This window comes from Cyprinodon tularosa, unplaced genomic scaffold (genome assembly GCF_016077235.1).
Source record: "Cyprinodon tularosa strain WSP-4 unplaced genomic scaffold, ASM1607723v1 ctg28, whole genome shotgun sequence".
Classification (NCBI taxonomy): Eukaryota; Metazoa; Chordata; class Actinopteri; order Cyprinodontiformes; family Cyprinodontidae; genus Cyprinodon; species Cyprinodon tularosa.
Genome location: NW_024038985.1, coordinates 412,769 through 556,947, shown reverse-complemented (window position 1 = coordinate 556,947; position 144,179 = coordinate 412,769). Strand labels below are relative to the sequence as shown.

Genomic DNA, 144,179 nt, shown 5'->3' with positions numbered 1-144,179 from the left:
TTTATTCTCGTAATATAAAGACTTTATTCTCGTAATATAACGACTTTATTCTTGTAATATTACATCTTTATTCTCAAAGTAAAAAAACATTCTAGCCTGTCCCTAATACTCCGTCGTAGTTTAAAACCATTTATACAACAAATAAAATGTGACAAAACCCTTTCACTGCCAAGTAAAAGCTTCCTTTTCAGCTTCTATTGTAGCACCACCTGTTATAAAATTCATGGGTAATTGTCTTTTTAGTTTGTTATTGGTTTGATGATCAGAATATATTAAGGTGTGACAAAAACAAAAGCTGAATTAGAAGGAATCTGTCAGTAGTTTTAATGCAGTCTGTTGTTTATCTGTTTCCGTCATGTTCCAGAGGATGAACCCTTCATCTGCACAGAGAACACAGGTATGACCTCTGGAAACAGAACCGAGCCTCATTTCTGTCTATTTAAAGCCGATATTGTGTGCCAGTACTCTCACAGCAGCTCTGCTTTATTTGCTTGTTTACACCTCGGCTCAGCGTGGGCGCACACCATGATTTAAAAGTGAAATGGTAACCAGGGGAAACTGGAAACAGCAGTGACCAGCGGGCATTAACAATGGCAGCAGTAAAACTAACAATGAGCGCGTAAAGGCAGCTGGAGGATGCAGACAGAGACAAAGACAGCGTAGCAGACAGTGGAAAGAAGCCTTTTTAACGGAGAAGCAGAGTTAGATATAGGATATTTCAGCCCTGTCACATGAACAATGTGAGGATTCCAGCCTTCTGGCCTGAACGGCACCCTGAAGCTGTAAACTTATGGGTATCTGCTCTGATTTATACCTCCAGGACCTGTGTGGGGGAATTCTGTGCTTCAGTCCACTAAAGATCCATCAATTCTAGAGATTTAAATATGTGACATCCTCAGAATAAGGTTCTCTGTGTTATCTATGAGGAAATGAGTTTAATGTCCTTAGGACAGCATTACATTACACAAAAAGAATGTGGTGATAGTGAGGTAGTCGGCACATTTCACAGTCTTTAGGCAAAACTATTAACTTTGATTAGATTTTAATGAAGTCCCCACCACAGTTACATTCCAGGCTGAGACAGATTTAAACAAAGATTTAGACCATCATCGGGGGGGTGCTTTTCACAGACTTATACAACTTTTATTGTCATTTTGTATGCACAGAGTGTATACAAAACGAAATTCTGTTAAGTACAGCTTTTCAGACAGTAAATGAACATTTCAATTTCATAAAGTGCAGCAGTGATCAAATGTAAACGGTGTGGGAGAAAAAAAAACATGGTGCAAAAAATGCATTGATGTGGAAGTTCAGAGCATTAGTATCATGTCATATTAATCTGCCTGGCTGTGTGTTTCCTGGACGGGGCTTCCTTTCATGCTACTTTCACACCGGACGCAGCAAGAGCAGCAAAATCTCGTCTGCTGCTTCCTTTCTGCTGCTTGTACAAGTTAGTTCTGACGCGCGGCTGAAGCAGCTTTGCTGCTCTGGCTGCACGGTGCAAAAGTGTGTCTGACGCGCGTTGGGCGGAGCTTCACTATCCTTTCTTTGCTTGCAGCTATATTTGCTGTGATCAGTGGGAATAAAGTAGTTTTAATATGTTTTTAAGTGAGAAAATACACCTGAAAACGTAATCATCGCAGTCAGTTCATCCAGATTATCATCCTGCCTTCCAATATTATTTCTGTCGGAGCCGCTCAGACCCCCACATACCAGCGGTGCGCTGTAAGTAGGAATCCCTTTGCCGTTGCCGTTCACATTTCCAAATATATAAAACTTGTATGTGATCTCCTGTTTGAGCTGCATTCATACAGCTTAAGTGTCCCGGATGTACAGTAGAGGACGCAATGATGTCACAAGCCAGCATTCTCTGTGTTTACGGAAGTAAACATGGATATAGTGCTGGAGCGCATCTAGCGATCTTTCCCAACCTTAAAACCTCAATCTTTTCAAGATGGTTAAACATAAATACTGCTTTCTGCATCATCGTCCGCCATGGTGTTTGTTTTTCTTGCCGCTTCTGCATAGCAAGAAGCAGAATAGTGACCTTTGTTGGGTATTAATGGCGTTCAGTTCGGATGAATCTGATCTGGCCGCTCAGACACAGGTCGCATTTAAAAAGATCAGATTCGTGACAGATTCAGGACCACATAGCCAAGTGGCCTGGGTCACATTGGAAAAAATTGGATCTGTGTTGTTCAGACTGCCATGAAAAGATCAGAAACTGGTCGCATCTGGGCAAAAAAATCTGATTTGGGTCACTTCAGGCTGCAGTGTGAACGTAGCCAAAGTCAACAAGGTGAAGCCTGGATCACAACAGAACTCAAAGGCTTTAAAAAACAGAAGTAGAATAAAAGATAGAATACATATAGATGTAAAATTGGTTAGTGAAATGATGTCTAATTAACTAAATGAGCTGCAGCTGTGGGGCAAAAGCCCTGGAAAACAGATACAAACTGAACTTGCAACTGAATAAAAATGGGAACAAAATGGAAAGAAAGCAAATTTTAGGCGAACAAACAAACCCAAAGTCTTTTTTTTTATTATTAACAATTGACCTGTTATTTGCAAAAGAGCAGACCAATTTCTCATATGGATGGAAGAGCTGTTCTCTAATTGTTAATTATGCTCAAAGCGGCCTCATGTGTTTGTGGAAATCAAACACATGAGGCCGCTTCAACAAATTTAGTCAGAGTCGAGATTTCTGCTGCATGTTAATTAGTTTGATTAGTAACAGTTTGTTTACAAAATGTTGCAGAAAATCCTCCATAAACTCTGAAAGGAAATCCCCCTGTGGGTCACAGCCCACTGCTGGGTGAGTAATTGTTTAGTGAACATGCAGCACCTGACTGTTGGGTGCTCTGCAGGAGGTGCATTGTCTTCACAGCACTGCAAGACTGCATCCACTCAGATGTAGGAGAAGATACGTGGGGGATATTTTTTCTTTGGTTCAAACCAAATTGACCATCTGGCTTCCAAGAAGCCACAGTGTGTGTGGAAGTGAGCCTTTTGACCCATGCAGTTAATAGTTGTGGCCCTGCGGGGCCAAATCATTTTTTTAAATGTGGGTCAAGGACTTCATGGGACACTGTGTCCAGACTCCTGATACAGACATATGACAAATAAAAGTTTACACCCACACAAGTGGGATTCCATGGAGAGATTGTCAACATTTAAAATCATAAGCCCCATTAATAAACCGATCCGTTCAGACCGAGCTCGGATCAGTTAACCGTGCCGAGCTTGTCTGCTCCTTAGCAACTCAAAGATAAGACAAACTCATAATAGATTACAGGAGGAAAAAAATGGACATTACACCACTAACCATTGGGGGGAAATGTGTGGAGAGGGTAGCTGACTTCCGTTTCCTGGGGGTCTACATTGAACAGGGCCTCACATGCAGTGATGGGCAGTAGCGCCGCTACATGTAGCGAAGCTATTAGTTTAACTACATTTTCCAGTAGCTTGACCGTAGCGTCGCTGCTTCATTTATCAAGTAACTTTCCTGTAGCGACGTTATTGTTTTGATCAAGTAGCGACGTAGCGTCCACAAACGCTACAAAATCCAGGGCAAAACTAAGAAATGAAACCAAGTTTTCTATTTCTAAACAACAATCAGCCACAAGCTACTGTAAATAGCAGTTTCAGCTGATGCTCTTATAAGTGGCGTAGTAGCACAGGCACACTCAGTAGGGTTAAACAAGCGCACCCTTTCCGAGGCTATCGTTCTATTGGCTGGAAAGGTTGCTAGGCAACGATCCAACTGCAGTCTGAGAGAGCAAAACAAATCCGTAAGCAGAGCCTACGGATTTGCGAGCGTAACAGAGCGCGGTTTGTGCGCGAAGAGAAGGAGGCAAGCGAGAGGAGAACATATCTGTGCAAGAAGGATTAAATCTGAGAGAAGAAACAAAGAGAGAAGAGAAAATATTTGAGAGAGAGCGCATGTTTTAAGTGTGAGCATTATAAGTTTTGAGAGCAAGAAGATGAAATTCTTTTCTCAAATTGAAATGATGTGCTCTTGCATTATGGCAGGATAATTCTCCCATATCTATGTGCCACTAAGATACTCTAATTAGAGAGCAGTAGTGAAACTTCCATATTGTATTTTCATGGCCTAGTTTACCTGACAGGATGTTTACATAAATCTGTTTTTAGGCTGTGCACAGATAAGATTTTTTATGGAGGAACAGCTCTACCGTATATAAAATAAATACATAAATAAATAAATGCTCAATAAATAAATAAATAAGCATTCAATTAATTGCCTCCAAAAATACAATGAACAAATATGTAGGTAGAAATTAAATTAAATGGTGAGACATATATATATGTATCTCTTAATTAGCTTCTTTATTTTTTCACCTTCTTTTGTAAACAGTTTTGTTTGTTACTTGAATCAACTGTTTAATTGAGGTCTTTTGTAGGGTTTTGTTTTCCCTAGAGATGTCCATTGAATGCAAACTCATAGCCATGTCTCGGTGTGTAGAACACTACACAGTACCTTTAATTTGGTTCTAATAACAGCAGATTGTTTACTAGTTTGTCTACTAGTAATTACTTTAGTTTTTATTTTAATATGCTGATCATAAAGCCATGTTTACACTGTGATATGTCATTGGCTGATCTTTAATAAATATTTTAACTAGTGTGTCAGACTCATTTTGAATTGACATTAGGTTGGTACAACGTTAAGTAGCTTCTGATGTAGTTAAGCTACTTTTAACACATTAGTGTAACTTAGCTTGCTATAATTCTTTAGGTGGTAGCTTTTGTGTAGTGAAGCTTAATTTATTGTTGAGTAGCTGATAGCTTAGCTCACTACACTGGACAAGTAGCTTGCCCAACACTGCTCACATGGAACATCAACACCTTGCAGCTGACAAAAAAGGCCCAGCAAAGACTGTACTTCCTGAGGGTTCTCAGGAAGAACAACATCAAGGAGAAACTGCTGGTGTCCTTCTTAGAGAGCATACTGACTTACTGTACCTGCTTATGGTATAACAGCAGCACTGCGGCTCAAAGGAAAGCTCTCCAAAGGGTTGTGAATACAGCCCAAAAAATCTATGGCTGCCCTCTCCCCTCACTGGAGGACTTGCACAGTGTCTAAAAAAGGCACAACACATCACAAAGGACACTTCTCATCCCGGACATTCTCTGTTTACACTTGTTAGGGTTGTTAAGTTTCCCCAACTTTAACCTATAAAGAATGAAACAAAGACAGTGTAAGATTTTTCCTGACCGAGCTTTGCAAAGGGAAAATACACAGAGCTTTGGGATCACTCTGTGCATCTTCGTCTTGCTCTACGCTTGCAGGCTTATTTATTGAACAGTCAACACATTACAACAGCAGGTGTTAGTTTCGATTACGCAATCTCTTAGACATAGCATGAACGTTTAAGATAGGGAACATGTCTGATTTCAGTATATGCTTTTAAAAAAGGTGTCGGGGGTCATGAAAGTTTAACTTCTGTGTTTCTTAAATGAAAAACAGGAAAGCATTCTTGCAAAACATTTGACCGTCTTATGACCTGCTTACACTATTTCCACTGATGAGAGTAACATAGCAAAACAAATGATTAAAAGCAATATAAAAGATATCAATGAGTAAAATGATAAAAACAACAGAAATCATAATAACTCCAACAACACTGTTGCCTTCAGGCAGACGATACAGAGCAATAAGAACAAGAACCAACCGTCTTAGAGAGAGTTTGTACCCGACAGCAATAACAAAACTAAATGCAACCAAAAATAACCATTAATCATCATGGATGATGTGTGTGAGAATGTGCTATTCTTAGTTGTTTTGTATCAGTTATTTGTTATGTATTTCTTACATTGTGTGTAAATTGTGGGACAGTGATTTTTGTTTTGTTTTTAAGCATATGCACTGATTGATGGCACTTTTTAAAATTTCGTTGTTCTTGTGACAATGACAATAAAGATATTATCTTATCTTCTTTAAAACCTTTTACACATCACGTTAGCACGCTTCCTCGCCTCCTAATCTATGGACGATCTATGGTACTACTGATCTCTAGGATTGAAGGAGGGAATGGAGCACTCCAACATGGCGCCGCCCGTAACATTCAGGAAGTTATGTTTGGTTATGATTGTGATATTTCGTTGTTTGTGGAAAGTCTGGCAGAGAAGGCAGCCTTTGGTGAATATACTTGACAGAGTCGGCTTGTGGGAAGGCGATACGACAAATGATAGTGTAATCAGGGCTTACAGACGCAGGAAACGACAACGGACGTTCATGTTCATCGCACTGTTAAGCAGAATCATCACTGGAAATTGTGTGGCACGGTAGGGAAGCTAGGATTTTTATGAATGTCGCGATGACGCGGTCTGCTCATGCACTCTTTCTTATCAGAGAAAAGAGTCACAACTGAACCAAGCCGAGCCCAACTGATAATAATAATAATAATAATAATAAATCCAATTTGTACCGCACTTTTCATTAATAAAAATCTCAAAGTGCTACACAGTGCAAATAAAATCAAAGATAAAAATCAACATCATAAAAATCATGTGGAGGCAGAATAGGCTTGCTTAAATAAAAAAGTCTTCAAGCCTCTTTTAAAATCATTCAGTGGTTGTGGAGCTCTCAGATGATCTGGGAGAGAGTTCCAGAGACGGGGGGCAGCGACAGCGAAGGCCCGATCTCCCATGGACCTTAATCTGGAGCGAGGAAGGTGAAGGAAGTTGCAGTCTTGTGATCGAAGAGATCTGGTGGAGGAATGTGGAGTGAGAAGGTCCTTCAGATAATCCGGTGAGGATCCGTTTAAACACTGATGGGTGATGAGCGCGATTTTGTATTGAATTCTGCAGGTGATGGGAAGCCAGTGAAGGTCATGCAGAATAGGTGTTATATGGGCATAATGTGTAATGTAATAATGTAATAATATGATAAACAAGTAGTAGTTTAGTGCTGTGCTCACACCGCTCTCAGTACAGTTTCAAAATGGTAGCATTAATGCTTTTTTTCATGCATGTTGTAATATCAAAACAGTTTTTCTATATGTATCAAAACTGTAGAAATACAGCCCAATTTGCATAACTTCATGGGATGAGTAAATTATCTTGAATGCAGTTCCTGCGTAAGTCTGACGTCCTATGAAAAAACTTTTTTAAGTCTCTTCTGTCTAGAATCTTGTCCATTCATCGTTATCTACCAACTAATTTGTTCAGTTTTTGTTCTACAGATATATAGCCTAAATAATACCATCCATCTTCTCCCACTTAGTCCTTGTCAGGGTCTCAGTGAGGCAGGTGCCTGTCTCAGGGAGTCTATGGGCAAGAGGCGGGGTACTCCCTGGAAAGGTCGCCAGTGTGTCTCAGGGCAACACAACGACACACAACCATGCACACACACTCACACCCAAAGACAATGTTGGGAAGCCGATTAATCTAACAGTCATGTTTTTGTGCTGTGAGGGGAAAACAGAGTACCTGGAGAGAACCCATGCATGCATAGGGAGAACATGCAGAAAGACCCCAAGCCAGGAATCTAACCCAGAACCATCTTGCTGCAAGGCAGCAGTGCTACCTACTGTCCCACCATGCATCCCTGAATAATACCATGAAATAAAAAAAATGAAGGTCAGTCACATACTGTCATAAGATATGTGTTTTGACATGAATGGGTCCATGTTATGTCCCCTGGTTGGGTCTAGGAGGTATAAGGGACCAACATAAATTTGGACCGAGAATGAAGGAGCCAAAAAGGCATTTAAATAAGGTATATTGTGCCATTTCTTTTAAATAAATGATGGTAAGGACTGACGGGAGCGCTCAATCTAAAACCCAAAATGTACAAACCTACAAAATAACCTTCCTAACAAGCATACAAACCTGTCCCCTACAAAAACCATCTGAGCAGGTATACCTGGCAGCAAATTAACAGACCATTAGATGCTACAACAACCACAGAGCGACAAATGGCCCAGAGGCTCTGAAGTACAGCTTCACAGGCCTTAAATAGTGTGCAGGTGATCTTGACTGGGCTGAGACTCAGGAAGCAGCATCCAGTCTTAAAGGCAGAGCCTAAAACAGAGCAAGGTGCTACTTGGGTGCAAAAACAAAATTACATTCATCTTGGGATCTAACAGTCCAGTAAGTGCAGAGTGTTGCTTTTTTGACAACCCCTGACCCACAGGGAGCCATCCACTTTTTTTTCTACTTCCAGGTTCCTTCACACTTTGCTGAAGGTCATGACCTGAAGGGTCTAAGAGAACCACACGAACATCCCAAAGCATACACCCTTTCCTTTACAGCAGAGTAAAACACTGAATTCCCCCTGCTTCACTGTAAAATGTTATGGCCCACTCTAAGGGGGGAATGTGTGGACCAGAAAGAAAGTTTGAAGCCACTATGCATAATGTAAATAGAAAACATAGAGGTTTACATCATTTTCTTGTCTTCCAAAAGTGACATTTTTCCTCCAATAACTGTTCATCATAAGGATATTCATTGCTTAAAGTCATAGAGAAATTATATTTAAATTTCAAATTATTCTGGCTTAGACACCTCCTGTCTTAAAATCAGTTTTTTGTTTCATTATCTTATCCAGGCCAGTTAGTTATACATCAGCTTGCACACCTAAATTTGGCCAATCATATATCAATGGTCATCTTTCAATCAAATCTAATCATCACATTTTTTCGGTCATAGCATCTTGATTCATATGTCGCAGCTAATATACGCAACGATTGAAATCAGAAATCAGAATCATTTCCTTTCCCATTGAGTTTCGTCCCAGTGTTCACGGGGATGGACGTCTGTGTCTTCGGCAGGCGTAGAGCTAACAGAACTGGCGGCGTTGCGAGGCAAGGGCTCAAACATGTACGGCTGGAAGCCTTCTACCAAACCAAGCTTCTGCCGCCCTGGCGTCCTCCTCCACGCCCGCTTACCTCCTCTAAATAACGGCCGCTTCCCTGCTACTTTAAGTAATGAGGAGCTGTTGTTCATCTGCCATGTTTTTTTGAACTGTCTAAGTATGCAGACCTTTTCCTGGGTGCAGGGAGCGGGAACTCATGCTGCACCCAGAAACCTTGCAGTAATGTCAATTATAGATCAGGACTGCCCAAATTTAATAAAATTTGGGCACAGTTTCAGAGGTTAAGCATGCAACTGTGCAGAAGCTTTAGTTCTCAACATGGCTGTGATAGGTACTGTATGAGTCCCAGCCTGGTGACCTTTGATGCATGTCTTCCTCTAGCCTGGGTGCCATTCCAAACTTAGTCCCGCCCACAACGTTTGAGGTCGGGAAGTTCGGTCTGGCATTGCTCAATAGTAGCGCGAGTATGCTAGCCCAATATCTGGCGGGCCAATCAAATTGTCAGGGCGGGCTTTATATGATGATGGACAGATGATCAACAGTAACGTAATCAACCATGTGACCAAAGCGCGCTTGGGTGACAACAACAATGGCTGCCGCTGGAGAGTTGAGGTGAGTAGATTCTGCTATTGGGTCTTTTCTACAAGATATCGACAGCAAATTAATTTTAAAAGAGGAACAGAGAAACGCGATCAAGGCTCATCTTCTTATTCTAGGCGTGCAACTGCAAGATTTTTGTTGACAACAACTATGCGTAGCTTAACATACGTCACGCACTCCGTTGCTCTTATTGGTCGTAGGTCTATCCAATTGAGTGCAGAGGCATTTTTTTTCCTGGTTCGTTCGAAACACGCCCCATAATCACAGCTCTATGGAGCAGCATCAGACTCATTCTGACTAGAATTGATTAGGACTACGTCAGGCTAGTCTTCCTCCTCTCTTTTGTCCCATTTCCTATCTGTCTACTTTCAAAAAATAAAAAATAGATAAAGAAAACTAGAGCCTAAAAAAAAATATTTTAAATGTTTTTATTTTATTATTTATTATTTGAAATATTTTATTTCATTTGTTTTATTTTCCCCTAAAATTTTTACCTATGCCATGTAACCTCATTTTGCAGAATGCTAGTGTTTTCCACATGAACAAATGTAAGGTATGCTCTCTTAAAGGAAAAGTCCGGTCAGCAAAGAATAATAAATGGATCATTATCTTTACTTAAACTGATACGTTTGCAGTGATTTAATGAATGTAGTGTTATTCAGTAAAAAATAAATAAAAACAATATTTTTCGGCGTGATCACTGAGTCCGGGAGCGGCCATCTTTAATAGCGCGTTGTGACAAACACCAGATACAGCACTGGGACTTGATCAACAGCCGATACCGCACTGTGACGTCACAAACCAGTAGGTGGCAGTAGTGTTCTTTGACAAACATGGATGCCTCCAGTAAAGCACATTCACATGAATATTAGTCTTAATTAAAATCACTTATCATTTATTGAACATTATGTAATAATTTTATATTTAAAGTACTTTCAGAAACTTTTCCTTTAAGTTGAGAGATTTTAAGTCTGAAGCATCATTTTTGGGAATTCTCAGGAATACTGAATCAACTGCAGAATCAGGTCACTTCTGAGTTTCAGGGTGGAAGGTTTGAAGGGCATCAGTCTGTTCCACTTCTGATGACATTAAACTAATGTTTTTTACTGTCTGAATCTCTGTGCCGTTTGAGGAATGTGAATAGAGCTTCTCCACACTGGAAAAAATCTAAATCTACATAAGTAATTTTTTCTTAAAATTAGTGAATTTTTCTTGGATTGATGAGGCAAAAGAGACATTTTGCCAATGGAACAAGACAATTTACACTTAAAATAAGAAAACATAATTGCATTGTCTTATTTCAAGTGCATATTATCTAATTACCTTATTTTAAGAGGAAAAATACTCATTCCATTGGCAAACTATCTAATTTACCTACTCAAATTAAAGGTAAATACAGTTAATTTAAGACATTTTTACTTATTTCTAGATCTTTTTTCCAGTGGACAAATGCTTTTCAAAGTACCAACTGCTTTCTTGCATCATTGCTCAACACTGTGTCAGTTTTTAACACACAAACCTACGGAAAAAGTACATTTTATTACAAAGTCTCAGTTGTTTTTACTCTGAGAGCAGAACATTGTGACAAATAACCAACCAAATCAGATGGAATTTGACTCACCAGGGATTTAATCTGTCTGCTCAAAGGTGAAACTTTGATAAACAGAAGAGGGTTCCTCAGTGAGGAAGAGAAGGACACAACATGGTGCTACTCATCAAATAAATTGTTTATTTGATTGAGATCTAGATGATTTTACTGTAAAAGTAGATGTTTGTTGATCTGGAGCGTGCCAGGGTGGTGAGAACACAGCAGTGGCCCTAAATAAAGCAGATGGTTTGGCTTATCAACCTGAGAAGGGTTATGTTGGAGCAATTTATTCTTTATTTCTTTATCCATTTGAACTGTGTTCATTTGTTCCTTAATTTATATTTTTTTGTATTTTTACAGGGTTTTTTTTGCAGGTTAATAATTGTTGATTCTATATATCTTTGTTTTATTATTTTTCTTTCTTTTTTTTTTGTTCTGTTGTAAGACAGGAATTAATGTGGATCAGTCCTCTTCCTATAGGTGTGGGGGCCTGGGAAAGGACCAGCAGGCATTTTGGGGCCTATGGTTTTTACCAGAGCAAGAGCGGTGGCAGAAAGAACAAAGCAGATGTTGAACTCTGTAATTACTGGCTGAAATGGGAAAATAAATCATCCAGAACAATTTTACAAGTTTGGACATTGAACCTTCTTTTGCCTGCATAATGAAACCCCAGTGCCTTAGAAGGGGCTTAATGGAACTTTTCTTTGGATGTTCGGCTTGGCAAATAATCGCCACTACAGGTTGTTAGATTATTTTCAGTCAGCAGAGAAAAACTTAATCTCACGTTAGAAACATCCAAGAATATTTCCTTTGCTGCAGAAGTCTCAGCAAATCATCTCCAAGATGAGAAATATTCCCAATGGGTCAAAACAAGAAAGAGAAAATAGTAGAGGTGTCAGAAATATTCTAAACGTGTAATAAAATTAACATCTTACTGTTAGTATATAACAACTATTAGGTTGACTATTCATGTGGTTCTTGGTACCTGGTTCAATCCCCACAACCTGCACTCTGGGTCCCTGAGCAAGACCCTTAACCCCTGATTGCTTCCCAGACCAGCCCGCTGCTCCATAAGGGGAAGGGTTAAATGCAGAGGTGAAATTTTCCAATGTGAGATCAATAAAGTTCAGTTATTATTATGGTTCCATTTGCGTTATGATTCTGCATCTGCTTTAGGATTCGGGTTAAGATGTTTTACAAGGCAGCCATTTTATACAGTTTACCTATTTAAAACATAGTTCTAAGTGAAACCCTGTTTATCCCTGTTGAGAGAAATATGAGCTGTGCTGCTGCCATCAACACCTTTGTTTCTAGATGTTGGAGATCAGCCTGTTTTTCAGTGTAGTCCTGTTTCTCTGACTGTGACTAACTGGATGTGCTCTCTTCATCCTCTGAAATTTGGAGCTGGCTCGGAGCTCGTCTGCCTGACTGTGTTTTTCCTGGACGCATGTGGAGCTGGTTGACAGTTGCCTTTTGTATCTATGCTTCTTTTTCTATGTCTGCTTCTGTCTCCTTGAACCCCAGTCGGCCTCAGCAGATGGCCGCTCACACTGAGTCTGTTTCTGCTTGAGGTTTCTTCCTGTTCAAAGGGATTTTTTCCTCTCCACTGTCGCTACAAGCATGCTTAGTGTGAGGGATTGCTGAAGAGTCAATGAGTCGATGCAATCAGCTGGTTTTCCTTAGATAGAAAACTTTGAACCAATCTGACTGGATGATCTGGTGAACTGTAAAGCGCCTTGAGATGACGTGTTGTGAATTGGCGCTATAGAAATAAACTGAATTGAATTTTGTTCTCACATCATCATTTGATTAGAAAAACTATTTGTATAATATATACTAGCATAACTAAGTAATTTGGTGTTTTCTTAAATAAAGGTTTTTCCTTTAATGGTTTTTGGCATCTCTAATGGGAAATTCAAACGATTTTCACCATAACAGACACACAATATATTATATCCATGCAATATCAACATCATAATCTGAATTACTAGTGATTATTAGACTTATTTATTTTATCTGAACTCAAAAGAATGAATCTGTTGCATAGAACTAATAGCTATTTTCATGCATTCAGAGTCATTTCTAAGCTGGCACTAGTTGAAACCTGAAATTCTGACTTTTTTTTTTGTCAAAGAAATGCTTTGAGGTTCTGAATGCACTTGGCAGTGCTCGGCCTCCTCCAAAATGCTGTTTGATGGTTCAAGTGATAGTAAAGGCTCATGCCAAGCCAGTCTACTACACTGTCTGCTTTTTGTGGTTGTTATAGAAACCCACCGGCCCGTGTGTGATCAGCTCTGCAGAGTGGGGGGAAGTTCTGCCGGGGTTACTCCCAAAGAGCCACGCTGAAATAAATATGAATTCTCTTTCTTTTTCCTTCAAACTCTGCAGGCCATGAAGCTCTCACTCTCAGATTTCCTCACTGCTAATGCTCTCATTTAAAAAGAGTCTGTAATCATGCTCCTGTCCCATTAAATATGCATGTTTAATTTGTCTCGGAGTTCATATTTCAGGAGGTGAAGGAGTTGCTGTCAAGGGACTTAATTTACTAATGAGGAGGAGAGAGATCTGAGATGTAACACCGAAGGAGCTAAAAATCTTCTTCCTTTGGAATCTGTTATGATTTTGAAGCATTTAGTTTAAAATGCATCCATTTCACATTTCTCCCAAACAGTCCACACAGGAAAATACAAAAAAAAGGCAAGTAACAGGAAGAGGGAGGATCCTGCAGCATTGATTAGAGTTGAAGAGCTCCAGCAGAAAGTAGAATAAAATATGGTTATATAGATAACTGAGTCATCAAGGTCGTATTACTTTTTTTTTTTATGAAAACGAACTTCACGGACGGTTTCGTCGTTGGATTGCCATCGAACTTCTGGCCAGAGAAAAACCCGTAATATGTAGCCAACATTTGGAAGAAGAATGTTTTCAAGATGACTTGGATAATAGCGCGTTGTGACAAACACCAGATACAGCACTGGGACTTGATCAACAGCCGATACCGCACCGTGACGTCACAAACCAGTAGGTGGCAGTAATGTTCTTTGACAAACATGGATGCCTCCAGTAAAGAACATGCATATGAAAAGTATTTTGAATTAAAAACATTGAAAAGTATATAATAATTTCATATTTAAAGGACACTTAGAAGTTTGTATTCTGAATGCGATTGGACATTTCCTTTAAAATATGTTCTGAACAAGTTTTAAACAAACTGGGTGTTCAGATACTTTCATACCTCTACTGGAAACTGTTCAAACTTTCAGAAGATTTGATCACATTTTATAACTTTACAAACATCTTTATATCCTACTGGGATTTAAGGTGACTGGACTTTAACTGGTCCATTCCAGTATAAATATTCTTTTATTTAAATCCACTGTAGCTCTCACTGTACAGCAGAGGTGGGCAATTCCAGTTCCTGAGGTCCGGTATCCTGCAACCTTTAGATATGCCTTTGGTTCTACACATCTGAATCAAGTAATTAGATGATTGAGAGGACTCTGGAGGAACTGACAGCATACTAAGGAGATAATTCAGCCATTTGATCCAGGTGTGTTGGACCAAGGATGGATGTAAAAGTTGCAGGATACTGGCCCCCAGGAACTGGAATTGCCCACCCCTGCTGTACAGGGTCCTTGTCTTCCTGGGAGGTGAACATCCACCCCAATCTCAAGCCTCTTCTGTGGTGCAGCTTTTTGCAGCAGCAGTTTATCTGCAGCAGAGAGGAAGCGGTTAGATAAGCTCATTAGGAATGTCAGTTCTGTCCTAGTTTACCCTCTTGACCCAGTGCAGGTGGTGGGAGACGGACGAATTCTCCTAAAAATAACATCACTCATGGACGAAATCTCCCACCCCATGTATGAAGCTGTTACAGAGCTCCATCAGTTACCAACTGCTGCATCTGGGTTGCGAAAACGACAGCATGTTTTACTATAGAAATGATGTGTTCAGGGTTATGCAGACTATTGCTTTGCAAAAATCTAATTCTGGTCGCACCTGATAAAATCAGCTCTTCCTCAGACTTACTGCCTTTTCTTCATGGCTAAATGCAAACTAAGAGCAGGACATCTTATGGATTTATTTTCCTTACTGGGTGGATTTATTAAGAGCATGGCCGTCCTGCAGCTCCTCCAGAGTTACCAAGGGCCTTTTAGGTTAGATGGGCCTCTATGTCTTGGTAGCTGTGCAGTTGGTCCAATTTTTCTCACTTTTCACGATGGTCAAAACAGAGCAATTGGGGGCGTGCTTTGGTGGTAAAGGTTAGCGCACACAACACATGTATGGAGGCCTTATTCCTCAACGCGGGCGACCCGGGTTTGAATCCTGCATGTCTCCCCTCTCTCATACCCCCTTTCCCGTAAGTCTAATGTCCAAAATAAGCCACTAGTGCTGTAAAAACTCCCAAAAAAACCAATAGGAAGTATTTAAATCAGGAGAGATATTGCTTTAAACTTCTCTCTGACCTTTCTGTTTTGGTCCATGGGCTTCATTATGCTGCTTTTTCTCTAATGTTCTCTAACAAACTTCTGATGCCAGAAACAAGCAATAAAACAGCCATATTTTATAAACCAGTGATAGGAGGAACATCAGTTACAGAGCTACAGCAGCTGGTTGTCTGATCCCCAAAACAACAAGTATCTGTTAAAAAAGATGATGCAAGAAGGAGGTAAACCTCTGAACAAAGACTCTTTGGGAGATTGAAAATAAAAATAAATAGGTCAGAAATCTGGAACAAAAACTTCAATGTGGGAAAACTGAACAGAAAAGAAAAAGTAAATAAGACTCTGAGTCATCTAAAAGGTTTCCGATGTCCGTTGCTGGATCAGCTTTTTATTTTCAGAACCCAGCCCCCCCCCTCCATCTTTCCCTCCTCTTAATCGCGCCGTCCCACATGGAGGCTTTCAACATCTGCTTTACTCTTTCATATCTACTCTCTCTGATAGAATGGTCCAGGCTCACTCAACCGGAGAAGCCCCATTTAGCCTCCCCGGCAGCGGCTGGAGTCCTTCTCAGGCTGGGAGGGAAGGTGTGCACAGATAAGAGGTCTTTATCTGGGCCCAGAGGGAGGCAAGTTAAGTTTAAGGTGAAGGTTTGACATGGAGGCCCGTCTCCTCGCTTCAGCTGCGCTCCCCTCCTTCCCTCCTCCTTTCTCTACATCCTGATGTGAGGCTCAGGCTCAGTCCCTGATCACCATATCCCTGGGCTCCTTCATGACGGCCCCCACTGCTCAGGCTTTAATGAGATAGATGAAAGGGGGGGCCTCCTCCTCCTCCTCCTGTGCTGGTGCCAGCCAATTCACTTTACTCCTCTTCCTTGCCTACTCCCGCTCACCCTGGCCCTGCAGCACTACCTCATCCAAGCTTTCCAGCTCGGGTGGAGGAAGCTCTGCTGTAATAAATTGGAACTGAAGCTGGTTCCTATTTTAAATTTTTCAGGTATTATTCCCTCAGATCTTTTGTGCTCGGATCTCTTTATGTCTCACGCTCTGCTACCTTTTAATAATAAACCCCATGAAATACATTCTAACCTAAATCTTTTCTTTTTGTTAACACCATCCAATGTGCAAGTCAGAGCCCATTACTGGAGCTTGTTTCCCTTGTTTTCATGTCGATTCAACAGATATCTCTGTTTTTTTCAGTAGATAAAAGCCGACTGATAATAAAAAAATATGTTTATTTCGTTCTACTCTTAACAAAGGAAAGAAATCATGTCTTATGTGATCTGGAAAGTCTGTTGATCAAAATAAGCGAAGAAATGGGCCATGGCCAGTTGCTCCTACCTTTTATTCTTACATGCTTTTTGTCTGATCTGCTATAAAGATTATTTTTTGGCACAGACTCAGTTTTTAGCCAACCTTCACAAAATGTTATTCTAAAACTTAATCCTATCAGTCTTAATATATTCTGAATATTCGTGCATCTATTGATTTACATCCATTCAGCCTTACAAGGTCAATGTGAGTCAATCTGCCTCAGTCTCCATATACAGACACACCCACTGTGGAGATTAGCTTTTGTGTAACAGTGGTGTTTTTTGATTCTGGGTGGAAGCTAGAGTGACCTGAAGAGAATCTACAGAGAAAATGCAAACAGCTAGCAGAGAGACCCCGATGCAGGGATTTCAACCGACGACCATTTTGCTGCAAGGCAACTTTCAAAAGGAGGTGAGGTGGCTTTGGGATGTGTTTTGGATGCCTCCTGGTCGCCTTCCTCGGGAGGACACGCTGTAGGGTCTCCGAGCTGGCCTGGTGTCGCCTCGGGGAGCAGCTGGAGGAGGTGTGAGTGGATCAGGAAGTCTGAGCATCTTAGACTGCTGTCTCCACAACCCGGCCCCAGATAAGTGGAAGGATGGATGGATGGAAGCTTTCCAAAAATCCATCTCCATACAGGCCAAGGTTTTATAAAACACTTCCTCACTGGAGCTTCTAGATGTTCTAAAGTTTAAACCATCTGGTTTGAACTATCTCACCTAGAATTTCCAGGAAGAATCTTAGGAACCAAGGAGCCTACTCCATTTATGAAAAGGAAACATCTGGAGCGGCGTCACTCGTTACGTCACCACCTGAGAGGCGCTCAACCACTACAAAAGCTGCTGCACAGCTGTACAGAATTTAAAACTGCACATGCAGAAGAGCCAAGTTTTAGGGTAGGATGATGTAAAAACCAAGCTGTTCCCCACAATAAACAATATGTTTGAGGATGTCGAAGCCTAAGAACACTGACCAGTTATCAAGCATGGTTGCGGTAGTATCATGATGGGGGGAATGTTCACAGCTGCATGGCAAAAGTGTATGAAATAAGGAGAGAGGAAGGACTGCTTCCAAAATGATAATTTCAGAAAAAAAAAGAAAAAAGAGACGTAACCTCGATGTTAAAATTGGAGTGTGATTCAGAAAACACAAACTAGTTTCACCAAAAATAGAAAGCAAGGTAGAATTCCACTTCAGGTAAGCCCTGATTTCAACGATTATAATTATAACTGTAACTAAAAGCTCTCTGCTGTAAAGAAAACAACCTAAATAAAAGTGTAGTAAATCTGCCAGGAGGAGCATTCAAGTATCCAGACATAGAGATACAAAGCATGGCAGTGATCTCAAAAACAGACCTTATAGAGAGAACTTATAGAAAGAGAATAAGAGAAAAGTCTTTAATGAAGAGACCTTTGTGGTTTCACACAAATAAAAAGTCAACAGCAGCTTTTATTGGTCCCTGCTGCCATCTAGTGGCAATCTTTTGTACTGCAAAAGTTGTTGGACCTTTTGAGCTCACGTTTAGGATCCTTTTAGCTTTATTGGATATATTCAGGGGCGGATTTAGGAAATTTTTGGGGTCTAGGCAAAGACAAAAACTGAGAAGACATCAAATAAGAGACCCATTCTACAGATAGAGAAATGTTAGTAGAATAGACATCCATTATCTGTTCTAGGTTGTGTCCCTCTCTTCTTGTCCCTTTTCTTCTTGTTTTCCTCTCTATGTTTTGTACTCAGCTGACTTTTCATGCTGTCTCTAAAGGAATGAAAGATTTTTTCCAAGCACTAAGCTCACTTAGCTGATTGCTCCTTCCTGTGTTTCCAAAAAGGCCAGAGTAAATAACCCAGTCCTTCTTTTCACTGTAGACAAGCCATGATCTGCTTCTCTGTTCTCCATTTTTCATTTGGATGAAATAATAGCTGCATGAATCATGACAGCAGACAAGATAGAGGAGAGCAGGAGGCGGGGTTACCAATCTACTCGCTCTGGAGAGCAGAGTTCACTGCTTTTAGATGTCGCCAAAGTAACAGAAAAAAAGTCACTAGATTTGACGCTTTTTGTTATTAAAATGCTAGAGGGGTCTGAAATTCTCTAAATATAGCGACTAAAGCGCTAAGTTGGCAACACTGCTCTTTGCATCGTTTGTTTTCAAATGGTTTGCTGCTGTCTGTTTGGACCTTTCTGAACATGTGCAGCAAATGGACTGATCCAATATGGTGGACACTGAAGGTGGGGGGGCTGAGACACACTTAATATTTTAGCAAAAGGATAATGTGCAAAAATAAGGAATAGTTGTATTAACTAAACATGTAAACAGTTTTTTTGGAGCCCCCAGGAACTTGGGGCCCTAGGCAACTGCCTAGTATTGCCTAATAGTAAATCTGTCCCTTGATATATTGAATACATATACCAGGGATTTAGGAAAAAAAATGTATACCATGAAAAAAAAAACCTCCAATATCACATTGCTAATACTTTACTTTTTATTTTAATTTAGTTGTGGGATATGATGCCTGTTGGTAAATTAGATTTCGTACTAAAACCAACTTTCATAGGAGTGTTTTATTCAGCAGAGCTTTTTCATATAAAGCAAATACTCACAGCAGCGCCTGAGCAAATAATCAAGTTTTAAATAAATAGGATTTAATTCAGACAGCATTTATCAGCGAAATAGTTCTCCAAACTCTCAGAATCTTTGAAATTAATTGAAAATTCTTTAGAAAGACAAGAAAACTGCAAAGTAGGGATTGATTTTTTTTTTTTTACTTAATATCATAATAAAATTGATTTGATTCAGTTTAGAAAAACTTTATGTACAGCAGCCTGAAATCACATTCAAGTAGCAGAGCGACTAAATGGTCCATAATGGATTCCGTCCAGTCTTGGTGATCTGCTCTGGTTAGAGGAGGCTCACATAGGCTTGGACTTGTCTTCATTGTTCATATATTTCTGATAAACCACCCTCAGCGTGGTGAACAGGTTTCCCATGAACAGCACCATGTAGGAGCAGCCGCACATCAAGACCTGGATGGCAGAACAAAGAAAAACACATGCAGGAAATGATGAATGAGACTGACTGACCATGAGAGCATTAGACCAGGGTTTAATGAAAAGTTTGAAAATCTTGTTATATAAAAAAAAAGAAACTTTATGTAAAGGTTCTTGGTGTTGTGATTCAGACCTCTTCATAGCAGTGGGTACGCCTAAACTAAAAAGGGAAAGCAAAAGGCTTGTTGGAAATTACCTCATTAGTGGAGTGTGCATTTGTTCTGAGCCTATAGTTTAAAGATGCAGGCGTTTCGGGTATTTCTCTAACTGCTCTATCCGACAACAGAGTTTGGTTTGAGGTCTGAACTTTTACTCTGTCATTCTAACACGCAAATATTCTTTCATCTAAACCAGGGGTCAGCATCCTTCTTTAGGCCGAGGGCTGCTTCATGGGTACGGGGTCATCGGAAAGGCTACCAATACTAACCTATGAACTGGAGGGATCAGTGCTCACCTTAACTTCATAGATAGGAAGGAAGGAAGGAAGGAAGGAAGGAAGGAAGGAAGGAAGGAAGGAAGGAAGGAAGGAAGGAAGGAAGGAAGGAAGGAAGGAAGGAAGGAAGGAAGGAAGGAAGGATTCCATGGTAGCTTTGGCTGCATGGTTCGATCAGTTTTCATGTTATATCCCACAACATGATGCTGCCACCACCATGTATCCTTTATTTATTTATTTTTTTACTAATTTAAGCAGAGCACCAACTTCAAGCGGTTTGACCCCCATGTAGCAAACTACAAACAGCCCCTCCAATGGCTTCTAAGAATGTAGTGTTAAATGAGGAAGCTATGTCCCCTTGAAGGCAGTTGGGACTTCCCCTCCGGTTCTTTTCCTGGGAGTTATTTACTAACCTCCGCATATCCATCAGGAAACCTTCCATTGAAGTAATTTTGGGAAGGGGCGAAAATACTGGTTAGTTGATTGGCCTATGTTGGTGATAGACGGGCCAAATAAACCAATCAGATCAACCAAGCATATGACGTACTAACAGAGCGACGACGAAGAGGAGCCAATTGATAGATCAAACTCTTGCCGAAACCAGTCGGGAGAAGAGCAAAAACATCTTTTCCTCTGAGAAAAGCCTCCAGAGCAGTGTTTTGCTCTTCTTTCAGTGAAGAAATACTCTGTAATTCCGATAAAACTTGCTCGATAGCCACGCTAACGCTAGTTTCATCGGCTGAAGCCGCCATGTTCTTTAGACTGAACTGTCGCGCTTCTCGTTGCGTCACACCTTAACCCGCCTCAAAGCCAACGCTGATTGGACGTTCGTTTGGTGAACGGCTCCAAATTTTCTTCAACGGAGAGTCTCCAGACTGATCTGCGAGTGAAAGCTTGAAAGCTCGCGACATCAGGATGGTCTCACAAGGCTATTTACTACTCTTAACTCAAACTGGGTAAAACCATGTAAAGGAAGGCCTTCTACTCTCTCTAATCTGGCTAACAAAAGTAACAATACACACAATGTATAAAAGAATAAACCTAACAGTAGCAATATCCTATAGGGATGCACAATATAATCGGCCCCCTATCGGTATCGGCCTTAAAACTGAATATCGGACATCGGCCACCCCCTCGATATTTAACCCGATATTTGATCAGCTTCTGAGTTTCTAAAGTCTAAAAAAAAAAAAAAAAAATACTACTTCTTCTTCTTCCTCAAAAACTTCTTTTTTACAGACTTAAAAACTTCTAAAAACGAGGGAAAAAATATTGATACATTAAAATATCCCAATATCTTCATATGCTGATATATTGCCATTTAAAAACACCATATCAATCTCTTTTACTGATGAAATATTGCTATATGTCATCGTTATGCTACGAAATCCCCCGAAAATTCACGAAATTTTGCCATATTTTTATATGTTGATATATTGACGCGGTATCGATCTATTTTACTAACAAAATCTCACAAGAATTTGCAAAATATCACGAGAGTTTGTAACAGAACGATGAAATTTCACAAGATTTTGAAAGTAAAATAGATCGATACCGCGTTTTTAAAAATCAATTTGATATCAGCATATGAAAATATCTTTGAGTATATTATTTTTCAAAGTGTCAGAAATGGATAACAAAACTGCTATTTTCAATGACTACTTATTTTTGTCATGCTTTAACATCAGTATCAATATCGGTTATCGGCTACATGAGTTTTAAAATATCGGCATATCGGATATCGGCCAAAATCCCAATATCGTGCATCCCTAATATCCTAGGTATGTGAATTCTTTTGCAAAGCTGAATTATCCAACCGTCTTGTTGGAATTTATCCATAATGCTGAGATGAAAACCAAAGTTTTTAGAGAAAACTAACCTGCCACTCTTTACACTCCGGCAGCTGGAACATCCTGAACAGCGTCATGCTGTTGTACAGCTGCCAAAACTGTATCCAAGTAAAGAAAAATTAAAATAAAAAAATACAAGCAAAAGAAAACACATCAATTTGATTTACTCAGTCGGCTCCATTGATGAGCATCTTTTTCTTTGTATTTAGAGAGACAAGATGAATCAATGATCTACAGACGCTGCTTTAAAAAAAAAACAAAAAAAAACGGGTAACATACATGACCGAAGAACAAGAAGGGAAGGAGGAAGGTAAGGCCTCTCCACATCCAGGACTGGAAGCCCTCTGAACAGAGAGAAGATATTCACTGAGCTGACATTAAAGAAGCTTCCTGCTCTGATGAAATGTGGGTTCAAACATTTCGCAACCAAAATTTGCCAAGATAGGAAGACGGTTCCAACAAAAGAGAAAACAACATGCTTTAAACTTGTGCTGCCCAATTTTCAGCACTGTTTCAGTCAGTATTCCCCGTTTGCCCTGATCTTAGAGCTCCTCTGTGTTGAATAAATGGATGCACTATATAAAAATTCAGGCAGATATGTATTAATAAATAGAAATACTGTGCTTACAACTGATAACCATTTACTGATATTGCATAAACATTTTCTTACCCTTCTGACACAAAAAACTGGCCACAAACACACACACATTTGGCCATATTGGCCCAATTTTACTTAAAAATAAATAGACCGAATCTAGGAGGAAATTTTGTAACCTGACTCCGCCAGATGGATTTGCTCCGCATATCCATCTGGAAACCTTCCGTTTAAGTAATTTTGGGAAGGGGCGAAAATACTGGTTAGCTGATTGGCCTATGTTGGTGATAGACGGGCCAAATAAACCAATCAGATCAACGAAGCATATGACGTACTAACAGAGCGACGACGAAGAGGAGCCAATTGATAGATCAAACTCTTGCTGAAACCAGTCGGGAGAAGAGCAAAAACATCTTTTCCTCTGAGAAAAGCCTCCAGAGCAGTGTTTTGCTTTTCTTTCAGTGAAGAAATACAGTATAATTCTGATAAAAGTTGCTCGATAGCCACGCTAACACTAGTTTCATCGGCTGAGGCCGCCATGTTCTTTAGACTGAACTGTCGCGCTTCTCGTTGCGTCACACCTCAACCCGCCTCAAAGCCAACGCTGATTGGACGTTCGTTTGGTGAATGGCTCCAAATTTTCTTTAACGGAGAGTCTCCAGACTGATTAGCGAGTGAAATCTTGAAAGCTCGCGAGATCAGGATGGTCTCACGAGGCTACAATATTGAAGCGTGGTCTGCGCTATGTTATTCCACGCAAGAGGAACTAACTGTGGGTCTAGATACGGCCGAGGCGAAGCATATGACATACTAACAGAGCGACGACGAAAACACAACCACAAGCCAGGCTACTCTTGCTACTGCAGGTAAAGGCTCGTTAGCTCAGAAAAGCCTCCAGAGCAGTGTTTTGCTCTTCTTTCAGTGAAGAAATACTCTGTAATTCCGATAAAACTTGCCCGATAGCCACGCTAACGCTAGTTTCGTCGGCTGAAGCCGCCATGTTCTTTAGACTGAACTGTCGCGCTTCTCGTTGCGTCACACCTCAACCCGCCTCAAAGCCAACGCTGATTGGACGTTCGTTTGGTGAACGGCTCCAAATTTTCTTTAACGGAAAGTAGCCAGACTGATCTGCGAGTGAAACCTTGGAAGCTCGCGAGATCAGGATGGTCTCACGAAGCTAGAAATTTTGATGCTGCCTTCCAGAATATTAATCTGCAACAGATACAAAGAAATGCAGTTCAACATCCTACAAAATGTTTACATATCACCTAATATATACCGCAAGTATACTCCAGGTGCTTCTCCAAATTGTCCTAAATGTAACTTAACTAAAGAGACTAGATATCACTGTATTAGGGAGAACATTCTGGCAGGCAGTATGCAGTGAAATCAGTTCGGTGATAGGATGGACAACCCCACTTAAGGCCAATTTATGCTTCTGATGCATAGCCTCTCCAATCGTCAAATGTGTCTCTCAAAAAAATCCCGACTACGCATCAGACGGTTGCAAACCCGCCAGACCTCAAGTGGAAGTGCGCAGATAAAAAGCAGCTGTGATTGGTCCTTGGTATGCCCTTCCGGCTGCCGGGGTGCGCCATTTTTAAAAACCAAGAAACAACTGCAATGGAGGACTATGACGAAAGGTTGGTCGGTTTTTTGCCAACTCCTTTAACAGAACCTGTTCGTCTTCAATGTCTAGCAACTCTAGATCCATCTCTGTGACCGTAATATCTTGCAGAAGCGCCATTGTTGTTTTGGAAGAGAAACACTCCAGCCGGCGCTGCAGAAGTTCTCGTGAGTTCTCGAATAGGCCCCGCCTTGCGCTTTGGCCGGAAACTGCTGTGCGTCCCTAGAGATTCCAGACCGCCCATAGATCACATGCCCATAACATCAGTCAATACTGACTTTAAGCTATTGTGTTTCCTTCCAATTTAAAACCACATTACTAAACAAAACTCCTTTTCCGAGAGTCAGCTGGTATTTATTTATTTATTTATTGTATTTATTTATTTATTGTTGTCGGCTGGTATTTTCTCACCGACTGTTAGGTCCATAGTATGTCTTTCTCCCAGCGCTCTGAGTCTGTAAAGGCAGCCGCTCTGGTAGTAATACTGCAGGAACTGGACAAAACCTACAAACAAAAACAAAAAAAGATTAACAAGACATTAAAACAAAGGGAAAAAAACAGGCTTTTTACAAGAACTTTATCTCTTTTCAGTTTTCCGACTACATTGGTAAAACAATCTAGAAATAAGTAAAAATTTCTTAAATTAAGTGTTTTTACCCTTGATTTGAGTAGGTAAATGAGGTAGTTTGCCAATGGAATGAGTATTTTTACTCTTAAAATAAGATAATTATATATTATGCACTTGAAATAAGACAAACCAATTTTGTTTTCTTATTATAAGTCTAAATTATCTCGTTCCATTGGCAAAATGTCTCTTTTACCCCTTCAATCCAAGAACAAATTCACTTATTTAAAGAATTTTTTTTTCCAGTGTTTGCTTAACAAGGCAAGTATTACATGAATTCAACAATGAAATGGGAGAAAAATAAAAGCAAGTCCAGAGAAAAACATGGAGACATGGAGCGACCAGGGATTTCAGGAATAAAGCCTGCAGGACGGCGAGGGAGAGCTGGGACCTTATGATAACCTGACTGTCGTGGAAACAGGGAATCACAATAAGAAATAGACAATTTCTCTGGAGGTTTGGACCTGATGTGGTAGGCTGTGGCTAAGGGACCCTTGTGCACTGCAAAAAATGGAAATCTAAATGAGTTCTTTTTTCTTAAAGTAAGTGCAAGGAGGAAAGAGAGATACTTTGCTAATGGAACAAGACAACTTACATTTAAAATAACAAAAAAAAAATAATTGCAATGTCTTATTTCAAGTGCATATTATCTTATTTTATTAGTTAAAAAACCATTCTATTGGCAAATCAAATATGCTTAAATTAAGGGTAAATACACTTAACAATAAATATATTGCTTATTGTTTATTCCTAATGCACCTTTTCCTCCTTGTTTGCACCCTCTTTGACTTATATGCCAATATGTGACAAGTGAATTTCTCCGCTGTGAGAGCAACAAAGCTCATCTAATCTAATCTAATCTTAATCTAAAATTTTTTACTTATTTCTAGATAACTTTTGCAGCTGCATAGATGTTCATCCTGATCGCTGCTGCTTGACTTATAAAATGTGTTATTAAGAGGCTTGAATAGGGATAATGTCGCAGAACTAGGCTCTAGTGATGGATGTTTTTTTTTTTAGATAGGGGCGTAGTTGATTGTTTAATACCTACACATAACTGTTTGTGTCTCTGCTCTGCTAGCATTAAGGCTGATTGCTGCCGCTGACCTGCTTTCAGAGTGAGTTTCCTGGTCAGTAGAGCCCAACTTAAAGGTGGTAAAATTAAAAACACTCAGAGAATCTTCAAGCTTTAGCTGGCTGTCCAATAGAGCGCTAGCTTGCCAGACACAAAAGTCTTTTATTATACATAATCTCCAGAGGTGTTCTGTGGGGAACTTGGATAGTCAGAACATCCTTCCTACGGCTCGAGTCACACCATGAATGGGCTCCAAAGCAGAGTCAATGTGATTTAGACTCTTCAGTGTCCTTTCAGCTTCATTCTCCACCAAACCATATGTTTTAAAAGTTTTATGGTTATGATGTATTGCCGGTATTTCCAATGTACAGAGTTGCCACCGTCTGAGGTACTGCAACAAGGCGGCGCCCTTCACAAAAAATGATAAAACAAAGCTTTTTTTCTTTAAGATTTTTCACATTTGAAATATAATTATTGATAATAGTAGGACAAATATTCGTGAATTAAATTAGTTTGGTTGAACGTTTCATTTCCACTTTAAGCACATTTACAGCCTTCTGGCAGTTTGTTCCAGATAAATGGAGCATAAGATAGTTATCGGGCTCCTCTCCTGTGGAACCAACTACCAGTTTTAGTCCGTGAGGCAGACACCCTGTCTACTTTTAAGGCTAGGCTTAAAATGTTCCTTTTTGATAAACCTTGAGTGGCTCAGGTTATCCTGAGCTATCTCTATAGTCATGCTGCTATAGGCTTAGACTGCTGGAGGACATAGGGACCCCTTTTTCATCATTCTGCTTCATTCTATCTCTATTCTCCCACTCTGCAGAATCTGTTAGTTCAATCTCTAACGTTCTGCTCTCTCTGCTTTTTCTCATAGTAGCTTCATCTGGTCTGTTCCTGTTTGGCTGTGACTCCATCCTGGAGAGAAATATCAGCTGTGCTGCTGCCATCAACACCTTTGTTTCTAGATGTTGGAGATCGGCCTGTTTTTTCAGTGTAGTCCTGTTTCTCTGACTGTGACTAAATGGATGTGCTCTCTTCATTCTCTAACATGGGAGCTGGCTCGGAGCTCGTCTGTCTGTCTACCGTTGCTTTTGTCTCTCTGCTTCTGTCTCCTTGAACCCCAGTTCAAGGAGACAGAAGGAGAGGTTTCTTCCTGTTAAAAGGGAGTTTTTCCTCTCCACTGTCGCTACAAACATGCTTAGTGTGAGGGATTGTATTTGAGTCAATGAGTCAATGCAATCAACTGGTTTTCCTTAGATCTGGTTGAATTGTAAAATGCCTTGAGATGACGTGTGTTGTGAAATAAACTGAATAAAACTGAATAAAAAAAAAAAGCTAAATATTCATCTACATTTGAGGTTGCAATGTGTAATTTATGATGTCTAAAGCTAGATGCATCTAAATAACCTGCTCAGCCCAATGAGCCTTTTTCTTAACCCTTAATGTAGTGTGGAACTGGCATGGAAAGGATTTCTTACTTTGATAGAGATTGTATGAAAGAAACTGGTTCCTAAACATCTGGTAGAGGGCGCCATCAGGCCTGCGAACAAAGATCACATCAGGTGAGACCAACACAGACAGTACAGGTCAGTGAGTTTAGTTCATTTCATTACAAACTGCTCTGGATGAGTAGGAGTAAGGAAAGAGGTTTTACCAAGTGAGCATGACTCCAGATAAGAAGGTTGACACATAGTGATGGAAAACCCACCAACCTTTGATCCTGAAACAGGAAACTGGCATCAAAGGATGTTGGGCTCTGAGATATAACCCTAATATATGAACAGAGCTGGTTTTTATTCCATGATTATTTCTGTTTTTATCACATGACAACAATAAATGTTGATATTAGGGATGCACGATATTGGGATTTTGGCCGATATCCGATATGCCGATATTTTAAAACTCATGTAGCCGATAACCGATATCGATACTGATGTTAAAGCTGGACAAAAATAAGTAGTCATTGAAAATAGCAGTTTTGTTATCCATTTCTGACACTTTGAAAAATAATATACTCACATATATTTTCATATGCTGATATCAAATAGATTTTTAAAAACGCGGTATCGATCTATTTTACTTTCAAAATCTCGTGAAATTTCATCGTTTTGTTACAAACTCTCTTGATATTTTGCAAATTCTTGTGAGATTTTGTTAGTAAAATAGATCGATACCGCGTCAATATATCAACATATAAAAATATGGCAACATTTCGTGAATTTTCGGGGGATTTCGTAGCATAACCATGACATATAGCAATATTTCATTAGTAAAAGAGATTGATATGGTGTTTTTAAATGGCAATATATCAGCATATGAAGATATTGTGATATTTTAATGTATCAATATTTTTTCCCTCGTTTTTAGAAGTTTTTAAGTCTGTAAAAAAGAAGTTTTTGAGGAAGAAGAAGAAGTAGTATTTTTTTTTTTTTTTTTAGACTTTAGAAACTCAGAAGCTGATCAAATATCGGGTTAAATATCGAGGGGGTGGCCGATGTCCGATATTCAGTTTTAAGGCCGATACTGATAGGGGGCCGATTATATCGTGCATCCCTAGTTGATATGTTATTTTAATCACACGTTTCATAAAGGTTGAGTTTTCGCCAAAGTGGTTACAGACCTGGAGCCATTGCTGATGAGGATACTCTCCCGGATGGTGAGTGTGCAGTAATACCACACCAGCAGGAAGTTGAACAGAGCGTCCAGGACTCTGGGATGAGAGCAAAAATTATGAAAGAGGTGATCCACTGTCACAATGATCAAACACACGGTGAAACCTCCTGATGCTTTAGCCAGTGAATTCCCACAGACTCAGGCCGTTTCTCAATAAGTGTACTTGTGCGTTCTCATGTACTCGTGAAACGTCATCAGCCTCAACCCAAGTACTGCTCCAACTCACAAGAATAAGAAGTCCGAGAACAGATAAAGTCCCCGGATGTTGTTCTCGCCCCTCCCTCTTTACCCAGCATGCATCAGAGCAGACTTGTATGTTCTCCTGATTGACAGCTGTCCCAGCATGCACTGCGGCAGCAGCAGCTTCCAGGGGAGCGCTCACAGAGCTCAGAGTATGAAAGGAAAAGTTCGATCAGCAAGGAATTATAAATTTAATGAATTTAGCATTAATCAGTAAAAAAATTAAAAATTTTCTTTTTTTAATCGCAATCACTGAGTCTGGGAGCGGCCATTTTTGTAACACCTCACTCCTGACATCTCCCGGCAGTGAGGTCACGGTGCGCTAAGCCTACACTGCAAAAACAATCTAGAAATAAGTCAGACATTTCTCAGATGATGTGTATTTACCGTTAATTTGAGTATGTAAATAAGATGATTTTCCAAATGGAATAAGATTTTTTACTCTTAAAATAAGATTGAAATAAAACAATACAATTGTTCTTTTTTAATTTAAATGTAATTTGTCTTGTTCTATTGGCAAAGTGTCTCACTTTCCTCCTCAATTTAAGATGAAATGCTCTTATTCTAAGAGAAAATGACTTATTTAGATTTACATTTTGTTGCAGTTTAGCGCCAAAATCAATGGGAACTACTAGACACATCTGCAATCAACAACAATTATTGAAGATTTCCAGAGGACTTCACCATTGAAATTCACCAGAGCTATAGTGAAACTGACAATGCCCACGTGCATGGCACATTCAAACTAAAATTACTCTTAAACACTTATCATTTATTGAACAGTATACCGTATAATAATTTCATAATTAAAGTACTTTCAGAAGTTTAAATTCTGAATATTAGACTTTTAAGTTAAAAGTTCTCTTTTTGTTGCCGCTGTTTTATAAAACTGCGTTTTAAGATAATTTAAGGTGAGAACATTTTACACTGGAAAAAATTCAATTCTAGATAAGCCATTTTTTCTTAAAATAAGTGCATTTGTTCTTGGATTGAGGAGGTAAAAGAGACATTTTGCCAATAGAACAAGACAATTTACACTTAAAATAAGAAAATACAGTTGCATCGTCTCATTCCGAGTACATATTATCTAATTATCTTCTGTTAAGAGTAAAAACTCTCATTCCATTGGCAAACTATCTCATTTACTTGCTCAAATTAAGGGTAAATACACTTTATTTAAGAAGTGTTTACTTATTTGTAGATCATTTTTCCAGTGCTGATTTAGTGCGTAATTTTAAAATAGTTCCGAAGTTGTGAGGACCGCGGCAATCAGCGGTGCTACCAGGCTAACAGCAGCCAGGGCTAACGTTAGCCGGCCTGCAGCAGCCCTCTCTCTGCATAGCCGTGTGTTAAGTACCGCTGGCTCTGATGGAGGTTTTTTTTTTGTTTTATTCTGCAAAATATTCATTTAATTTGTGTTTATCTGACTGTGTTAGTTATTATTCCCCCAATAAATGAAAAAAGTAAGAATTTATCATCATATAGAGTCTGTTAACAGGAGGTGAAATGCAGCTCCAGACAAGCAGAGCATGTGGTGATGTCATCAGTACGTTTCTGTTCCAATTGACCCATATCTATGCTCCCTTCAGAGAATTTAACAAGATAATTAATGCTATCCCTAAAAAGATAATTCAACTTGTAAAAAGTCACTTGAGTTACTGTAAATTTACGAAAACTCTACCCACTCTCATATTGGAAGGAATTAACCTAACAGACAGAAGATGTACGGTAACAATAGACACATACGCCAGTGCTTTCAAAGAAAAAACTTTATCACACCTAGAGGTAAATATTATTTGCGTACCCATATTGATAGCATAAAATGGAGAAGAGCCTGGCTCTTACCTCATAAATACTGTATTTCTAACAAAGCCAAAGAAATACATTTTAAAATCTTACATAATATATAACCTGTAAACTGTATTATTGCTAAATTTATGGACATAAGTGACTCATGTACGTTTTGTAAAAGAACTTCAGAAACGACTTTGCATTTATTTTTTAGTTGTGAGGAATCCAAAGAATTTTGGAGTGACATTGAATCTTTTCTTTTCCATTCAACTAAAATTGTATGCAAACTAACTCTCAAAGATGTTATCTGCTATTACAATAACTCTGAACATCGTGACTTTGAACATATGCTTAATTTTATTATTATATATGCAACATTTTTCATTCACAAACAAAAATGTGCAAACTTGATTCCTAACATTACTCCCTTTCTCTTAGAGTTGAACTCTCTGATTGCATCCCTTAAACTGATTAAAAATAAAAAGAACATGTCTCTTGATAACTATAGAAAATACTTCCCTGAAACCTCTTACTGATATTTAATAACTTTTTTTTGTTGTTTTTTATTTATTTATTTTTTTTATTATTTAACACTTGTCATTTATATTTTATTGACTTTATTGACTGTTACAAATTATTTTTTCTTTTAATGTTTTTTTTTTTTTCTTGTCCAGTTCAATTATTGTGTAACTGTTGTGCAAGTCGTTATATCTCCCCCTCTGATGTGCTGTCCTTTAATACAAAACCTGTTTGTTTTGTACATTTGTTCAATAAAGTAAAAAAAAAAAAGACCCATATTTATGCTGCGTGCTCCTGTTCTCCACACTTTCCTGTGTTCTTCTCAAGAACATACTTGGCGAGGACACGAGTCCGTACTCACGCTCTTGGATTCGATCAAACCTCTGATTAACTTCAACCAACGTCAACCAGGTGGGAAGAAATTATTACCTGTAGCTGAACAAAAAGCGACATGTGAAGGAAAACATGAAGAGGATGACGGTCAGGACCAGTTTAAACTTCTCATATTCATCTTTATATGCAAACCTGATGGAGGAGAAAGAGAGGATTGGATAAACGGCTCTGAAGCTTTAGCTCTGTCGCAGTCAAAAAAAAGAAAAGTGGACTTACTTGGCCTGCTTGTTCAGGAGGGTGACATTAATGTTGCCCAAAACAAGCGTGAGGTACAACCTAAACAGGAAGGAAGTAAGAACTGGTCAAAGAGGAGAGCAGCGCAGCGCTGAACTAAATAAAACAACTTCGTACCCATTTTTCCTTGGCAGAAATGCTTCCATCTCAAAGAAAACATTTGTTTTATCTTTGATGGACTCTTCCATTTCAGCAATCGACTCGATCTCTTTCGGGCTCAGCGTTGACGTCAGGGGGGTCTTTTTGCATCTGATTTAGAACATAGTTGACACATGAAAAACAAAAAACAAAGCAAACCGAACAGGAGGTGCAGTTTCCTGCCAACACCGACCCCTTTAGTGACAAAGTGAGCTCTCCCAGTCTCTTCCTCTGCCGTGCTATAGCACTGGAGCAGCTGTTTTGCAGTTTGCTCACTTCTTCAAGCTTCTGTTTATAAAGGCGATGAGTGTCCTGCAGGAAAAAAAGGGATTAGAGAGATGACACGTTGACACGTTTTTTGTGGACTTTTATGGACCTTTCTGCCTCGGGCGCCATAGACCTCCATTATTTGAATGTCAGCAGACAGCAAGAAGCCTCCCAGATCTCCAGATGCGTTTGAGATATCAAAAAAGTACTCCAGAGTGTTGTTCAGCATGGGGGTGAGTAGAAAATGAAGGCTAAACATGTTTTGGGTGTACTATTCCTTTAACAGATTCTCTGCGGCTGACCCATCCAGCACAGTAACACCATGGTCACTGACCCAACATTTGGTCACTTTGGCAGAGTGGCTTCATACCCAGTCTGGAAAATGAAATCACCCTATAAATAAAGCTTGTCAGCAGAAGGAAACAGAGGAGAACTCTAAAGTGTCCTGGTAGATGACTGGACTTAAGAGACCCAGTGGACCAGAACCAAGCGATGACTTCCATCTCCAAATCTTTACTGACTGCAGAAACTTGACTGGACTTTAAGCAATGTTGATTCTGGGTCTCTTCACTCCTCACCCATTTCCAAATCAAATGCAAACTTTACTTTTATTCGAACTTGGACTTTGTCCACTGAGCAACAGCATATCTTGCAAAATTCTGAATAAAACAGTATTTTTGTTATTGCTACAGATGGAACAGTGGTCATAGTCCCCTTTATACGAACACATGCTTTGATTGCTCAACAGTCCTCATCTTGTCCGACCACACTTTTTCCTTCCACAAATTTTTCAATGATGAGTCTTGAATGCATCACTATATAAAAGCCATCTTCTTTAACGAGAACTTTTTAGGGTTTATCCTTTCTGTAAAGAGTGCTAAAGAGTTCTGATTCTGTTGGAGATTTTTTCCTGTTAAAAGGGAGTTTTTACTCTCCACTGTTGCTACAACCATGCTTACTGTGAGGGATTGCTGAAGAATCAATGAGTCAAGAAGAGAGGGACAAAACCTAGAACAAATAATTTATGTCTATTCTATGAACATTTCTCTATCTGTATAATGGGTCTGTTTTATGTGTTGTCTTCTCAATTAAGGGGCCCCCTGCCTGTCTTTGCCTAGGGCCCCAAATTTCCTAAATCTGCCCCTGATGTCAATTACAACCAGCTAAAGAGCTGTAAAGTAAGCAGTCTTCTTTTATTGTTTCATTAATGTTTTTCTTAAATTTGACCCGTTGTTATTTCAGTTTCCATTAACTGCAAAGCAGTGTAATCCAAATTAGTTTAAATTAATAGTTAAATTAATTAACAAACAGTTAATAGCAAATCTGCTATTTATTTCTGTAGAAATTCTGAACCAAAAATTAACACAATAAGTTTAAATCACTGTAAATAAGAAGCTATGTCAAACCTCTCCGTTTAGTATTATTCTGAAATATTTTCTACCAGTTACTCAATTGTGGTGCATTCCGGGCAATGTTGGTAAAATACATTTATACTCAATTTTTTCGTATAAACAGCTATCTTTATTTTTGTATTTATTAACTATAGATTTTGTTTTTCTTTCATTTTATCTGGAGCTCGTGAGGGTGGATCCACCAGCCTCTCACCGTTAGCTTATCCAGGCGTTAAGTTCTAACAGTTTAACTAAACGCAGCAGCTAAACTAACCTGGATTTGCTCATAATCTTTCTCCAAGTCGTCCCATTCCCGAAGACACTCGGATAAATCATTTGGACTGAACAACATTTCTGCTCCGAGGCTGCAGAACCTCTAGGAATGGTGAAATAAACGAGCGTCAGCGCTGAGCAACAGTTCATCACAGCCTCATCTACATATGAACGTCACTTCCTTCAGACCCCTTCAGATTAAAAGTCTCAGTTTAAAGATAATCGTTATAAAACGCAAAGTTTAGAAAATTAGCTTTTTAGAATACGCATAACGGCTTCAACAATGGTTAAAATCTTCTGTATTAGCTTAATAACATATTTTTTCTGTTTTTTTAGGGGCCTAATGGGATTTTAATTTGTATGAGTATATCCGGTATGCCGTAACTTCTGTTCTTCTACTAATTTTAAGGAACTCTTCTTTTCTTATTCGTCCAATCAAATCGCCGTCTCGTGATGTTGCGTCTGTATAGTTCTCATCCTCCATAAGAACTATACGTCCGCGCGTCCACCATATTTTGAGAGGCAAGATCGCCTCGAAGTACTAAAGTGGGCATTTACAGCATTTACATTTACAGTACAGGCCTTTTAGGCAAGGCAAATGTATTTGTATAGCACAATTCAGTACAAAGACGATGCAAAGTGCTTTACATGATTAAAATATAGGAAAATAAAAGAGAATCAAAGCAAGTAGGAAAAAAAATAAATTAAATTAAAAATGTAGAAACAAAAAAGAACATTAAAGCGAGTGAACTGCAAGGGGTACATGAAAATATTTGATTTATTATATAGTAAAATAAAATAGGGCTGTGATCTGTTTTGCTTTGTCAGGACCCAGGTGCAGAATTAAACGAGCTTTTATCAACCAAAAATGAAGTTTTTCTTATATGTTTTATTTCCCCTTCAGCTGTGACACACACCAAACCGAGGCAGAGGAACATCCTGGAAGTAATGAACAGCCTAGTTTCAGCTGATCTTCTCACTGAGCTCATCAAAGCAAACCTGGTTAGTTGATAAAAACATAATAAAGTCAGTCTGACTGTAATTTTTGTTCTGTAATTATTGCCCAATTCATCAAGTTGAAATCTGATTATAAGTGAGCTCCAGTTTTATAAATACAGGGTTAAAATATGATTTTATTTTGTATTTATTTTTATTCCTACCAACTCCCAGGCAATATATTTATGTTTATTTTTTATTTGAGACTGAAAGTATTTAATGCCTAATAATCAAGTGCCCAAATTTAAAGATTAAGTAAAGCATTTTTTATTTTATAATTAGTAATTGTACGTTCCACTTTTAGACAATCATCAATACTTTAGACTCAGAGAGGGGCTCATGGTAAGACAAAATGATTTTTAAGAAATTAGGGAATATATATATATATATATATATATATATATATATATATATATATACATATATGGATCTCTAAAATCTTTTTTTTTTGAAAGAACAAACAATTCTGATCACAAAAAGAGAAATGATATGTAAAATCTTATGCATCGTAATATTAATTGAGTTGTATTTAGATTTGTCTTTGACTACTTAGAAAATGTTATTAAGGCGAAAATAGTTTGATTCAAAATCTTTATCATGTAAAAGGCTTTAAATTGCTACCATTTTGAAGCAATAAAATTGATAGTAATAATAATGATGATGTAAACTTGTTAGGTTTGTGTCTAAAATGTTCATAATAAATGACGGAATGAAGTTGAAAGTGTTTGTACAAGGTGATAAAAATGTAATAAATTATGATGTCATAGACTTCTTCATAAATTTGCAGAGTTACTTTTTAAAGCAAATGACCAAGAAATTTGCAAAGGTGAAAATACATTTGGCAGATCACAATCTGTTGCATCTTTTCATCAAAACCGGGCTTTTGATAGATCTGTGTGTTTTCTCCCCATGAGGTGTCGCTCCCAGTCACTCAGCTGCTGAAGAAATCCAGTGTTGGGCCTCATGGTGGATTTACATTTTATCATGTGTCTCCAGGCTTTCTGTAAAAAGCAGATAAAAAAAATCATCCTCCATAGATGTTGATTTCCAAAGATTAAACAATATAGCACTTAAAACAAGGAAATTGTTTGGGTTAAAACACCTTTGAGAAGATTTTTCTTTTTTTTAGACTAAGTCCTATTTCATTATATGACCCAATTCAGCTACGTTTATTTATATAGTGGCATAATTACAGATTTAGTCTTGATTTGCTTTTATAAAAAGTAAATAAATAAAATGTTTTATACAAAAAAAAAACTATAGTCTATGCAGACTAATGATGCAAACATGTTCAAAGTAAATACATTTTAATTTTTAACCTAGTGGTTAAACAATGCAGTGAAGCACATCCAGCAGATTGTATTGAGTTGTTGTCTTCAGGTAAATCTCAATCATTACTAGTTCTCTCTGCTGGAGAAACTCCTGGGTTGTAGAAAATCTTTTACTATTAATTTAATGGGGAAATGTTAAAAATCAAACGGAAGGGTAAAAATAGAGGCAAATATTGCAAATTAGATGCTGATACCCCATTTGATCTACAGCATGTGAGGCTATATGATTTAATCTCTCAAGAAATATAAAAATGCAATTGTATTTGCAAAGAGTAGTTTCTTTTTTTATTTTATTGATGTATGGAATAAATACTGACAGGTATGAACAGGATTCTATGTTCTGTGCTCAACAGCTGCCGTTTTGTCTCTACACCTCAAAGTGTTGTCCCAATTATGCATAGATGACCAAGAATAGATAAAAATGAAACACTCGCAGGATTTTCTAACTATGTGTTTAACAAGTGTGTTGGGACAGTTTGGAAAAAACGAAATAAATCAGTTGTACATTAATGGGCTGATAGATCCCAGGGCTACAAATAACACGATAATGTTAAACTATACAGAGAAGTGACGGTTGAAAAGGGAAAATGCCTTGACTCTGGATTGCAAGGCCCCAGTGGGGGCACAAGTGCTCTAAAATAAATAAATAAATAAATAAATAAATAAAACTAGCTATTTTACAGTTGTGCTCTAAATATTTCTTTCATTAATTCCTCTTTATTCCAGCCAATCAAACATTTATTTTAATAATAAATGAGTGTTGAGAATGCAAAAAATGCAACAGAAATTAATTTGAAACTAGTCACTATTGTTATTTTGATTAAGCAAAGTTAGTTGTGTCCTGCAACCATTTTTCTTTCTTTTTTTTTTTTTTGTTATGTTCATTGAGGTTTGATGCTGGTGAAGATTCTCAGTCATCCAGGTCATAGTCATTTAAAAAAAAGTTAAAAACAATCCGCTGGACTTTGTTTTCCAAGTTCAAAGAAATTTCGCTTCCCATCCAGGAAGCTTTTTCACATTTTAAATTGAAAAAGCTTCCTGCATGGGAAGCTAAACATCTCCAGTGATTTGTTTTTTAACTTTTTTGGATTGAGGTTTAATGACTTTCACTTTCCTCCAGTGTGTATTTGAAATGGTGCATGAGGAAGGCGATGGCCACAGCGCTGCACCGACTCCTGCCCTGCCTGGAAACTATCAGGACACGACATCCTGCATCTATATGAGAACCTGAACAAGAAAGACAGAAACAGGGAGTCGTGTTACCTGCCAATCAAGCTCTGATCAAATTTTGAATATTAAATCAGAAATTCACTAAATATCTTTCAAAATGTGAAAACGGTTGGCTAAAAATTTCAAGACAGGAACTAAAAACTAACAAACTATGATAAAACTTCAACATTAGGGACCACAAACATTGAAATGTGCAAATGCTGTAATATCAGGACTAATTAGAATAGAATAGAATGGAATAGAATAGAAAATGCCTTTATTGTCCCACCATGCGAAAATTGTGATGTTTACAGTAGCAAAAAGATTACAGAAAAAATTGTCACATAAATTAGAAAAATGTATAAGAATAACATAATAGTGAAAATTTAAAAGATAAACAATAAAATACAGACTGTAAAGTGTTTTAACAATATATAGAACAACATGCAAACAAACAATATATAACAGATCTAAGTTTGAAATCTAAAGTTAGCACACAGCTTCAGTCGCTTCAGCTAGTAACCACTGATCAGGCCCGAAATCTAGGTGTAGTGCTGGATTCAGACTTGAACCTCCAAAAGCATTTAAAGACAATTACAAGGTCGGCTTTCTATCACCTGAAGAACGTTTCCAGGATTAAAGGACTAATGTCTCAGCATGATCTGGAAAAACTAATCCATGCGTTTATTTTTAGTCAAATTGATTATTGAAAGCCCTTTGGGAAACTCCTCCAACTCCCATTGTCATTGTGACACAGCGCACACAAGTGAACACTGCACACCATGAAATTGCATTTATGCCTCACCCGTGCAAGGGGGCAGCCCTCAATGGCGCCCCAAGGGAGCAGTGTGGCAGGACGGTACCATGCTCAGGGTACCTCAGTCATGGAGGAGGATGGGGGAGAGCGCTGGTTAATTACTCCCCCCACCAACCTGGCGGGTCGGGAGTCGAACCGGTAACCTTTGGGATCCAAGTCTGACACCCTAACCGCTCACCCACGACTGCCTCCAACGGTGTCTTCACAGGTCTGCCTAAAAAGTGGATCAGACAGCTGCAGCTGATCCAGAACGCTGCTGCCCGTGTCCTCACTAAGACTAAAAAAGTAGAGCACATCACCCTGGTTCTAAAGTCCTCACACTGGCTCCCTGTATCTCAGAGAATAGACTTTAAAATACTTCTGTTAGTGTATACATCTCTGAATGGCTTAGCACCTAAATACATCACAGACTTGCTATCAGTGTATCAACCCTCCAGACCACTCAGGTCTTCTGGCTCCAGCCTGCTCTGCATACCTAGAACCAGAACTAAACATGGAGAAGCAGCATTTAGTTCCTATGCTCCACTTATCTGGAACTTCCAGAAAACTGTAAAAGTGCGGAAAGCCTGAGTTCCTTTAAATCAAGACTAAAAACACATTTGTTTAGGATTGCCTTCGACTGTTCTAGTTAAACAGTTCAACTAAAACATATTTTCTTTAGTCCAACTGTTTTTAATATTCTTTTTTGTTTCTGCATTTTTTATTTTTTTTTTTTTTCCTACTTGCTTTGATTCTGTTTTGTCTTCCTGTATTTTAATCATGTAAAGCCATTTGCATTGTCTTTGTACTGATTTGTGCTATACAAATAAATTTGCCTTGCCTTGCCTTGCCTAACAAAAACTTACTCCAGGGGGCAGAATGTAACCACGACTGTTTAGCTCTAGCAGTGGAAAAAAATAAAATCTCAACAAGTAATTTTTTTCTTAAAATAAGTGCATTTTTTCTTGAATTGAGGAGGTAAGAGTGAAACACAAATGACAATTTACATTTGAAATAAGTAAAAAAAAAATTACATTGTCTTATTTCAAGTGCATATTATCTAATTATCCTATTTTAAGAGTAGAAATACTCATTCCATTGTCAGATCATCTTATTTTCCTACTCAATTTAGGGGTAAATACACTCAATTTGAGAAATGTTGACTTATTTCTAGGTTGTTTTTGCAGTGAGTGAATACATCGTTGTGGTTTATTATCAATTTTACTCTTGATAACTTAAAGCAAAATCCAACACCCACTGCAGTCATGTGACATATTGGGTTTGTGTTTGTTTTTATACTATCTTATTCAAACCGCACAACCATAGAAAAGTATTTAAAACCACTTTAAGTGATAATGATACTGCATTGGCTTTACTTTAATGATCCATTAATGTTTGGTTGGACAAACAGGAAAAAATTGCCCTCTTTGCTATGATGCCGCTAAATAAAAACATGTTCAACTAACTGCCTTCTGGAGTTAGAGTCTAATTCATCTACACAGAAATGCAGCTGATCTGCATTTATGTGTAAAATATAGTCTTACTAGCAATAAATGGGTCTGGGTTAAGCCTGCTGTGAAGCCAGCATGTCCAGTACTCACTAATAAAGCTGCATATTTCTTGGAAGTTTGAATATAAATCCGACTCTACGTCGTCGTCCAGCGGGATGTCGAGGGTTGTGTGGGTCCCACTTAAAGACCTGAAAATTAATACATATATAAACACAATATATAAAGAAACTTGGAAAATGTCTTTTAGTTCGGAACTTGTCTTACTCTACAGAGTCAGTCGGAGTAAAATGTGAGATGTTGACCGTAGCGCTGATTTTCAGGTCCTTCAGGGTATTTGGATCCTGCCATTGGTTCTGGTCCCCCATATACAGCAGTCCAGCTATAATTTCCACTGGATAAATCTTGAAGTTTTCCAGCTCCTTAGATTAGTTAAAAAATATATTCAACTTTAATAGGCTGTCTGTTATTATCCCTCACAATAAAACTTAAGAGAGCGAATACTGACAGAAAATAAACCACTACCTTTAACCCCTTAACCCTTTAAAGCCCGATCCAAGAATAAAACAAAACAGAAAATTACTTTTTTTTGGTTTGAAGTCCTTATTTGGCCTTTTAACAAAATATGTAAAAAGAAAAAACTGAAAATTTCTTTTGATATTACTAATTTATTACTATGCGATACGTCAAGATTATTTTTTATGTAGTCTTCTGCCCTCTGTTATCAGGTATATCTGATTGTGAACAATAGGATTTTGAGCAAAGTTTTTACCATTAAATTATGCAAAAGGTGTCAGACGCAAAACATTTCAGAAACCGTATGAATCAAATATGATACATTTGGCATTACAGGGTTAAGCCCAGAGGGTCTTGGGAGCAAATTCAACCTGAATTTAGATATGTGAATTAAAGCAAGTCCAGCTCCCAAAATATAAATTGGAAATACAGTTGTTTGTATTTGTATGACAGAAAGGCATTGAGGAATATTTTTCGGGTGGAGCCGCTATTTTAAATGACACCATGTCTGATTTATAGGCTATTAAAGAATGAAAAAATTAAAAAATATTTAGCCTCGCCCAATTTTTTTCCTCAATAAACACTAAAAAACACCTTGAAATCCCAATTGAAACTCCTGATGAACTCTCAGACTTTATAGATCCATATCTTAAAGTCATGCAAATTTGAACTAAATAAGTTGAAGCGTGTTTGTTCCACAGAGGTTTTAGTGGGCAGTGTGCTAGGAGAAAATATCATTTTCGCACAATACTAAAAGTGCAAAAAAAAGCATTTTTCTGACTTATAATCTGGTCAGAAAAATATGCACATTTCCATTATTGGAGACCTTCTGCATAAGAAAAATGCCTTCGCTCCTAAGATTTAGCCGTTCATTCATTGAAATTTACCAACAATATCACAAACCAGAATAACAGAGCAAGCTTAGGTAACGCATGCCGGTTCCAACACCTGAAATGGTCGCACAATGACCTCCGACCCCTCCTTTGAAAGGTCTGAGCCTCTAGTTTTCAATGCTGGTGGCTATTAGAGGGTGTAGCTAAAAATTTATACCTGCTGTTGCATTTCTCCCACAGAGTCACACATGTCAGGTGGAATTTTAAATCAAATTTTATTTGTTTACACAGCTATAAAACAAAGTACATGTGAAAAAATAATTTTGAAACATGTCTTAGAAATTTCAAAGCTCCATTTGAAAGTTATGTGGATGAAACATCATGTGACTGTGTTTTGGCCTTTTTTATAAATAGATAAACATGAGTAGGTGCCAGTTGTTATCTGTACAGGGCTGGCCAGACTTAAGAAGTAATTAAATCTTTATAGCCTTGGAGAATCATTTGATGCACATCATTTGAAAGTTGAAGGGGGTATGTCTGGATTTGTAATCAGTATTTAGCAACAAGGGGTTTCCAGGTCCAGTCTTCCAGTGCTAGTATCCCGCTAACCTTTAGAAGCAGCCCTGCTCTGACACACCTGAACCAAAATGACGGGATTCTTTCAACAGGATCCAGTCATTCAGCTGTACTGGAGCAGGGATGACTGTAAAGACAACTGTCTCTCCCTAGAGACTGGACTTCAGCGACTCGCAGGGGGAGATTTACCATTAGGCAATACCAGGAAGTTGCCTAGGGCCCTAATTTCCTGGGGGCCTCATAAAACTATGTTTACATTTATTATTAATACAACTGTTCCTTATTTGTGCACATTAATTATGTTTTTGATAAAAATCCTTTCGCTAAAATACCATCAGAACGCTTATAGTATTAAGTGTGTCTCATCCTTCCCCTTCAGTGTCCACCATATTGGATCAGTCCATTTGCTGCACATGTTCAGAAAGGTCCAAACAGACAGCAGCAAATCATTTGAAAACAAACCATGCAAAGAGCAGTGTTGCTAACTTAGCGCTTTAGTCGCTAAATTTAGCCACTTTTCAGACGCCTCTAGCACCAAAAAAGTGCGTAACACCAAACCTTTTTTCTGCTACTGGAGACTTTGGAGACAACATCTAAAAGCAGCGAACTCTGCTCTCCAGAGCGAGTAGATTGGTAACCCCGCCTCCTGCTCTCCTCTATCTTGTCTGCTGTCATGATTCATGCAGCTATTATTTCATCCAAATGAAAAATGGAGAACAGAGAAGCAGATCATGGCTTGTCTACAGTGAAAAGAAGGACTGGGTTATTTACTTTGGCCTTTTTGGAAACACAGGAAGGAGCAATCAGCTAAGTGAGCTTAGTGCGTGGAAAAAATCTTTCATTCCTTTAGAGACAGCATGAAAAGTCAGCTGAGTACAAAACATAGAGAGGAAAACAAGAAGAAAAGGGACAAGAAGAGAGGGACACAACCTAGAACAGATAATGGATGTCTATTCTATTAACATTTCTCTATCTGGAGAATGGGGCTGTTTTATGCGTTGTCTTCTCCATTCAGAGGGGCCCCTGCCTGTCTTTCCCTGGGGCCCCACATTTCCTATATCCACCCCTGCATTTACCTGCACATAGCAGCTTTAACTGGAATGAAACGCAGCCCTTCCTTCATTTCTCCAACAACAGGGATCAAGGTGTAATAGAAAACAGGGAGAGATGGTCAAAGGTGAAGCTAAGCCCATTTTCCTTAATTTTTTTCTTTATTATTTAGTTAAATCCATTAAAATGCAAAGCATTGTTAGGAGACACATTTTAGGTTTTCTCTTAATTTGAAAAATATACATCTGAAGCGTTAAAACAAAGAACTATATTCTAACTGGTTCGAAGGAAACATGAGGCCAAAATGTCTAAACTTTGTGCAAAAAATAAGAAAATAAAAACAGTTTGAATGGATTTGCTGCTTCCATAGGATTAAAGGGAAAGCTGAGGTCAGTTGCTGCTGATCAGATGCACTTCATTAACTAATTATCATTGAGGCTATCTCCATTAAGCAGGCGTCTTCATAGTTAGGCGCTCTGAAGCACACATGCACAGACTAACAACACACACAGTTAGAAAACAGCAACGCTTTCTGCATCAATCAATCTGAAAAGAGTTAGAAACAAACATGCTGACGTCGTTCCTTCTGCAACCAGAATAATTGTGCATTAGAAGGAAACTATATAAGACAGCAGCCACTTGTTTCTCAAGAGCTGACATCTTAGCAAATTACCGCCATGCGTGGTGCATTGCTCAGAGAAGTGACAATAATAGATGATTAGAAAAAGATCAACAAGCGCGACTCTCTGTCTGAAGAGCACCGGCAACAATATGGTTACAAACACTTTAAAAACTATTTGGTTCAGTCAATTTTGACCAACATTTTTAGAGTGAAATGTGAGGTTATCCCTGCTGGTGGAAACTGGCTCAGCAGTAGGGGTGGGCAAAGAAGTCACGATGCGATTCTATCACGATGCATCACGATACTTGAAATTCTATTCTATTCTATTAACATTTCTCTATCTGTAGAATGGGTCTGTTTTGTGTGCTGTCTTCTAATTTCAGGGGCCCCCTGTCTGTCTTTGCCTAGGGCCCCAAATTTCCTAAATCTTCCCCTGGCGCTGTGTGTGTAAATTATCCCACATGTTCATAACCCTTCAAATGTTTCACATTTTCTTATGTTACTACCAATATCTTCAATGTATTTTATTGGGATTTTGTGCAGTAGATCACCATAAAGAAAAGAATATTATGGATTATGTTCAACATTTTCTAAAATTACACAAAGTCTGAATAAACTATTTTCATTTGCATTACAGCTGCAACTTTTTTAGGGATTGTCTCAACCAGCTTTAGACATGTAGTAACAGAATTTACAAGCCTTTTAATTTATAAATTTCAGATTACAAGCAGATTCTGTTTCATTTAGATCAGGCCTCGAAATTAATTACTTATTTTATTTATTTATTTATTTGACAGTGTACAATAAACATGTCTGCAAATGCACTAGAAATAGCCAAAAGGCTATTTTCATCTGTTGCCCCTGAACAGATCTTACTATTTTCTACCTAAAAACACAACAGTAAGAATTTTTCAATGAAAAATACAAATATAAAAAGTAATAAAAACAACTATAACTCTTCAAAACTTGCTTAATTGAATAGGTTAATATATATATATATATATATATATATATATATATATATATATATATATATATATATATATATATATATATATATATATATATATATAAATATATATATATATATAATACACACAGTAAAGACACAAGTAGCAGCACTTCTGAAGCTAACAAGTGGAATCAAATTTTATCTAGAGAAATTAGAAGAAAGGTTACCCAAAAAGAAACACATGCAGCTATTAACACTTTTTTGTGTTGGTCTGTTGCATGAAATCCAAATAACATTCTTTGAAGTGTGTGGATGTGAAGTGACAGATAGGAGGAGTTCAAGGTGAAATACTTTTGGAAGGTCAGTGTTTAAAGGATGGGACTGCAATGGTGTTCTTGTTTCTAAACTTTTTAAAAGTCACCTAATAAATACTGAAGTCCTGAATGAGAGATGAGTAAAAGTAAGGTTGCTTGTGTTTGTTGAGTTTTACCGTGATGGTGTAAAAGATCTTCTCGGTCCTTAAAAATGGATACAGAGCAGAGAACCTCTGAAAGCCTCCTTTCAGTATTTTTACTGGAGTGGAGCTGGATTTTGCCACTACATTGGCACAGGCAACTGCTCTTCCTAAATATTACAGAAGAGAGCAGGGCTGATATATTTGACTGTTTGTAGGAAAAAAAAGTATATCATAACATATTGAGTATTATTTTATAGAGAACATACCTTGTTCCTTTAAAGAGCTTGTGTTGCTGTCATAGACAACAATGTGTCGCATGCTCTCAATCTCCACCGTATATGGCAAGAGGAAGGAACCTTTTGCAACCTGCAGGTATTTATTAGGATAATTTGTGTTAAAAACACTCCCTATAGTAGGAGATACAGAAAAATACATAAATAAATAAAATAGATAAATTTAAATTAAAGTTTTTTCCTTCAATATCCCCAGGTGTTTGGGGTTTTGATGTGTGTCATTTATTAAAGGAAAAGTCAGTTCAGCAAGGAATAACCAATGGATCATTATTTATGCCTAAAACTAACACGTTCAAAGAGATTTCATGAATTTGGCGTTAATCAGTAAAAAGATAAAAATTATTAACTTTTGTCTTGATCAGAGTCTGGAAGCGGCCATTTTTGTCCAAGTATAGTAACCCCTCCCTCCTGCCATCTTCCAGCAGTGACGTCACGGTGCGGTAAGCCTAGCTTACCAAAAAAGAAAGAGTTATTCCACCTTTCTGATTCCTGATCCTCCACGGACGGGTTGGTCGTTGGATCGCCAACTTGAAGAGGGAGGATTTGCCATCGAACTTCTGGCCAGAGAAAAAACCCGTAATATGTAGCCAACATTTGGAAGAAGAATGTTTTCAAGATGACTTGGATAATAGCGCGTTGTGACAAACACCAGATACAGCACTGGGACTTGATCAACAGCCGATACCGCACAGTGACGTCACAAACCAGTAGGTGGCAGTAGTGTTCTTTGACAAACATGGATGCCTCCAGTAAAGCACATTCAAATGAAAAATACTCTCAATTAAAAACACTTAATCATTTATTGAACAGTATGTCATAATTTCATATTTAAAGTACTTTTAGAAGTTTGTATTCTGAATGTGACCCGTCTTTTCCTTTAACATTTCTTTGTCTATTAAAGTTACATAAAGTCTTGCCATATTCTGATGTTTAGTTTCATTTTTTTTTAACCAATAAGGGCTTCCCATATAGGTTGATGCATTTCTCTTTAGTCTCTTAAACTGTGTTCAAATTGTGTTCAAGTCTGCATCCTTTGAAGACCAAATCTATAAGTAGATTACGTCATAGCAAGGCAACAATGGCTATTTAAATTCATAGGCCCCACTAAACATGGTCGTCAACTATGTCCGTCTTCCCAGATTAGTAGGTATTCATTAACCTGACTCTGCCAGATGGATTTGCTCCGCATATCCATCTGGAAACCTTCCGTAGAAGTAATTTTGGGAAGGGGTGAAAATACTGGTTAGCTGATTGGCCTATGTTGGTGATAGACGGGCCAAATAAACCAATCAGATCAACGAAGCATATAATGTGCTAACAGAGCGATGACGAAGAGGAGCCAATTGATAGATCAAACTCTTGCCGAAACCAGATGGGAGAAGAGCAAAAACATCTTTTCCTCTGAGAAAAGCCTCCAGAGCAGTGTTTTGCTCTTCTTTCAGTGAAGAAATACTCTGTAATTCCGATAAAACTTGCTCGATAGCCACGGTAACGCTAGTTTCATCGGCTGAAGCCGCCATGTTCTTTAGACTAAACTGTCGCGCTTCTCGTTGCGTCACACCTCAACCCGCCTCAAAGCCAACGCTGATTGGACGTTCGTTTGGTGAACGGCTCCAAATTTTCTTTAACGGAGAGTCTCCAGACTGATCTGCGAGTGAAACCTTCAGATCAGGATGGTCTCACAAGGCTAGGTATTCATTGCATCCCACATTATCTCCTGATTCATTAAGGGTTGAAGAAGGTTGTTCAAACAAACTGTTAACTTGGAGTTAGTTCCCACTGCATACGCTGCCTGCTCAACTCAACAGGCTGAACAGAATGCCTGATCCAGGAACAAGCTTTACCGCTTCCCCCTGGGCTTAATACAGATATGATTCAATCAGATGATATTGGCTTCTAGTCAACAGCAGTTAATCTGAGGTCAGTGGGAACATCTCCAGAAGGCTAGATCATCCATTTCGCAGCTGGTATTTGCAGTTTGCATGTCCTTCAAAACATCCAACCCCTGAATTTGAACGCCGCTTTAGTTTTAGTATCTTGGAATGTTATTTTACTTGAAATATCAGAGATGAAATTCCGAAAATGTTATACCAAGTGATATGAGGAGCTTTTAGTGCATACCATTTTCACATTTTTGGCTGTCACAATATGACTTGTGTTGTAGTCTTGGGTTTCCTGGGCGTCTATAAAAGAAAGTTTATTTCTGATTTCAATAACGAAACCAAGATTTTATAAAGGGAATAAAAAATAAAAAATAAAAAAAACAGATCAGAAAAGTTGACAAAGTAAACAACTAAAAACTCACCAATCAGACAGAAGTAGTTGATCTCTGACAGCCTGGACACACAGCGGCACTGGTTGAGGAGATTATAGAGCTCAACAGGTTCACACATGGTGATATGGGCCATGGCAGCAGGGGGGGTACAAAAGAAATCTGAAAAAAAAATGTCAACAAGTGAGCATGGTTTCTTCAATGTGGAGGGTTTCTTTTTTGTTGTTTGGTTGCTTTCTGTTGCTAAGCAACACAGAACTAGCCCTCATTGGTTGCTGTTGATGATGTAACCTTAAAGGGACCATATCCTGATTCCTAATAATGAAACATTTTATTCCTGGTGAATAGATGAATGGTTTAAAAGGATTAAATTCATAATTTTAGTCTGATTATCAGCCTCTTATGCTGGTTCTAACAGGCTTTCTTCCAGGAGTGTTTTACATTTAGCTCCATCCATCTTCTTCTTTAATCTAACATGCATGCTTTTTCCTGCTGAAGAAAAAACATTACACAGAATAGCTTCACAGATACTTACTAAAATGCTTTTTTTATTGTTTTTTTTTTTTTATGTGCCTTTTAATCACGGGCGGATATAGGAAATTTGGGGCCCTAGGCAATGACAGGCAGGGGGAGAATACAACACATTTGTCATCATGTTTTTAAGAGATCTGACCCACATGCAGGAAACCACTCAGAGAACCAAAGGAAAAGTTGAACAGGTTTGTTAAAATAATAAATCAGGTTGGTGCAGCAGAACTGGAAGTGAGAAGGGAAGTTCAGAGGTAAGTTCAGGGACCGTGGGAACTTTGAACAACGTCTTGCAAAAATCAGAGATAAACGGGACTCACGTTAGTAGAAAAAGGCTCTCTTCCCAGAATCCAGTCGGTGTGGGCTTATCCAGTGATTGGGGGGCTCATTTGAGGGCAGACAGGTTTTTGGTTAGGTTGGTTTCTTGAGGAGCAATGGAGCGGACTGCCACTTCGATTTCCAGGAGAACTTGAATGGGTCGTGTGGAGATTAATCCCCTGCTCAGTGTGAAGCTCAAAACAATGCTTCCAGCGGTAGAAGGCCAAAAAATCCAGTTTGCAGGATGACTTCCTGCCGAAAAGGCAAAAACAAAAAACAAGTTTAGACTCAGAAAAAAACTCAGCTTGGCAAGAGTATCTAAAACTGGCAAACACTCTGGCAACGAGGTAGTGGCAGTCCACTGCTTAAGAATTCCTCAGTAATGAGCCAACCAGCCGCAGGTGTGTGGAAGGGCCAACGACAACAGGGCGCCACCTGGTGGTGGAGGGAGAGAACACAAAAAGACATACACAGCCCACACACACTGGATTCCTAACAACATAAAACAGAGACATTCTACAGTTAATAGAATAGACATCCATTATCTGTTCTAGGTTTTGTCCCTCTCTTCTTGTCCCTTTTCTTCTTGTTTTCCTCTCTATGTTTTATACTCAGCTGACTTTTCATGCTGTCTCTAAAGGAATGAAAGATTTTTTCCAAGCACTAAGCTCACTTAGCTGATTGCTCCTTCCTGTGTTTCCAAAAAGGCCAAAGTAAATAACCCAGTCCTTCTTTTCACTGTAGACAAGCCATGATCTGCTTATCTGTTCTCCATTTTTTATTTGGATGAAATAATAGCTGCATGAATCATGACAGCATACAAGATAGAAGAGAGCAGGAGGCGGGGTTACCAATCTACTCGCTCTGGAGAGCAGAGTTCGCTGCTTTTAGATGTTGTCTCCAAAGTCTCCAGTAGCAGAAAAAAGTCTCTAGATTTGGCGCTAGGAGCTTTTTAGAAATCAAAGTGCTAGAGGGGTCTGAAAAGTGGCTAAATATAGCGACTAAAGCGCTAAGTTGGCAACACGGCTCTTTGCATGGTTTGTTTTCAAATGGTTTGCTGCTGTCTGTTTGGACCTTTCTGAACATGTGCAGCAAATGGACTGATCCAATATGGTGGACACTGAAGGGGGGAGGATGAGACACACTTAATATTATCAGCTTTCTGATGGCATTTTAGCCAAAGGATAAAAAAAAAAAAAAAAACATAATTAATCTGCACAAATAAGGAATAGTTGTATCAACCATACATGTAAACAGAGTTTTATGGGGCCCCCAGGAACTTGGGGCCCTAGGAACCTGCCTAGTATTGCCTGATGGTAAATCCGCCCCTGGTTGCAGCTGAGGTTAGCCCAACCATCAACACTGTGAGCTGGGGTGTTGCTGTTTTGTCTACAAGAAGACATAGACGAGGACAGAGGGAGAGTTACGTCTATCCATGTCTCTAGGAATTTAAGTATTTTATCCCCAGAATGGTTTGACCAAAGCACACTCCCATATAGGATGTAAAAAAATACGCATTTTTCCACTTCCCGCAGACATTACCATTTATTAATGCTATTCTAAAAAGTCTGCATGGGGTTCAGTAGAGCCTATGTAGAATTTTATATTGAATATATTTACACCATACTTCTTTGATATATTTAATTCATTTCTTAATTGAATAAATACAGAAATCTTATTTAATAAAAAAACAAGGTTTACTTTTGTCAGGATTACTGGGTCTGGCTGTTTGGCATTCTGTATATACATAAAGCCAGATTTGAGTTCAAAGAATGTATTTCACAGTGCAGTCATATTCATATGTAAAATAAAAGCAGCTTTATTCCAGAATTAAAAGTCCAAACAAACCATGACACATACACTCACACACAGACTTTTGTCCTGCTTATACAGCGGCTTTTGAGAACAACATGTACTCAGTTCCAGCCTGGCCTGAATGAAGGACTGTGTCCTCCGTTCATCCCAGAGTCACCAATCATGCTGGCAGTTGGTGAGAAAAACAAAGCTTTTTCCTCAAGATGTGGACAGAGAAGGATGCTCCTTCTAAAGGCACAAAGATTTACCAGATTTTCTCACTTGTATTTCTTGGATTCCTAAAATCTGGTAAGTATTATTTTCAAAACTGAAATCACTTGACAACCTGAGGCTGAACTGAACCTTAAGATGTTGGTAAAGCTGCAGTTGGACATTAAATGCAACGTTTTTCTGATGCATGACAGCAGAACCTAAGCTTATTTACCTTCAGGTCTTTAAACAGCAACTAGAGAGAATGAGTTTAATAGCTTTTATTATTTACTTGTTTTTTTTTAATGTTTTTTTCATCCTCAACGTTGTTTCTTCTTGCCAAAAAACTTAAAAACTGGTGTGATAAAAAATAGCGGCAGGTTTCCAGTCTACTCTGCGTTTGTTTGGTTACTTTACCCCCTTATAATGTCAGTATTTGTTGCAGGGAGGCTGAATTGAATCAAACTGTGTGTGTATGTGTGTGTGTGGATGTGGCCATGTCTTTAATACCTGGTGGAGACAATTTCCTAGGAATATGCTACATTTTGGGGACTCATAGGTACTTGTGGGGACCAACAACTGGTCCCCACAAGGAAAGTTTCTCTTCTTGGGGTGGGGGTTAGGTTTAGGACTAAGGTGTGAATTGAGTTTAGGTTAGGTTTAGGGATAGGTATGTGTCGGTAATGGTTAGGGTTAGGGCAAAGGTCACGGTTAGGCCATATAGATTAGTGGGAAATGAATGGAAGTCAATGGAAGGTCCCCACAAGGATATTGTGACACAACATGTGTGTGTGTGTGTGTGTGTGTGTGTGTGTATTATTTGTCCACAGACTGTACCCAGAACCACTGCTGTACATTTTCTGTGTGTCATCATGTCATGTTATTGTGGTCACTGCGCTGCTCTGTTTCTGCAGTTCTAGCCTGGTGTCTGGATTGCTCCCAGTGCTCTTTTCATGGACTGCCAAGAGGGAAATTGGAACAAACAATGCTCATATTTGTTGCTCCATGTGGGGCCCATCCCAAAGCCTGACAGCTTTTACCATAGTAATGAGGTTCTGTCATATAAAGTCGCTCCAGTTTGATACAGCTGCATGGTTCTTTACAGAAGCACTGTTTGGAGAAATTATATCCATGAAATACGATCCAGAACCCTCAACATTTTGGAGGTTTCTGGAGCTTTGTTAGTGTGGAGTAATATTGTTATACTTTGCTTTCCCTCTGTATAGTGACAGGTTGGGTTGACCACTCTCTAATGCAGGGGTGTCAAAGTGGTTCCAGAAAGGACTGAGTGCTTGCAGGTTTTCTTTCCAACCAACCAATAGCACACCAGAGTCCCTTGACTGGAGTCTGTTGTGTTATTGGTTGGTTGGAAAGAAAACCTGCAGCCACTCGGCCCTTTCTGAAATCACTTTGACACCTGTGCTCTAATGACTGTTCATGCAAATAGGTGGGGGAACACTTGGAAGGTGATTCCAAAAAAGTAAAAAAAAACAAAACAAAAACAATCAACTGTACTTTGTTTCCAAGCTTGAAGACTGTCATGGTTTTCGTTCTGTTCGAGTTTTATCTCTGAGTTTTCATTGGTCTTATTTCAATTTTTGCGTTCTAGTTATATTTGATTGTATTTGAGTTCTTTGATATTTCCTGTTTGCCGTCTTGTGTCAGTCTCCTTTTCCCTAGTTCCCTTCTTGCCTCTGTTCCCACCTTCTCCCAATCTTCGCCTCTAAATCCGCCTGATCTTTGTTTCTCTCTCCCATATATGCTCCTCCTGTTCAGTCACTCTTTGCTGGTTTGTCTTCATTTCTTTGCCCTGTTGTTGTGGGTATTCCTGGTTTTCAGTATTTTTCAATTTTGTGGATTTATATTTTTATATTTTTGCTTCTGTTACCCTTTTTTGCTAATCAAATGTGGCAAGAAACCACCTCAGCTTCAATCTCTGCATTTGGGTCCTCTTCAAACCTCCGACCCACTTCACAAAGACGTTTCGCTTCCTAACCAAGAAGCTTTTTCAATTCAAAATGTCAGGAATAGCGTTGAGTTCCAGGCTATATACAGTAGCCCGACAAGCCTTTGTTTTTTGTTTAGGAAACATGCAAATTTAAAACGGACGAACTGGTCCACCCCTTTCGAATGGGGGTCGTTTGGCTTCCAAGAGATGGACCCATCCGTCCGTTTCAATTTGCATGTTTTCTAAACAAAAACAAAGGCTTTGTTGGGCTACTGTATAAAGCCTGGAACTCAACACTATTCCTCACATTTTGAACTGAAAAAGCTTCCTGGATGGAAAGCGAAACGTCTTCAAACTTGGAAAAACAAAGCCCAGTGAATTGTTTTTTAAGTGTTTTGGAATGACCTGGAAGACTGAGAATATTCACCAGCATGAGCTCCAGTTTTATAAATACAGGTTAATAATATGATTTTATTTGGTATTTATTTTTGATTCCTTACCAACTTCCAGGAAACATATTTATGTGTTTTTTATGGATGGAAAGCATAAAATGTCTAGTAATCAAGTGCTCAAATTAAAAGCTTAATTAATATTGTATATTTTATAATTAGTTATTGTACATTCCACTTTTGGACAATCAATACTTTTGACTGAGAGGGGGACTCATGGGAAGACATGATGCCCAAATGGGTACACAAGTCAAAAAATGTAGGGAAACGCTGGTCTAAAGGGAGGTTTGTTGCTTATGTAAATATAAATACATATTTGAATCTTTATTATAAATGTATTTGGGATTCTATCTGAAGAATCTCAATATAATATTTCCAATGTGCGACGAGCCTTTGTCATTTGCTCCATGCTTTTCTGCAGGTGAAGTGGAGGCAGTGAACATGACCATCCCTAACACTCTGATCAGAGGAGCACTTGGAGGGGAAGCCCTTCTTTCAGTTCGCTACAGCAGCTCCAGCCTCGACCCCCCGGTTATAAAGTGGCAACTTCAAAGGGAAAAGGCAGTCACCGTGGTTCAGTCTGTTGGAACAGACATCGTTGGGACATTGAGGCCTGAGTATCAAGACCGCATCCTTGTGTTTGACAACGGGACTCTGCTGCTCCACAACCTCAGACTCTCTGATGATGGGACCTATGAGGTGGAGATCTCCATCACAGATGATATTTTCCCCGGAGAGGGAGACATCAAACTCACGGTGGATGGTAGGTTCATAAACCTTTTATTTGTATCGTTACAAAGGAACAGTGAATAAAAAGAGAAAACATTGCATCCAAATGTCGCTAACCAAACCCATCGGTTTTAAATTGACCTTGAATAAACCACAACACTTTGGGAACAATGTCCATTGGACATATGAGACCAAAGTAGAGCTTTTTAGATGTTTAAATTCAGCAGATTTTTTTTTTCAAATCAGATTTTTTCAATTCAGTTTATTTCTATTGCACCAATTTACAACACGTCATCTCAAGGCACTTTACAGTTCACCAGATCATCCAGTCAGAATGATTAAAAGTTTTCTAAGGAAAACCAGCTGATTGCATCGACTCATTGACTCAAATCCAATCCCTCACACTAAGCATGCTTGTAGCGACAGTGGAGAGAAAAAACTCCCTTTTAACAGAAAGAAACCTCCAGCAGAACAAGGCTCAGTGTGAGCGGCCATCTGCTGAGGCTGACTATTATTTATTATTTCTGCCCTGGAGTGTAAAAAATGCTTAGCAAAAAGGCTTGGCTAACTGCATGTAGCAAGGTGAAGGCTTTATTCTGCTTTCCCTGCCTCCTTTTTCAAACATCAGGATCTGACCCAGCATAGATAAAGACAGCTAGGACTGATTTAAAACACTTTTTAGAAAAGGCAAAGAAGAATGAACAATCTGGGATTCAATATAGTGTACTCTTTACTAGATGTTTGTTAATTTGCATAGTTGCTCCTAAATTAATATATTCTCAGAAAATAAATAGTTTTTATATATTAGAAAATATAAAGCTAACTAATAGCTTCTCCATTATTAAACTGGTACATTATTTTTTTAGGTTTGTGACACAATATTGGACCTTGCAAACACGGATCTATCTTCAAAAAGCCTCAGAAGGACAGGGTTTATGTACAAAAAGTAAACCTGTTCATGAAATCATGTATTGTTTATATAATTTATGAAGTGTTTTAATGTTTTTGTTGTTGGAATTCATATAAATATACTGTGTGATAACTTAGTATAGATTTGATTGGTTTTTGGTATATGTCTATTTTGAATTTATAGCACCCCCCCTGGAGAAAACTCCACCAGCCGCCACTGATTCTAACCTTGCTGGGAGAAATCTCTAGCCTCGTGAGACCATCCTGATCTCGCGAGCTTTCAATGTTTCACTCGCTAATCAGTCTGGAGACTCTCCGTTGAAGAAAATTTGGAGCCGTTCACCAAACGAACGTCCAATCAGCGTTGGCTTTGAGGCGGGTTGAGGTGTGACGCAACGAGAAGCGCGACAGTTCAGTCTAAAGAACATGGCGGCTTCAGCCGATGAAACTAGCGTTAGCGTGGCTATCGAGCAAGTTTTATCGGAATTACAGAGTAATTCTTCACTGAAAGAAGAGCAAAACACTGCTCTGGAGGCTTTTCTCAGAGGAAAAGATGTTTTTGCTCTTCTCCCGACTGGTTTCGGCAAGAGTTTGATCTATCAATTGGCTCCTCTTCGTCGTCGCTCTGTTAGTACGTCATATGCTTCGTTGATCTGATTGGTTTATTTGGCCCGTCTATCACCAACATAGGCCAATCAGCTAACCAGTATTTTCGCCCCTTCCCAAAATTACTTCAACGGAAGGTTTCCTGATGGATATCGGAGCAAATCCATCTGGCGGAGTCAGGTTAAGAAATCTCAGCCTGGACCCTTAACCATGAACCCTTTGCTCTGGACCAAAGAGGGAAAACTTTTCTTCTGCTAAACACACCTCTGATGTCTTATAAATCGACCCTCAGAATGACTTAGATGTTGCTTTTTTATTTCCTAAACTGTTAAATCAAAGTACTGGAGTGAAAACTGCATCCTTGATTGAGAGATTTGAACACTCGGAGCTGAATACTGTACCACAGAGGTATTTTGTTTTTGGCTCTGGTCTTAATGTAGGTGGGATAGAGCTATGCTGGGAATGCTGTTCACTAAGATGTTTGTTTCACTGGACAGAACCTGCTCCTAAGTGTAGCTACTACATCCCTCTTTGCTGATTTCACCAGACTTTACATTTCTCTGTAACAATTCAGTTTATTTCTATAGCGCCAATTCACAACACATGTCATCTCAACGTGCTTTATAGTTCACCAGATCATCCAGTCAGATTGATTGAAAGTTTTCTATCTAAGGAAGACCAGTTGATTGCATCGACTCATTGACTCTTCAGCAATCCCTAACACTAAGCATGCTTGTAGTGACAGTGGAGAGGAAAAACTCCCTTTTAACAGGAAGAAACCTCAAGCAGAAGCAGGCTCAGTGTGAGCGGCCATCTGCTGAGGCCCACTGGGGTTGAATTATGCTGTATGAATCTGTTTTTTTTATTTATTTTTTTTACATACAAAAGTAAATGTTGTTGTTTTTTCTCACCCTTATGTAGAGCCTATATCCAGGCCATTCATCCACATGGAGTCCTCATCAGTGCTGGAGCTTACTGAAAACTTTGTCCTTAACTGTTCCCATGACAACGGAACCAGGACCACGTATAAGTGGTTTAAAGGTGGGAAACCCTTGACCTATGATTCGAGGTTTGTGTTGTCACCTGATCAGAAGTGGCTGACCATCCCCCGAGTGCTAATGACTGATGAGGATATCTACAGCTGCACGGTGGGGAACCCATTGGGCAATATGAGCAGCCTGCCAATCAGACTGGCCGTATACAGTAAGTATAGAGGCGCTTATGATCATATGGACAGAATGTTTGTTTTTCTACAGGTGCAACATTGAAAAACTATTTGCAAAATTATTATACAATGGAGTAAAAAATATTTTTGACTCCTAGAAGTAAAAATTTGAAAAGATTTGGCTGTGATAACAGTACAAAATATTTTGTGGCAAATTCCATAATTGAAGAGGGAGAAAAATAGAGGTTAACTGCCAAGGATTTCTGAGGAGAGTTTTCCAATTCTTCATGGAAATATGAAGAACTGTACTATGAGTCAGATCCCAGCACGGTGAAGGTGGAATACAGATATGGGCCAGTATTATTCAAGATGACATACTTTGAAGCATGCTTAAAAAGTTAAAGGTATAGTGGAGGGTGTTAATTTTCCAGGTGGATCATCAAAATAAGCGTTCCTCCTAACTGTCAATCGTTCTGGTGATGTGTTTACGTAACGCCGTCCTACGTGCTCATCCCCGTTTTCACTTACCGATGGTGAGTCTGACATAGTGGAAAAATTGCAAATCTACTTTAGGAAAGTAAGCTAGTATGAGCGTTGCAAATAAAAACGTTTAAACAGCGCGTACACGAGGAGAAATAGGCCCATGCAAGCACATGATAGGCGATCCTTCTCAGGAGCGGGTACAGGGTTGTGCATGTGCATTTTTTTTTTTTTTTATTACGTGGACAGGCCGGGTCTTTTCAAAAATTCATAAAGATCCTCCACTTTACATTTAATCAAGTAAACAAGCAAGAAACATAAAGAAAACCAGTTCTGTATGCCTGAAATGTTGTAACAGGATAAGCAAAAAAGTTAGATGGACTTAAAATCATCGGTCAAACCTACAGTCAGTACAGCAGAACCCCGCTTTCCAGAGGGGAGTCAGAAAAAGTGTGCATATTTTAAGAGGCAGTAATTGTTTGCAAGATAATTCTCCATCTCATGCAGCAGAGTGTTCCAGTGTGCAGCATTGCTCATTAAGAACTTACAGCTCCTTCTCGAGAGGTTTCCTGGGGCTTCCCAGGAGGCTGGGTTCTGCTGCACAATAATTTGTCCAGGGGACTGACACTGCATTGAAAGAAAGCTTTCCCTAGTATTGAAAAAAATGATTGCTTTTTGTGTCTCAAAAAGTCAGAATTCATAAAATTCTTCACATTAAAGATGAAAACAAACAATTGACATTGGATTCGTAGAAAATTCAGACATGTTGTACTTGTATTTACATAGTGCTTTGCTTTATGGACGTACACGCATAAGACAGTTAAAACCTCACGTTTCTTTCTTTAATGCTTTGCTGAGATCTTTATTGGCATTCAGGATGGACTGAAAGTTCTGCACTCCTTCAATATGTAAATCCCCAAAACTACAACTAGAACTCAAAGTGTGACTGAGATGCATGATCAAGGCCAGCTTTGACAAGCTTTTGGCGCCCTCTCCTGGAGCGGTCATCCTATTATTTTTCATTTTCAGATAATCAACTTTTTGAATCAGGCAATGTATTTTTTAAGTCTCACTGGAAGAAATCATATAGCCAAATGAAGCTTACACACACACCCACACACCCACCCACACACGCACACACGCACACACATATACACACATATACACACACATACACACACACACACACACATATATATATATATATATATATATATATATATATATATATATATATATATATATATATATATTTTTTTTTTTTTTTTGTGTGTGAATATTGGATAAAAAACATAAGTTTAACAGGAAGGTTACTTTAAGTGCAATTTGGGGGAGAGGGGGTGTGAAAAATAAGTTTTACTTCTTCATACTCCTTTCCTATGGAAGCCCATTTCCGCCACATGAAAATAAAAAAAATGCCAAATAGAAAGTCATAATTATAAGATTCAAAGTTATAATTATGAGGTACATAGTCATAATTACAATATTGTCATAAAACGGGACAGATGGACCCAGTATTCAAGGTGAGACAGTCACGCACAGATGCAGACAGCCAGGCTCAGTGGTTGAGAGAACAAAGACAAGACGTTGTACCAGAATTTCTGCAGGAAACATTAAACTGGTCTCTTCCTAGGAGTCAGGCTTACAGGAATAAAACTGACCCTCTCTGCTTTCCGAGCCAAAACCCTGAGGGCTCCGCAGAGAAGGACCAGGACACGATCAGGAGACAAGACAGACACAAGAACCCTCTCAATCTGTTGGCCGCCAGGAACCAGGACATGAACCATGGAAAAAACGAAACTAACTAAACAGACAAAGGGAAAACAAATAATGATCGGTCCCGATCGCTCGGGCTGAACTGAAGACAAAGCACAGACGCAGGTGGAAAAGAGGAGTGAAAATTAAGAACTGGGCAGAACTAGGCTGGTGAGTGAAACTGACAATTAGGGTGAAGCTATCAGGCCAGATGATGACAGATACAAAGCTTAAAAGTCAAATATTTCATAATTATGACTTTGAAAGTCTGAATTATGACTCTGAATCTGATAATTATGACTTTCTATTTGTTTTGTTTTTTACTTTCATGTGGCAGAAACGTGCTTCCATACTTTTCAGACAATTTACATTAATTGCTGTAATTTCTCTGGCTGTATATACTGACAGCTTTATTTGTTAGAATAATTTGTTTCTATTTATGTTCAGGTGAGTTTAGTTTGTTTGGAAATTGGAGTCTGGTTTGATGTTAACCAGCCTCTTTGTGTGTGTATTTAGTTGATTTATTTATTGTGGTTTTTCAAAATTGTCTGAAATACATTCCTTTTCATCTCATTGGCATACATTGTTTGGCTCCTAAAGGTTAGAATATATCAGGTGATTCTAAAGATGATGAAGTAATTTTCTCAGATGAGAAGAAAAGTCAAAGAGTTGGTCAGTCCTCTGCTCTGTATGTCAGAAAACAAAGCTCTTCACATCACTGTAAACACATCCTCCCGTAGAAAAACATATGTGGGGATGTTTCCTACTGTAGGAACAGAAAGGATGGTGAGATTGAAGATATAGAGGAAACCCTGTTGGAAGCTAGAAGACAAGTATTGGGTAAAGGCTCACTGTTCAGCAGGACAACGACTAAACATACGTACTGTCCTGCACCAAAGGGTTTAGATCAAAGTATGCTAATGGTAGAATGGCCTAGTCAAAGTCTAGACTCAAAACCAGCTAAGAATATTTGTCAATGCTTGAAAATTGTCATAATGGGTTTCAGGATGCTAGCCTATATGCAGAACACAACCAAAGGCAGGGAAAAAGTTCAAAGGTTTAATGAAGTATATGTACAAAAACAGCTCAGGTGGGTAATCAGGTCCAGGGACTGGTCACGACTGGATTCACTGTTCAGAGGTTTGAGCAGAGCAGCAGAAGGGGGAACCAGGAGGGTCAGGAGGCTGTCGGCAGGCTGAGGGCTTGCAGATTCCGGGTTTGAGTTTCCCTTCCAGATTCTTCAGGGGGCAGGTTGGCAGATCTTTGGCAGGTTTGGTTCTCCAGGGTTCTTCTGAGATCAGACAGACCGATTTCCAACAGAGAAAACTCTTCAGAGGGTTTCTGGTTTCAGGCAGGTTCAACCGTGACTGACTAACACTCTGGCCCTGGAGTGTGGTTCTCAGCCCGCTTAAATACTGGTCTCCTGGTGAGCAGATAAGGAACAGCTGGTGAAGTAAGCTCCAGCTTCAGGAGATCCAATACGCCCTCTGGTGGAGAAAAGATAGACAGAACCCCAGATCCAAACAGTAACACAAACCCCTAGGAAGGGATCCTCGGCGCCCTCTGGTGGGCAAACCTCAGGATCCCAACAAAAATGTCCAAAGCTTGAAGATCTACACTCAAAAAGACTTGGAGCTAAAAAGATGTGCAACTCAAACTTTTAATTTTTTTGATTTTGTAAAATATATATTTGTAAATATGTTGAGTTTTGTGATTATTATTATATTATTAGCATTGCATCTTTGGGTCTAATCTGACAGATTATTTCCATGGTAATACATTACAGAAGAACCCATACTACAAACTATGGGTACACATCGCAAATTAACATTAAAGCAGCTTTCCGTTGGCATCGGGTCACAGAAAGATAAGCTCACTAATGTAAACACTTATTCATGAACTCTTGTGTCACACCAGGAAGAAGCTCTGTCTACATTATCCTGTCCACTGGGGGAATCTTCATCTTCATCACGCTGGTGACGGTGTGTGCATGCTGGACTCCCACTAAAAAGTAAGTCTTGATATTTACCTACACTGGAAAAGTGATCTAGAAATAAGTAAAAATTTCTTAAATTAAGTGTATTTACCATTAATTTGAGCAGGTAAATGAGATAGTTTGCCAATGGAATGAATGTTTTTACTCTTAAAAGATAATAATATGTACTCGGAATGAGACAATGCAATTGTGTTTTCTTATTTTAAATGTAAATTGTCTTGTTCCATTGGCAAAATGCCTCTTTTACCTCCTCAATCCAAGAACAATTGCACTTATTTTAAGAAAAAAAGGACTTATCTAGAATTCAATTTTTTCCAGTGTATTAGCCGACCATCTGTTGGAGGAATATCACCTCTAAAGCATTCACAGAGCCAATACAGCACAACCCTTGCATATTTAGTCATGCTCTTTTTTTAAATTTTAGGTCCAGACAGAAATCTAGAAATTCCAGGATTTATGGACCCTCTTATCACACACAGCTAAAACAGAGAGGTAAAATGATCATATTTGAGCTTTTAGATGAAATAAACTTCACCTCAGCATAACAGCCAGATGTGTTCTCCTTTACAGATGATGTGAGGGAGCATAACGGGATAAAAACTGTAACTTCCCTTTATGTTCTCCAGCAAAAGGTACGACTGTCTCATTCTGTTTTCATTCATGACTTTAAACATTAAATCTATAACCATTCAGGTTCTCTTAATGCTAAAATCTCTGATTTTGATGCAGCAAATACATATTTTATTATGAGAATGCTCAGTGGTGCAGTGGGTTGCACTGCTGCGTTGCAGCAATATGGTTGCAGGTTAAATTCCCGGCCTGTGGTCTCTCTGCATGGAGTTTGCATGTTCTCCCTGAGCATGCGTGGGTTCTCTCTGGGTACTCCGGCTTCGTCTCACAGTCCAAAAACATGACTAGGCTTCTTTAAATTCTCCTTAGGTGTGAGTATGTGTATGAATGAATGGTTTTTTGTCCTGTTTGTCTCTGTGTTGCCCTGGGATGGACTGGAGACCTGTCCACGGTGGACCCCGTCCCTCACCTGTAAACAGCTGGAGATAGGCACCACCACCCCTCGTGACCCCAGCAGGCATAAAGCGTGATGGAAAATGGATGGATTAAGGGGTGTTTCTGTAATGTAGTAGTCATCACCTTTGCCTACATGCAAAAAGTCCCCTTGTTCGAAACCTGGCAGAAACAGTCTTCTGGACATCCAGTGGACAAGATTTGTAAGCGTAAGGAATCCCACCAGGTGTGTCATCGAGCACCAACAGGTTCAACGTTTGATGAATAGAATATTGAGTAGAAAATATTCACTATTCATGCTTATCAAAATAAAAATTATATTTTGAAATAAAACAAATGAATGAATAAGTTCCGATTAAATAAGTTAATATGAAACCCATTAATTAAAATATGATTTTATTAAATCCTTTATAATGTATTTCATATTTTGTATAGATTTTAATTAAACATGGGACTGAAAGCATAATCCATCCTTTTTCTGTCACGCTTATCCCAAGCAGGGTCACGAGGGCTGCTGGTGCCTATCCCCAGCTGTCTATGGGAGAGAGGCGGGGTCCACCCTGGACAGGTCTCCAGTCCATCACAGGACAACACAGAGACTAACAACCATTCACACACACACTCACACCTAAGGAGAATTTAGAGAAGCCAATTACCTAACAGTCATGTTTTTAGACTGTGGGAGGAAGCCGGAGTACCCGGAGAGAACCCATGCATGCTCAGGGAGAACATGCAAACTCCGTGCAGAAAGACCCAATGCAAACAATAAAATATTAAATAAACAACAAAAATCTAAATTTAAATGAAAGATTATGACAAACTTAGACAATAATGAAAACAGGTAATTAAAAAGTGAAGGATGTTATCTTTGTTCGTTTATAAACCAAAGGTCCTGGGTTTGAATCCCGCTCCTGGCTCTTTCTGCATGAGTTTGGATGTTCTCCCCATGCATGCATGGTGTTCCTTCTTATACTTCAGCTTCGTTTAGCAGTAAAAAACAAACTGTTAGCTTAAATGGTTTCTCTAAATTGTCCTAAGCTATGGGAGCATGTGTGTATGAATTGTATCTGTGATGCACCTGTAAACTTTCCTGCTGTCATTCATTGAGAGATGAATGACAGCAGGAAATGGGCGCCAGTCCCCTGTGACTGTTAACAAATGGGTTATAATTGAGAGATTGAGTAAAATAGTTATTATGCAATACACACAGCCAAAAATGAGAATCTAAAGAAGTACATTTTACTTAAAATAGGGGAATTTTTTCTTGAGTTTGAGGTTAAGTGTGACATTTTGCCAACGGAACTAGACAATTAACATATACAAAAATACTCATTCTATTGGCAAATAATCATATTAAGGCAAGGCAAGGCAAGGCAAATTTATTTGTATAGCACAATTCAGTACAAAGACAATGTAAAGTGCTTTACATGATTAAAATACAGGAAGATAAAACAGAATCAAAGCAAGTAGGAAAAAAATAAAAACATAAATAAATAAAATAAAATAAAAAATGCAGAAAAAAATAAAAGTTTTTAAAAAACAGTTGGATTAAGGAGTAAAGACAATTAATTTAAGACATTTTTAGTTTTTTCTAGATTGCATTTGCAGTGCATGATTTCTTTTTTATTTTTTTTATTACAACTGTCACTTTTAGGCCTAATGGGGCTCATGTTAGTTATTCATATTCAACCTTCGCTGCACAATAAACATTTTATCTTTCCTTATCTTTTTGTATCTGTGTCCAAACCCTCTCATCTCTAACCTCATTTGCAAAATAACTCCTTCCTGTTTCTAAGCCCCTATTCTGGGGAATATCTTCAGCTCTTCAATCTGTGAATTCAAATGTAAAGCTGTTGGACTTTTTAATTAATACATATATTTTTAATTTACCTCTCTCTTTTCATATAAGAGAGAGTTTAGATGACTTTAATCTCTAACCTCTTGTTTTGTAGGATCCCCCCATGGACGACGACTCTAGCAACAGTATTGGGTCTCTCTCTGAGCTGGACAACCCTCCTTCCTACACAACTTTCCCCAAGTACACAAATTCTCTGGTGCAGATATCCGATCCCTCTAGAGGCCCCTCCTTCCCAAAGACTATCTGAAGGTTCATGAACTGTTCACCATGCAGGGCAGATGAGCTGCTCATTTGATGTGTGTCTTCATGCAAAAGTGGCTTTAAGTCTTTATGAACTCAAATCTGAAGTTTAGGCATTTTTCCAGGATCTGGTTTCCATTGCCTTGCAGAAATATCTACATCCTGCAAGCTTTATTTCATTTTGCTCAGTAACGATTAAAAACAGGAGGATGTTTTATTGGGATTTTATGTGATAGAGTAACATCAAATATCAAAAATATAGAATCATGATAAAGTTGAAGTAATTCCAGCTGCAGGGCATCGCTTGTATGCAAAGATGGTAAAAGTACTCACTTTCCGTACTTGAGTAAAAGTACAGATACTTGTGTTAAAAAATACTCTGGTAAAAGTGGAAGTACTGATTAAACTTCTTTACTCAAGTAAAAGTAACAAAGTACAGGCTTGTAAATTTACTTAAAGTATAAAAGTAAAAGTAGAAACCACTTTTTTCATGGCGTTGCCTACATTTTAAATGGATGTCTGCCAATAGGACTAGATCTCCGTTGTGTTCATTTTCAATCATCTCGTCGTCCATGCTACTATGCTAACGCCACCGCCACCAAGCTGCAATGATTTGCCGCCAATGAATACCGCCGAATCTGTCGATTCATCTTGTAGTGGTGCGTCAAATGCAACGTAGATTCCCATCCAATTAGATTGAATTTGGTATTGATGACGTGAAAAATAATAACGGTAACTCCATTGAAATGATTCAAAACTAAAGTAACGAGCCAATTTTTTAAAATGTAAGGAGTAGAAAGTACAGATATTTGTGTAAAAATGTAAGGAGTAGAAGTAAAAAGTCGCCATAAAAATAAGTAGTAAAGTAAAGTAAAAACATCAGAAAAATCTAATTGAGTACAGTAACAAAGTATTTGTACTTCGTTACTTCCCATCTCTGGTTCCTGATTAAGCAAATCATTTAATAAAACATTATTTGGCCAAATGTTTTTATTCACCCTTCATGGATTTGCATTGTGAATTGGTCTGAAAACATTCCAATTCTAGCTAATTTTGATCAGATCCCAAATTCTTCCAGATAACTTTGGTTTCAAACACAACATCCATCTTAAACTGTAATATTGTTTTCAACCATGTTCCTCTTCTTCTTTTCACATAGTAGTTAGTTTAGTTGAGTTTCACTAGTTTTAGCTAAGAGTTTTTAACTGAAATATGATTGACTTGGAGCTGAATGATTTTGTTAATGAACTCTTGTATTTTGAATAGAAGTTGTGCACGGCAAAAATGATCTAGAAATAAGTAAACATTTCTTAAATTAAGTGTATTTACCCTTGATTTGAATAGGTAAATTTGATAATATGCCAATGGAATGAGTATTTTTACCCTTAAAATAAGATAATTAGATGAAATGCACTTGAAATAAGAAGATGCAGTTGGGTTTTCTTATTTTAAATCTAAATTGTCTTGTTCCATTAGCAAAATGCCTCTTTAATCTCCCCAATTTAAGAACAAATGCACTTATTTTAAGAACAAATGCACTTATCTAGATTTTGATTTTTTCCAGTTTGGTGAATTTATTCCATGTATGGACAGAATTGTCTGTTTGACCATGATTAGTGCTCGATTCACTCTTTCATTATTATTATCTATTGTTCTAACACACAGCTAGTAGGGCGTGTGTTCATAAACAGTATATGACAGTCCAAATAATATCTCCCCTACCGGGGAGGGAAATAAACATCTTAAACTATCAGAAGGTAATATGAATTCCCAGCTGGCTGGGAATTGAATATAACAGTTATTCACAACATTAAAATGGCGTCCAACCTGGATGGGCATTGATTATACAGTTATTCACAACACAGGCTAACAAAAGAAGTCAAACGACCCCCATTCCAAAAGGGTGGACCCGTTCGTCCGTTTGCATTAGTGTTAATTTTAGCAGCCATTTTTAAATTTAATTTTAGTTTTAGTCCAGTTTCAGCATCGCTTGTTAGTTTTTATCACATTTAGTCGACATCATCCCATTTTTATTTAGTCTAGTTTTAGTCGACTATAAGTTGAGCATTTTAGTCTTTATTTTAGTCTTAGTCAACAAAAACTGTCAACATTTTAGTCTAGTTTTAGTCAGGACATAATTTTAACCTTCCTGAGGCAGGAATCAAAATCCAACAGAAAACAACAAACGCACCAGAACCAAGGAGACATCAGGGGTAAACCAAAACTCTAGGAGCCAGGGAGAGACGAGAAAAGCAGACATACGTTAGACGATCCAGCAAACAGGAAATGAAGAGGGAGGGCTTTTAAAGGGGACAGAGACAAAGAGAGGGCTAACAAGGGTATTGAAAACAGGTGAGGGCAGAACAGAAAACAGAGCAAGGGAAAGAGGACACAAGAGGGCAGCAGAGGACAACAAATGGAAAACCAAGAAAAACAGGAACTAACAAACCAAGACTCTGACAATAATATTTAACATTTCCTAAAATTATTTCACATTTCAGCATTTTCTCATCTTTTTGATAAAAAAACACAATTTTAAGGAACACATGCAGACATGGAGATGTTGTGACAATATTTGCATATTTATTTTGAACGTTGTTTAGGTTCAAAGACACAAAAACAAATGCTTGCATTAAAACAAAAAATACACCTGACAAAGGACACAAATAAATAAAATAAAGTACACAAGTGCTGGCTGTTTAAAGCTAGTTCACATAGAATAATAAAATAAATAGATTTGAGGTCAATTCTGTGGAGAAAAAAAAACTCCAACTGATACAACAAAGTGCTTTCCTGCCAGCTAGTTCACATGGTATATAAAGGTACAGTATTTACGGTGAAACAAGGCATAGCTTGCTAGTCCTGAGAGTCAGCTTTGTATTTGGTGTGGGCAATTAAGGAAGCTTGTATAGCTGGCCTGTCATTGTTTCTGGGTGGTTGTTGGTGGGTGGTGTATCTTCGATCTGGAACAGAAATTAATACAATGTCAGGATAGATGCACAGCATAACAGGAATTCCAAGTGTATAAGTAGCATATAGGTCTGTTTTTTTCCTTAACAAAAACTAAGTCTCTGTAAAAACTACATTTGACAATCCATTTCAAACTCATACAAACAACCTAACTATCATTTTATGCAGGAATAAATTGCAGACATTTTTATATGTGCATGCATTTTGGTTGTGTTAATATTGATGCCAATTCATATCAAATGTCCTTGTAATAGTAATATGCAGATAAACCATAAAATAATTATATGTAATTTTCGTCTCGTCTTTGTTTGTGGACTAAAATGTCCATAGATTTTAGCCTTAGTCTTTATTTACCAAACTGCATTTTCGTCTCGTCTTTATTAGTCCACGAAAATTATTTCTGATTTACTCCCAGTTATTGTTTATTAGTGAAGATTTTCGTCTCGTCTCGTCTAGTTTTCATTCGGTGAAAAATGTGCGTTGATGAAAATATTTTCGTTTAGTTTTCGTCAACGAAATTAACACTAGTTTGCATGTTTTCTAAGCAAAAACAAGGCTTATTTGGGCTACTGTATAAAGCCTGTAACTCAATGCTATTCCTGACATTTAGAATTAGAAAAGCTTCCTGGATGGGAAGAGAAACGTCTTCAAACTTGGAAAAAATGTCCAGTGAATTGTGTTCTTTTTTAAACTTTTTTGGAATTCATTGAAAACCTGTAAATAATCCCAAATGTTTATAGAAAATGTAATGTTTTTTTCTCATCAAATATCAGAATTTTTTTTTTTTTTATCACTATTTGATTATCGAAATGTAATATCCTTTTGTTTAAATTTTGTAAACAAAAAAGGATATCTTATGGTTACCTTGTTAGTTGTAAAACCATTTTCAGTTCCTCTGCAGATACATGAAACGTGAGTCAGCTTTACATGTACTTTCATTCTAGAAATACTGATTCAGTGCCTACATTTTAGAATTACTTATCATAAAGATATCCAACACCAGATGTTATGAACGGATTTCTGTGCTGGGGAAACTTTAAACAGTAATATTTAATGCTTCATGTAGAAATATCTAGCAAAAACATAAAATAACAATTAGATTATTGAAAGAAAATTGTAAATCCATGTCCTGTTTTTGTCAGGATGAAGCATCATTCGATTTTGCTTTTATCTTCTAGTACATCTCCTTCTTTTTAAATCATCAGAATATAGGATTTAAGGCCGGATTAGTGTTTTATTTGCTTGCACCGGATGTTACGTACAGAAGGAGGTTGAGCACATGGAAGACTGTAATTAGACGGATACTTTATTTCTTTAATTACAGCATATTGCATCCTCTGTTTGGTTGTGACAGAGGGGATTACAGCAGGCCCAGAAGATACGCACATGCGCAGTGAGTACCCTACCTCCATCCTTTAACCCCCCCACCACCCCCAGCACATCATCCTCTCTGGTTGAGATGAGGACCTGCATCAAGCTGAGGCAGAACACACAGAGGAGACTTTGTTTACTCTTTCATAATAAAACATCTGAGTAAGTCCCAATAAATGTAATTACATTGATTTATTTCCGGCTTGTTCTACTATAAAGAACAAATATTTCTGCCGGAAATAATTAGGACGTTATTATCTATTGGACTATTAATAAAAAAATAGAAACCATCACGTTTTTTTTTTTTGTTTTTTTTTTGCACACTTGTAAATTTATACCGCTTTAATCATTTTTGTTGTTTCTGTTTATAGTTATCTTGTGCTGATTGGAATGTGTGAGCCATGGAAAACTGAAGCTTATGTTTATTTGAAAACAAACAAAAAGAAAAAACAAAAAAACTACAGAAAACAAATGGTTGTAAGTTAAATAATATTAATAAAATGCTTTTTGTGGTGAATCCATGAGGAATGCAATTTCTGAAACGATCTCAATTATTAATTTAAGTCGAAATTTAGAGCAATAGCTACTATAAAACAAAAAAATAAACATTTTTTTTCATAAAGTTGTGTCTCATTAGAAGTAATAAAAAATAGAAATCGTATTTTTGAAAACCAGCTTTCTTTGATTCGAATAATTTATTTTTAACATATTTATTATTCATAACAACATATTTATAACAACAATTTTTTTTTTTTTATGGGAAACTAAAAGTAAGCTTGTTACGACGGAGTATTAGGGCTAGAAATTTTTTTTCTTCTATTTTGAGAATAAAGTCGTATCATGAGAATAAAGTTGTAAAGTTACAACAATAAAGTCGTGAAAAATTACAAGAATAAAGTCTCAAGGAGAAAAGTCATAAAATTATTAGAATTATGTTTTAAAATTATGAGAATAAAGTCCTAAAATCAAGAGAATAAAGTCGTAAAATAACGAGAATAAAGTCTCAATGAGAATAGTCATAAAATTACAAGAATAAATTCGGAAAATTACAAGCACAAAGTCGTAAAATTACGCGAATTATGTTATTACGAGAATAAAGTCGTAAAATTACAAGAATAAAGTCGTACATTGCAAGAATAAAGACGTAAAATTACGAGAATAAAGTCGTAACATAACGAGAATAAAGTAGTAAAATTAAGTAAATAAAGTCATAAAATAAAGAGAATAAAGTCGCAATGAGAATAGTCATAAAATTACGAGAATAATCTAGTAACATTACGAGAATAAAGTCGTAAAATTACGATAATAAAGTCGCAACAGGAATAGTCATAAAATTACGAGCATTAAGTCGCAAAATTAAGAGAATAAACTCGTAACATTACGAGAATAAAAATGTAAAAATACAAGAATTAACTCACAACATTACGAGAATAAAAACCTAAAATAACGAGAATAAAGTCGCGAATAGGATTGTCTTAAAATAAGAAATTAGTCATAAAATTACGAGAATAAAGTCCTAAAACTATGAGAAATTCGTAAAATTATGAGAAAGTTGTAAAATCACAAGAATAAAGTCGCAAGGAGAATAGTCAGAAAATTACGAGAATTAAGCCGTAAAATGATGAGAATAAAATCGCAAAATTTTCCAAGAAGCCCTGTCTTCCCTAAAATGAGGAATGTGGAGCATCATGTGAAGTTATTCTTTAGCATCGGTTTGACAAATCACGAAATTTTTTAGCAGCAGCATCAAACTGGGCAGGAGGTCAAAGTGGACTCTGGTTGCTGATTGGTGGAGCTGGTCGGCCGTCATCTGCTGGGCGGAGCTCCAAGGTTTCTTTCTGAAACAGGTTGTTGTATGATGACTTTGTTCTCGTAATTTTATGACTCGATTCTCCTAATTTCTGACTTTATTCTTGAAATAGAAAAACAAATCTCTAGCCTGGCCCTAATACTCCGTTGTAGCCTGTAAACTGTAAAATGTGTCTTATTTTGAAATCCGGATGGATAAACTTCCTGCTGCGGCTCAGCTGCTTGTCGCTGGAGTGAAGCTCCGTCAGAGGACCGGAGAGAGCGTGGTGAGGAATCCCAGCAGCCCCCTCCCCGGAGAGAGAGAGAGCCGGACCGGCTGGACCCCCCCCCCCCCCCCCCCCCCCCCCTTCCCCCGGAGGAGGACCCGAGAGAGACCCACGTTGCCACGGCAGAGGCCTCGGATCAGGTAACCCTTCCGCGCGTGCGGCAGCTCGTGCTGCGTCTCCCGGTGCAGCCAGGTGCTGTCCATGGTGCTGCTGTGGATGGAGAGGCAGCGGCGGTCTGTGAGCTGCACGAAGCGGTTAAACCTTTGCAGACCTGGGATCTAATAGCGCTTTGGTTTATATAGTCTCTGCAAAGCGGTTGCTTTGCCAAACCTGAGGATGCATATGGAGGCTGGGGGTCGGTCTTTAATTCAGAACCATATTTTACCGGGGTGAAAGGGACCGTGCGCTTCGATGCGCCAAAATAGCGGCACGTACATCAACCAGGATATCAGAAGCTCCTACTCCTCCTCCAGCTGCCTTTCCTCATGTGATGCTTTGCTTGTTTTTCTGCATTCTGTTTGAAAGGAGTGCATTGATGTTTCAAAAAGCACCATTAATTACCAGAAATATCTACAAAAGACAGATTATAGCCATTGTATTTCTATTGGAGAGCTAAAACACCTCGTTAATTGTGCCCTTAAAGTGGAACTCTGTGTATATATGCTGAGGAGCTTGTATGCTTCTGCAAGAAAGTGTTATAGATTAATATTTCCAAGGTTTATTGATCCACATATTGCTGAAATACTAATGTTTATGCCTCACTTCTGTGCACATTGGAGATACGCTGGTGGATATCACAATAATCTTAGTAAACAGGTACATTTACAAATGTTTAAATCCTTTAAGGCAGGCCTCCCCAGTTTTTAGAGGTTTCCATGCTTTAGCACAGCTGATTATGATGATTGCAGTTGAGCAAAAGCCTATTAATCAGCTTTTAATTAAAATCAGCTTTGCTGGAGCAAGTAAACCTCTAAAACCTGCATGACAGGGGCCCTCCAGGACCGACTGTGGGGATGCCTGATCTAATGTGTGCTCAAACTAACACCTCCTTTAAAAACATTTAGATGTTCACCATGTCTACAGGTAGGCCTCTCTTGTATTTTTTTTGTTAGGGAATGATAATGTATGCTCAAAAAGACAAAAATATTAAATAGTATAAATATGTGTAGTTGTTGTCGATGTTTTATGTCAGGGCTAAACCCTGGTAGCTGGCATCAGGAGATACTGCAGAGGGGAGATCACGATGCTGGGAGGAAGGGAAGCTGGGATAGCCCTCATCCCTGATGCAAGAGGCAGAGAGAAGCCGGGGGGTGGGGGTGGTGGGGTGTTGGAGGCAGCAGGGGCTGTGGTGGTTCGGATGAGGAATGGTCTGGCGCACCCATCCCTTCCTCCCTCCCTATACTGGTGCATTACTGCTCCCTGTTCACTTCTGAGTGTAATCATTCTGTCAGCAGCAGCAGACTCAATAAGTCACTCTCCCAACACGCACTCCTCTCTGATTTCTGACCAGAACCTTGCAGAAGCCAGCTGCCTCCTGCTGCCTGCATCGGTTCTGTCAACAGTTATAATCATTGTTTCTCACAGGGAAAATATGTTTGTGTTGACAACAGTTGACTCAGAGTGCGGAGGAAATGTTTTTCTTTCTTTATTCTTGGTTTGGTCTCAGGAAAAGTAAGAATGTTTATGGAATTAGATTTAGAGTCTTTTCAGGTTTTATAAAGATCCATCCATTTTCCGTCTTGCTTATCCCAGGCGGGGTCACGAGGGGTGCTGGTACCTACTTCCAGCTGTCTACGGTCGGGCACATTTAGAGAAACCAATAAACCTAACAGTTTGGACTGTGGGAGGAAGCCGAGTAGGTACCCGATCTGTTGGTCAGATCTTCCAGTGACTTTACATGATTGGCTGAACGTTGCCACATGATGTAAAACATAGTGGTTGCCGAGACAACAATGATAACATCATGCAGCGTCCTTTTGTGTGTCTAATGACCGATGAAGTTTTACCTGAGCGATAACAAAACTGAAAAAAAATCTCAGTATGGTGAACAAAGTAACTGTTTGACCGTGATATAAAGGGGGAGAGCTGGGTAGCGCTGTAGCTAGCTTTGCTGTTAGCCCTATTAAGCTACATCACTTTTGAATTTGTATCAACAACAACCGTTCATTTTCTACAAGTAGCATAACTGTTGTTTTCTTCATCTAAAATCTTGTCGAAAGTCATTTAGGATGTTTTTTTTAGGTTTTCCTCCTCTGCTCTCAGATCTTAATAAAAAAAAATAAAAAATAAGGTGTGACTTTTTGTGTTATTTTGTTAAATGGCAGAACTCAGTCTTAGAAGGCAGTACTTTCCTTCAAGACTGACAATGATTGTTTTCTACTTTCGGCTACTTTAGATCGCCAATGAAATGTAAAATAATAGCAAATATAGGTAATAATATGTTGAGACCCCCGAAAAAAATTAGATCCTTAAGAAACGGGTGCAATTAAGTTTGTCCTAGTGGAGTTGCCATATGATGACGTCATAAGAAGGGGCGGGGCCCCGAGCAGATCTGTTACCTACACCGGAGTACCCAGAGAGAACATGCAAACTCCACGTAGAAAGACCCTGGGCTGGGAATCAAACCCAGACCTTCTTGCTGCAAGGTAGCAGTGCTACCCACTGCAGCAATGAGCAGCCCGGTTTACAATGAATGAATGAAGATAGAATAAAAACTTTGCAAATTCCCATAGATGGGAAATTAATTACATTTTGGAAACTTTTTTTTCCAATACTTTCTATTTTCATTCGTTTGACAAAGAATGAAGGAAAATCAGTGTTGGGCACGTTACTTTGAAAAAGTAATTAGTTATAGTTACTAGTTACTTCTCTTCTTCTGAAATCCTGTGTTTGGGTTGTTATAGATACTGCAACATGTAGCTATATCCATCCATCCATCCATCCATCCATCCATCCATCCATCGTTCACCCTTTCTCCATATAGGCTAATGATCGTTCACGCTTTCCGTAGTTCCCCTGTGGCGCGAGCATAGGGCGGCTGTTGCGCGCCTTTAGCGAGCATGCGCGTTTCCTGTCGCTTGCGCGGTGAATCGTGCCGCCACGCTGTGCGGAGATGCAGGGGAAACCGTATCTGATGGGGAAACGCAGCTCGACGTAACACCAGTATTTCCATCTGGAAGGCGCTGTTTTGCCGCTGGAGTCATCCTCACTCTCCATCCTCCCCTCTCTCATGACGCGCGCACGAGTCCTTTCATGAAAAAAGGTTAATTGTGCGACCTGAGTAACGTGCAGTAACGGGGTGTCGGCAATTGTAACTGCGTTATAGTTACAGTAAGAGTAATCATTTTGATTAGTCGTTACTAAAAAAAGGTAGCGGCGTTAGTAATGCCGTTACTTTCAATGCCGTTACTCCCATCACTGATGAAAATAAAACGTATTGAAAAAAGTTTCAACAATGTAATTAATTTCCCATTTTCCTTCCATCCATCCATCCATCCATCCATCCATCCATCCATCCATCCATCCATCCATCCATCCATCCATCCAGCCAGCCAGCCAGCCAGCCAGCCAGCCAGCCAGCCAGCCAGCCAGCCAGCCAGCCAGCCAGCCAGCCAGCCAGCCAGCCAGCCAGCCAGCCAGCCAGCCAGCCAACTACTGTAGGATTTTTTTCAACTCCTGAACAACTTGCATTTTGTCCACATGAAATGTTCGTAGAAAGCCTGTTTATTATTACTCGTCATATCAGTATTCATTCATCTTTAAAGTGTCATTTTCCCAGCTCACCTGCAGACCGACACATGGAGATTGTCCTGTAGATCATCTAAATGCATTTTGAATTATGATGTTTTCATTTGTCCCTCTGAAGATGCAAAAAAAAGCTTACGGGTTCAGTCCTTCATGTTCAATGTACATCAGAGGCGAGGCTTTCACTTCAGAGAGTTGCCCGAAGTCATTAGCAACAACATTGCAACATTGTACCCAGAATAAAACAGTTAAAGCCACAGGCTCCCTCTGTTGAGAACCACTGAAGTCCAGCTACATCTGGTATGTCATTATCTAGAGATAATGCCTCTTTTCTGGGGGATCAAATTACTGTTTTGGCCACGTGTTACTTCAGGGAAAAACAATCGCAATCTCAAAAAGAACTGTGCCTGAGCATGATAGGTGCATAATTCTCGGAATATATTAGAATAAAAAGGAGAAGGCAGAAGATAAAGAATAATTCTCAATAATGGCACTTGCTGGCCATGTTGGTTGGTACATATGTTCCGTTGCCTGTTAAGAATAATAGTGAGTTAGCTATATACCCGTGTAAATTGTCAGCATTGGCCACATTTTGGCCGATGTTGAATAATAAGCCAGATGTTAAAATCCATCCGCCAATTGACCGGCCAGTCTAGTTGGCTGTGGAATGGGTAGTTTACGTACATTTAGCCTGAGGAATTCTTATCCATTAAATGTGGCATTAACTGTGTTTGTGTTCACGGATCCTCTCCAGTTTCAAAGATTGACAGGCAGTTACAAATTAATTGTGTCTGCTTTCTTGCATATTTAATAATAAATATGATGATAATAATTGAACTTTATTGACCACCTGCATGCCCAAACTCCTGTTATCAATAGTCTCTAGATTAGCCTAGTAAACTAGCCCCACCTGCCAGCGGCCAAAATCATTTTTGCCTGCGACTTGGTCTAGCCTCGATCAATGCCCCAGGCCCTAAATCTGGCCGGCCAATCACAACGCAGAGATGTGTTTTGAATTTCTGGATGCAAAGCGGGGGGTGGGGGTTTGAGGGCATGACGACAAAGCTGCACGACGCTGTAAAAAGCACAACAATTTGCACGCCCAGATTTGCGTCCCTCGGTATGCATTTTCCCCCGACGTACGTTCTTCTCCCACACAAAAACAGAATTTCGCTTCAAATGTAGAAATTCTGCGTTTACACTAGATTCCGCGTTAATTTGCCAATTCCGCGATTTCGTCCGCGATTCCGTGATCGCGGAAATTACAGGGCCCTAGATTAGACTTGGGGTTTTCGTTGAAACATGAGCTAGAAGAGGCTCTACGCGCATCCATTTTTAAGAAGGACGTATTCGCCATTTTACCGACAGGCTGTTTGTTTACATTCCCCCACCAGTTTTCTGTTGCACTTTCTATGTCACAGTCAGTTGCGCTCATTGGTCGGAGCGTTGGCCAATATTCCACGTCCCACCGAAGAGGGACAATCAGGAACTTGCTAGGATTTTGGGTGTCCGTGTGTCAGTTTGACGATCTTGTTTGTCGTCTACAATCCCTCATCCAACGCCGGACGACACACAGTTCACCCGTAAGTGTTTTCCAAAGACTGGCCATGGCGCTGCGTGTTTTGGCTTTGGGTGCAAACCAACAGACCGTCGCACAGAGCTACAAACTAGCATCCTGCATGGTTTCTGGGATAGTGTCCGAGGTGTGCCAGGTGTTGTGGACGGCACTACAGCCAGTGTTTCTGCCATTAGGTACCAAACAGGAAATACACATAGAGCGGATGTAGAATTGATCAATCAGAGGATTGGAAGGGGGGGCATGTCTGCGTTAACTGCAACACATGCAGACGACCTGGTTTCTGAGTGTAAACCAGGCTAGACTCTGACCAACCTCCCTGTTGATGCTGAATAAAAACCATCACCCCTCAGAATGATGCTGCCGCCACCATATGTCACAGAGGGGTTGTTTGGGACAGTATGTAATTGCATGTATAGTAGTTAGTCCTATTTTTTCTGTCCCCTGTATGACATGGGCCAAAATTGAAGGACTTTTTTTCAGCAATGGATTCCTTCTTCTTCCCCTTTCCTTTCACAAAAGCCAGATTTGAGTATTGCTCAGCTGTGTTGATAGATCCTCCTACCTTATGATCTCTACAGCACCTCAGCTACAATGGCTGTGTTCTCTAAATAATGTCCACATCCAAACCAATATGTAACAGAACTGATTATAAAGAGGTTCATTATTGCCACTAGAATGTTTATAATTCAACAGGAAAAGACACTAGAGATACTGTAAAATTAGCAAAGTCTATTCTGAATTGAACAATGGATCTTTTGTTAAATGAGACTGAAAAAAAACGAAAAGCCAATGAATATAAATGAGGCGGGGCATCAGCCTTCCATCTCCAAAATTTGGCAGCCCTGGACTTGAGAGAATGCTTTACATAGAAAAGCACATTTATTTTCCTCACTCGCTGTACTATAGATTCAGTAGAAGGTTCAATTGAAGACAAAAGGCCCTTCAAGATATGTTTATGTTACATTTCATGGTAATAAAGTATGGATTAAAGAGGCCTTAATGTTACTGTCAGGCTTTTCACTGCGAAGGACCAAGGTAGATATAGACCCTTTTAAAAACATCTTAATCCTAATAGGCTGTTAAACTAATTCCTTTGAAATAAGTTTAATACAATTATTTTCCTCACTATTACAGCTCAATTGGCTTTATCCAAACTTGTCTGTGTAAAATGAAAGGTTTATAGTAAACAAATGACAACTTTTGATGAGACAAACAACGCACATCTTTGGGTTCAGAAATATATAGTGGATTAAAATTCCGGCTGGTTTAGAATAAGAAGGCGTTTCGGAGATTTTTAGTGTTGGATTGTCAAGGTTGGCTTCTTCTTACTTAAAGGAATAGTACACCCAAAACATGATTAGCCTTCATTTTCTACTCACCCCCATGCTAAACAACACTCTGGAGTACTTTTTTGATATCTCAAATGCATCTGGAGATCAGGGAGGCTTCTTGCTGTCTGCTGACATTCAAATAATGGAGGTCTATGGCGCCCGAGGCAGAAAGGTCCATAAAAGTCCACAAAAAACGTGTCAATATTCCTCCATACAGCTCGTCCAATGTATTCCAAGTGTCCTGAGTGGGTAGCGTCCATAATTTACTCAAAACGAAGTCATTTAGAATGTTTTTAGAGCATAAACAGTAGTGTATAGGATTTCCTGAAAGCGCGCGCCTGCGAGTTCAAGACGCTATGGAAGCCGGCAGACCAAACCAGATGAAAGTGCGCATTCAGCGTCTGCTCTGCCGATAATGCAAGCGTAGGAGAAGAAATTTGCTGTTTACCTGTGCAAAGAAAGAAACAACGAAAGAAAAATGTCTGAGGACTTCAGTGTTGAGGGAGAGCATGAGTTCTTTGCCGAGCTGAATGCGCACTTTCATCTGGTTTGGTCTGCCGCGGTTTCCGTAGCGTCGTGATCGCGCTTTCAGGAAATCCTATACACTACTGTTTATGCTCTAAAAACATTCTAAATGACTTCGTTTCGAGTAAATTATGGACGCTACCCACTCAGGACACTTGGAATACATTGGACGAGCATCTCCAGATGCATTTGAGATATCAAAAAAGTACTCCAGAGTGTTGTTCAGCATGGGGGTGAGTAGAAAATGAAGGCTAATAATGTTTTGGGTGTACTATTCCTTTAAGGCTGGTTTATACTCAGAAACCAGGTCGTCTGCGTGTGTGTCGCCGTTAATGCAAATGTGTCTCCACCCCTTCCACAGACACTCTGCTGCACCTCTCCAAAATGGTAGGTGAACGCAGACCGTTGCATCAGACAGGAGGCCTCTGATTGGTCAAATCTACATCCGCTTTACACTATGCGTATTTCCTGTTTGGTTCCTTAACGGCTTGTTTCGTTTGTATGACCGCCATTGTGGAAAACGGCTTGTGAAGATTGGGCCAGCTAGAAGAGTGAGGTGTACGAGAACGCTGGGACCCTTTTTCCACCTGGGTATCCGCTCTTTTTTTGCCCTCATGTCCCTCTATTGTCGCACAAACTTGCCCCCACTTCCTCACTGCTTCGGCCGTATCTAGACCCACAGCTAGTTCCTGGTTGTCCCTCTTACATTGTGGCGTGAAATAACATAGCGCAGACAACGCTTCAAAATTGGGCATAAATCAAAAATATCTGCATCATACCTGTGAATAGCTCACAGTGGTATAGTGGTGGTCCCACAGGAGCTGTCCATGGTTCTGGCCAAGCTGTTCTTCTTTATTTCCATAAAATACTTGGTTAAGTTGGTCACTGGTGCCATCTTTTAGCTTATCTGTGAAAATCCTCAGTCATCTCAGGTCATGGTCAAGCTTGAAAGGCTCACTTTAGGCAACCAGCTATCTTTGTTAACCTGGAAAACCCATCTCTAATCAGAACAGGCATAAAATTTGACCAATTAACAAAGCAATTTTAAGTGGAATATTCACCCCTCACCTTCAATGAGGCAAATGACCAAAAGATCTCTGACAAGGGAGATAATGACCAACCAGGACACCCTAACGACCATTAACCCCCCCCCACACACACACACAGGTGACCTCCATGGACAATCCAGTAGGAGGGATCAGAGCCACATTTTGCCTGAACCTTTCAACCTTCATCTCATGACTCAGGAAGGCGAGCCTTAGCAGATTCTAGGGATGTTTTATGAATGAGTTTATTTTTGTTTGTTTGTTTTGTGACTGATATTAAGATATACTGACCATTGCTGTTGGCTATGAGTTAGATTTTAACCCTTTGTGTACCAGTTTGTCAGCGGTTTTCCCTCCACTTTATAGCCATCATTCTTTCGTGATACACAGGTTTTTATGGATAATAAAGTAGTAGTAGAAACAAGTAGAGGAGATATGACGGCTTTTGGAGGGTACTGCAGGGGTACAATCATTTTTTTACAATATAAACTGTGTTTTTCCTGTTATTTTAGCATTGACTTGTCAAATATCGAATATAATTTTCCCTACTGTGTGACGCTTGAGGTGTTTAGATAAGATTAGTTTTGACATTTGCTGACAAGGAACAAACAAAGCGACCGTCATTTGTTGCTGATTTTAGTGCACATGCTTGTGAGAATATTTCACTATTGCTTTGTCAGGTTAGGTAGCAGGTTTGATACGCACTGCTGCAGCCTCTATAGTGGAGTTTCTTACCTCACAAGGCGATATTTTCTCATGTAGTTCAATTGATGATAAGAGGCCTGAAAGTGGACAAGTGGGGCTTACCTTACCATCATGATCGTTTTGTTGTCGGAGATCAAGTGTTTGCAGCAACAGCTTAAATGTCACCTAGTTTCAGTGCTGTGTTTTAAGTCAAGCTGCCTTCAAACTGTTATTTATTGTGTGTTGTCCTGATCTGTGGAACTGGCTTGTTTCTCTTTATAGATGAATTTCAAAGCTGCAGTCACAACCATGAGAAATGTAGAGCAACAAAATAAGCAGAAATGATTAATTTTGTTGAGATGAGACAAACAAAACGTGTCTGATCTCTAATGGTTTGTTAAAGTCCTGTTAGAGTCTAAGTGGAGCTATTTTTCATCAACTTCTCATGAAATATTCTCCCTTCTCTTTTATTTCGCCTTGAAGTGGTGTCATAAATCATCATAGACAAATATCCCCAAACATCTGTCTGCCCTCCAGCAGCACTGTTTTCTACGTGTGCACCGGGTAAGGTTATGCAGCTTTTTCTATCTAGGTTTTACAACATGTTTGCTCCTTCCTTAAAGGAATAGTACACCCAAAACATGATTAGCCTTCATTTTCTACTCACCCCCATGCTGAACAACACTCTGGAGTACTTTTTTGATATCTCAAATGCATCTGGAGATCTGGGAGGCTTCTTGCTGTCTGCTGACATTCAAATAATGGAGGTCTATGGCGCCCGAGGCAGAAAGGTCCATAAGAGTCCACAAAAAACGTGTCAATATTCCTCCATACTGCTCGTCCAATGTATTCCAAGTGTCCTGAGTGGGTAGCGTCCATAATTTACTCGAAACGAAGTAATTTAGAATGCATAAACAGTAGTTTATAGGATTTCCTAAAAGCGCGCTCCTGCGAGTTCACGACGCTACGGAAACCGCGGCAGACCAAACCAGATGAAAGTCTTTAGTCGCAGTACCGCCACCTTCTGCTCTGGAGTGTAATCGCTTCGCCTATGAGAAAAAGGAGCAGCGCATGAACCGAACGCAACACACGCGAACCGAACCGAGACAGTCGAACCGAACGGTTCGGACGGTTTTCATAAACCCTTCCACCCCTAGTTCCCATTGATTTAGCTTGTAAAGCGGGGAGAATGGCGCTAGGCTTACCGCACCGTGACGTCACTGCCGGAAGATGGCAGGAGGGAGGGGCTACTATATTTGGGTAAGAAAGGGCGGTCCCAGGGCCATTGATCGCGCCGAAAATTATTGTTTTTATTTTTTTACAGATTAACAGAAAAAGTATTCGTTTTGGGTATAAATAATTATCCATTGATCCTTTCTTGCTGAGCGGAAATTTCCTTTAATGAGGACGAGGTGAATTTTGCTCTGTTAATATGTAAAAATGCTCTTTGTGAATGATTAGAAGATCCAAGATCATGAGCAGAACTGAATTATCTATCCATTTACTATGACACTTTATTTTTACTCTCAGCTTAAACTTACAGCAGAGGTGGTTGTTGTTATGCTAGGACTAAAGCCCCTTTAAACTCTAAGGATCAGTTCTCTGCAGGTAAAGCTGTCGGCCCTCCACAGAGGCCAGATGACAGCATGGTTTCCCCCCATCGCTGTCATGAGCAAAGACAGCAAGACCATCTGTTACATTTAGCTTCCAAATTCAACCTTCCATTTTCCTCCCAGGAATAGACTTTCTCACTCACTTACAAGTCTGCTAGCTTCTTAAATTGCTTATCTGGACTTTTTGGATATTGTCTTCCATTAATAGTCAAACCAAAGACGGCTGTTAATGCTTACAATAAGGACTGGTTGCTGGTTGAGATCCATAGATGTGATTCTTCTTTAGGAGAATGTTTTTTCTGGTATCTCTGACCTCTAAAATATTGTTTCTTGTTGTTGTTTCAGTAAAATAATAAAACATTTATTTTTTACAATAATGGAATGTATACTGCTTTGTTTCATTGTCATTAATAATAATAATAATAATTAAACATAATTTATCTCTCAGTGGAGAAATTCACTTCTGCATCAGTCTAGGGTTTAAGGGTCTTGCTCAGGGATCCAGAGTGCTGGAAGAACTGCGGTGAACTGGTGAAAGAAAAGTGAAATGGCGTGCTCAAAGATGACCCTGCACATTTAGAGGATGTTTGGCTCAACCTGCTGCTGTGAAGCAGGATTCTCCACCATGAACAGAATCAACAATAAATCTGGATCCAGGCTCAAAATGAGCTCCTTGATATGTGCTTGAGAATGGCTTAGTCTCCATTTAAACCCAGGTTTAAAGCCTTGCAGGGCAGCCTAAAGCCCACTGCCAACATTAAGACAGAAAAAAGAAAGAAAAATAACAAATGGTCGGTTCAGGTGTTTTAAAAAAAAAAAAAAGTGAGTCACGAAATTCTCTTTTTACCAAACTGAAAGATTAATGTTTTTAGGTTTTAAAATGTTTTTTTTTTTTTTTTTTTTTTTTTATACAAAAAGCCAATTCAATTCAGTTTATTTCTATAGCCCCAATTCAGAACACATGTTGTGAATTAATCTGGTGAACATGTATAGTTCACCAGATCATCCAGTCTGATTGATTCAAAGTTTTCTATCTAAAGAAAACCAGTTGATTGCATCGAATCATTGACTCTTCAGCAATCCCTCACACTAAACATGCATGTCGCGACAGTGGAGAGGAAAAACTCCCTTTTAACAGGAAGAAACCTCCAGCAGAACCAGGCTCAGTGTGAGCGGCCATCTGCTGAGGCCGACTGGGGTTCAGGGAGACAGAAGCAGAGATACAAAAAGCAGCTGCAAAAGGCGGAAACACACAGCCAGGCAGACAAGCTCCGAGCCAGCTCCCATGTCAGAGGATGAAGAGAGCACATCCAGTTAGTCACAGTCAGAGAAACAGGACTACACTGAAAAACAGGCTAAGTCAATGTATAACATGGATGCATAAACACCTGCATTTTATTTCAGCGTTAGTTCTGTTTAAAGTAACTGATTATAATTAAAAATATCTGCAGACCTTTACTGGTTGGTGATTTTCTTAATATGGACCCTGTTGATTTTTAATTGGTTACCCCAGCTCTAAATGTTTCTAGTCTGCAATGCTAAAACAGGATCGATAGGTTGAATCTTGCAAAAGAACCAGAACCTTGGAATTTTTTTAGCTTAGCTATTATCTTATAAAGTAAATAATGTTTTGGTGTTATGCTTGCTAATGAATCCCTGCCATGGGTATTTTAACCTGCATCATCAATATTATGAGGCTGCCATCTTAGCCTCCACCAGGCGCTTCTTAATGTGCATATATAAATGAGGATGGCGTTGTCTTCATCATGTATGTAGTGGTGGAATCAGCAAGGTCACTGTCTAAGGCCTGTGCTGCTCTGCTACAAGCTCTCAGTGGCAAAATTTGTCATTCATTCAATGTCTGTGTATTGATTATCCCCTCCATCCTGCCTCACCAGTCCCTCTGCGTGCCCTGAGCTGATCAATGTGTGCATAGCTCCTTCGATGCATAGCAGCGATAATGAGGCCCCAGAGGATATCATTGAATTGACAGATTAATCAGTTTAACCCAGTGAATAGAGGCCGCACTCAGGCCAACAGTGCTGCTTGGATTATAAAGGAAAATGCTGTACTGTGTATGTAGATGAAGGTAGAGGACAGTAAAGCAACATGTGTGGGATGTTGTAATGTCGAGTATTGCTGTGTGGAGGATGCACTGCATGAAAAACAATCTGACTGTTGTTCCTTTTTGTCATCTTACTGTTTCCTTTCAGGGCTGAAGGATGTTTACCTCCGTGAAGGCCTTTGAGGGGCAGCAGTACTCCACCCTGAAGAGGCAGTGCTTGCAGAGCGGCCTCCTGTTTGAAGACCCCCGCTTCCCCGCCACTGATGACTCGCTTTTTTACCAGGGCAACAGGATCGGACGTGTCGTCTGGAAGAGGCCTCGGGTAAGTCGGTTTGTGGACTTGTGAATTTTGTTTGCTTTGGTAGATCTAAGGCTACGTTCAGCAGCCTGCAGTGACCCAAATCAGATGTTTTTGCTCACACGAAAACTGTATTTGATCTTTTCATGAGAGTCTGAACAACTCAGATACCATTTTTTCCAATGTGACCCGGGCCACTTGGCTCTGTAGTCCTGAATCCGATACGAATCTGTTCTTTTTTAAATGAGACCTGACCTGTACGCCATTAATACCTGACATACGTAGGTCTCCATGCTGCGTCTGTAACACGGAAGCGGCAAGAAAAACAACAACCATGGCGGACGATGATGCGGAGAGTACAGTAGTATTTAGGTTTAACAAAATGGAAAGATCGCTAGATGACGCTCTAGCACTACCATCCATATTTACTTCTGTAAACACGGAGCATGCTGGCTTGTGATGTCATTATGTCCTCTACTGCAGCGGTCCCCAACTAACCTGACTCCGCCAGATGGATTTGCTCTGCATATCCATCTGGAAACCTTCCGTTGAAGTAATTTTGGGAAGGGGCGAAAATACTGGTTAGCTGATTGGCCTATGTTGGTGATAGACGGGCCAAATAAACCAATCAGATCAACGAAGCATATGACGTACTAACAGAGCGACGACGAAAACACAACCACAAGCCAGGCTACTCTTGCCGAAACCAGTCGGGAGAAGAGCAAAAACATCTTTTCCTCTGAGAAAAGCCTCCAGAGCAGTGTTTTGCTCTTCTTTCAGTGAAGAAATACTCTGTAATTCCCATAAAACTTGCTCGATAGCCACGCTAACGCTAGTTTCATCGGCTGAAGCCGCCATTTTCTTTAGACTGAACTGTTGCGCTTCTCGTTGCGTCACACCTCAACCCGCCTCAAAGCCAACGCTGATTGGACATTCGTTTGGTGAACTACTCTAAACGGAGAGTCTCCAGACTGATTAGCGAGTGAAATCTTGAAAGCTCGTGAGATCAGGATGGTCTCACGAGGCTAGTCCCCAACCACCGGGCCGCGGACCGGTACCGGTCCATCGGTCATTTGGTACCGGGATTTTCTGCGGTTACAGCGACCAAAACAAAGCTACGGAGCAGATAGGACATTAGGAGCACACTTTGTGTGTCATTGTCTCCAATTAAGCCTAGATGGGACCGGCTTGTTTCAGAGAAACAAGCTCAGAGCTCCCACTAATTCAACATAATGGTGAGTATTATTTTTATGATGTTCCTATTTGATTTTAAGACAGTCGTATCATTTTATTTGATCGTATTTACCCTCCACACTTTAAAGACCGCTCCGTGATAATATTGTCTAACATATAACCGGTCCGTGGCGCAAAAAAGGTTTGGGACCGCTGCTCTACTGCACATGTGTGACACATGCGTTGTAAGAATGCAGTTCACACAGGAGATCACATTCAAGTCGGATATATATTAGGAAATGCGAAGGGCAACGCAAAAAAATCATATTTCACAAAAAAATCTGAGCTGAGCATTAAGGCCTGCAGTGTGAACGTAGCCTTTGGTTGCTGTTGAAGTGGTTTCCTTTATAATCTTTACAATAACGAGTACAAATGCTTTAGATCTACAGGTTTTACCAGCAGTCAAACATAACCAATAAACCAAGGAAACTGTAGAGCTATTTATATTATGCCTTTGGACACTGCTGGTACAGTCTATTAAAAGATAGCTGAAATTTGGAATGATAATTTCTATTCTTGATCATTCCTAGCATCTTGATGCGACATAGCATTTTCTAAATTTTGGGACAATATCATCTGATAAAGAGAGAAACCTTTCCTGCTCAGTAGAATTCATGGCTGTTACCACGACGATGAACTGGTCTGATCTTGCGGTGGCAAAGCAGTCTGTTCCTGTTTGCTGTCGCCTCATAGTAAAGAGCACATCAACATCCCTCCAGCTCAATGCTTCAGTGGAGGACTTTAGAAGGCAAAATAAAGTTAAATTATATCTGACGTTTTCTTGCTACTAAGCCAGCTGCCTCAATACTCCCAGCTGGAATATCAAAATAAAAGCACTTCCTGTTCCATTTTTTTAGTTAAATCAGTGGCAGCTGGTGGAGTTTTCTCCAGGGGGGGCTATAAATTCAAAATATACACCAGTATATTTATATGAATGCTAACAACAAAAAACATTATAAAAACAGAACATAGTTTTAACTACAGGTTTAGTTTTTGTACATAAATCTTGCCCTTCTGAGGCTTTGTGAAGGCAAATCTGTGTTTTGGTCCAATATTGTGTCACAAACCTAAAAAAATTATGTACCAGGTTAATAATGGAGAAGCCATTAGTCAGCTTTATATTTTTTTAATATATGAAACTATTTATTTCCTGAGAATGTGTTTATTTATGAGCAACTATGCAAGTTAACAAAAAGTAAGAAAAAGTAGACTACATTCTGTTATTTTCCACGTGAATCCCAGATTCTTCATTGTTTTTTGCTTTTCCTAAAAAGTGCTTTAAATCAGTCCTACTTGTCTTTATCCATGGTGGCTCAGATCCTGGAAAAAAGTTACTTATGAGCTTCTTTGACTTGTGGTATTTATTAATGACTGTAAAGACATGCAGTTTCATATCGATAGCAGGTCCTGTGATTGAATATTTGAGCTTTAGACTTATTTTTATCATCTTGAAGGATGATTTTAGGCTGAACCTACATATCTACTAGCCTGACGTAGTCCTACTCAATTCTAGTCAGAATATGAGTCTGATACTGCTCCATAGAGCTGTGATTATGGGGCGTGTTTTGAACGAACCAGGAAAAAAAATGCCTCTGCACTCATTTGGATAGACCTACAACCGATAAGAGCAACGGAGTGCGTGACGTATGTTAAGCAACGCATAGTTGTTGTCAACAAAAATCAAAGCGTGCAGTTTCACGTCTAGAATAAGAAGATGAGCCTTGATCGCGTTTCTCTGTTCCTCTTTTAAAATTAATTTGCTGTCGATATCTTCTAGAACAGACCTAATAGCAGAATCTACTCACCTCAACTCTCCGGCGGCAGCCATTGTTGTTGTCACCCAAGCGCGCTTTGGTCACATGGTTGATTTCGTTACTGTTGATCATCTGTCCATCATCGTATAAAGCCCGCCCTGACAATTTGATTGGATCGCCAGAGAGTGTGCGATCATGCTTGCGCTACTATGGAGCAATGCCAGACCGAACTTCCCGACCTCAAACCTTGTGGGCGGGACTAATTTCGGAATGGCACCCAGGCTACATATCTACTAGAGTGTTGGGTGTGCATGCTTAATATTTTGGCTAAGTTTGCTGTATTTGAGCGCTGTGGTGATTTGACATCTCCTTTCTGTTGGCGCCATTGTTGGGTTGAGACCCGAGGCAATGCCCAGTCAGCTGATAAAAGGTGTGAAGTTAGGAAGCTGAGACAGAGACATTTCTTGCAAGGAAAAAGGTTCAGATTTATTTAGCGTCCACACACGGAGAGATAGGGCTCTGACTGAGGAAACCTCAGTACATATATTTATACCTTACTAAAAATCCCAACACGCACACTCACCCCGGGGAAACCAACTAACCCCCTGCATAAAGAACTTTCTCACATTTGGAGGAAAAACAACTTGAGTTGATCAAGGCCGTTCCCTTTTAAGTTAATATATGTTTCACCGGCCAGATGGATCTCAAAACAACAGTCCTCCCCTTCATGCCATGGGGTTCAAGGAGACAGAAGCAGACATAGAAAAAGCAGCTGTAATAGGCGGCCCCGTCCAGGAAACACACAGCCAGGCAGACGAGCTCCGAGCCAGCTCCCATGTCAGAGGATGAAGAGAGCACATCCAGTTAGTCACAGTCAGAGAAACAGGACTACACTGAAAAACAGGCTGATCTCCAATAACTATAATCAAAGGTGTTGATGGCAGCAGCACAGCTGATATTTCTCTCCAGGATGGAACCAAACAGGAACAGACGAGGCAAGGTACGCTACTGTTCCGATTGACCCATATTTATGCTGCGTGCTCCCAGTCCACATTTCCCTGTGTTCTTCTCAAGAGCATACTTGGTGAGGACATGAGTCCGTACCAGAGATGGGAAGTAACGAAGTACAAATACTTCGTTACTGTACTCAAGTAGATGTTTCTGATATGTTTACTTTACTTTACTACTTATTTTTATGGCGACTTTTTACTTCTACTCCTTACATTTTTACACAAATATCTGTACTTTCTACTCCTTACATTTTAAAAAATTGGCTCGTTACTTTAGTTTTGAATCATTTCAATGGAGTTACCGTTATTATTTTTCACGTCATCAATACCAAATTCAATCTACGTTGCATTTGACGCACCACTACAAGATGAATCGACAGATTCGGCGATATTCATTCGCGGCAAATCATTGCAGCTTGGTGGCGGTGGCGTTAGCATAGTAGCATGGACGACGAGATGATTGAAAATGAACACAACGGAGATCTAGTCCTATTGGCAGACATCCATTTAAAATGTAGGCAACGGTATGAAAAAAGTGGTTTCTACTTTTACTTTTATACTTTAAGTAAATTTACAAGCCTGTACTTTGTTACTTTTACTTGAGTAAAGAAGTTTAATCAGTACTTCCACTTTTACCAGAGTATTTTTTAACACAAGTATCTGTACTTTTACTCAAGTACGGAAAGTGAGTACTTTTGCCATCTCTGGTCCGTACTCGTGTTCAAGTGAATTGAGAAACAAAATTTGTCTCTTTATGGAGGCCTGTTTGAATGTGGGACGCCATTTTTTTATTTTTTTTTTGCATCGGTGGCAACTGGAGAGAGGCTCTAGATCAAAGGATTCTACTACGGACACTCTTCAATGTTCGGCGTGTTTGTTTTTGCATATGTAAATATATATATAGCTTGGCCTTGGAATCCTGCCACCATTGTGCACTGCGGTTGTGACTATGCAAAGATGTTTTCACAGCTATCAAACACCTTCAGTTTAAATTTGCACCCTGTGTAGCAAGACTTACCAAAATAGAGAAAAATGTGGGACATTGATCCATGGTGAAGTGAACTGATAATGACTTTTGAAAAAGAAGAGGAATAATATAGAACTTGCAGCAAATACTAAGAAGTATTTCTGCCTTTTCACCATATAATCCTTGATAAATCAGCTATCAATGCTTAAAATCCCGGTAGGATGGAGATTATTAACCCTACAGTGTGACTAATCGTTCTAATTCCCCGCTAACTTCAGGTGTGTTCAGTAATTGCTCCATTGCACTCTCCTCTGCTCTTCCTGTGTACTAGTCTTCCTGTATAAGCCGCTGATGTTTTCGAGCTGTGGATAATATCAGATGCAGCGCCTCAGGACTCAGCGAGCCGAGTCCCCTGCCGCTGTTATCCCCCATCGCACAGCAGGCCGTGGTTCTGGATGGTGTAACCTCCTTCTGCCAACATGCATCGCCATGGAAACTGGGTCACACAGATTACATGTTTTGGTCCACACTGATGCCAGTCATGCAGATGTAAAAGTGTAAGGAGTGAGAGTGAGCAGGAGGAGCATCCTTTTTAACCGGGAGATGATGTGTGTCGTCACTTACTCTGTGCCTTCATGCCTGGAAGCAAGAAATCCTAAAAAGAACAATTTGATGTTGGTTCTTTACACAAACTAGTTAATGAAGAGGTTTTATACACATTAACTTCACCTGATTTAACAACAAGAATGATTTTCTCACAGTATGTGTTTGTTATTTTGTCTTAACATAGCAAACTAGGGAAAATACTGATACTACACCGCTACTTTTTTTAAACTTCATAGTTTTGGCTCCCACCAAATGAAAATAAATTGTATTATATAAAAATTAAAATCACATATAAACTAATGAAAAATGAATTTTTTTTTTTAACATTTAACTTTATTGGTATTTTTCACTTTTTTACAAATACAGTGTACATGAACAATATACATTGAACTCAACGTAACATAGAGCTTTCACTTGGGAGCCAATTATCTATTTGGCCTTTGTCCTGTCTAGTCTATTTATTTATTTTTTTATTTTTTTATCTTTGTCGCTGTCTTTTGTCCTGAATCTTGTCCATTTCCTCCACTTTTCCTCCATTTGAGTTTGTTGAAGTCTTACCCCCGGCTCACACCGACTCCGGTCTTACCGTTGCAGTGCGGCGGGTGCGGCGCCGCAGTGATTCCAAGTCATTAAAAAGACGTAAACCTCTCTCACTGGCTGCTGAGCTGTCCTGCTGCGGTTACTGAGACACTCCGGCGCTGCAGAAAATTCCGCAAGAAAGCTATCCTTGAGGCATGCCGGTGTAGGTACCAGATTGACTCGGGCTGCCAGATAGACTCGGGGGCCTGCGCCTTTTGATGACGTCACAGTACATAATTGTTTTAACGTTTGCACAATTGCGCAAAACATTTTGATTGGTCTGGACAGCTTACTAAAGTAATTATAGCGGGGTGTAGGTTTTATTCGAAAGCGGGATTGCGGTTTGTAAACAGACAATTTTACGAAAAAATTCTCCAAGGGCCTTGTGCCTACAGATGACGTCACATTATGGCAACGCCACTCAAACAAACTACATTGAGCCCGCGGTCTGCATTTGTAATGAGAATAAATTCAGGAGAATGAAGCTAAAGGGATACAAAAAATAAACTTGTAATATTACAAAAACAAAAATACTACGAATACAAAGTATATTCAGAGATTAAAGTCCCTCTGATACTGTTTAAGTGACTGAGAAACTGCAGATTTGCCACATTTAAGATGGCGGACGCTCTGACGCATCTCAGCATAGGCAGATCCCGCCCAATGACGCGTCTACGCCATATAATGTCTGTGGTTGGTCCATTGTGATTGGTCCGGACAATTTACTGACGTAATTACCGTTTATTGGCTAAATAAAGTAGATTTGTGACAAATAGAGACCGCGGGCGCAATGTAGTTTGTTTGAGTGGAGTTGCCATATCGTTACGAGTGGCGTTGCCATATAGTGACGGGCGGTGTTGCCATATTATGACGTCATCAAAAGGCGCAGGTCCCCGCGTCAATCTGGCAGCCCGAGTCAATCTGGTACCTACACCGGAGCCCTCCGCAACAAGCTCTCGCAAATATCCTTATTTGGGCCGTGTTATCGCGTGAAGTTACGTGAACTCAAGTAAACTTCTGTTCTCAGGAGTTAAATCTCCGGACCTGTTGCCGGAGCCGCAGAGCCGCACCGCACCATAGTCAAAAGGGCGGTGTGAGAGGGGGTGTGCGGGAGTTGCGGTCTCCGGCGGCTCGGTAACCGCACCGGAGCCAGTGTGAGCAAGGGGTAGACGATGTGTCAGCTTTTCCATAATGTAGATTTCTTCTATTATTTCAGTCCATTGTTCTTGACAAGGGGGGTCTGTCTGTCCCCATTTCCTCGTGATAGCTTTTTTTGCTAGCTATTAGCAATATCTTAATCAGATACCTGTGTTTTACCTGTACTTTGATATTGTTCAAATTGCAAAGGTAAAGCACTGCACTGTTCATAGGAATATCATATCCCAGTATCTTCTTTACAGTTTCATGTGCATTTTTCCAAAATTTTACAATTTTAGTACAGTTCCAGAATATGTGAGAATGATCAGCATTCATTGATCCACAATTCCACCAACATCCCATGTTTGTTTTGTCATAATTATTCTTGACTTTAGGCGTGATAAAAAATCGTATTAGATTTTTCCATGTGAACTCCCTCCATATCCGTGAATCGGTGGATGTCTGATGCGTTTTCCACATATCTAGCCAATCTTCATCTAAAATTGTTATATTAAGCTCTGATTCCCACTTTTCTTTTATGTACTTGGTTGAATGTTTCTTCATCATCAGTTTTTGATATAAAGTAGAAATGATTTTAAATTTTCTTCCACTAAATGATTTTTTCACGATTTCAATCACCCCATTCACTTCCACAGAGGGATCCCACCTGATTTTTGTAATAAAAAAATGAATTTTAATAAAGAAATGTTATAGTATGGTTCACTCATTCATGGGGAAAAGTGATGATCTTCACCAGCAATCATGACCCCTTCACATGGAAGATAACCAAGCATTAACTAGCTCTGCTAAAAAAGTTTATAACTGAGTGGAAGGAAAAAACTGTTGACCAATTGGATCCAAATTACAGTTTTGTGCATGAATGCATGCATGATTTTATACTACAATAACAATTTAGAATAGAAAATCCCTTTATTGTCCAACCATGGGGAAATTCTGGTGTTTACAGCAGCAAAAAGATTATAGAAAAATGGTCACAGAAATCTGGACCTTACAAAAAATGTATAAGAATAACATAATAGTGAAGAGTTAAAAGATAAACAATAAAATACTGTACTGTAAAGTGTTTTGACAAAATAAAAACTGTGCACCTGGAGAATAAATAATCATTATCCAGCTACGGACATTTTCACAGTAATGGATATTTGAAAACAGCAACAACATCAGAGATGTGCAATTTAGCACCTTGACATTTTTTTCAAATATGAAGGGAAATATATTATTGTTATTGTAATTATTATACAGTAAACCATTTAATTTCATGGCCGTTACGTTAAAAAAAGAATCCGCGATAAGCAAAATCTGTGAAGTTGTAACCTTTATTTTTATATTTTAATTATTATTAAAAACTTGTTCAGGCTTATAACTGTGGCTGTGACTCCATCCTGGAGAGAAATATCAGCTGTGCTGCTGCCATCAACACCTCTGTTTCTAGATTTTGGAGATAGGCCTATTTTTCAGTGTAGTCCTGTTTCTCTGACTGTGACTTACTGGATGTGCTCTCTTCATCCTCTGACATGGGAGCTGGCTCGGAGCTCGTCTGCCTGGCTGTGTGTTTTACAGTTATCCTTTGTATCTCTGGTTTTGTCTCCTTGAACCCCGGTTGGCCTCAGCAGATGGCCGCTCTCACACTGAGCCTGGTTCTGGTGGAGGTTTCTTCATGTTAAAAGGGAGTTTTTCCTCTCCACTGTCGCTACAAGCAGGCTTAGTGTGAGAGATTGACTTTGAGTCAATGAGTCGATGCAATCAACTAGGTTTCCTTAGATAGAAAACTTTGAATTAATCTGACTGGATGATCTGGTGAACTGGAAAGTGCCTTGAGATGACGTGTGTTGTGAATTGGCGCTATAGAAACAAATAATATAGATACAAATACATTGGTTGATAGTGTGGACGCATCATTAGAGCTTTTGTATTTAAGTGACCTGATTTTTCTTGCAAATAAATTTTGAAGAAGTAGCAAGAAATTGTCAGACTGTTTTCGTTTTGAAGACAATTTGACAAAACTGGGCTCTGGACAGCCATTTTTATAACATCTTAGTTTTTCTGCTAATAAGAGCTACTTTAACAGAGCAACAGTGTGTGCTGATTTTATTCTGTTACTGCTGGTTTAAGGTATTTTTAGCCTTAAGCTTCCCCTGCTAATATCTTGTGTTTTTGTTTCCATGTGGGTGGGAATCTTTTTGCAGATTTGGTTCTGTGAAGGTTAATAACGTTGTTTAAGAGGCAGTGACCTTGCTGGGCCCTCTTTGTTTTCAAGAAGGACCATAAACCAATAACAGGCATGCACTTCCAGTTGGTCACCCCCTAAAATAGAATGGTAACTCTGTAAACTGGAATAATCTGAGCTTGTTAACTTACCACACAGGATAAACAGATCCTGAACTGTTCATCTTCTCTTCCCAGCGGGCTTTACTGTAAAAGCTCATTCTCTATGCACTCTATTATTCAGCGGGGAGTGCATGATAATGAAGTTAGACGTTAAACTACTTAAAAGAAGAGTGCCTTTGAGGGACATGTAATCTTATGAACCATCAAAATTTAATGAAGGTTGTGAGAAAAGCTTGTTTTAAATACTGCAAAATCACCTTCAGATGAAGCCTATAGTGCATTTCCATTTAGGTTGGAGAAGTAGGTCTTCTGAACACTGTTGGGTCACATAACTCTGATATTGAACTTGCTAAAGAAAAGGCTTAAGCTGTTTAGTACTTTGGAATTATTTAGAATAATTTCGTTTCTGCATGTTTAGAAAAATTTTAAAAAGGCAGATTGCACACTATTTATTATCACAAAATAACCCTGTGAAATATCACCAAACATGCATGATAATAAGTTTTGATATTTGTTCTTTAAGTTATTTAATCTAATAGGAGAATGCCAAGAAAAAAAAACTTGTTATTTTTACAGCCACACACCCACACACACAAAAAAATCACACCTAACCGGGATTTTCCTCTGATTTTCCGTCTATGGAAGAAGATTAGGGCCACTGAAAAAAATAAAAGTTCACTGATTTTTACATTTTGTTTCTGTATAATATGGGAAAAAAGTCAGAATTCTTACCTTTTCTCAGAATTCTGACTTAAATGTCAGAATTTTTACTTTTTCTCAGAATGCTGACTTCAATCTCAGAATTTTTACTTTTTCTCAGAATTCTTACTTTAATCTCATAATTTTAACTTTTTCTCAGAAGTCTGACTTTAATCTCAGAAGCAAGAAACAAAATAGGAATATATTGTAAAATCCAAAACCTATTTTCTTTTCATGTGTACATAGATAAATCTATTTTTTTTGTTCTAAATAAGCTGTTATTATTTTGAGAGGATGATTTTTAATGTAAAGTTTAAAGTTAATGTGTATTTAACTTCGTTTAGGGATCATTTTTATTTATTGAAATTGTACAGTAGAAATTACATTAAAAATGTAAATGATGCTGTTTGGTTGATCTTTATAGCAGTTTTGAAGCTTGCCTCTTTTTTTTGGGGGGGGGGGGGGGGGGGGGGGGGGGGGGGCAATACTGGCAGCGCCCCTGACTACAATATCTATGTCTGCTACTATTTAAAGCTGTTAAAAAGTTTATAACGTTTGTAAAGTGGACAGCGTGACAGTGATGTTCATGACATCGCCGTGTCTCTTATCTCTTGCTGTTTGCATCGCTCATAAATTAAAGCTCATCGCTATCATCAATTAGAGCTGGGTGGTTAATTGATTTATTTGTTTATGGAGGTTTTATTTTTGGAAAATCAAGATTATTTTTACTAATCCACTCCTTGGGCTTCCATAGCTCAAAGTGCCATCAGTCCATCACTTTTTATTCTCATAAAGGATAAACTAGATCTTTGTTTGATACCTTCAACTGAAGACTGTCGGTCCGTTATATTTTTATAATTTCTTGTGAGACAGGATTGTTTCACATGTTTTGCTTTAAATTTAATTTCCCTTAAATTGGATTGGTTAGTGAAAAATAATTGTGGATTTAGAGTTTTAAACCATATCTCTTATCCCTATCATAAATAATTCTCAAAATGCCAGGTATAAAAACAAACGGTATAAAAACCTGGATTATTGCTAGTTGGTTGCAGTGAACCTCTGGCTGTCAGTGATTTTATATCAGGCTGATGAATCTTTGTCCCTCTGGATTGATGAATGGCACTAACAAGGCTTTGAAATGGGTTAGAACGTCTTTAGTGGTTGAGCGTTTGACATGGCTGCGCTCAGTAACAGTATTCACATTACCTTAGCGTCTACAGGACTGGGCACTGATCGATACCCCATTACTCTTCCACCTGCACCAGTCTGCGGACGGCAGGCCACCGCAGGGAGCTGCTGCTCGGTCTCTGAGAATCAATGCGGCTGCGGACAGGGGAAAGGAACGTGCCTCTACAACTTAACTCAGCTGGGACAGCAGCCAAACATCGCTCCTATTACTCACAGAAGCTTCAGTGTACTGGAGCTTTTCTGAATGTAAGGTGAGTGGAGGGTGTCAGTAGAGGCCTCGGGACTTTAGGGAGCACTGCAGCAGCCTCTGCTTCTGATTAAAAGTTTGCTTTTGCAGCATTCGGCTTTGCAGAGTCAGCAAATGACTGACCTTGGTTGGATGCTGTGTGAGTTTGTGAATATGTTGTGTGTTCATATGGAAAAAGATGATGGGCTCAAGTTTTAAAAAAATCCACCAAAGTTCTATAGAAAAGATTTTCCTTTCATTTTCATGTTGTATTTTGGTTGCAGCTAGTTGTGATAAAAATGTGTAGATTGTTCCTCTAAGTGAAAGACAGATGTAACCCAGGTAAACATAGCCCTCACTAAACATAAACCTTTTCATAAAATTAGCTATAAAATGCTCAAATATGAAATAAATAAATAGGAAATAAATAGGTCGTAAAATAGTTAAAAACATTAATAATAATAATTACAGATAATAAATGGTGTATTTCATTTTATGATATTTTATTTAGTTTGAAACTGTATTAAAGAGATTTGTTTTGATGGCAGCTAAAAGTACGGTGGCCCGGAGGTGCAAACCAAAATTATAAAATCTAAAAAACTTTTACAAGTTCCAAAACAAATTATCATTTCAGAAAACATATTTATATATAAAAAAAAAAAAAACTTTTACAAGTTCCAAAACAAATTATCATTTCAGAAAACATATTTATATATAAAAAAAAAAAAAAAACTTTTAAAAGTTCCAAAACAAATTATCATTTCAGGAAACAAATTTACATTTAAAAATAAAAAAATATGATCAAATCCACAGGATTTGTTGTTGATGGTCAGAGGAATAAACACAGTAAAGACTTGCAAGCACACTAATTTCTATATAATGTTGCTTTGCACCCCCCGGCCACTGTATAAAAGGGTTAAATGTGAGAAAAATGTCTTATAAAAAGTGCCAAAAAGGTTTATTGGGGAAATTTCTGTAATTCAATAGGAAGGGAAACAAATATTTCAAAAATCTGGGGAATGATTAAACGAATGAATGGAATTAGAAGGGAATATAGTTATCCAGTTCTTAAGAATGGAGATGAAATGGCTCTAAATGATGTGGACAAGGCAAATATGCTAGGTAGGAAATTTGTTGAAATACATAGTAGCAATAATTTAAATATAGAAGAAATAAGGAAAAGAGCTTCTATTATTAAGGAAAATAGTAATCTATTAGAAGTAGATACAGAATATAATGATCTATTGAATAATTCCTTTTCTTTATTTGAATTGAACAACTCTTTAAGGAAAACAAAAAATTCTTCTCCAGGAAAAGACAATATCTCTTATATTATGATTAAAAAACTTAGTAATTCATCTAAAAAGATATTATTAGATTTCTTTAATAAGATATGTGAAGAGGGTTATTTACCTGTGGCATGAAAGGAAGCAATTATAGTTCCAATTTTAAAGCCAGGGAAAGAGAAGTCAAATCCTACAAGTTATAGGCCCATTGCTTTGACATCACATATATGCAAAACAATGGAAAGAATGATAAATGAAAGACTGAGTTATTTTGTGGAGAAGAAGGGGTTTTTGTCAAAATTTCAGAGTGGATTCAGAAAAGGTAGAAGTACTATGGACCCTGTTTTGTGTCTAGAACATGAAATCAGAAAAGGGCAAGTTAATAAGGAGAGTGTGGTGGCTGTCTTCTTCGACATAGAGAAAGCCTATGATATGATGTGGAAAGAAGGGTTTTTAATTAAATTAAGAAAAATGGGGGTTAGAGGATCAATGTTTAATTGGATAAAAGATTTCTTACATAATAGATCTATACAAGTAAGAATAGGTCAAAAATTGTCAGAAAAATATTTTGTTGAAAACGGAACACCTCAAGGAAGTATTGTGAGTCCTTTGTTTTTCTCTATTATGATTAATGATATGTTTGATAGGTTAGAGAGTGGGATGGGTTGTTCATTATTTGCTGATGATGGAGCAATCTGGAAGAGAGGTAAGAACTTGAAATTTATAGTTAAAAAATTACAAGAAGCAATTTATAGTATAGAAGAGTGGTCATATAATTGGGGTTTTAAAATTTCAATAGATAAGACAAAGACTATTTTTCACTAGGAAGAAAGTATCTAGTGATTTAAAATTGTATTTGTATAAACATGATTTAGAAAGAGTAAAGGAGTTTAAGTTTCTGGGTTTGTGGATGGATGAAAAACTGACCTGGAGTAGTCATATTCAAAAAGTAGTGGACAAGTGTAAGAGAGTATTAAATGTTATGAGGTGTTTGGTGGGGAGAGAGTGGGGCGCTGAGAGGAAAGCGTTAAAATCAATATATACGGGTTTAATAAGATCTGTATTAGATTATGGCAGCTTGGCATTTGGATCAGCATCAGAAACACTTCTTAAAAAATTAGATATTATTCAGTTTCAAGCCTTGAGGTTGTGTACAGGAGCCATCAGAACAACTCCGATCTCAGCTTTGTTAGTTGAAATGGGGGAAATACCACTTTACCTTTGAAGATTACAGTTAAGATTATCTTACTGGAGTTATTTAAAGGGTCATTATAAAAACCATCCATGTCAAGAAATTTTAAAACCTAGTTGGGAAAAAGGGAAAAAACTTTAAAATCCTTTGGTTGGGAGATAGAAAATGATGTTAAAAATTTTCAGTTATCATCCATAAAAATGAGTGATACAGTTCCTCTGCCACTGGTTCATCCATCTCTATTTAATGAAATCATTGTTGACTTATCATTGTTGAAGAAGAGGGAAAAAGGAAAATTTTCAGAATCTTGCTCAGTCCAATCATATATAGAAAATAAATATTTTGGTTATGTTCAAGTGTATACAGATGCATCTAAAAGCCTAAGTAACAACAATGGGGTGTCATTTATCGTTCCAGAATTTAATATTAAAAAATGTAAAAGGATTTCTGATGACTTATCAGTGTTTACAGGGGAAATGATGGGAATTATTTTGGCTTTGAGTTGGATTGAAGATGTTCGTCCTTTAAGAAGTTTAATTTGCTCTGATTCAAGCTCATCGTTATATTCAATTAAAAATAATCATTCCAATAGTAGACCAGACCTTCTATTGGAGATCCAGTTAATACTTTATAGAATTCAGACCATGGGATTAATTGTCATTTTTACATGGGTTCCATCTCATATAGGAGTAATAGGAAATGAATTGGCAGACAGATATGCAAAACAAGCTTCAAAAAACAGTTGCATTGAGATAATGATTCCATTTAGTAAAGAGGAGATAAAATCTATTATAAAACAAAAGGTTAAGGAAAGATGGCAGAAGCAGTGGGAGGAGGAAAGAACTGGTAGATGGCTTTATAGCATTCAAAGGAAAGTTGGGGTAATGAGGGGAACAGGAAGAAGTAGAAAAGAAGAAAATATCATATCCAGGTTACGTTTTGGTCATACAGGCTTAAACAGTACATTATTTATAATGGGAAGACACCCATCAGGAAATTGTGAATTTTGTTTTCAAGAGGAGACAGTAGAACATGTTTTGTTGTTTTGTCCAAAGTACTCTATAAATATCGACTTCTAAAGAATAAGTTACAGTTAAAAATATCAGATATGTTGGGATATTGCTCCTCTTCTGAATATTTACGTCATTTATTAAGATTTCTTAAGAAAACTAAACTGATAGAAAGGATTTAGTTTTTTTTTTTTTTTAAGTTGCGTCCTGATCCACACTCCTTACCAGTAGGTGGCGGTAATGCACACCAATAAGTTGCTTGTCAACCGCCATTAAACAAGAAACAACAACAACGGCTCTGTTCGAAAACCTAGGACGCATCCTTAGAAGACCGGATTCGAAGGCCGATTACGTCATAGCGCGGCGCCGAGGTCTGGTCGGATTCCAAGAGTCCTCGTTATGCGGCCTTAAAATGCCTCCTTCTTTTTGCCCGATTTGAAGGACGGGTCCGATGTATCCTCGGTATTCTTGGATATCCCAGGATTCATTGCGAGACCAAGCAAGCTGTGATCAGAGGAAAGGTTACTTGGCATCGAACAGTGATGAAAATTGGAAGTTCAGTTTAATATAATACAACTCTGTTAATAGTTCCGTCTGAAATTAATGAAAATAGTTGTTTTAATGGTTACTGAGTCATATACTGTATGTTGCGGTAATGTTTGGTTTATCTAAAGGTTTTAATCTGTTACTGTGTAAATGGGTTTGGCTGTAATTTAAGGACAGATTCTAATATATTTGCAGGGTGGGGACTATAAATCTGATAGGATTTTTATCTTTTAATTGCTGTTTTGCACAATATGCTTAACTACGTATTTTTGTTGTTGAATATTAGAGATTTTGCAGATATATTTTTTTATAAATACATTGTTTAGATTTACTTCTATCTTTCTACCCCTTTTATAGAATAGAATAGAAAATCCCTTTATTGTCCCACAATGGGCAAATTTACAGCAGCAGAAAGATCATTGAAAATGGTCACAGAAATGAGGACCTTAGAAAAATTTATAAGAATAACATAATAGTGAAGAGTTAAAATATAAACAATAAAATACTGTAAAGTGCTTTAACAATATAAAACTGGGGAATAAATAACCAATATGCAGCTATGGACATTTTTACAGTAATGGATATTTGAAAATAGCAGCAGCATCAGAGATGTGCAGAATGACAGCAGCAGGTTATTTAACTGACTAAGGTTTTTTCTATCATTACATTTGATTTTATTTGTTCCTGCTCCCGCTGGTTGGAACATTTATTCCACTCTGGATTCTTGTGAGTGTAGTCTTTGTTCACTTCACAATAAAAAAGAAAGAAATAAACAGTTTTGAAAACTTCTGTATTCATTCTTTTCCTGCTTTGTGTGTCAACGTTCACGGTTGCTAAGCAACAGAGCATACGTGCTAAGCAACAGAGCATACGGCGGTAAAACCCACCGAAGGGTGGACCTGGTCGAATTTACAGCCAAAACTCTTCCGGTCTCCTTATTTTCAAGGACTTCGAAGGATCCAGTCTAGGTAGACCGCGTCCTTGGAGGACCCGTCCTAGGTTTTCGAACAGAGCCAACAACTACTACTTTGAAGAGTCACATTGATGTGTAGCCCACGTGACAAGCTGCAGCCAATTGGGTTGCTATGTTCTCTGGCGCTAACTGAAAGCAGAGAGAGTGAAGAAAATAACGAGGTTCTGCTGGTAAAGAGAGATAAGAGAAAATTGACCGTTGAAAAGACGACCTGCTGTCTGGAATATTTTTCTTTCTTTTTTTTTTTTACTGAACTCATTTGGGAGCGTTATATGTTACAGAACTGAACTTGGTGAGTTAAAAAGTGTATTTTATTTTCTGTTAAGGATTTTATTTGTAAGAAAATTTTATTTAATTGAAATGGTAAGCTAAAGTAGTGCATTTATGTTGTTTTATGTTGGAAAAAAACAACAACCTTGGAATTAACAAATGGACTGGTGTGGGTGAACCATTTTCCCCACACACAATGTTTAGCGGCCAAATCGACGTATATATTACTTTATTCAGTAGAAAGCAAAGTCAAAAGTACTTTTGTTAAGCTTTGTTGGTAATTAAACCAGGCTTTTAAGTTTCTGCCGGAGATTGGACCGGGAAAGTAGATTGCTGAGTTGGATTCCACTAGTGAGAAACAAGATGGCGAGCCGTAACCAAGGAGCCCTGTAACGGCCGTCTAGCAGGACATATACGCCCCCTGCTGGACATTTCAAATCATCCAAACTGGTATGATCTGCACATTCATTTCCTGCTATAAAAAGCAGTGGATTCAGAGAAACAGGGTTAACCCTTCAGGATCAACAGATAGAAAGGACATTGATTGAAGCACAAGTTATCCAATCTTTTGCTGGATTGTTTCTGTTGTGTTTTATTGATTTTCTTTTTTTTTTAACCATTTTCAGTATTCATTGTTAATGTGTGGAATCTAAATTGGCTGTTTGGTTATAGTAGAAACAAGAAATAGTTAAAACAGGAAATGAAAACCCCCTAACTTCATAAAAATAACTCTAAATAACTCAAATTAATCAAAAAAATATTAAATTCGAACAAACTATAAATTAAATAGTTTCATTGTATCAATCTTGAACTTAAATAGAACTATAACGTAGGTTTTTAATAAATAGTATCCTTTAATACCTAAAATTAGGTGTAAATGTCAAAAAGGGGTCAAACCAAATATTCCGAAAGAAATAGCGAAACTATTTCGGATTGAATTTTGTGTAATTGTATGAATATTGTTTGTTTTAAAATAATAAGCCGACAGTTTAAACATATTTTCTGGTCTGTGTTCGTTAATACACTGACACATTTCTCTACTTTTATAGCCGAACCTAGCACTGCTCTTATTATCTGTTCTATTAACTGTAAACTCATCATTAGTGTTACACAGACAGCCCTTATGTTTAAAGCACGAAAAGGCAAATTTCTTAACCTGTTTGCATCTCTATGAAAAGGGCCCTCTAAGGGCTCCTGCACTGCTTGATTTATTCATTAATGAACCGTTCACTCCAGAACATAGTTCTGCAGAATATAGGATGATAATGGCCTCTACAGTGCAAATGAAAAGCTCTCAATTATTGCGCATTGCTACTTGAATGATGATGCATAGCTCTTTTGCAAATACTGGCAGAGAGGGAGAAGAAGAAACCATCATGCACAAAGACCCGTTTTTATCTTTTATCACTGAAAATTACTTTTGGCTTATTTAAAAGCAGTTTAATTAGCAACTTTTATGTGCGTAGGCAGCGTTGTTGTTGGCTCTTTGTGAGTCTCCACAGGGTTTTCACTTTTAGTTTCATTTTTTTCACATAGGTGGATATCGAAGAGCAGTGGTGCTCCACTTGGTGCTCCAGTCAGAGGTCCTGTAGGTCCGAGCATGAACAGTGTCCGTGTTATCCATGCACAATTTTCAGATCTGTTTCCTTTGCTTTTGCTCTAGATTGCTGTTTAGGATGAGCGATTGTGTAAAGATGATGTAGCTTTCATTTGTAATTGACATGACTGTCAGGCTCAGAACAAGAGGTACCAGTTTTCGAGGCAATTTAGGTTTCTCCAAGTATTTATTTAAGATAGAACTGCAGAGAACGACGTCGGCATCTAAGGCAGGAACCTCTAGTCTTAAACTTTAGTCCATCCCCAGAGGATGAGGTTGGTTCCAGCAGGCGCCCAGAGAAAAGGTAGGAGATCAGAACCGAGCAGATGAAGGAAGGCAGGATAATACAGCGGGTGAAGCCAAAGCGGGTGTCGAAGAAGTGCTCAAGAGTCAGAGTCCTGGGGAATCCAGTGTCAGGAATGAGTTTCAGGTACGGTGCACAGGCAGAATCCAGCAGGAGTCTGAGGACAGGTCAGGCAAACGGATCAGAAACAGGCAGGCTCAGAGGTCAAGAGGCAGAACGGATCAGGATCGGACAGTCTGGAATACTTGGATACGCTAGAGAATAGGGATGGAACGGTTTATGAAAATCGTCCGAACCGTTCGGTTTGACTGTCTCGGTTCGGTTCGCGTGTGTTGCGTTCAGTTCATGCGCTGCTCCTTTTTCTCATAGGCAAAGTGTTTACACTCCAGAGCAGAAGGTGGCGGTATTGCGACCAAAGCCAACCACCAGTAGTAAACAAGAAGAAGAAGCGAAGCAGCGTAGCCGGCTGTAGCAGGAAAAAAATAAGTTGTTGTGGAGAATTGTGTGGGTATGGCGAGTGGGAAAGAACAGGAGTTGGAAGACGCGCCAGCAGCACTTTATAGGTCTGCTGTATGGGACCACTTTGCATTTAGAGTGACCTACGATGACGGCGGAAAGAAAGTTGTGGATAAAAACAGTGTGCAAGCATTGTGCAACACCTTTTGTTTATGCTAATAGCGACACAACCAATATGTCATGCTAACATTCAACATATACCGAACCGAATACTGTGACCTCAAAACCGTGAACCGAACTGAACCGTGGATTTTGTGAACCGTTCCACCCCTACTAGAGAACTCTCAACACAGGCACAAGTAATCTGGCAGTGATGACTGGCTGAAGGCTGGTTAAATAGAGACCTGAGCAGGTGGAATGGTAATGGGAACTAAGCAGAGATAAGCAGGTGAATGAAATGAGTAATCAGGCAGGTCATCAGCGCCAAGATCTTTACACAAGCTGTAAGATTTCTCTGGCCTTGTCAAAATGTAACTCAGGAGCTAACTCAAGACGCATAAATGCAAAAAGATGTTCCAACTGGTTGGGCCCTCTTCAGTTAAGCAACACAAAATCGGACTCAGTGCCAATAGATGGCGCTGGTTGGACTCGTCAATCTGGAAGGAGAAGAAGAACTCCCTTGTTTGCACATACACAGTGCTTGAGGTTCTGGTAAATTCTAGGGATGCACGATATTGGGATTTTGGCCGATATCCGATATGCCGATATTTTAAAACTCATGTAGCCGATAACCGATATCGATACTGGTGTTAAAGCTGGACAAAAATAAGTAGTCATTGAAAATAGCAGTTTTGTTATCCATTTCTGACACTTTGAAAAATAATATACTCAAATATATTTTCATATGCTGATATCAATTTGATTTTTAAAAACGCGGTATCGATCTATTTTACTTTTTAAAATCTCGTGAAATTTTATCGTTCTGTTACAAACTCTTCTGATATTTTGCAAATTCTTGTGAGATTTTGTTAGTAAAATAGATCGATACCGCGTCAATATATCAACATATAAAAATATGGCAACATTTCGTGAATTTTCGGGGGATTTCGTAGCATAACGATGACATATAGAAATATTTTATTAGTAAAAGAGATTGATATGGTGTTTTTAAATGGCAATATATCAGCATATGAAGATATTGGGATATTTTAATGTATCAATATTTTGTCCCTCATCTTTAGAAGTTTTTAAGTCTGTAAAAAAGAAGTTTTTGAGGAAGAAGAAAAAAAGAAGTAGTTTTTTTTTTTTTTTGAATTTGGAAACTCAGAAGCTGATGAAATATCGGGTTAAATATCGGTGGGGTGGCCGATATCCAATATTCAGTTTTAAGGCAGATACCGATAGGGGGCCGATTATATCGTGCATCCCTAGTAAATTGGCTCGTTTCCCGACCTTATGATTACTGATCGGGAGGTGGTGGTGAGAGGCGGATCGCGTCTCGTTACTCCCTGTATACAGGTGCTGGTCATAAAATTAGAATATCATGAAAAAGTAGATTGATTTCAGTAATTCCATTTAAAAAGTGAAACTTGTATATTATATTCATACATTACATACAAACTCATATATTTCAGATGTTTATTTTGTTTAATTTTGATGATTACAAATGACAACAAATGAAAATCTCAAATTCATCATATCAGAAAATTAGAATATTACTGAAGACCAATAAAAACAAAGGATTTATAGAAATGTTGGCCAACAGAAAAGTATGAACATGAAAAGTATGAGCATGTACAGCACTCAGTATTTAGTTGGGCCTCCTTTGGCCTGTATTACTGCAGCAATGCGGCGTGGCATGGAGTCGATCAGTCTGTGGCACTGCTCAGGTGTTATGATAGCCCAGGTTGCTCTAATAGTGGCTTTTAGCTCTTCTGAATGGTTGGGTCTGGTGTATTGCATCTTCTTCTTCACAATACCCCATAGATTTTCTATTGGGTTAAGGTCAGGAGAGTTTGCTGGCCAATTAAGAACAGGGATACCATGGTCCTTCAACCAGGTACTGGTAGCTTTGGCACTGTGTGCAGGTGCCAAGTCCTGTTGGAAAATGAAATCTGCATCTCCAAAAAGTTGGTCAGCTGCAGGAAGCATGAAGTGCTCTAAAACTTCCTGGTATGTGGCTGCGTTGACCCTGGACCTCAGAAAACACAATGGACCAACACCAGCAGATGACATGGCACCCCAAACCATCACTGACTGTGGAAACTTTACACTGGACTTCAAGCAACGTGGATGAAGTGCCTCTCTTCTTTTCCTCCAGACTCTGGGACCTTGATTTCCAAAGGAAATGCAAAATTTACTTTCATCAGAGAACATGACTTTGGACCACTCACCAGCAGTCCAGTCCTGTTTCTCTTTAGCCCAGGCAAGACGCTTCTGACGCTGTCTGTGGTTCAAGAGTGGCTTGACACAAGGAATGCGACAGCAGAAACCCATGTCTTTCATACGTCTGTGTGTGGTGGTTCTTGAAGCACTCACTCCAGCTGCAGTCCACTCTTTGTGAATCTCCCCCACATTTTTGAAGGGGTTTTGTTTCACAATCCTCTCCAGGGTGCGGTTATCTCTCTTGCTTGTACACTTTTTTCGACCACATCTTTTCCTTCCCTTCGCCTCTCTATTAATGTGCTTGGACACTGAGCTCTGTGAACAGCCAGCCTCTTTAGCGATGACCTTTTGTGTCTTGCCCTCCTTGTGCAAGGTGTCGATGGTCGTCTTTTGGACAACTGTCAAGTCAGCAGTCTTCCCCATGATTGTGTAGCCTATAGAACTAGACTGAAAGACCATTTAAAGGCTTTTGCAGGTGGTTTGAGTTAATTAGCTGATTAGAGTGTGGCACCAGGGGCCATCAATTTTGAACCTTTTCACAATATTCTAATTTTCTGATATGATGAATTTGAGATTTTCATTTGTTGTCATTTGTAATCATCAAAATTAAACAAAATAAAAATCTGAAATATATGAGTTTGTATGTAATGTATGAATATAATATACAAGTTTCACTTTTTAAATGGAATTACTGAAATCAATCTACTTTTTCATGATATTCTAATTTTATGACCAGCACCTGTAGTACACGTCACGACGCAAGATTCACAATCAGGCTGAAACTCGGCCTGATGGAAAAAATTCTCAAAGGACGGAGAATCAGCCCCAAAAGGGCAAAAAATCGTACAGTGAATGCCCGTCTTAACAGCGTGACCGAGGTTTATAAAGCTTCATCTTAATGAATCACAGTACTACGTTTAGCAAAAACCAAAGATTGCATACAATCAGAGATGTATGATAATGAAGGAGTCATGAAATTGGCTTATTTTACAGCAACGAGACAAAACAGCAACTGAAAACTGCTGCTGTAAATCCTGACAGAGCGTTAATAAGGAGGAAACATCACATCCGATTTCCATGAGCTCAAAACCTCCGGCACTCATTACCAACAAAGGGTTTTCAATAAAGTATTAGAAACAACCATTTTAGTTACGATTATTTAATTTATTCAGTTACTTTTTTAGCCCCTCAAATGAAGGTAATGTTTAAAAAAAAAAAAAACGTTTTATGCATTCATCAAGTTCAACCTAGAGAATTAAAACTAAAAGTCTGTGGCTCTGAATTTTCTTCATCATTTATGATGATGAATGAATTCATATATACATAATATATAAGTAGGTGGTTAGATGGTTAAATATCTGTTGGAGAATTCATGCTTTGTTGTTTCATATGATTTGCATTATAATTATGTGAAAAAGGGGCGAGAAGAGCTGGGAGTTTGTACAACTGATAGAGGCCACCGATGGTTCACTTCCTGTAGTAGCTACTCAGCCCACACATTATCACAGGAACCACAGGGAGTCTGTGTGTGTTTGTGGATCTGTAGCGTATTTCTTCTGTTCTCATTATTTGTGGGTAGGTTGAAGAGTCCAGGAGCTTACTGGGAGCATTTTCAGAGCTCTCAGTTTTTGCATATTGCAGCTGAAAAATGGACAGGAAATGTGATTTCTCAAATGCAAAGTCGAGCTCTCACTCCCCTGTAAAAGATCAGTAGTGAGATTGGACGGTGCACAAGGACAGATGGCCTTTCTCTGATTTATCAACTGGCCTCAATAATCTATTTATATGCTTTTATGATTGCTTTTCTGATCAAACAAACATGTTGGCAATAACTTGTAATAAAAGTATTCCTTCAACCCCTTCCTTGTGCTGTCAGACTTTTACTTTACTGGGATTTTTTATTTTATTCTATAAAATCAGTTGAGAAAATGTCAGTCATCATACTTTTCTCAATTAATCTCATATACATATAGATTTTACACATTATAATGTCCGAAATTACCCTTCTTCAGTGGCTTATATATATGTATATGTACACTACCGTTCAAAAGTTTGGGGTCACGTTGAAATGTCCTTATTTTTGAAGGAAAAGCACTGTACTTTTCAATGAAGATAACTTTAAACTAGTCTTAACTTTAAAGAAATACACTTTATACATTGCTAATGTGGTAAATGACTATTCTAGCTGCAAATGTCTGGTTTTTGGGGCAATATCTACATAGGTGTATAGAGGCCCATTTCCAGCAACTATCTCTCCAGTGTTCTAATTGTACAATGTGTTTGCTCATTGAATAAAAAACAGCAGAAACAGGCTCTAACCAGAGTAGAAAAAGAAGTGGGAGGCCGCGTTGCACAACTGAGCAAGAAGATTAGAGTCTCTAGTTTGAGAAACAGACGCCTCACAGGTCCCCAACTGGCATCTTCATTAAGTAGTTCCTGCAGTAGCCTGTTTGTGCTGTCCTCTGAAGGGAGTATTTATATTTGAATATTTATACACCAGCTTATTGATTTCTTGGATTGTGACACTTTTGACCCTGCATATTAATCAGTCCAGCTTATATCATTTTAAGTTGTTAATAAAATGGATCCAGAAATGGTTTAAGGTTTTTCAAGGTCTGCTGTTGTCTGTGTTCAGGAGCTGTGTGAGGACCCTCACCTGTTTGTAGATGGCATCAGTGCACACGACCTGCATCAGGGACAGTTGGGCAACTGTTGGTTTGTTGCAGCTTGTTCCAGCCTGGCATCCAGAGAATCTTTGTGGCAAAAAGTAAGTATATCTGCCTGTGGGCTGTACTTCCTTACTTTTGTGTTTGTGTATAGATATACAATCTTTTTTATGCATCTTAAATGTGTGTTCTTATGTATGCAGATAAAGTCAAATAATAAAGGCAAATAATTTCATTATACAGTATTTTGCAGCCAAGGAGTGTAAGTTATTTTTCCTTTTGGAATTGTCTCTATTGACAGTTTTTCAGGGTTTCTTAAAACACGGTTCATCCATTTTTGCACTGCTTCACCATTTTTATGTCTTGTTCTTGTGCTTCGCTATAACAGAGTATTTTGTTGTGCAACTTAAAAAATGAACATATTACCAGCTGTTTTCCATCCGTTTAAAATTCAAACGGATGGAAAACGGCTGGTACAAAAACTGTTATGAAGTCCATAAAAGCAAACATTTAAAGTTGAAATGTTTGCTTTTACGTACTTCATAACAGTTTGTCCTTTTTTAGGTTGCTGGTGGGTTACAAGTATAAGTTTAGTTCTTTGGTAAATTGTTTTTTCAGCAAAACACTTTTTAATTTAGAGACATATCTACACCCCTTTAATTGATGAAGTTCCCTCACAAGCAAAACCAGACCTCAGTGAGCTGCCATGTCCAGAAGGAAACATGTAGGAAAAACCTGCCAACAAGTCAAAAAGAAACTCTGAAAGTCAATAATAGAGCAGAAGAATCGACATTTAAAAGAATTATCTGCCAGTTTAGCTGCTTGGATGTAAGGGCCCTGTCACACCTTCCCGATTTACCCAGTGTATGCCCGATGTCTCAGAATCTCCTAAAATGCTGGCATGCGTTGAACTTTCTTTGTATTTTCTGAAATTAGGGGCATATACATAGAGTATTCGCAAGTCCAGAACTTATGTCAGAAGACAGCCTAACCGCTGCTGGAGGTTTATTCTTGTTAAAAGGGAGTTTTTCCTCTCCACTGTCGCTACAAGCATGCTTACTGGGAGGGATTGCTTCAAGTCAATGAGTCGATGCAATCAACAGTTTTTTCTTAGATAGAAAACTTTGAATAAATTTGACTGGATGATCTGGTGAACTGGAAAGTGCTTTGAGATGACTTGTGTTGTGAATTAGCACTATAGAAATAAACTGAATTGTATTGAATTGAACTAATGCATCATGCACGGCAGTGTAATGCCAATGAAATGATGCTTGTGCATCATTTCATTGGCATTATGAAGCATCAGTTAAAGCTGCTCCCCTAAGGTGCATCGCTGCTCCTGGAGGCGCCTGGTCTGCATAGAAAGATTTCTTTGATTGCAGTATTAACGTAGCTGCTGTTTAATTATGTCACTTATGCCCCACATATGAGCATACGCTGAGATATGTTGGGAAATTTTGAGGATGCTCAAAATTTCTCGATGTACTTGTCGTATATTGACGTGTACCAGCGTACTTCAGCATGCTCATAATTTATACAAAACGTACCCATAACTTATCCAACGTATGCCAGCGTTTTTGCCAGATTTTCCGTATGCCAAGCATACGCTGGTCTAAATCGTCAAGGTGTGACATGAGCTTAAAGTATATAAAAATGATATAAGTCTGTTTTTGTTCATTTGTTTACAAACAGAAAAAGTTTTCTAATCACCAACAATACATAGACTCAACACGTTTAAAAAACAAACACTGCTAAAGTGCAGTATTAATTATCCAATGATGAACGTTTATGTCCATTAGTGACCATTATTTGAAGATGCAAAGATCCGAGCATTAATGCGCCTCCCTGGTTTCAGGGTCTCTGAGGACAAACTGGAAGCACTCAGTCTAAATGAGCGTCAGATAAATGTGGTTTTTCATCAGGGTGTAACCTGAAGAGGAGTGTTTACTCTGATCTGACCAGCCGTCAGTGCAAATGGATGTAAGGATTGAGGAGGAACAAAGATGCATTTTGCAGATGGATGGATGGAAACCCTGCGTAGCTCTGATTTGGATGCAGACACATCAGCATATGTTAGCTCTACCACAGGTAACGCCTAATCCTTAAAGGGAAAGTCTGGTTAACAAATAACCAATTGATCATTATTTATACCTAAAACTAATATGTTTGCGGTGATTTAATGAATTTAGCGTCATGAAGTGAAAAAATTAAAACAATTTTTGCTGTGATCACCGAGTCTGGGAGCTAGGGGTGTAAATCACATCCATCATGGCGATTCGATTCAGTATCGATTTCCTGACCCAATGATTCGATTATTTTCGATACTCAAGAATACACCACGATTCGATTCGATTTGATTAATCGGTTAATTTTTTATTTTTTACACCTTACAGGCTAAACAATGTTTCAAATTTGAAATAAATCAATGAAAGCTGTAATATCGTTATGCATTTTTTTTTTTTTTTTTTTTGAGAAACAAGAGCAAATAACAGAAGTAGAAAAGTTACATCAGAAAATACTGCAATAAATCAGTGCAATGAGTTCAATGCAATACCTCGGCTCCAGACGTCCCGCCCCCTCCACAGACGCTCCGCTGCTCCTCTCCCAGATTGTAGCTGACCGCAGACAGGAGGCCGGCTTGTTTTGTTTTTATGACCGAAATTGAAGAAAACAACTTGTGAAGTTTGACCCGCTACAAGAGCGAGGTGCACAAGAACGCTGGGAACCTTTTTCCACCTGGATCTCCGCTCTTTTTGGCCTTCATGTCCCTCCGTCGTCGGACTAAACTCGCCCCCACTTCCTCACCGCCTCGGCCGTATCTAGACCCACAGCGTGTAGCTCAGACCACGCTTCAATATTGAGCATAATTTAAAAATGTCTGTGTCAAGCTCACTGCAACACACTGCTGTAAGAGTATAACCAGGAAGCGAGGTAGGAGAGCAAAATAGGTTTAGCGGCACCGCAGCACGGGAGGGAGAATTACACCCAGGAGCAAATGGATAAAAATAACCGGAGGAGAAAAAAAAAAAAAACATGAATTGATACTCTTGCGGACGTATTGGATCATCGGCTGATGGATCAATGTATCGATACAAAACAATTATTATTTACACCCCTACTGGGAGCGGCCATTTTTGCCCAAATATAGTAGCCCCTCCCTCCTGCCATCTTCCAGCAGTGACGTCACGGTGTGGTAAGCCTAGCGTCATTCTCCCCGCTTTACAAGCTAAATCAATGGGAACTACTAGACACATCTGCAATCAACAACAATTATTGAAGATTTCCAGAGGACTTCACCATTGAAATTCACCAGAGCTATAGTGAAACTGACAATGCCCACGTGCATGGCAGCTGGATGCTGGAATACATCGGGTAAAAGTGAAAAAAAAGAGTTATTTCACCTTTCTGATTCCTGATCCTCCACGGACGGGTTGGTCGTTGGATCGCCAACTTGAAGAGGGAGGATTTGCCATCGAACTTCTGGCCAGAGAAAAAACCCGTAATATGTAGCCAACATTTGGAAGAAGAATGTTTTCCAGATGACTTGGATAATAGCGCGTTGTGACAAACACCAGATACAGCACTGGGACTTGATCAACAGCCGATACCGCACCGTGACGTCACAAACCAGTAGGTGGCAGTAGTGTTCTTTGACAAACATGGATGCCTCCAGTAAAGCACATTCACATGAAAATTACTCTGAATTAAAAACACTTATTTATTGAACAGTATGTAATAATCTCATATTTAAAGTACTTTCAGAAGTTTGTATTCTGAATATGACCGGACTTTTCCTTTAAGCTAATTTTGGTTTTATAATGAAGAAGCAAACAGGTGGATGAGGACATTTAAGACATTTAAGCGGTCAACTTAAATGAGGAGAATTATTCTGCCCTTGTGAAGAAACAGAAAAATACTAGAGAAACGGTTTCCCACCTTTAAACCTCAAAACATCTATTTCTCTACGGACTTGTTAATATTAGCTGGGCAGCATTATATGGAGGCTGAAAATGGATAAATACTGAACATAAACAATAAAAGATTCTAAAAACAGTGAAATCGTTTTACAATAATTTAACATAGAGGCATCTCCGTTACACAAACAGCACAAGAACAAGAAAAGAACAAATATTTCCGTTTTTAGATGTTTTAATGGCAGTTATAAAATACAATTATACAATAAGAAACACAATAACAATATATTTATTATGATAAATAGTATTGCATGTTATCATTAACAAACTACCATGTTATTTTTATGCTGTCTTAATACATATATCAGTACATTTATATGAAAATAATAATATTGTTAGTGGTATTAGCATTAGTTTTGCATTATTAATGTGAAAAGTATTTGCAGTAGTGCTGTTACTGTTATCTTACCTTTAAAATATAAATTGTAGGACTTATTTTATGATTAGATGATTATTGAAAACATGTTTAACTTAACAGAAAATTAATAAGATCTTATCTAATCATTAAAATAAATGTATAAACAACACAATTAAAACTTGTAACCACAGAAAAAATATATTTTTAAGAGGATTGAAAGTGATAAACTTGCCCAAGTGTTTGGACGAGGATCTTATATATTTAATTAAGATTTCTACTAAAATGTCATCTTGTATAGACAAGGGAAAAAAAATCCACTTTGCATAATTTTGTTTGGTATAAAACATCTCTTTACTGACCTGATGACTGGCACAGATATAACTTCTTATTTAATATATGGCATGGTGATTTTATTTTATTTTATGTGAAGAACTTTAAGGTGTTGCTTTTAAAAAGATCTATATGAATATGCTTTTTAAAACATACATTTTTTTCCTGTTTACTTTTTGTAAATTTAGTTTATGTTTTAATATGAAATTTACATGACATTTATTAATTTGTTTTTGACTAAATGTGGACATATTCCAAAGACTAAATGCCAGAATAATGACAGCAGTAAGATGAGAGACATGGTGATTGTTGCTTGGATTAAATGACCGAAGGGGAACTTTTAATAACAAAAGAATAGATATTAAACTATGTGAGGTTTGCACTCATGTTCTGAAAGCATCTAAGACTCTTAAAAGTATAGAGGATGAACTTTTATTTCTGGGTGGATCATCTAAATGAGTGGTCCTCCTAACTGTCAATCATTCTGGTTTTATGTTGACGTAGGGCCGTCCAACGTTCTTGTCCCGTTAGCTATCTTTTTCTGCACATGCGCACTTTAAGGCGTATATCTGTGTTAAGCTACGGTTTCAGACAGTCATTGAAGCTCACCTTTTTCACCACGGTTCTTTGAAATGACCGAGGGTCATAAGAGAAAAAGTGTTTACGAAGTGTATGAGAAGAAAAGAAAGGCCTCAGAAGAGGCGGATATATCCCAGAATGCTTTGCGCCGAGAACTCTCCTTGATTGCATTATGGGATTTTCTGTCACAGCGGCCCTCTGTCACCATACACTGGAAAAATCGATCTAGAAATAAGTAAAAATTTCTTAAATCAAGTGTATTTACCCTTAATTTGAGTAGGTAAATTAGATAATTTGCCAACGGAATTAATATTTTTACTCTTAAAATAAGATAATTAGATAATATGCACTTGAAATAAGACAAACCAATTGTGTTTTCTTATTTTAAGTGTAAATTGTCTTGTTCCATTGGCAAAATGTCTCTTTTACCCCTTTAATCCAAGAGCAAATGAACTTATTTTAAGAAAAAATGACTTATCTAGATTTAGATTTTTTCCAGAGTAGGCTGTCACTACGCGATAGCGGAGGCTAATAACAAAGATGGCTCAGGCACCATGCAGTGGAGGAGGAGTTACATGACCGACCAAGCAAAAAGTAGTGATCTGTCCAAACGGTCAGTTAACTGAGTTCACTATAAAGTCCACTATATAGTGATTGTGATAGAGCACACAGCTCATCTAAATATTCATGATCATACCATAAAGGAAGAAAACCTGTCGTTTCATTCTAGGGTTTTTAACCAGGCTGCATTAGAGCTCATAGAACAGCTAATATGCCATTTTCAGCCCAACCAATGTTACACACCCTATTCAGAGACCTGAATGACCATCACCAAATATCCTATAGAAGCATTCTATCACCCCTTTAAGCTCATCATGCTATACATCAACCAATAGCTGTCCATCACCAAGCAGGTAATCCCAAACAAAATATGCTTTTTGGTCCAGTTTAAGTTTTGGTCAGCAGGTGACATGCAGAAGTGAGCAGAAGGATGCATAACAAACTGCAATATATATTCATGGATTCAGAGGCTTCAGGCAGGATGGTTTTAATTGGGACTCCTGAGCGTGAGCAGAATTTTTTTTTGGGGGGCAAAACTAGGCTCAGCCTCTTGTGCTTTGACAGGTTAGGTGGCAACTTTTTTAGAAATTAATCACTAACGGGAAACAATTCCAGCTTCAAAGGATCTGGGACTTGTTTTTTTTTTTCTTTTCTTGTGTGTTCCTTTAGACTTGTCTCCTTCGCATGTTCTGTGCTGTAAATGAGGCGGCTTGTTGCAAGGAGGGGGAGTTTTGGGGGGGAGGAGGAGGGAAAGTACGGAAGAGGATTAGGGCCACTGAAAGAAAAAAAAAGTTAACTGATTTTTACATTTTATTTCAGTTTAACATGGGAAAAAAGTCAGAATTCTGACTTTAATCTCAGAATTCTGACTGAATTCTGACCATAAAAAAAGTCAGAATTCTGAGATTAAAGTCAGAATTCTGACTTTTTTCCCATACTATACTGAAATAAAAAAAAAAAAAAAAATCTGTTAACTTTTTTTTTTTTTCAGTGGCCCTTATCCTCTTCCGTAGGAAAGAGATGCTTCCTTCCTCTTGTTTGTAAAGGTCCCCATAAAATGTGGCTGATTGTTTGTCAGAAGCAGCAAAACATTTTGGTCGGACGATCAAACCCAAGCCATTAAAAATTAAATCAGGATGCATCTTTTATTTTATTCTATTTATCTACTATTATACGATGCAAAGATGAAATGTAATCGGAAAGTACATTTTTTTCAGTTCCTCAATTTAAGAACAATCTTGAACAATCTTAAATTTAGCTAAGATTCTACAGAAATTATCATACAAAAAAAGATGACAAGGTTCTCCTACAGGTAAAACACACCAACATAGTTAGAGATTAAAGGTTTAGTTGGTCCCATTTTATTAAGAGTCCACCATGAAGGTGATGGAGCAGTCCACAGTCTCGGGGCTGCAGCCTTCTGCAAATGCAAACAGGAAGTACATCACCTTCCTCACCTTTGCCAGCTCTGCTATCCTCTCACCTAATTCAGCCGTGTCAGCCTCATAGCACTGAGCAGGGACGTCTGAGGCTTCCTCAGCTGCCCTCCAGAACACCCCGACAGGCTCCAGGAGCTGGCGAGTCATCAGGTTGGTGAGATCCGGCGTCCAGAGCTGTGAGGTTGCTGTGACGGTGAGGCGCGCCGGCTGCGCCAGCCTCACCGTCCAGTGCGAGAAGCGGAGGGACTGTTTGGAGAAGTCCAGGCGATAAACCGCTTCGTTAGATTGCAGCAGGCGCTCACCCTCCTGCCTCTTCTGACTGCGCTGCTGCAGGGACTGAACCCGCAGACGCATCACTTCCGTCAGCTGAGTGTCCAGCCGGAAAGCCAGCTCCGTCTTTGCAGACATGTTTTCACAGCAAAAGAGGGTCGATAGTAACTGCAGGCCGGATTAAATCGACTCCTGTGTCGGATCTTAGCCTCTTTTTCTCTGCGTCCACTAACTCTTAATCTCTGTCTGTTTCTGCTGACTGCTTTGTATGACTTCATGCCTAAGCGGCATTAAAGAACAGAGGGTGGGTCTTACATAGGCAGAGATGAGCCAGGAGAAAACAAGGTCTAATTACATTTAGAGGCAGAGCTCAGCGTCGGCCTTCAGGGAGCTCTACTTAGAACTGTTTGTAACACATTTGTTTTGGACTGTGTTTGCTTGGTTACTGACTCTACACTGCAAAACATCTAGAACATAAAGTCCCATCAAGAAGAGAGACCTACCGTTTACAGATTTATTATATGAATGATAAGTTCCCGTCTTTTAATGTTGGACTAGAGAAAAAGAGAGAGGAAAACCTCTTTAGATTAGTCCCCTCGTTGCAGAGCTTTATAAACACTGTGTTCTTCTGTTCAGTCAATTCATTTCAGTTTATTCACAACATGTCATCTCAAAGTTCTTTCCAGTTCATCAGATTATAACGTCAAATTGATTCCAAGTTTTCTATCTTAGGAAAGCGAGCTGATTGCATCGACTCATTGAGTCGAAGGCAATCCCTCACACTAAGCATGCTTGTAGGCAGTGTTGGGAAAGTTCTCTTTCTACGTGAACTAGTTCAAAGTTCAGTTCACACATTTTAAAATGAACTAGTTCAGTTCATAGTTCACAATTCCAAAAAACGAACTAGTTCATAGTTCTTTTTTTTCTTTTTTTTTTCATATATTGCTCAATTACACCATAGCCTACTGTAGAACCACAGACAGCAATTATTTTATCAGTTGTAACTCTGAAACTGTGCGTCAGATTTCATCTTCATATCCAGTTTTGAATCCTTATCCAACCAGGGTTTACATTAGCATTGAGGGGACAGCATTTCCCCATTGTTGCTTTAATGCTTTGTTGCTGTCCATTCACTTCACACTAGTAGCAGCTACAGCTTTCACCCCTACAGTATATTCTCAAAAACATCAGGAAAAATGTGCTGCTTGAATGGTCTTTTTTATGAGGAATTATTAAAAGAAAAATAGGAAAGTAGTCTTTAAGGTGCAAATGTTTTTTTTTTATTTTAATAATTTTTTCCATTTGAAATTCCATTTCAGTACATACTAAAAAGGAATCCTGGAATCCTGGAAAATTATACCAGGCAGGTTTAACAAACGAGTTACATGGATAGTAAAACCCTCAAGAACAGGGGTCTTCTATGTTTTCCAGACCAAGGACCCCCAAACTGATGGCGAGATGGAGCGGGGACCCCCTATTTATATATATTGTATGAAATTGTGTCCTATAGTCACTCTATTACAGATGGAGTAATGTAAAGAAATTAATTTCTCCCTGGGATTATTAAAGTTTTTCTGATTCTGATTCCTGGTTGATGGGACAGGTGTTGTGAAGGAAACGGTGCCCAGCTTGAAAGAGCTCCTGTGTGTCTCTGAATGTGTGCATTGATGACTGAAAGACATCTTTTGTCTCCATTTATCTGTTTACTACAGTGTGTTGATTTCATGTTAATGAGTATTTAAAGACATTTCAATTAGTGGGGAAAACAAATGCAGGGGGGGAATATAAAAATATCAACTAACCATGCAGACCCTCATGCAGTACCTCCGTAGACCCCCTAGGGGTCGCGGATCCCCTGTTGAAGACCTCCGCTCAAGAAGATTTTACTAACACAAACTGAGGGACCAGGCTGAGGTAGGAATTTAAGGTTACTGAAGTGCGGATTTTTTTTACTGAAAGCCGGCGGGCAAACTTGTTGCCATCATCCTCACCGACCACCTGGTCATAAACCTGTTTTAAGTCGCCTCCATGCTGCTGTGGCTTTCACGCTGCATTTTGTTTTGATGACGCACGCGGCTGTAGGCTACGACGCTGGTAGCTGGTGTTGCCAGATTGGGTGTTTTTCCCGCTACATATTAAGGCCTGTTTACGGTGTGATTTAGCCGGGGTTTCGCCTGGAGGACTCTATAGAAATCTGGCAACCTATTGAACGGAGTTGAACTGAGAGAGCGTGCCGTTCACAGACACCAGAATGAACAAGTTCACAATAACGTTCATCAGGCAAGAATGCAGTACGTTCAGTTCACGTTCGCCCAAAATATGAACGAGTTCATGAACTTTCGTTCAATGAACGCGTTCAGGCACAACACTGCTTGTAGGGACAGTAGAGAGGAAAATCTTCCATCTGCTGAGGCCGACTGGAGTTTAAGGGGACAGAAGCGGGCGTAGAAAATAGGGATGCACGATATAATCGGCCCCTATCGGTATCGGCCTTAAAACTGAATATCGGACATCGGCCACCCCACCGATATTTAACCCGATATTTGATCAGCTTCTGAGTTTCTAAATTCTTCTTCCTCAAAAACTTCTTTTTTTACAGACTTAAAAACTTCTAAAGACGAGGGAAAAAATATTGATACATTAAAATATCCCAATATCTTCATATGCTGATATATTGCTATTTAACAACACCATAACAATCTCTTTTACTAATGAAATATTGCTGTATGTCATCGTTATGCTACGAAATCCCCCGAAAGTTCACAACATTTTGCCATATTTTTATATGTTGATATATTGACGCGGTATCGATCTATTTTACTAACAAAATCTCACAAGAATTTGCAAAATATCACGAGAGTTTGTAACAGAACGATGAAAGTTCACGAGATTTTGAAAGTAAAATAGATCGATACCGCGTTTTTAAAAATCTATTTGATATCAGCATATGAAAATATATTTGAGTATATTATTTTTCAAAGTGTCAGTAATGGATAACAAAACTGCTATTTTCAATGACTACTTATTTTTGTCCAGCTTTAACATCGGTATCGATATCGGTTATCGGCTACATGAGTTTTAAAATATCGGATATCGGCCAAAATCCCAATATCTTGCATCCCTAGTAGAAAAAGATTCAGTTACAAAAGGCAGTCCTCTAAAGATGAATCACCTTACTGCCAGAGTACAGTTTATGCCTCACAACATATGAAAGCGAAGACAGAATAAGGTTTCCCCCAAAGTGAGGCATAGATCACTGAGGGCAGAGATGATTACCATTCAAAAGGTGTTCCTATTCTCCTCCCTGGAGGAGGCCAGGCCCGTCCATCAGCACTAAGTCCCCTCCTGCAGAGAGCTTTGACAGGAGCTGCTGTTCAGTTGGTACAACCTGACATCTCCAGGGAAATCCATTGAAGGGCTGTCATATAGTTCGGATGTGGCGTCACTCACAGCATTTAGTTTCTGTGGCAAGTTCATACTGTTGGAGGTTCCAATGCTGTCAACGTATTTTCCCCTTTTTTACTGTAGTTAAATGTTTAACCATCTGGGAAATTTTAACATCGGACAAAGATAACCTGAGTAAATAATGAAGGGGAATCAAAATTATATAGTTTGAAGCCTGGAGCGGTTCCTGGACCTGGGAACATTGGGGAATCTCTGGGAATTTAACTGGGAAAAGGGCTTTTAATTGAAGCCTTCTTGAGCATTAAGGCACCTAGTTTGAAGCCAAATACTGCTATATGTACAGCATGGGCAGATTTAGGAAATTTGGGGCCCTAGGCAAAGACAGGCAGGGGGCCCTCTGAATTGAGAAAACAACACATAAAACAGACCCTTTATACAGATACAGATATTTTAATAGAATAGATTTACATTCTACCTTTGAATTGAGAAACTTCCTGGATGGGAAGCGAATTGTCTTCAAACTTGGAAACCAAGTTCAGTGGATTGTTTTTAATTTTCTTTTTACTACGACCTGGATGATTGATAACCTTCACCAGCAATAGACATCCATTATCTGTTCTAGGTTGTGTCCCTCTCTTCTTGTCCCTTTTCTTCTTGTTTTCCTCTCTATGTTTTGTACTCAGCTCATTTCAATCAAAATATTTGTTTTATACCGAGAGGCTTAAAATTTTTTACCAAATCCAGTCAAAACTTCCAAGAATACATCGTACAACTTCAAAAGAAACTTTTTATTGCAGGCATGGATGAAGAGACGCTAAGTTTGGAAGTAGAGAACGAACAGAGTTCATACAAACCATTTATGATTCCAGTTATCCCTGTTACAAAAATACACAACAAAAAGAAAATATTTGGGCAGAAACTAAACATATGCTGGATGCGCATGGCGATTTTTTTTCTAATGTCATATTAATAGAAGTGTTCATTTCTGCATGTTTTGCTCCTATGAATTTAATAATAATAAAGTTGCGCATCCTCTTCTCGAGCTCCAGGGAAGTCGGAGCAGAGCTAGAGGAACCACGGAGGCTGTAGGCTTTGGTTTGCGGCGGCGGTCTGGAGCCCAGCGGGGTGGGGCAGTGGGGGGCGCGGATGGAAGATGTGGGATTTTAAGGTTCAGGAGGTTCTAGGTTTGAGCCCAGATCTTGAGTCTTTCTGCACAGAATCAGAACCAAAAATACTAATTAACTTCGTTACACACTCCAGTTATACAAACAACACATTGGACACATTCATCATCTAAAGAAATAAAATACAACACCAAGAAATACAATACAACTTTCCGCACTAAAAATATAAATATATACATTTGTAACTATATATATATATATATATATATATATATATATATATATATATATATATATATATATATATATATATGCAACAATAACTGTAAAAGTGCCTTATAAATGTTCATTAGTAACAGCTGTGGTTTGATACTTTCTATTTCGTGAATAAAGCTGAATTCACTAAAAGGAAGGGGATTAAATGCATCCTTTTAAAGCAGCCTTTTTATATCCAACAGTCAATGCCAGATTACAGCGTAATTTTAGAGATAATCAAGAATATAGATTTTTAAACCATCACTAAATGCATCAGCAGAAAAGGGATCCCACTTTTGTTGCCAAACCCATTCTTATAATTCATAGACTTACTAGAGTCACCTTGTCCTTCACCGTCTGGTTTTAGGTCATCCCGGACTGGAAGGAGCAGGAGTGGGATACAGAAAAGCCAGACTCGTACGCTGGGATTTTCCACTTCCGCTTCTGGCGCTTTGGGGAATGGATGGACGTGGTGATTGACGACCGGCTGCCTACGGTGGACAACCAGCTAGTCTACTGCCACTCCAATGACAGCAATGAGTTCTGGAGCGCTCTGGTAGAAAAGGCCTACGCCAAGTAAGTATCAGTACCAGTATATATATTATCTCAGATGAGGTGAGATTAAAAAAAGGATATCTGCTTCTTTCCCTGCAGGGTTTATGGCTGCTATGAGGCTCTGGATGGGGGAAACACAGCCGATGCACTGGTGGATTTTACCGGCGGTGTTTCCGAACCCGTGGACCTTCTGGAGGGTCAGATGGCCACAGATGAGGTGGCTCGTAACCAGCTGTTTGAAAGAGTGCTCAAAGTCCACAACAGAGACGGTCTGATCAGCTGCTCTATTAGGGTGAGCTACGAACGACATCACGCACCAAATGAACCTAGCCGTTTGAAATCACATGCGATTTATCATAAGATAGTATTTGAATATCCTTTAAATGCTTTAAAAATACAAACAGTTCATGACATCTTACTTTAAAAATCCAGGAGCAGCAGTCCTCCCTCAGGGTCATTTTTTGTTTTTATGGTTTCTTTGGGTAATCAAAAAGTAGTGATGTTATGAGATGAGCCGAGTAATGGAGGGGGGCAATTCCGCGAGGCGCGTATCGAGGCTTGCTTTATTTGGGGGAGGAGCCTAAATAGATTACGTCCAAGGCCTCGCTACTCCGCCAACCATGTGACCAATTGATTCAGCTCCCCTTGAACTCTTGACAGGTATTTAAACAGCCTCAGTATTCAGTCAAGATCTGGGAGTTTGTAGGGCAGTTTCTGTCAGTTGGATAAAGTTTGGATAGATTCTAAGAATAGATTGGTTGGAAAAACAACCAATCTAGTTGGTTAAAACTATTTTTGTTAGATGAAACAATGTAATTTTTAATCTAATCTGAGCAAGCCACGGGTTACAGTTGTACTATTGGTTTTAAGTAGTATTGCTTTCCTATGTTCAGTTACCATTGTAAGTGGTGTTAGCTTATTTACACCACTATTTACCACCATAATTTACAAACTATTTAAAAATCCTACAATGAATTTTCCTTTTTTTTTTTTTTTTTTATGTCTCTCATTTTTTAAATGTACCTATGATGAAAATGACAGATGTCTCTCATTTCAAAGGGCTTACACCTTTCCGTTGCTTATTTAGGCGACAACGGTGGAGGACATGGAAGCCCGGCTGGACTGTGGTTTGGTCAAAGGCCACGCCTACGCCGTGACAGACGTCCGGAAGGTGCGACTTGGTCACGGACTGCTGGCCTTCTTCAAATCGGAAAAGCTGCACATGATTCGCATGAGGAACCCCTGGGGAGAGAAGGAATGGAGCGGCCCGTGGAGCGACAGGTAAACACAGCACTGCCGCCTTCACATCCACTGTGGAAATTAATTTATTGTTGAACCTCTTGAAGCTGTTCATCCATCATAACCGATGTAATGAAATTATCTTTGATAAACAAGGACAAAAAATGAATTCATCTTTGAATACGTGACCTTGTTGTGGGCCAGTTGTTTCTAATTTAATTCAAGTGACCCGTTCCTCTGAGTCTGACTTTGACATGCTAATTTCTTGGTGACTGGGTGAGAAGAATGAGCAAATCTCAAATGACTGGACAAACAGCGGTCCATGAATAATGCACACATCATAGACAAGAGAGCAACAGTGTGGGAAATGTCATCTAGACAATGAAAAATGGAAATGCAATCAGGCAAATGGGACTCCCAGTGAAAAACAGGGACAGAATTCAGCCTTCCCAGACAGCTCTTTTCATACTTTTTGCTTCCTTCCTCCATTTATGGTCCCCAAAAGACTACAAAACACTGATATACATGTCCTCCATTTATAAAAACAAAGTGCCTTGAAATAATGGAATATGAATTATTAATGGAGGTGAAAGAAATAGACGTCATTAAGGAACTGTGAATCATCTCATTCACTCACTGTCACTGAATTATTTAGCCAGGGTTTGGACAAACCTGTTGCTTTGAGTGGAGGCTGGCCAGCTGATGAGGCGTAGAGTTGAATCATAAGCAAAGAGGCATAACAACAAAACTCATCCTGCAAGAAAACACCTATGATTGCAATGAAGAGGGAACATTAAGCAGAAAATAATGTTCTGGTTTGATTAATAGAACCTAAAGAAGTTTATTTTACCATCTGAGATTGATCCAGAGTATATTGATTCATTTATGCATTCAGTTATATAAAGGCAGAAGAAGCTGTTTCATTTTCATATGGGTTTGATTAGTTTCATGGATGTTATTGTCATGATGTTCTAAGAGATCTGACCCACGTACAAAAAACAGGTTTATTGAGGAGTTCAAAGGGTTGGATTCGGAGAAACTCAGAGAGCTGGTGAACCGGAACTGGAAGTGAGAAGGAAAGTTCACAGAGGTTAGTTCAGGGTCCGTGGGAACTTTGAACGACGACTTGAAAACTCAGATAAATGGGACTCATGATTGCGTAGAAAGGTTTCTTCCCTGAATCCAGTCAATGTGGCTTTTTCCAGAGATTGAGGGGCTTGTTGGAGGGCGGACAGGTCCTTGGTTTGGTTGGTTCCTGAGGAGCAATGGGCGGACTGCCACTTAGATTTCCTGGAGAACTTGAACGGGACGTGTGGTGATGAATCCCCTGCTCAGTGTGAAGCACAAACGATCCTTCCGGGGGGAGAAGGCCAAACATCCAGTATTCAGAATGACTTCCTGCCGAAAGGCAAAGACAAAAATCAGGTTAGGCTCAGAGAAACAAAAACTCAGTTAGACTCAGCTAAACTCAGCTTGGCAGAGTACCAAAACTGGCAAACACTCTGGCGTCGAAGTAGGGGCAGTCCACCGCTTAAGAAGTCCTCAATAATGAGCCAACCAGCCGCAGGTGTGTGGGAGGACAAATGAGAACAGGGCGTCACCTGGTGGTGGAGAGGGGAAAAACACAACCCACACAGACCGGATTCCTAACGGTTATTATCTTTTATTATTTTAAGGCAGGGGTCTTCAATGTTTTCCAAGCCAAGAGCCCCCAAAACATGATTATATATATTGTATTAAATTGTGTTATATAAAAATGGTCCTATAGTCACTCTATTACAGATGCAGTAATGTAACTAAAGTAATCTCTCCCTGGGATTATTGAAGTATTTCTGATTCCTGGTTGATGGGACAGGTGTTGTGAATGAAACGGTGCCCAGCTTGAAAGAGCTCCTGTGTGTCGCTGAATGTGTGCATTGATGACTGAAAGACATCTTCTGCCTCCATTTATCTGTTTACTACAGTCTGTTGGATTCATGTTAATGCGGATTTAAAGACATTTCAATTAGGGGGAAAAATCGCAGGGGGTAATATAAAAAGAAAGTAATCAACCAAAATTTTTGCAACCCCCTGTTGGAGTCAAGGGGGGGTTTAGGAAATTTGGGGCCCTAGGCAAAGGCAGACAGGGGGCCCTTTGAATAGAGAAGACAACACATAAACAGACCCATTATCCAGATAGAGAAATGTTAATAGAATAGACATACATTATTAGTTCTAGGTTGTGTCCCTCTCTTCTTGTCTCTTTTCTTCTTGTTTTCCTCTCTATGTTTTGTACTCAGCTGACTTTTCATGCTGTCTCTAAAGGAATGAATGATTTTTTTTTTTAAGCACTGAGCTCACTTAGCCGATTGCTCCTTCCCGTGTTTCCAAAAAGGCTACGTTAGAGATTAAACTAACAGATTTTGCAGAGTGGGAGAATAGAGATAGAATGAAGCAGAATGATGAAATAGGGGTCCCTATGTCCTCCAGCAGTCTAAGCCTATAGCAGCAGAACTATAGAGATAGCTCAGGATAACCTGAGCCAATCTAACTATAAGCTTTATCAAAAAGGAAAGTTTTAAGCCTAGCCTTACCAGTCTTCTACTTTTAGAAATTCTAGGAACCACTAGTAAACCTGCAGATTGAGAGCGAAGTGCTCTGTTAGGAACATAAGGAACAATCAGATCTCTGATATCAGATGGAGCTTGGCCATTTAAGGCTTTATATGTGAGAAGGAGGATTTTAAATTCTATTCTGGATTTAACAGGAAGCCAATGAAGAGAAGCCAGGATAGGAGAGATATGATCTCTGTTTTTCATTTTTATCAGAACTCTGGCTGAATTTTGGATCAGCTGAAGGCTTTTGACTACAGTTTGTGGACTTCCTGATAGTAAAGAATTAAAATAGTCCAGCCTTGAAGTAACAAATGCATGGACTAGTTTCTCAGCATCACCCCTGGACAGGAGATTTCTAATTTTTACTATATTCTGCAGATCAAAGAACAAATGGGATTTAAAGGACAGGTCCTGATAGAAAAATAACACCAAAATGTTTTGCTTTTTCTGAAATCAGTTTAATCCCATCCAAATGAAGTGACTGACTAATCAGCTTCTTTTTCAAAGACTCTGGTCCAAACACTTTAACTTCTGTTTTGTCTGTGAGGTTTCTAATAGTAGCAAATGTGGCTGCAGTACGAATAGTATTCGATGTAGTAATACTAGTGCTGGCAGCTGTAGCACAAGTACTAGAAGAGTAATTGTTCTGAATATTGAAAGCCATTTCTTGCAAATTATTATTATCCAAAGAAGCAATGGCCTTTCTTCTAGAATTTGGACCAGTTTTGTAATGTTTGCAAGAAAAAGAGAACAAAATATTTTAATGTCCGATGTTGCACTGAGCTCTAAAATTTTATCAAACCTACCGATAGCGACCGGGTCAAATACTGTATCTAAGCTGTGGTGTTCTTGTTGGTTTCAGTTCGGAGGAGTGGAACAAGGTGAGCAAGAGTGAGAGAGAGAAGCTGGGTGTCACTGTGCAGGATGACGGCGAGTTCTGGTGAGACCCCTTAATCCATTGACTGAGCATATATTACGCATTAATATGATCACTAATTATGCTTGTTAATACTATGATTTTTTTCTTTTATTGCTAATTTTACTACAGTTAAAAGTAGTCAGTTTATTTGTATGTGTTATGTTGGTTTTGTATTGGGTCATGCACTAAATAACAACTGAACCCCCCCCCCCCCCCCCCCCCCCCCCCATCACCACTAAAAAATATATATATAATAATATTTTAGAAGTTTTTTAATAGCATCAGGTTAACAGTTATTGCTTTATCTGCCTTCCCTTGCAATATGATTATTTCTGTAGGATCATGCAGTGCTGTTAGGATTATTCACTTAGATTTAAAGGAAAAGTCCAGTTGGTCCACAAGAATTAATCAATGGATCATTATTTAAACCTAAAACTAATACGTTCGCAGTGATTTAATGAATTTAGCATTAATATCATTTTCATCGCGATCACTGAGTCCTTCCGGGAGCGGCCATTTTTGCCCAAATATAGTAACCCCTCCCTCCTGCCATCTTCCAGCAGTGACGTCACGGTGCGGTAAGCCTAGCGCTATTCTCCCCGCTTTACAAGCTAAGTCAATGGGAACTACTAGACACATCTGCAATCAACAACAATTATTGAAGATTTCCAGAGGACTTCTCCATTGAAATTCACCAGAGCTATAGTGAAACTGACAATGCCCACGTGCATGGCAGTTGGATGTTTGAATACAGCGGGTGAAAGGAAAAAAAAAGAGTTATTCCACCTTTCTGATTCCTGATCCTCCACGGACGGGTTGGTCGTCGGATCGCCAACTTGAAGAGGGAGGATTTGCCATCGAATTTCTGGCCAGTGAAAAAACCCGTAATATGTAGCCAACATTTGGAAGAAGAATGTTTTCAAGATGACTTGGATAATAGCGCGTTGTGACAAACACCAGTTACAGCACTGGGACTTGATCAACAGCCGATACCGCACCGTGACGTCACTAACCAGTAGGTGGCAGTAGTGTTCTTTGACAAACATGGATGCCTCCAGTAAAACACATTCAGATGGAAATTACTCTTAATTAAAAACACTTATTTATTGAACAGTATGGAATAATTTCATATTTAAAAACTTTCAGAAGTTTTAGTTCTGAATATGAACAGACTTTTCCTTTAAATTGATTCCAATGGTTCAAACATTTCACATCTGTATACATTTCTATAAACGGTACAAATTTGCTTGGTTTAGTCAATCCAAGGAGAAATACAAAGTCTATTCATTTAAGTACTAAATCTTAATTATTTCAAAGTATTCCATCTTTAGGTAGAGATGACCACATTTGACCATCTTTAAATCTACACATCATCTCTTCTATTTATTGAATAAAGATGTTTATTATTGTTTATTTTATTATTTAGACCATTTAAAGGAGTATTGAAAAACTGCTTTTTGTATTTACTCAGTTTGTCTTTGAAATGAAAAAAAAAAATGGTTAATCTAAAGCATTTAAGTAGTAAAACAAAAGCAAAAATAGAGGAAAGCTCTTTGTAACCTGTTAATGTTCCTTTTTGCTCTGATTTCTTTTCATTTCGAACCTATTTAAGAACTCTTTTGTTTTTTCCTCCAGCTGGCATCTGCTCCCTTTGGTCTATCTTTTCCTCTTTGCCTGTCCTTCTGCAGGATGAACTTTGACGACTTCTGCCAGTACTTCACAGACCTGATCCTCTGCCGCCTCATCAACACATCCTATTTGAGCATCCACAAGACCTGGGAGGAAGAGGTGATGAGGGGCACCTGGACCCACCGCCAGGATCCTCTTCGAAACCGATCCGGGGGCTGCATCAATCACAAGACCACCTTCCTGCAAAACCCTCAGGTAGATCCATGGGCTTCTGTTAACAGATGCTGTTATCAACAACACCAGTGCTGAAGGGTAATAGCAGAGTCTCCTTTTTCTCCCACCAGTATGTCTTTGATGTGAAGAAGGTTGAGGATGAGGTGTTGATCTGCCTGCAGCAAAAAGAGAAGAGAGCCACGCCCAAAGAAGGCAAAGGGGAGAACCTTGCTATAGGCTTCGATATTCATCGGGTAAAAACACTGAAAGCTTTCTCTGAGCTATCTCTATAGTTATGCTGCTAAAGGCTTAGACTGCTGGAGGACATAGGGACCCCTTTTCATCCTTCTGCTTGATTCAATCTCTATTACCCCACTCTCCAGAGTTTGTTAGTTCAATCCTGGAGACAAATATTAGCTGTGCTGCTGCCATCACCACCTTTGTTTCTAGATGTTAGCAATCGGCCTGTTTTCCAGTGTAGTCCTGTTTCTCTGACTGTGACTGACTGGATGTGCTCTGTTCATCCTCTGACATGGGAGCTGGCTCGGTGCTCGTCTGCCTGGCTGTGTGTTTCCTGGATAGGGCCGCCTTTTGCAGCTGCTTTCTGTATGTCTGCTTCTGTCACCTTGAACCCCAGTCGGCCTCAGCAGATGGCCGCTCACACTGAGCCTGGTTCTGCTGGAGGTTTCTTCCTGATAACAGGGAGTTTTTCCTCTCCACTGTCGCTACAAGCATGCTTAGTGTGAGGGATTCCCTTCCAGTGAATGAGTCGATGCAATCAGCTGGTTCCTTAGATATAAAACTTTGAATCAATCTGACTGGATGATCTGGTGAACTGGAAATCGCCATTTGAATAAAATCCTCTCCTCCTGCAGGTTGAACTCAATCGGAAGTACCGTATGCACACAGCCCAGCAGAAAGTAGCAGGTTCCATCTACATCAATTCCCGCTGCGTCTTCCTCAGGAAGGAGCTTAAGGAAGGTCGATACGTCATCATCCCCACAACCTTTGACCCAGGGCAGCAGGGAGAATTTCTGCTGCGGGTCTTCACTGATGTGCTTTCAGACTGCAAGTAATTATGGAATCATGGGCTGATCTATAAATCTTTCTAAAAAGAAATGATCACATCCTGTCTTGAAGATATTCAAAAAAAATGTCTGGTATTTACTGGTTCTATTGTCAATTCAATCTCACTTTCATATTCAAGCCAAAATGGGGTATAAAACTAGTCACACCCTTGCAGTTTTGTTAAGATTTGAGAGAAAAAGCAGGAGCCAGAGGCCACTAATCGAATATGCTTACTTACACATAAATCCAGAGGGTTGCAAGTTCAAACCTCAGCTCTTAAGGGCTGGTTATCCTCGCACATCAGTGTGTCGCAGTGAGCCTGCTGCAGATATTTTTGATTTGTGCTCAATATTGAAACTTGGTCTGTGCTATGTTATTCCACACCACAACGCCAGAGGGCCAATCAGGAACTAGCTGTGGGTCTAGATACGGCCGAGGCGGTGAGGAAGTGGGGGCAAGTTTGTGCGACAATGGAGGGGCGTGAGGGGGGGAACCAGGTGGAAAAAGGGTCCCAGCGTTCTTGCGCCCCTCACTCTTCATCTTCACGTGTACAAAACAAGCCGGTAAGGTACTGTTAAGGAAGAAAATATTCTAAAATAGTTAACTTTGGAAAGAGGTTGGCTTTCTCTCTTCCTTTTTTATCCCAGGTCCTCTCGGCGAGCTGCGTGTGGCCCCAAGGAAAACCAGCAATGCGTGTTGACGTCACAGAATTACAGAGTTTAATCCAATATAAGACAATGCATAAACTTACACCAGAAACTGCAGAACAACGCAGACACACATTCAATTACCAGACATAAATGGAGAGAAGGAAAGAAAGCAAAGACGTACAAAGACATCTTTGGAGAGTTGCAAGAGCAAATCTGATTTGTTACTTCTATGTAGAAAGCTTTATCCTCTTTTATTTAATTTATTCAGATAAGGCTGGCTTTTGCTCCTCCAACCAGGAGCTATCTCTGACACTCAGAAAAACTTAGAGCTTCCCCTAATTTACGGCAAACATCTGGGGTCATAAAACACAAGACAAGATTCCACAGATAGCTATGGAATTCTCAAGAACAAACTTAAATTCAGTAATTTGGTTCAAGGAAAGGTTATCTTCACAAACTTGTTCAAAATTAAGAAATATGTTCAAAATGAGAGTGCTCAACATACCTTTTACACATGCCATAAGATTAACTATATTAAAAACTAAAAATAATCATTTTTCTTTAACAGTACCAAATAGGAAATACGCATTTGACCAATCAGAGGCCTCCTGTCTGCAGCACTGTCTGCGCTCACCTATACTTTTAGAGAGGCACAGCAGAGTGTCTGCGGAAGGAGTGAGGGTGGGGGGTGGGGGGGTGGGGGGTATATTTGCATCCACTGCCAACGCACATGCAGACAACCTGGTTTCTGAGTATAAACCAGTCTTAATGCTACATTCAGACCACGAGCAGCAGAGGCAGCAGAAGCAGCTAGTTCACATGCAAAGTCAATGGTTGCTGCGCTTCAAGGCGCAGCAAAAGGTCCTACAGCGATTTTTGAGAAGCAGGAGCATCTGACATGCGCAACACGCCTCAGAAGCAGCACCTTCATCAACCAATCAGAGAAGCTGATCTAGGAGCTGCCAGGGAGACAGACACAGCACTGCTGATGCAGAGCGCTATGATCACTCCTCTGAAACAGTTTAATGCCTAAATTAACTTCAAATCTTGAAAACTGCTGGAAAAATATATACGATTTTATTATTCTGGTGCCTGCAGTTTGGATTACATACGTGAAAACCGCCTTCCAGCCGCCGCAAACAGTAGTGGAAAACCGCAAAGAAGAGACCAGAGGCTGCCGTTGACAGCGCATCGCCAGTGTACGGGGGTTTGAGTGGCTCCTACAGCAAAATAATATTTGAAGGCAGGATGGTAATCTGGATGAACTGACTGCACAGATTAGGTTTTCAGATGGACTTTCTCACTTCAACATAGATTCAAACTACTTTTTACCCACTGATCACAGCAAATATAGCTGCAATTGTTCCAGGCAAAGAAAGGATAGGGTAGCTCCGCCCAACGTGCATCAGAGCCACTTTTCGACCACGCAGCTAGACCAGCAAAGATGCTTCAGCCGCGCTTCAGAACTAAATTTGTACAAGCATCAGAAATTAAGCAGCAGGCACATTTTTTCTGCCTCTGCTGCTTACTGTCTGAATGTAGCATTAGTCGCTGTATTCTTTGGGAAGAACTGATGGTGGTCAGAAGGCCTGTTGTCAGCCTCGCTTCTGTCACTAAGTCACACCTTCAATCAAGATGCCTTACACGTGCCGCTTCGTTTTTAAAAGATATAAATATAAAAAATCTAACCGCAGATGTCTGGGGGACAGTGATTCGCCAACATGTTATGATGGCGTACCGTAAATGATAAATTATGAACAGTTTAGTTTGTGCCTTCAAATCGTTGGCCATAGGAAGACGTTACTTGGAATATCTTCAGAACGGCTCCAAATGACACAAAACTCGAATGGTTGAGTAGAACATGATGTAATAATGTAAAATCAAGGGCTCAATGTAAAAAAAACAACAACCTGCGTTTCACTCGGGAGAATTCCGAATTGCAACAATTGGAACAGATATGACTTTAAATATGTTATTCTGAGGATCATTTAAAGCTACAGTGTGTAACTTTTAGCGACATCTAGCGGTCAGACTGCAGCAACATGAACATCTCCCCCCCACCGCTTCTCCCCCCCAACAGTACGGCGAGCGTTACGGGACGAAATGTCTTCCACGATGCATCACCAACCTTCTCAAGTGATGAGGTTTGTTTACATAGATAATTTTACAGATAGTATTTCATTAGTCTGTGCGTTCAGTACCGTCTCAGTTCATCTCTCTCAACTTGCCATAGTTACTTTCGAGCGTAATGGGCGATCTCGCAATCGCTAGTTTGTTGGCTCTGCGCTGCCGTAGCGCAAAGATGTCTGCCTCCATGGCTGCGAGACCCGCTCCTATGTAATTATAAATAACGAATTCTAAGGCAACGCAAATATTAAGGTTAAGAGGCTGAGCTCGTAGATGATGATAAATAACATAGTTATGTATAATATATTACATTTCTGACTGTATATCCCTGTAATTATTAAGTAATTGTAGCAGGGTTTCAATTTGCAAAAACACACAAAATAGGCAACACCTAATAATAATAATAATAATAAATCCAATTTGTACCGCACTTTTCATTAGCAAAAATCTCAAAGTGCTACACAGTGCCAGTAAAATCAAAGATAAAAATCAATCAATCAACCTAGTACGTTGTACTAATGTAACAGTACAGTAAGTTTTTGTTTGCAGCTTTGAAGGATGTCGTGATTGTTTCTGGCCCACTTCTCTCTTTGGCTTCCATGTTTTTAGGCTAATTCTCTTTAGCCAACATAAGATTCAAAATGCTGCATTCTGTTTTGACAACGCTCATACGATTGGTTCAGGGACCAGGAAGTAAACACAGGCTACTCACACCACCAACGTACTTTATCTCTTTAGTTCTAGGTTAGAAACAAGAGAAACTTTAATAAAGACTTAACAAAATGAGAGCTTTGATGTTTTATAAGGAATGAAACGGCCTTTGCAGGTGAAAAGTGAGAAGAATTTTTTGTTATTTCTCCTTTAGGTTTCTTACTTTTATGATCATCACGAATAAAATTATACCTTTGACTAAACTAAAACGGAAAGCTTAATAATTTTGCATGCAAACACCTTTTCCAGATGTATGAGGTTATTTACTGCTGCAAGTTAATGTAAGAATGTTTGGGATAAGTATAAATAAAACATAAATACTTAAAAAAAAACTAAAGCACTAAAACATAAAGGCTAAAAACTGGACTAAGATGCTCAGAGATTCTAAAATGATGTTTCTTTAATTACCTTATGAGATTTTAATGGTCTAATGTTCTTCGTAGCAAATTACACAAACTATCCAAGCCTTGTATCCTTAAGAACTCCTGTTTATACGTCCAATAAGAACAGAAACAGAATCTGTTGTTCTGTTGGAGCCTAAACTGGTTACAGGATGTAAAACTAAACGGTTTATACTTTCCTCCCTCTGCAGAGAGCTGACTCTGGATGAGCCTCCTCAGACTTGTTGGACAGGGATGTGTGGCTACCCTCAGCTGGTCACTCAGGTTCATGTAGTGAGTGCTGAGGGACTGCAGGGACAAGACACCAATGGAGGTAAGACTTCTGCTGAACAGCAGTGCAGTCTGAGCCATTTGCTTTTTATCCACCTGTTTATGCATTGTAAAGAACAAATAAATAAAATCAGACATTCATTGCTTCGGTCAACTACACAAGAGTTTAGAATGAAATAAAAGGTACCACAGCGCCCCCTGGCTACATGTTCTGATCTTGTCTAATCTGTACATTCTGGGTTAGAGAAAGGTAAAAGAACATGCAAGAAAAATGTATAGGATCAACTAAAAGAACAGGACTTTAGTTAATAAGCCTAGTTAACAATTATAAGGTTATGTTCTTTCACTCTCAGAGTGTTTTTCATTAATTTCTTCTAGAAGCACTTTTATTATTTTTCTTAATATATTCGGGCAAGTTGGTGTTTCTTGTTATTCAGGGTCCCCGCCGGTTCCTTAAAAAGTCTTAAAAGGCATTGAATTCTTCAAAATAAAACTAAGGCCTTAATTAGTATTAAAATGTCTTAAAAATTCCTGCAAAAAAAATTCAGCTGGAAAAAAATTCAACGGCAAAAAGTTCAGCCTCAAGAAATTTGCCCGCAAAAACTTCAGCCCTGAATGTGTCAACCTTTTGGTGAACTCAAGCCGAAGCAAATTACACTCGATACAGTCGAGCAGCTTCTAGCCAATGAAATTAGCTAATTTGGTCACGTGACACAACCAGGGTTCCCGCGGGTCCTTAAAAGGCATTGAATTCTTCAAAATAAAACTAAGGCCTTAATTGGTATTAAAATCTCTTAAATCAGTCTTTCGTAGGTCTTAATTTTTAAAACATCGTAAATGGGATTATTTTTATTACGATTTATTTTTGTAATCTAAATAAAACGTTAAAATTGACAATTTATTTTTTTATTTAAAAAAAAAAATAACGGCTCGCCATTTTTGGTTCCGTCCTGATAGCGCAACCAATAAAGCGTTGTTGCAGCCGTGACATTTGGGAGATGCACCATTAACTTTTTGTCTGGAAAATATGAGCAAGTGTAAATGTAACCAAAATTGTCTCCAGCCAAGAGTTTTCTCCATGGCTAAAACCAGGGAACATACATGAGGCTCAGTGGATTTAGTGCAAGAAGTCATTCAAGCTCAGAACGATGGGAATTAAGGCAGTGGAGTCGCACATGCGAAGCACGTGTTTTATAAAATATGTGAATCAGGAAAATATCTATATACCAACCTGAACGATTCTTGTTTTCTACTTAAAAAAACACTTTTAAGTAGAGAACTAGAAAAAATGGAAAATATTATGTATATATTATTTTATTTTTTTCATTTAAAATGTCAATGTATAACATTGAGGCATAAAAACCTAATTTTATTTCAGTGTTAAATTTGGATTAAAGTATCGGATTATAATTAAAAATACCTTTACTGGTTGATGATTTTCTTTATTCAGACTTGACTGATTTTCAATTGGTCACCCCTGCCCTAGAAGAACTGTTGTTAGCAACTGATGCAAATAACCGAGATCATGTGTGTATTTTTTCTGATTTTTTTTCCTTGCAGTTGTGGATTCTTATGTGATAATCACCTGTGAAGGAGAGCGAGTTCGTTCACCAGTTCAAAAAGACACACGTTGCCCAAACTTTGACATCAAAGGCCTTTTTTACCGCAAAAAGCCCAAGGAAGCCATCCACATTGAGGTGAGCTGCTGCACCAACTTAGGCCTGCATCAGCGGGTCAGTTTATAAGAATCCTGCTGAGGATCAGCTTGGCTGGTCCAGTTGTCTGTGGCAGCTACAGGCTCAATATCGTATTACTTATTTAGTAAAGTTTTAGGACAAGCCCAAAAAGATTGCTTCTGCTATTGCTGAAAAAACATTGGGCTAAACACTTGATCTTATCTGTTATAAACATTTAATGACATTTTTATTTAAAAGGGATGGGTGTGCAGGTGGCGCAGTGGTTAGTGCACCACCACCAGTCTTTGATGCGGCCGGGTTCGATCCGGCCTGTGGTCCTTTGCCGCATGTCTCTCCCCCTCCCTAATACCTCTTTTCCTGTCAGCCTACTGTCGTAAAAACCAGCCACTGGTGCCGTAAAAACAATAAAAAAAATGAAAAAGGGATGATGGCATTTATATCATGGTCAAAGTGTTAGACCATGATATAAATGGGGAGAGCTGGATAGCGCTGTGGCTCGGTCAGTTAGCCATATTAAGCTACACTACTTTATCTTTGTGTCAACAACAACATTCGTTTTCTAATAACTGTTGTTTTATTTGTCCAAAAACTCCACGAAAGTCATATTATTTTAGTTTTTTTGTCTTTTTTGTCTCTTTGGTAAATGGCAAAGCTCAGTCTTAGAGGGCAGTATTTTCTACATGATTGTTTTCTTCATGAAATGTGACAGGGTTCCCACGGGTCCTTAAAAAGTCTTAAAAGGCATTGAATTCTTCAAAATAAAACTAAGGCCTTAATTGGTATTAAAATGTCTTAAATCAGTCTTTCGTAGGTCTTAATTTTTAAAACATCATAAATAGGATTATTTTTATTTTTGTAATCTAAATAAAACATTAAAATTTACCTTTTTTTTTTATTATTAAAAAAATAACGGCTCGCCATTATTGGTTCCGTCCCGATAGTGGAACCAATAAAGCGTTGTTGCGGCCGGGACATTTGGGAGATGCGCCATTAACTTTTGTCTGGAAAATATGAGCAAGTGTAAATGTAACCAAAATTGGCTCCAGCCAAGAGTTTCCTCCATGGCTAAAACCAGGGAACATACATGAGGCTCAGTGGATTTAGTGCAAGAAGTCATTCAAGAACGATGGGAATTAAGGCAGTGGAGTCGCACATGCGAAGCACGAAACGCAAAGCGTCAAAATGGAGTTACCGAGAAACAGCCGGTATTTCTCAGTTTAGTTCCACCCTTGTCTCTGCAACGCCTCCACTTATCACCAAATCAAACATACTAAGAAAATGATACAAAGAAAAATAGCTACAAATAAGACTTAGCACTGGTTATGTTGGGGCTTTAAAACTGATTGTTTTAAAGGCATACTATGCAACATTATTCAGTTAATTAAAGGAATAGTACACCCAAAACATGATTAGCCTTCATTTTCTACTCACCCCCAGGCTGAACAACACTCTGGAGTACTTTTTTGATATCTCAAATGCATCTGGAGATCTGGGAGGCTTCATGCTGTCTGCTGACATTCAAATAATGGAGGTCTATGGCGCCCGAGGCACAAAGGTCCATAAAAGTCCACAAAAAACGTGTCAATATTCCTCCATACTGCTCGTCCAATGTATTCCAAGTGTCCTGAGTGGGTAGCGTCCAGAATTTACTCGAAAACGAAGCCATTTAGAATGTTTTTAGAGCATAAACAGTAGTGTATAGGATTTCCTGAAAGCGCGTTCACGACGCCACGGAAACCGCGGCAGACCAACCCAGACGAAAGTGCGCATTCAGCTCGGCAAAGAACTCATGCTCTTCCTCAACATTGAAGTCCTCAGACATTTTTCTTTCGTTGTTTCTTTCTTTGCACAGGTAAACAGCACATTTCTTCTTCTACGCTTGCATTATCGGCAGAGCAGACGCTGAATGCGCACTTTCATCTGGTTTGGTCTGCCGGCTTCCGTAGTATCGTGAACGCGCAGGTGCGCGCTTTCAGGAAATCCTATACACTACTGTTTATGCTCTAAAAACATTCTAAATGACTTTGTTTCGAGTAAATTATGGATGCTACCCACTCAGGACACTTGGAATACATTGGCCGAGCAGTATGGAGGAATATTGACGCGTTTTTTGTGGACTTTTATGGACCTTTCTGCCTCTGGCGCCATAGACCTCCATTATTTGAATGTCAGCAGACAGCAAGAAGCCTCCCAGATCTCCAGATGCATTTGAGATATCAAAAAAGTACTCCAGAGTGTTGTTCAGCATGGGGGTGAGTAGAAAATTAAGGCTAATCATGTTTTGGGTGTACTATTCCTTTAATGAGTCATTTCAGGTCAAACAAAGGTTTTCTCGGCCACCCTGGTGGTCTGTGGGGGAAATACCGCACTTGCAATTGCAGGAGCCCTCGGCCCGCACCCACAGGCTCAGAAGTCTCGTGCATCGCGAGAGTCTGTCTTGCTTTACGGCGAGAACTGCTACACGCCCCCAGTGAAAGGTATGCTCGTTGCTAGCGCAGTGGCGATATTTGTGCAGTTATCATGGCGGAACCAGCGAGAAAACAGCGAAAGCCCATGTGGGAGCAGCAAACTCCAACTAGGCTAACTACAATCTTTGTTATTTAGACACATGCATAACAAATAATGTATGAAAACATGCTAAATTGTAAAACTCGAAAATTGGAACAAAATAGTCACTTACCGCAGTAGACATTGTGATTCGTTGCGTTCGCCTGTCTGTTAAGCTCAAAACAACCTAGCCTGGCTTGACGGAGAAACCAGGAGAACAGCTGAGCATATTTACGACAGTGCAGTTTTACTTTCGCCCTCTGGGGGGAGCCTCGCTGGAAAATCAACACCGGTTGCATAGTATAGCTTTAAAGCCACAACAAACTTTGCTAAAACAAAGTTTGTTGTGGCTTTAAAGTTAAATAATTTAAGTTAAATAATTGTTCAAATATATCTGTCATTTGTGTGTTTTTAGCTTTCTTCCTGTATGGGAAGCTTTTCAAAATTTGAAACATTAGTGCAGTGGTTTATGTTAAAATAAACCTTTGGGTTAAGTTGTTGCAAGCAGGTTTTTCTGGTGTTTCTTGTGAATTTGGTCTTAAATTTTTATTTCAAGTGGCATTAAAAAGTCTTGAATTTAACTCGCCTTATGCTGTAGGAACCCTGTGTAAAATGATAGCAAATATAGAAGGTAATAATAAGTTGTGAGTCCAAAACAGATTTGATTCTTAAGAAACGGGTGCAATACAGTTTGTCTGAGTGGAGTTGCCATATGATGGCGTCATAAGAAGGGGCATGGCCTCGAGCAGATCTGGTACCTAAACCCTCACACCTTTACGTTTCCTTCCCAGCCGTTCCCTCCATCAGATCTTCTGTGCTCATTCCCTCTCTTTTCTCTTCTTCTCTTCTCCTTCATTTCCCACGCTTGCTCGTGGACGTGCGCTTTGCACGAGCGGCCCTTAGATCTACAACAAGAACATGATCATGGACACCTTCCTGGGTCAGGTGGTCCTGTTCAGCGAGCCCAACGAGCGGCAAGAGCAACACACGCTTCACCTCCGAGACAAGGGCAGTCGCCAGGACAACGACATCCCAGGCATGCTCACTGTGCGCCTCTTCACCTCCACCACGCTCACAAACATCTGACGAGCTCCTTAAAGCAAAATGGAAATCTCAAAAAGCTCTGCGGTCTTTCTGACCTCACTGTGTCCTTTTTCTTTCATTTTTGTTGATTTTCAGCCTTTTTTGGGAGGTTTCTTAAATCTTCCCCTCATCTATATTTTTAAGGTAAAGGTGCCATAAGTACAGTCAGTACAGACTTTTTAATGAGTTGTGTTTTCATAAAATCCTCCTTGAATAGAACGTATGGTCAGAATTGTTTCTGAAAGCTGACGTCTCTGTAGGTTGGAAGCCAGAATCTCGCCTTGGCTTCAGCAGAGAGAAAAAAGTTTCCTGTTCTGATCTGATTGTACAAGTCGAGTTTCCTCTTCCCTCATTTTTGAATTCATGCCTAACCTGTACATGTAGACGTAGAACACATATGCACACATTTCTGCACTCTCCATGCATGTGCCAATTTTCCAAGGGCTCTGCAATGCCTTAAGGCCGAGTCCGTCTCTCCTGTTTTAGGAGACGGGGGAGGAGTTCTGTTTAAGCTGTTCTTAGAGTCAGCCTCCTTTTTGTCTGACTTTAACCCCACCCCCAGTGTTTAACCCTCCCACCCAGACACCAGAGCTCCTCGTCAGGTTGCAGGTGTTTCAGAGAGCATGCCACAGCCTGAACTTTATTAAGAAAAGCCAACAGCAGCTATTTCCTTCCTCTAAGAGCTTTTTTTTGTGCTGTGCTGCGCTCCCGTACAAAGTCTCGCCTCCCGTCTCCTGACACGTTTTTAAACTTCCTTGAAACTCTCGCTGCCGGTTGCTCTGGACGATCTTAACTGCATGGCTTGAAGATGTTTCTGCCTGTGCCGTACAATTCTCCAGTTGTAGCTTAGCAACCGGGTTCCTGATGGCGTTACCCTTTCCCTTTTCCCCTCGTCGGAGTGCAAGGAGTCAGCTTGACATAAACCAAGTGCTTTATGGGACCAAAGATGTGCCAGGCCCTTTGCTGTCTACGTCCTGTTTGGAACCTTCTGGCCAGGCCCGGCCCAAGCCTAGCTACAGTACAAACCACCACCCCCTGTGCCACTTCATCTCTTAACGGCGACACCACTGCCTGACGCTTCCTTTGACAAAGAGTCTTATGGGTCAACCTCGCGGCAGACAGCAGCTGCGCTTCTGCCGTCGGCACAGAGCAGGCCGGAGTATTTAACGGAGAAAATGTGTGTCTGTCTCGTTTCTTTCAGCTCCGCTTCGAATTCGGGTGAATGCAAATCTGTGTATCCTAGTTCTATCCGGAAGACATTTTTTCTGTGGAAAGGTGTGACCAAAACGGAGGGGGAAAAAACACACCTTGCACTTTAATTTGTTTCAAAGACAAAAGAAAGGTTTTATCAAAGGAGACATGCTGCCAAACAACTCGTGCCATCATCTCGGTCTTGGCTTTGCCTCCACAGCAGGAAAGCAGAATGGATGAACTGATGATTTCACATGTTTTCTGCATTTTGAACCACAGTTGGTGCAAATTTAATCTTTATTATTAACCATGACACTTCCTGTGTTGGTCATGTGGCCACTCGGTCTGAGTGTTTCACTTCTAACCAGAACTTAGTTTTATTTTGTGGAATGAGAAGAGCAGTCTTAGTTTTATGAAATTCAGAGATTATTTTTTGTTGTTACTATTAATATTATTAGACATTAGGAAACAAACTGTTATCTACCATCAAGGTATTTTTTTGAATGTAAGACTAGTCTATTTATGAAAGTTTCAAATTTGTTTTTCTGTTTGTTTGTTTTTTTATACTGGAAAGTACAAAAATTACATTTTTTAAATTTGTCTCTCAGATTTTTGTCAGGGTCATACGCGGTCTGGAACTTTATAAATGTTATTCTGGTTTTTATACTTTCAATTGTTTATCTAAAAGTTACCCTGCCTGTTTTGGACCATCAGTTTCTTTCTTTCTTTCTTTTCTTTCCTCCCTATTTTATTAATTTCTTCATTATTTCATCGCATCTCTGCCTTTTTTCTTGTTCTGCATTTAAAGCCGCTTTATGAATACATCATATAGACATAAATTCATTATAAATCTTGGTATTTAGAGAAAGGAGTTTAAAAGGACTGACAGGTCCTTTTAAACTCTGGTAGAGTTGGAACAATGGAACCCTGTTTTATGTACAGCATCCTTATAAATGTGTCCTGCATGACTTATTTTTCCGTATGTTCATGACCTTGTACTGTTCAATTGTTCCTGTATCTAATTATTCTTTCTATCTCGAGCATCGTGAAAATGCTCGTTTTTGAGGAGTCAGCATGTCGACACCTGGTCAGCCTCATCTCATACGGATCACAAAGGGTTTGAAACATTTACAGTATGTCTTGTGTTGCAGTGATGCACCCATAATACCTGTAGCATCTGTCAACATTAGCAGCAGCTGCTGACGAACCTCTAGGTGCTATTTATCTTCTTTGTGCTCTTTTTTTATGGTTTATAGTCTGACAGTAGGTGACAGGTGCACAGACATGCAGACTTGCAAAAAACAGGTTTTAACTATAGTAACAAACAAAAAAAATATAGCTTGGATTTTATTCACAAGGATACACACAAACAAAAGCCAATAAAACGTATAATGCACTATTTAAAGGAGAAGTCCGGTCGTATTCAGAATTCAACTTCTGAAACTACTTTAAATATGAAATTATTACAGACTGTTCAATACATGATAAGTGTTTTTAATTCAGAGTAATTTTCCATGTTTGTCAAAGAACACTACCGCCACCTACTGGTTAGTGACGTCACGGTGCGGTATCGGCTGTTGATCAAGTCCCAGTGCTGTATCTGGTGTTTGTCACAACGCGCTATTATCCAAGTCATCTTGAAAACATTCTTCTTCCAAATGTTGGCTACATATTACGGGTTTTTTCTCTGGCCAGAAGTTCGATGGCAAATCCTCCCTCTTCAAGTTGGCGATCCAACGACCAACCCGTCCGTGGAGGATCAGGAATCAGAAAGGTGGAATAACTCTTTTTTTCACTTTTCCCCGATGTATTCCAGCATCCAGCTGCCATGCACGTGGGCATTGTCAGTTTCACTATAGCTGTGGTGAATTTCAATGGTGAAGTCCTCTGGAAATCTTCAATAATTGTTGTTGATTGCAGATGTGTCTAGTAGTTCCCATTGATTTAGCTTGTAAAGCGGGGAGAATGGCGCTAGGCTTACCGCCCCGTGACGTCACTGCCGGAAGATGGCAGGAGGGAGGGGCTACTATATTTGGGCAAAAATGGCCGCTCCCAGACTCTTAAATTATTGCTTTTATAATCTTATTAATTAACACTTAAATTCATCAAATCTCTGTGAACGTATTAGTTTTAGGTCTAAATAATGATCCTTTGATTATTCCTCGCTGGCCGGACTTTTCCTTTATAGCATCGATGTTCTAGATGCACAGTATATCAAAATGATGTCACCAACCTCCTCAGCTGGTCACCCAGTTTTGCAAAACCGTGTTAACACTTTAGTTTAAACCAGTAGTGAGTATTGTAATCATTACTAAATATATCATTAATAACCATCCCACACAAGATGATTGACCGTAAAACATCATAAGTGAGTCACCAGTTTTTAATGAAAATAGCCGTTTCAATTTAGGTTTAATTGCTAACTTTGGCCTCTACTGGTTTTTAGAACAACTTCTTGTCCTACCGGTTGCTTTTTTTTTTCTTCTTGTTTTGAAGTATTTTTTATGCCACATAACTGCTTTAATTAATCAGAAATTAATGATTTCCACATAAGCTGCCAAGATTTGGTTCAACTTAGGCTCCTGAACAAATTTTAAAATGTTTTCTCACAGTATTGCTTTCTGTTCAGTTTTATTTTTACTCACTTTATAGAACAGAATATTATCAACTGGGTTAAAAAGTATTTAAGGATCTTTAAAATGCCTCCAACCTCATTGGTTAATTTAGGCAGCTGCATATATATGAAGAAAGCACAAATGGGGGCACCGTAACATTTTCCCTCTGTCCTCCTTGTTCTTCTCAGTTAGTCGATTATTTTATAGTGCATTTATTTATACACTATAAAATATTTATGCATTTCATGAACTCATATGTCTGAGCATTTGATTAGGTGAAATCACATTAAAAAGAGTGTAAGACTCAAAGAGGTCTTGAACGATCCACGCTGGAAACCATGCTGTTTTATGGTTTTATCTGTAAAATTACAATGATGGGAAGATTCTTATAAATCTATTTAATTTCAGAGTAGATGATTGACTATCAATGAAGTGTATTTAAAAATGATTATTTCTCATTTTGAATAATGGAAAAGTTATTTATGTTGAACAATTTGGAGTCATGTAATGTTTCTTTTTTCACTGCTTGAGATACTGATCTACATTTGTATTCATGAAATCATTATTCAGTAATTTTTCAGTGTTTTTTGTTTGAAATTGATGAAATGTAAAGACGTCTCCTGAAACTAAAAACTGTCTCTATTATCTCAAGATAACAGGTTCAGTAACATTACCACAAATATCAGTGTAGATCATCTCTATAGAGCAGAACCAGAAAACAGAAAAACAAAACAGATCCGAATTCAGTTTATATCAGTCTAATCCTGACATGTATTTGAAAGGAGCAAAAGGATACAGAAAAGTACGGAAGGACTGCACTGCAAAAACGACCTAGAAATAAGTAAAGATATCTTAAATTAAGTGTATTTACCCTAAATTTTAGTAGGTAAGTAAGAGGATTTGCCAATGGAATGAATATTTTTACTCTTAAAAGAAGATAATTAGATAATATGCACTTGAAATAAGACAATGCAATTGTGTTTTCTTATTTTAAGTGTAAATTGTCTTGTTCCATTGGCAAAACGTCTCTTTTACCTCCTCAATAAAAGAACAAAAGCCCTTATTTTGAAGAAAAGATGACTTATCTAGATTTCGATTTTTTGCAGTGTGGTACCTTCTATAGCAGGGGTCGGAAACCCAAACTGCTCTTAAGAGCCATATTGGACTAAAAAAAATAAATCTGCCTGGAGCCACAAAAATGTAAAAGTCTTCTATAAGCCTCGTATGTCAACACAGGCTCTAAGGATATTAGCCCGCTATAAAAAAGGACTACATGGACTTAAATATATAATAATCATTCATGATTAAATGTTTATCCTGGAGCAAATGTCACATAGCAGCATGAGGTGAGGAAGAAGCAGTGAACGCTCTCACCGCCTTTCACCGCGCGGTTTAGCTTTTCTTGCGTTGATGAAATGATAGAAACACGATAAAGGAGTCTTTCTGTGGTGGACGTGTTTCTGCTGGGAGGAGTTGATTGAGTCATGAGGAACCAATCAGGAACTGACATCCATCAGAGCAGAGCTCTCTAACCCCGAACTCCCACATCCTCCGTCACCATCGTTCCTTGGTGTTATTTTTACTTTGAGGATTTGGGGGAAAAATTTAAGAAAGTTCCCATCCCTGCATAAGAGCGCTACCTGTTGGATCTGTTAATGGTTTTCTATGCTTGCAACCAAACTAGCAGCAGTAGTGGAGTTTGGAGATGCAATCCACTTCTTAAATCTATCTTTGCTCTCCTCTAATTTATCCAGAAGTTCTGCAACTGCATTCTTTCTCTCACTCCCAACTTTGTGATCGGCTTCATATTTAGCCTTCCCTGGAAATACTCTTTATTATATGACAACTTTTCATTACAAAGCAAAAATGCGGACAATCCTTCCAAATAGATAATTAAGTAAATGATTCGCTCCATTCTTCTTTGAATCCCCTGTTCTCATCAGGTATCTTCCCCCTTGGGTTCCATGGCCTGAGACCCACCTGTCGCTTTGTTTGCCTGAGACGTGTTGCAGACTATGACCACTGATCTCTATGGCTATTACACAAATATTCATTGAAAGAAATGTTTACATTTATTTAATTTCAATTTGAATTCAATTTATTTCCATATCGCCAATTCACTACACATGTCGTCTCAAGGTAGTTTACAGGTCACCAGATCATACAGTCAGTTTGATTTAAAGTTTTCTATCTAAGGAAAACCAGTTGATTGCATCGACCCATTGACTCTTCAACAATCCCTCACACTAAGCATGCTTGTAGCGACAGTGGAGAGGAAAAACTCCCTTTTAACAGGAAGAAACCTCCAGCAGAACCAGGCTCAGTGCGAGCGGCCATCTGCCGAGGCCGACTGGGGTTCAAGGAGACAGAAGCAGAGACACAAAAAGCAGCTGTAAAAGGCGGCCCCATCCAGGAAACAGAGAGCACATCCAGCCAGTCTCAGTCAGAGAAACAGGACCACACTGAAAAACAGGCCCATCTCAAACATCTATAAACAAAGGTGTTGATGGCAGCAGCATTGGAAAACATAATGAATGTTCGTTTGGCCTCCTGCACTCCATACCAAAACAAACAAAAAATAAATTTTCATACATTTTTGAAAAAGCTCCAGGGAGCTGCAAAGGAGGCGCTGAAGAGCTGCGGGTTGCCGACCCCTGTTCTAAAGGAAGGGAGCTGCAGGAGAGAACAGAAAGTTAAAAGCTCGGTTTTAGAAATCAGTGTCTTCTTAAATAAGGAAGGATGATTATTAACCTGTTTTGGTTACAAAATAAACTTTGTTATCTCAAGATAATAAGATAATCATCTTATCAGTGTTTTCATTGTCCTGGAATCATCTTTTAAAGCTTTCTGGTTTGTTTGTTTTTTCTTTGCTTGTTGAGATACCTTTTTGGGATAATTACAGCATCTAAATATTTCACTTTTTTTTTTTTTTTTTTTTTTTTTTTTTTTTACCCTGTGCCAGAACAGTGCCAAAAAGACCAGTGTTCTGTTACTTTAAGCTGTCCTGTGTCCTGGAAACTGTAATCCTTTTACAGACATGTTTAACCGTTTTTTCACCATTGTGTTTTTATTTTTTTATGCGAGATTATCACTGCAGTGGTATGTTACTGTTTATAATTGTTGACTAATTAGCCAAAAGTGTTACGGCTTTCACTGTTAACCACAGACACACACATGCAGACAGATACATAGACATTAACCTCTTAGCTACGAAGCTAAACAAGCTTGACTGGAGTGTCTGGACCCTGAGTGTGTTTTTTTAACAGC

General features: G+C 39.0%; 5 protein-coding genes across 8 annotated transcripts; 2 read left to right on the top strand and 3 right to left on the bottom strand.

Annotated features, from left to right (window-relative positions):
- Positions 1-19,401: 19,401 nt before the first annotated feature.
- Positions 19,402-34,137, bottom strand: tmem120a (transmembrane protein 120A). 3 transcript variants are annotated; one of them, XM_038290357.1, is made up of 12 exons: positions 33,957-34,135; positions 32,218-32,336; positions 32,004-32,135; positions 31,869-31,928; positions 31,689-31,784; positions 28,657-28,746; positions 27,691-27,756; positions 27,515-27,576; positions 24,745-24,837; positions 22,391-22,455; positions 22,141-22,209; positions 19,402-19,804 (listed from the first exon to the last, which is right to left on the bottom strand). In XM_038290357.1, the coding sequence occupies exons 1-12, from the start codon at positions 34,032-34,034 to the stop codon at positions 19,691-19,693; spliced, it is 1,044 nt and encodes a 347-aa protein (XP_038146285.1). In that variant the 5' UTR covers positions 34,035-34,135; the 3' UTR covers positions 19,402-19,690. The 3 variants fall into 3 exon arrangements, with proteins under 3 accessions (XP_038146285.1, XP_038146286.1, XP_038146287.1); XM_038290358.1 differs by lacking the exon at positions 27,691-27,756 and having other exon boundaries at positions 33,957-34,137; XM_038290359.1 differs by lacking the exon at positions 22,391-22,455.
- A 1,255-nt stretch (positions 34,138-35,392) lies between these two features.
- Positions 35,393-47,592, bottom strand: styxl1 (serine/threonine/tyrosine interacting-like 1). The gene is made up of 8 exons (XM_038290384.1): positions 47,400-47,592; positions 47,216-47,277; positions 45,068-45,167; positions 44,835-44,968; positions 40,063-40,217; positions 39,889-39,986; positions 37,397-37,509; positions 35,393-35,952 (listed from the first exon to the last, which is right to left on the bottom strand). Exons 1-8 carry the CDS (start codon positions 47,500-47,502, stop codon positions 35,821-35,823), a joined length of 897 nt encoding a protein of 298 aa, XP_038146312.1. The 5' UTR covers positions 47,503-47,592; the 3' UTR covers positions 35,393-35,820.
- A 2,550-nt stretch (positions 47,593-50,142) lies between these two features.
- Positions 50,143-63,817, top strand: LOC119786828 (hepatocyte cell adhesion molecule-like). Of its 2 annotated transcripts, none has more exons than XM_038290378.1 (7): positions 50,143-50,315; positions 53,035-53,376; positions 55,779-56,060; positions 60,175-60,268; positions 60,678-60,745; positions 60,824-60,885; positions 63,229-63,817. In XM_038290378.1, the coding sequence occupies exons 1-7, from the start codon at positions 50,231-50,233 to the stop codon at positions 63,379-63,381; spliced, it is 1,086 nt and encodes a 361-aa protein (XP_038146306.1). In that variant the 5' UTR covers positions 50,143-50,230; the 3' UTR covers positions 63,382-63,817. The 2 variants fall into 2 exon arrangements, with proteins under 2 accessions (XP_038146306.1, XP_038146307.1); XM_038290379.1 differs by lacking the exon at positions 50,143-50,315 and adding an exon at positions 52,571-52,620.
- An 18,709-nt stretch (positions 63,818-82,526) lies between these two features.
- Positions 82,527-139,521, top strand: LOC119786810 (calpain-5-like). Its single transcript, XM_038290366.1, has 12 exons — positions 82,527-82,699; positions 107,078-107,209; positions 119,771-119,979; positions 120,058-120,250; positions 121,046-121,239; positions 124,654-124,731; positions 126,399-126,594; positions 126,684-126,806; positions 127,428-127,624; positions 131,701-131,822; positions 133,340-133,476; positions 136,927-139,521. Exons 1-12 carry the CDS (start codon positions 82,535-82,537, stop codon positions 137,107-137,109), a joined length of 1,929 nt encoding a protein of 642 aa, XP_038146294.1. The 5' UTR covers positions 82,527-82,534; the 3' UTR covers positions 137,110-139,521.
- LOC119786812 (olfactory marker protein-like) lies at positions 113,899-114,909 on the bottom strand. The gene has a single exon (XM_038290367.1). The coding sequence runs from the start codon at positions 114,755-114,757 to the stop codon at positions 114,275-114,277; it is 483 nt and encodes a 160-aa protein (XP_038146295.1). The 5' UTR covers positions 114,758-114,909; the 3' UTR covers positions 113,899-114,274.
- Positions 139,522-144,179: the final 4,658 nt, after the last annotated feature.

What these genes read in the sequence shown, in the direction of transcription:
- tmem120a (XM_038290357.1), bottom strand. Translation starts at nt 34,034, where the DNA reads ATGTTGTTCAGTCCAAATGATTTATCCGAGTGTCTTCGGGAATGGGAC. An exon ending in TTCATACAATCTCTATCAAA is followed by an intron (nt 24,838 to 27,514) that starts GTAAGAAATCCT and finishes TTTTGTTTGTAG; the next exon opens with GTTTTGTCCAGTTCCTGCAG. An exon ending in TACTATGGACCTAACAGTCG is followed by an intron (nt 22,456 to 24,744) that starts GTGAGAAAATAC and finishes CTCTCTGTTCAG; the next exon opens with AGGGCTTCCAGTCCTGGATG.
- styxl1 (XM_038290384.1), bottom strand. Translation starts at nt 47,502, where the DNA reads ATGGCCCATATCACCATGTGTGAACCTGTTGAGCTCTATAATCTCCTC. An exon ending in CAACTACTTCTGTCTGATTG is followed by an intron (nt 47,278 to 47,399) that starts GTGAGTTTTTAG and finishes TTTCTTTTATAG; the next exon opens with ACGCCCAGGAAACCCAAGAC. An exon ending in ATTTCAAATACACACTGGAG is followed by an intron (nt 35,953 to 37,396) that starts GAAAGTGAAAGT and finishes TGCTTTTTACAG; the next exon opens with AAAGCCTGGAGACACATGAT.
- LOC119786828 (XM_038290378.1), top strand. Translation starts at nt 50,231, where the DNA reads ATGTGGACAGAGAAGGATGCTCCTTCTAAAGGCACAAAGATTTACCAG. An exon ending in CATCAAACTCACGGTGGATG is followed by an intron (nt 53,377 to 55,778) that starts GTAGGTTCATAA and finishes ACCCTTATGTAG; the next exon opens with AGCCTATATCCAGGCCATTC. An exon ending in CACACAGCTAAAACAGAGAG is followed by an intron (nt 60,746 to 60,823) that starts GTAAAATGATCA and finishes TCTCCTTTACAG; the next exon opens with ATGATGTGAGGGAGCATAAC.
- LOC119786810 (XM_038290366.1), top strand. Translation starts at nt 82,535, where the DNA reads ATGTTTACCTCCGTGAAGGCCTTTGAGGGGCAGCAGTACTCCACCCTG. An exon ending in CAGGATGACGGCGAGTTCTG is followed by an intron (nt 124,732 to 126,398) that starts GTGAGACCCCTT and finishes GTCCTTCTGCAG; the next exon opens with GATGAACTTTGACGACTTCT. An exon ending in CCTTCCTGCAAAACCCTCAG is followed by an intron (nt 126,595 to 126,683) that starts GTAGATCCATGG and finishes TTCTCCCACCAG; the next exon opens with TATGTCTTTGATGTGAAGAA.
- LOC119786812 (XM_038290367.1), bottom strand. Translation starts at nt 114,757, where the DNA reads ATGTCTGCAAAGACGGAGCTGGCTTTCCGGCTGGACACTCAGCTGACG.